Source organism: Corvus hawaiiensis, chromosome Z, assembly GCF_020740725.1.
Source record: "Corvus hawaiiensis isolate bCorHaw1 chromosome Z, bCorHaw1.pri.cur, whole genome shotgun sequence".
Taxonomy (NCBI): Eukaryota; Metazoa; Chordata; class Aves; order Passeriformes; family Corvidae; genus Corvus; species Corvus hawaiiensis.
In genome coordinates, this window is record NC_063255.1 from 69,174,070 (window position 1) to 69,318,248 (window position 144,179).

Here is a 144,179-nt window from a genome sequence, read left to right on the forward strand (position 1 = left end):
CCATGGTGTCTCAAGTCCTACCAGGAAACCTGCTCCAGCATGGGCTTCTCTCTCCATGGGTCTGCAGGTCCCTGCAAGGACCCTGCTCCAGTGTGGGCTTGCCAAGGGGTCACAGCCTCCTCTGAAACATCCCCCTGCTCCAGCGTGGGTCTCCTCCATGGGCTGCGGGGGCACAGCTGTGTCACCATGGTCTGCACCACAGGCTGCAGGGGAATCCCAGCTCCAGCGCCCGAAGCACCTGCTGCCCCTGCTTCTCCCCTGAACTTGGTGTGTACAGAGCTGTTCTTCTCACATATTCTCACTCCACTTTTCTCTGGCTGCAATTACATCTGTATAACCTTTATTTTCTTGTTAAATCTGTTATCAGAGAGACCTTACCACCATTTCTGATTGTCTCTGTCTTGGCCAGCAGTGGGTCCATCTAGAGCTGGCTAGAATTGGCTTTGGTGGACATGGAAGAACCTTCTGGCAGCTTCTCACAGAAGTCACCCCTGTAGCTTCCCTGCTACCAAAGTTTGGCCATGCAAACCCAATACAAAATTGTATATGTTCACTGGTTTGCAAGGCTTTTCTTTTCCACTAGTCCTTATAGTTTCTTATACCATATTTATTACTGTTTTTATCTGAAAAAGGCCTTCAGTTCATGATTAAGCATTGTTTCATCACAATTTGTTTATCACAATTTCTGTGATACAATTTTTCTTGTATCACAATAAATTGTGTACAATTTATCTTGTTTCTTGTGGAAAAGACTGTATAAGCAGTGTTTTTGTTCTTCATTCTTCTCAGTGACTCTCTGTGTGTTGAATTGATCTTAAATTAAAATCTGTTTTTATTGGTATCTGAAAGTTTCTTTGTAGCTGACTTTAGCTACAATTAAGTCTTTAACTTAATTGTAAATTATTTCCCGTGTGTGAGCCATTCCACACTTACTATATCCATAGTTCTGAAGCATGTGAATGATCTAGGCTGGCAGCAGATGCGACTTCTTGTGTAGCATGTATCTCCTTATTTAAGATATACATATAAGTACTTTATCTTGAATTCCTCTTTTAGTTATGAGTAACAGAGGAAAAGGATAAGAATTCTGTGATGTTTATGTTCTTCCCTCTGCCAGTTCTGAAGAAAGGAATTTAGACTCTCTACACATTCAACATGCTTGCATCTTACCTTACATTTTATTTTTATATTTGCCCTACTCATTTCTATATGTATTACTACTCTTAAGTATTAAAGAAAGTGCTCAGATTTCCTGTCAGAGCAAGAGCTCTGTGAAGGCAAGTAAGGAATATGTTACAGTACTTCCTTGCTCTGCCCTTTGTTTTGGGTTCTTCACCTCAATAAATTTCTGCATCAGTCTTTCTGCAGTCTATGGGGGCTGTTTGAAAGGGTCAAGATTGTAGGAAGTGGTTAGAATATGTGCTAAACTTACTACATACAAGGTTTGACCACAGGATACACTGTGAAATAGTATTGTGTGTTAGTAATTAGAACTGGAAATTAGCAGTTGGTGTTTCATGACTCTGTATGTAAAATTACGATTTTACTGTAACTCACGCTCTGTATGAGGCTGCAAATCTATCCCTCCTTTGGTGCCAGCTTTGTAGGCAAACCTAATCATTCCATAATTGTCTGTTGTCACGCATTTTGAAAAGGAGCATTAACATTGGAAACAGTCTGTATTGCTATACAGAAATACAGCAATACAGACCTTTCTTCCTTTTAAGAAATTGCTGGAACATTTGACTCACAGGAAGCAAATAAAAGTGAAACCTCCATGATTCAGTTATGGCTGAATCAGTTGCTTGTTCTTCTCCCTGGATTTACTTGTTTTTTCTTTCAGCTGAGTAATGTTCACCTACTGGAAGTACAGTCGATGAAATTGTCTTATCAGACTAAAGTGTATAAATTCTAAAGATTTTTATACATCACAGCCTGTCTATACCAAAAATGTTTAAAGGAGAAAAGAACTGTGAAATCTCTTCATCTATGGTAAGCAGAATCTGAGCAAATAATTTTTTATCTAAATTTGTTCAATTTACAAACTCTTGAGTCTTTCAGGTTAATTTAATTTTGGACAGGTATGGTGTTAGTCATCTTGGAAATTAAGATGGTTGTGTAATTTAATTTAAGAAAAAATTACAGTGAAGAAACTTAAATGTGTCCACAATTGTGCAAAGCTGAATACTGGTAATTCTGCTTTCTTGGAACTACTTTTCCTATATTTATTTTGAAATAGCAATATCAAAGGCTGTTTTAAAAAATTTAAAATTTAGGGTAGCAACTTTAAAAAAAAAAAGTATGCCCTGTTGTGGAAGAAATTGTTGTCTGTGTGAAAGGAAATACCAATTCTGACCTAAGTAGATCAAAGTTATAGTGGACTTCAAGACAAATTGAGAAATAGGTAGGTTAGATGGATCTCGGTATGTCAGTTCACAAAACCTGAACCTTTGGGGATGTGTGCTTTGATTTTGATGGGACTTTGACAAAAGCAAATGAAAACATTTTCTACCTGAAATTAAAGGGTCTTGTGATTAGATCAATACTGCTACCACATATGCATGGTTATGCACAAATTTATGGCACAAGGACCTCAATCTCTCACTTCCTAAGGCTGTGTGAGGCATGCAGGTGTGCAGGGATGGTCACCCTCTCCTGGCAAGTGAACACTGGTTGACAATGATGAGAATAACTCCCCAAAATGGTCTTCAACCTGCAGAAAGAGCTCCATGACTACCCAGTAATTAATAATACATCCACCTGGCTCCAGGCATCCCAGTGATACCTCTGTGTGTACTTGCAGCGTGGCTTTTCAAAAGTGCCCCTTGTTTGTCTGGTGCAACGGGACTGCCTTTTGCCTCGTGTGTGCACTTGAGGGTGCCAATTGCTTCTGGCACACAGAGCGCTATAGCCACTGGGGAAGACCTGGGGGAGATTGGATGGGGCAAGGATGATCCCGTTCAGTGCCTAGCCACTGTCAAGAAATGGAGTGCAGTTAGTGCTTGGTTGCTCTTAGAACAAACTCCTGAAGCTGCTTCACAGCTCTGCCCCTTCGCACGGTGGTGTCCGGGCACCGGTAGGGTGGTGTGCAGGTGTGCCGCCTCCAGGGGTGTGTTAGGCCCGGCTGCGTATGCTGGAGTCCTGGGAACCGGTTTGTTGGGACCAGAGCAGGACACCTCCCTCGGCACAGCGGCCTGGGGCCCCTTCCCTTGGCTGAGGAGGAGGAGGAGCCCAGGGCAGCAGTAATGAAGGGTCTGAGCCGCCTGGTCCGCGCCGGGGAGGATGCCGCGCAGGGAGTCGTGGCAGCGAGCCACGAGGACCGTGAGTCCGCGGGGTTGGCGGCGAGGCCGCCCGGGGGGCAGCGCAGTCCCGGCTTCCCGGACTGCTGGAGGCAGCGTGCCAAGCCCCGTCAGGGCTGCTGGGACCCACCCAAACCTGCTTTCTGCCATGACCGGAGAACAAAATGAGCGCTGGGGGTCAACGTTAAACATGAGCTGTTGTACATGTAGTAAAAGACATCAGCAAACGTATGGATGTGGGATTGGGAGCTGAGTTTTGGGGTGTTGTGTTCCCAAGGGCAAGTCCCTCAAATTGGCCTCTACCCTGCTTTAACTTCCCTTCTGAACTGCTCTGAGAGGGTTCGCTGGTATTAGTCACGTCCCTGGAGCTGAGCATCTGCCACCAGTTTCACAGCCAATCTGGGCCCCCATTTTGGGAGGCACACAGAAATCAAAGGACCTTGCACTCAGAAACAAAACCCAGCGATGGGGTCTCCAGCCTTCAACCTGCAAACCAGTCTGTGAAAGAGCAGACTGCTCTGGCATGAGCTGCAGTTAGTGAAAACAGGTGATTTGTGGAAACTAAGCGGTAGTTGCCAAACCCTGCTTCGCCCCAGTCCTGTGATCACAGCATGACAACCAGGAGCCATTATATTGGGCTGTGGTTCTTGCTCCCAGGCTGGCAAAGAGGGCAGAAAAGAAAAATAACTAATGAAATATCACCATTATATTCAATACGTAGTTTTTCCCATGACTTCTTTGAAACAGAAAATTACTATTTTAGAAAAAATCCTAGTAACTTAACAAGACACCTACATTGCTCTAGTAATTTTATTTCCCATAAGAAGAAAACCTAGAGAAAACACTGAAAGTGTTGCCAGATCATTAAATATATTATTTCATTTTTAGAAACAACAGGGTAAAAATATTTTTATTGCTATTTGAATCCAAATATTGTTGATGTTTTCTATTTTACCTCCTTGGATGTCTTCAGCCAATTCAAATTCTGGGTTTTTTTCCCATGTACTTTTTAAGATAATTGTGGATTTTATCTTATGGACACCACAACAGGAATTTAAAAACAGAGCAGGGAGGTAGGGACACACACATGCAGGGATTTTCACTGTCCTATAAGTAATGAAACCTCAGCTGCATTTTTTTAGTTCATTGAAAATCATCCTTATTTGTGGTGGTCCTGAAAGACAGAATGAGCCTCTAAAGTAAGACATAAATAAGAGAAAAGGAAAAGATTGAAGGTACCTCACTTTTTGTTTTGAGGTCAACAAAACAATTTACTTTTCTGCACTTTTAATTACTTCCTTGCTCTTCCAAAAGATGAAAAATCTTGGGATGTCTGATATACTGCCAGCAGGGTTCTCTACAAAGGAAACCAACTGTATCAGGAAAGGAAACAAAGTACTAATTTCAATTAGTTCGAAAGAAAAACTGGATATAACCATTTAATTGTTATAATAGCAACATGTAGTTATGATATAAGCCAGACATCTTGTATGGCACCAAAGAAAATACCCCCTAAAAATCCTGACAGTCACACATAGAAAGGTGATTGCTGCTGTTACTTGAAAATAGAGTAATTGCTAGTGATAGGAGGAGTGCCAAATTCTGGAGATCCCTGCTTGGTAGGCTTCCATAAATCTGTAGTCTGACTGCTCTGTACTCCTGTAATTTCATCCATGAAAAAAAATTTCGCAAAACCATCAAAAGTTTGGGCAACAAATCAGGGTCATGGTCTTTATTGTCGTGGTCCTTAACTCCTGAATTACTAAGAAGTATGAAGAGAGAGAGATTATTAAGAAACATAATGCACAGAACAAAAGGTCTATTTAACAGCCCGTGGACAATTTATGGCTTCTGGACAGGAGAGAAAAGATCACTTATTAATTCTTTGTCAGAACTATGAAACTATCCTTGCTGATGTATATACAGTAAAGAAAAATCATTTTATCTTGTTTATTGAAGGCAGTATTGAGTAAAGTCTTGGGATTGTTCCTGATTGTCTTGAGATGCGTTTATCTTTGCATTCTCATGTAAGATACAGCAGGCAGCAGGAACGAATGTGGTCTAGTTGTAATTAATTGCAGCTAATTAGTACTGTACGTTTTTTTCCATGTTTGCCATAAATTTGCCTTGAGGTATCCTTTGGCCACTGGTTTACCTGACTTTGAAATCAAGTTAGTAGAAAGCTCGGTTGGATACTTCCTATGGGTAATGACTATGAAAACTAGAAGTGAGACATTTATTCTTCAAAGAACACTGTTCATCATGACGATTTTACTGTCAGCAATGCTCCTTGTCACAGATGCCAGAGATGCATTTTTATTTGCAAATGCTTTTTTTCATTTTTTAAAAAAATTTCCTTGTGCCCCCATGTTGTAATACAAACAACACATATTCTGTATTTTCCAGAGAAGTTTGGAAGGATACTTGTTTTGTTTGAGGCACTTTGATAATTTCATAGGAAAACTGGAAACACCTTTGCAAGTATCCGGTTTAATTTCTGATTCATTTTGTACAGTAAAGATGTGATTATTCTCCCTGAGATTATAGCCACAGGTAACATACAAAATGCAGGTAACATACAATTAAGTGAATGCTATCCTGATCTTCCTTAGTATGCTCTGCAGTCATATGGCCTCAAGCTGTGTTCTTATTAGGCGTAATATGGTAGGATGAACTTTCCTGAGAGGGCTCTAAGGAATAGATAATTGCTGTAGTTCCTGGTCCAACAGAATACTGTTTCCCTGGTGATATCATTGGACAAGTGGCCTTCAGCCCAAAATGTTCTAGACAGAAGATATCTAACTAATTATATTTTAAGTGTGAGATGCAGTGGGATTAAAAGTGTCTACTAACATGTTTGCAACTGATTTAACTGCTCTGCTATTTTCTTCCAAGTGAATAATTATATGTTGTGGTAGAAACATGAAAAATATTCTGACCTCCAGCTAAACCACTTATCAGACTTTGGAATTTTACTTTTCAAAGTTACTGAATATGCTTTGCAGCTGCTTTAACTGACCAAACAGATGTTAATTTTTGGATTGAGACATTAAAGGAAGGTCTCAGTTTAAAAGCAAATGTCACATTGTGGCCAAATTTTGTGTTCAAGTAGACACTTCCTTCTTTCCTTCTTTCCTTCTTTCCTTCTTTCCTTCTTTCCTTCTTTCCTTCTTTCCTTCTTTCCTTCTTTCCTTCTTTCCTTCCTTCCTTCTTTCTTTCTTTCTGTCTGTCTTTCTGTCTTTCTGTCTTTCCTATGTAAAACTCCCTATTTGGTTGGGCTTTGTTGGTTTGATTTGTTTTTTGTGCTTTACATATTTTGTGTTTCAGTGGTGTGTTCTGTTTTAAAACAGAACAATTTCTCAAAGAATAGGAAATAAATGCTGCAGTTTGTACCATTCACTGCTATGCCTATGCAATAATTTGGGACTCAGATAGTAAGAGCTTCATAAACTGTTCCTGTGAGTGCGAACTCTGGTAATCCATGTTGTGAAAAGTCTCCCTTTAGTTGCACTTAAAAGCTGAAACTAGAAATATCAGCCAGATATCCCTCTAAAGGAGAAAAATGTAGTCATGAAACAATTTGATGATGAGAAACAAGCAATTCTCATAACATTAAATCACTACAAATAACAGAAAGTAAAACCACTATCATTATCCTTTATGTTGGTTATGGCTACTTTTTTAATAATACATTTTTTTATCATGTTTTTCCACAGTGTTGCCAGATGAGAGAGAATTTCAGTATGCTGCGAAAATGAACAATTTGGATACCATGGAAAAGCTGTTTAAAAAGAATGTTAATATAAATGCTGTAGATACTGTGAGTATGAAGTGCCTGACACATCACTGATATGAAGGGTGACTCCTTGGGGTTGTGTGGTGGAATGCCAGCATGCCAGCAGGCCCCCTCAGCTGCAAGGTGGCGATGCTGCAGAAGTGCCCTCTAGGACCTCACAAAGAATCATTTCATGCGGACATTATGGACATTAGGACTTGTGCAACATAACTCTCAGGTTTCTGCATTTAGCCAGTAGTCAGGGTATCACACTGGGAACTAAGGACTTCTCAATTGTGCCCCTGCTCTAGTATTTCCTCAGAACTCTTTGGTGACTAATTTCTCAAGTTCTCAATCTTTCTGAGTGGGATGACCTCACCCCACAGTCACTTCAAGAATGGATTAATGCTGCTAGCATTACAAATTTCTAGAGAGAAGTATTACTCTTTGGTTTGCATGGAACCATGGGAGCATTCTACAATGTCCTCTGGCTCCAGCCTGAGCTCAGAGTTCATATTACCCTGGATAAACGAAAATGTATTTCTTATGCTGACTTCAACACTATGCCTAAAATCTGAGGATGTATACTTCACAGTAGCTAAATACAGCACTGTGTTCCACATGAGAGGTAGTTCAACAGCAACGGAGCAGTCATGATATTAATCTGGGAGTTTTGCATAACAGTGTGCTCTCAGTGGCTACATATAAATCATCCACCCGTGAGTATCCAATGTTACTTAATTCTGGGTTCTGAAAAAATTTGCTTCCCATGCCCACATGCATTTTCATCCACTGGGGAATTTAGAAGATAGTATGATGCATTCCTTGATTTGTTTGTGAAACAGACAAGGAGACAAACATTTCTTCTGAGTACACTCCTCTTGAATACTGAGAGTATCAATTACATTATGCTCTGAAAAGTCACTTAAAAATAGTTCTTTCTTCCTTCTTGCTTTCCAGAATTCAGGAAGTTAAACTAAACACATTTTCAGTCCAGTAGTTTGAAACTTTACTCTGTCATCCTTAAACTAGACCTATAGTATGAAAGAGTTACTAGCATAACTTCAGAGGTGTTGTGCTTTGATTGATTGTCCTAATAGGGATGTAGCTTATGCTGGCAAAGCCATTCTTTTTGCTAATGTTGATCATTCCTGCCCCTGTACTCTCAAGCCAAATAAGAAAGCTGTCAGAAGGTGAGCTTTTTGACAGTACTCTTTCTGTATAAGAGGCTTTTTTCTGACATCAATACACATCATAAATCCCACCTTTTTATCCTTTTGATACCTATAGCTGTAAATTTAAATTTATACATTTAAAAGTCAGGTGATCTGCAGAGAAGCTAAGAAAACAGATCCAAACTGACTTTTAAAATTAGTTGGTTAAATCTCTTAGACATCTTTGTATGGAAACCGTCAGTGACTTATGTTAAACCTAGTTATGTCCACTTTAATTGAAAGCAAAACTCTCTCCAATACAGTTTGATTCAATTTAACAAATCCCTTTAAAATATATACCACTAATTACTTTATGGAATTCTTCCTGAGAAGCACTGAGCCCATTCGCCTCTGTAAAATTACTCACTGTTTGCAAGGTGGTAGCTTTCATTTACGTAGATGATGACTCAGTCTGGGAACGTGACTAACACTGAGTGAGGGAGAAATCTCGTCTTGCATTGCAGAGGTTTAATCAAAAGGAAGGAGAATACCAAAAGCCAATCTAATTATGTACATATAGCCCTCAGCTATTCAAATCATACCATGCAATAAAATAATAAACAAGGGTGCTCCTTTTAGTGCATGCATCTCCTCTATGCAGTGTTTTACTACTTAATTCCACTTTGACATTTTGATGAAGCGACAATACTATGTATACTAACAAAATCATCCTGTTTTTACAAGAATTCTCTAAGATCAATACCTAAATTCTATCCAAGGAAACAAAACAAAATATGTAGATAAAGACCAAGTGTGAGTGTTGAAGGAGAAATATGAAATAGTATGTATTAAAAGGTACATTTGGTAATAATCAGAGAATTCCAAAATTCTGATCACCTGCACAGGGAAAAGAAGTGTATTACAGACCTGACAAACAAAGCTTTGCTTATTCCAGCTGAAGCGCACAGCATTCCATTTTGCTGTTGCGGGAAGCCATGTGTCCGTGGTGGATTTTCTTCTTCATCACAAAGCTAGACTTGACATGGCAGATCAGGTAAGCTGGCTTGTTGTGATTCACATGTATAGGAACACCTTTGGGGAACAGTAAATGTAGGTATTTTTCTTGTGCTCCCAATTGTTCAAAATCAAGAGCTTGCACTAAAAACCTCCTGTTTTTCTTAGAACTGGACATATTTATATGAAAAAAGCATTTTTAGATGAAAAACACATTGCCCAAAGTTTTGTCTAACTTGAATACCTGAGTGAGCATAAAGCACCTCCCTTGGCCAGGTGGCAGTGCTTTGTCTAATACAGCCAAGGATATTATTTGCCATATGTGCTCCAGGAGCACACTGCTGACTCAGTTCAACCTAGTATGCACCAGGAGCCCCAGGTCTTCCTCTGTCAAACTGCTTTCCAGGCAGCTGGCCCCAGTTAGTACTGCTGCCTGGGTTTGCTCCTCCTCAGGTACAGGACTTTGCATTTCCCCCTGTTGAATTTTGTTATGTCCTTGCCAGGCCATTTCTCCAGCCTGTCAAGGTTTCCCTGGATGGTAGCACACCAATACAGTCTATCAGCTATTCCTCACAATTTCATATCATCTATAAATTAGCTGCAGGTACATTTTGCCCATAATTCAGGTCATTAATGGAGATGTTAAATAGCATTCCCAGGATGGATGCCTAATGGGCATTGCTTGTGACTGGTGTCCAGCTGTTCATAGCTTGGAAGGTTTTACAGGTCAGACTTCTGGGCCACAGCCACAAATTTTGCCCAAGCCCAGATTTATCTTATTGCCTGCATACTGAGTACATGTTCCCTCCATTGTTTTCCACTGCAATTTCTGCAAAATCAGGAAAGACATCGATAAGCTGGAGTGGGTCCCATGCAGAGCCTCTAGAATGATTAGAAGTACAGCACATGGTAGATGAGGAGGTATTCTAATATCCAACCTAAACCTCCCCTTACACAGGTCCATGCCATTCCCTCTGGTCCTGCCAGAGCAGTGGCTGCCCCTCCTCTTCCCCTCAAGAGGAAGTTGTAACTACAATGAGGTCTCCCCTCAGTCTCCTTTTCTCCAGGCTGAACAGACCAAGTGACCTCAGCTGCTCCTCATCCTTCCCCTCAAGGCCCTTCACCATCCTTGTGACTCTCCTTTGGGCACTCTCCAATAGCTTTATATCCTTTTATTGTGGCACTCAAAACTGCCCCCAGCACTCAAGGTGAGGCTGCACCAGCATAGAGTAGAGCTAGTCATATATTTTTTAAGATATTAAAAAAAGGGGTTTTTTTCTCCTATAAGAGAAAAAGGTTTTACAGAATTTGAGAGAAGAGAACCTTAAAAGGGGCCTAAATGGAAAGTTATGGTGACTCATGGAAATGTAGTCATTACATATTATCACCTGAAACGTCATCCGCCGCACCCAAGACTATCTATCTTGATGGTTTCTGGAGAGAGAAAATAATTTCCTGGTAGGATTTAATCCCCCCATCTTAAAATGGGATCAGTCCTTCTCTAGGGATGCCAGACCTTCTGTCAAGAAGAGGTCAAACATTTAGCTAGGTCTTGCTCTATTCCATTTAGCTTAATTTAAGTGAGATTAATCCCACCCACACTGTCAAGTGTTAATACTGCTCTTCTAAAAGCCTCCACATTGGAACCTACTAATACACTGAATCAATCAAAAAGATTTAAAGAAATTTCGCTTGAGGTATTTTGGTGGTAATTTCTGCCTTTGTCATTTTATTTGAAGCATGGCCTGACAGTGGTTCATCTCGCAGCTTGGACTGGAAATCTGGATATAATGCGAAAATTAGTTAAAGCAGGTGCTGATCAAAAAGCTAAGAATGAGGTTTGTTGATGACAAATTTTTACCAATCCTAAACATGTTTATGTTGGAAAAAAATCACTTACTGACTGATTTACCATTTTTCAGGAAGGAATGAATGTTCTGCACTTTGCAGCTCAGAGCAACAGCATTAAAATAGTTGATTATTTCCTCCAAGATCTTCATCTGAATGACTTGAACAAACCTGATGGGGTACAGTGTGTTTCTGTTTATTTCTTTGATGTCATGAGGCTTTTGTTTTGGGGGAAACAATCTTGACTTGGGGAATTTCAATGAATTTTAATTTATTGACAATTAAATATACTTTTAATTACTGACTTGGATACTGAGAAACAGGTAAAAGAAACAGCCAGAAAAGCATTTAGGAGCAACACCTCTTTTCCCTCTTTGCCCGTTTCAGTTGGACTGCAGACACCCTCTCCTCTGCTGTCCTTGCTTTTGCTGCAAGTGGTGCTCAGTCATGGTGAGGCAATGGGAGGCAGAAGAGGTTGGATTCAGCCCACAGTGGATTCCTTTTTTCCTGCTCTTTGTTTCTTACCATTTTCCTCTGCTCCAGAAAGCTTCTTCCATGGGCTGGAGTCACCTTGTGGGTGTATCTCCCGCTCTGTCTCCTCCCTTGCATCTTCTTGTGTCTCCTGCTGTATCTCCCCTTGTGCATCCTCCGTGCCACATTAGTGTCCAGCCATTCTTAAACACATTTTCACAGAGGCATGGTTCTATGATGGGTTGAGTGTTGGCACGTTGTGGGACAGTGTGACTCAGTTTGGTCCACTGTGGAGCCAGCTGGAAATGGCTGTGTGCAGCACAGGGCAGCCTCTGACATTTCCCACACAGCTCATCTGCACAGACCCCTGCCCTTACCAAAACCTGCCAGTTATGGCCAACATGCCCATGTTTCATCAAGGTAGAACATAGAACTATTTGCAGCCATCCTACAGAGGAGCACTGACTCTCCAACCGTGCCTTGTCCTCATCAGGTTTTCTGTGTTTTTATTTTTAATTCCAACAATGTTGGGATCTTGCTTTGAAACGTTACATAGCTAAGTCAGATATTTTATCTTTACATGAGGAAAACTTGTTCTTGTGAGACCTGGCACCAAAAGAACAAATCTCCCGTATTTTTTTTCTGAGTTTCTTGAATTTCATTGACCCAAGAGTGCAAAATTCTGAATTCTTTTTACACATGACCAGTCTGACAAAACAGAGTTAATGTAACAAAGCATACCTTTGAAGTTTCAGGCCTTGGGAAAGAAAAGGTGAGGAAGCACCTTCTCTTTGCTGAGGTTGTGTCAAAACTCTCTATTAGGTGCATACATTTTTTTTCCTAGGCATTTCTGTAGGTTACTATAAGGCATGATATTAAGCCATTTTAACTAGCTGGTTATATGCCTTCGTGTCTGAACAGTGGTATGGTTTTGTGTCAATATAACTTTCTGCAGTTGAGTTTGTAAATGGTTTGAAGAGTTTTTGTTAGTTTCAATACCACCAAAACCCCTATACAATGTACAGTGCTAAATTCAGGCCTCCTGGATGGAACTTCTGAGATATGTCAGTTTTGGTCTGTGTTTGCAGAATTTGGATCAAACAAGTTAACCCATGGAAATAAATCTTGCAATTTCTTTGCTGCCTGTTTCTGAGCATTAATGACACAGTTATTTTGATAAATATTTTCAGACTGAGAAAAAATAGGATTAAAAGATTTTGAGTGTATTTTCCACTTTTTTACCATTTCTAAACAGTTCTTATTTATTTTATTCAAGATATGCAAGATGTATAATCTGTTTATTTTCACTAAGTATATTTATTAATTACTTCTCTTCTTCTATTTATTGACTGTTGTGTTAATCTCCTTAGCCATATAATATGTAAATTTTAATGTAGGATACACATACACATATACATGCCATATATCCAATAACTAGAAGTAAAGTATTTCTACTTTCTGTAACACCATGTTCCTTTCCATAATTGTTTTCTAGAAGGGTAGAAAGCCATTTCTTCTGGCCTGTGAAAAAGGCCATGTTGACATGATAAACAATTTGATTGCTTTGAAGCTATTTACATCTGAAAAAGATAAGGTAAATGTTTATTTTTCACGGAAGTACAACTACAAATGTGCTTACAAAAGATTATTTTATTTCACTGTAGTTATTATACAATCAAAATATCTGAATATATTGCATGGATGCTACAGTGCTGGTAGTGATATATGTGACCAACAAACATAAAAGGATGATGATTTTTCAGTGATAAAGGGAAGACAGTGGGATGATTGCCAGGAGACTTTTCCATACACATTCATAATTCATGCAAAGCAAGACTAGCATATGCCTGTATGTTGAGAGACGTGGGAAAGCCTGGTGGTAAGGGTGTCAGCCTCTGTTCTGGGAGATTGTATTTCCCAGTGTTGCACTCTGTTTGCCTGTGTCTGTGTGTCACTGCCTGACCAATTTTTCAAAGATGTTTAAATACTTCAGGTTGCAAACAAACACCTCTAAATTATTTTTCAGAGGCACCTTAACACTTCAATTTGATTGAGTTTTCTTTGACACTATATTTTAAGGTATCTTAGTAATTTTCAAAGTCTGCTCATAAACTTATTTTTTCTTACTTGACTATTTCTGGAATGAGCAACTTACTATTTCTCTGCATCAGAGGCATTTGAAGGACAAATACATTAAAAATTGTGAAATTGTCAGATACTGCTTTTACAGAACGACATAAGTGCATGCTTGGGAAGTGATGTTGGTTTTTCTAGTATTCTGGTAACAGTTTAAAAACTTCAGTGCACCCAGAGCTCTGCTGTGCTAAGCAGTTTATCAGCAGAGGTTGAAAGATAGTATTGTCCCAGCCATGTAGCAGGTTATAAGTGTAAACAGCACCAGGAAGTAAATGCTGTGGTCCTGCAAATTAGCCAGGACAGAAACTCATCTCTTAGGTCACTAAACCAAATTGCACTGTAACCATTGTTCTTAAAAAGGATTCCTGCTTCTTCCCACTCAATGCTGTGAATGAAAAACTGTTCTGGACTCTCATTTTTCTGAGGGTTAGAATTCTTCTCCTAATTTTTTTAGCCATTTTTATATTATTTCATATGCTAGCATTTTCTTTGAGTTCAAAACCGCTGCTCTTCCTGAAGTTGTTCTTTGTTTTTATTTGCTTGGTGGTGTGGTGTTTTGGTTTTGCTTTTGTTTCTGTTTGGTGTTTCTTAATTTGCTGGAGAGAAATTGCACTGATGGTGACAGAGATCAAAGATTGCAAAGTTGATATCAAAGATTGCAATGTTGATATCAAAGCCACGACAAATTTCTATACGCTGACCTAGGCTTTTTTAATCTTTAAATCAGTGGTCTCTGGGGCTCAGTGTAGTTCCCATCCTTGTGGGAACCAATACCTGAAGTTTCAGTTTGATTCGTTTGTCAGGAGTTAGAATTTTTGCGGGTATACAATGAAGTTTTCAGACAACCAACTAGATCAGCAATGTCACGTCTGCATACATGGGAAAAGGCCCTTTTCAGATTAGATCGAATCTTGGAACATGCTGTGTGGAGCTTTTTGTTGGTTTTAGTTAATGTCTTTACTTTATTCTGGGTTTTAAAATATATTATTTGACATCTTAATTTCAAGGAGGGAAATACAGCACTGCATTTAGCAGCCAAAAATGGTCACAGTGAAGTTGTAGAAATTCTGCTTGAACAGTGGGAGGAAATAAATGACCTCAATCAGGTAAGTAGGCTGAAACTGTTGAAAGAAATAGAGATTTGAAAAGTTTTCTAAAAAATCAAATTTGAAAGGAAGAGAAGTGGCACTGAGGACACTTCATTAGTCTTGCTGGTTTCCTAGTAAATTTGCATCCTGTTTCCTTGTTCCTTGTCCAATTATTAACCTCCATTATAATAAATAATTAACCTCCATTAACTCCTTCAATGTCTCTTCCTCTGTCATCTATTCCTTACACATATCCTCCGCTGCATTTGGCAAGCCCTTGCATAACTACTGGTGGAAGAAAACAGAGGAAAGGCCTTAACCTCCCTTGTTTTCTGTCATCCAGCATTTTTAGCCACGTGATCCCATTCCTTTTAACATCCCACTTTTAACATTTCTGGTACTTTTCAGCCTATTCATTGAGCCAGTTTGACTTGCATGCCAGGCACATACCATCACATGCACCTCAGCAAAGGGGTCTCAGATTTGTATCTTGTCCATCTGAACTCAGTTGCATGCACAAAGCTGGCTGCAGACACTACCTACCCAATTTGCTTTCCCGGGTTGGTGTTGGTGAGCTCAGCCAGCATATTTGTTGGTTGCATATTAGCTGAGAATGTTGTATCCCTGAGTTAATGCACTCATGAGCTTCATTTTAAGGCTTAAACAAGGAGTGGAGGAAGGAAATGTACACTAACTGCTCATCTCGGTGTTCTTGCTTTGCAAGGGTTCGTGTCTCTTCTGTTTCTTTTGTGGGGCAGCTGGAACAAACTGGCAAGGTAGTTTCCTTTGTTGAATGCCCACTGTGGGAACCTGCCATGTGGCTGATGATTTGCTCTGCTGGGCCAGTAGGCAAAATGTCCAAGGCCCTCTTCTTCCTTTATCAGCAACAGATTGATGAGTTGAGAAGCTCTCTCTTATCCAACTTCTCTGCTGTTTTCAGTTGTGAGGCACAGGAGCCTCTTTGAAATATGGAGCCCTCATCTTTCCAAGGCTTGTCTAAGAATGTCTTGTCTAAGAATCTGCACACAAATCTTGTACTGCTTGTGCTCCTGTCTTGGCATGGCTAGTGAGGTGACCTTCCTGTCCAGCTGGAGATGTTCTGATCTGGATATGAACAGATCTCTCTTTCCATAGCATGAGCAAAGTACTAAAATATATTCAGTATACCAGAATAATGTCAGGATTTTAAGCAAAGAAAAATTAGGATTTACTGATTCTTTTGTGATTGTTGAAACACCAGAGTAACTTTCATTAAACCTTTGTGTATGTTAGGTGTTGAGAAACAGGGATTAGATCATTGTGTAGCTGATGTAACCTATTTTAGAGACTTGCTGTGGAGACGTGGAGACTCTTTCAGTGTGAAAAGATTTGAAATAAATATGAAACAGGATTATTTCTGCTAAAAGTTCTTCTTATAACTGGCACTTGGGGTTGCGAATTTGTCAGAAATCCATGGCAGTGTACTGACAGAAACTGAAATGCACTGTATGTACTAACGTGCTAGTGGTGTTGCCTGGTGTTGAATGGCAAAAATTCAGTTGTTGAATGGCAACAATTGCTGCCCACCACCTTTCTGTCTGTGCCTCTTGCTAGCAGTCTTCTTTGAAAAGAGCATGATTAATGCTTATGAAATAGTTTTCTGTATTGTAAACCTTACTGTACATCTGTCCAGATAAACATCATCTGTCACTTAACTGTTGGTGAGTTGCCATGTCATTCAAGAGGTAACTTGGGACCATTCAGGTTGTGTTCTCTTGAGTCCATCTCTCCTCTCCTATTGAGCTGGATGAGCCCAATGGAGCCTACCAGATGTGTTTTGTGTCTCAGTCTCATTGTCTCATGTCTTAAATTGGAACAGACATTTTGTCTCTTTTGGTCTAGAATGAAGAAACTCCATTTTACTTGGCTGTTGAAGGAGGTCATGAAAAATGTGCTGAACTCTTACTGGAGGCAGGGAGTGACATCAATGTTTTAACTCAGGTATGTACACAGTATCTCTCCTAGTGGGATATACTAGACTGTGGAAAGGACCTTATTAACTAAGGATATTTGCTCTGCTTTTTTTTTATGAAACTGGGAAAAAAAATAGAATGGGGAATGTGGAGAGTACTAACAGAATAAAACCGATACGGAAGAAAAATAGCATTATATTTATTTGATGGGGTACTGTAGTGGAGCTTTTTATTTCCTCTATGCCCACTAGTACCACATATGACTAGAAAATGTAATCAACGAGGATAACTGAAAATCCTCCTTTTTGGCAGTGTATGTGACTGATCTGATGACAAACTTTTTATCTACATCTGGTTCCTGAACTTCGGTCCAAGTCATATCTGCTGAATGGCCTTGGCTAGCCTGCTGCATGAAGTTTATGATTACAGCAGAATGAGAACTTGTTTGTTTAAGCAGAATTATTTTCTAAGATGTTTTCTATTAATTTTTAAAAATTTATTTCCTATTAATTTATATTTATTTTTCTATTTATTTATTAACTATTCTATGGATTGATTGCTTAATATGACTGCACTTGCTTGGTAAAGGTCTAACAGACTAGGAGACATGCTGGCATCGTTGTCCACGGCACAGTATAGATGATGATGATGCTGATCTGTCTCTTTCTTAAGAGAAGTTGAATGGTGCTATGGGATACTGGTGTTCTTTAGTATGTGTGTTGTGATATAGTAAAAATGGGGATTTCCTTCACTGTTTACAAAAACATCATACTAATTGCTGATCCACTTCATTTTGTATGATTTTATCAAAGGGTTTTATTGGTGGAGGGGATACGAACACAAATTTTAATGCAAGATTACCCTATATTTATACCTCTCTTTAGTACTGTTCTTTTTTGCAGCAATAAAAATGTAAGTTTTTCTATGTATCAAATTTCTTTCAGAACAATACCAGTGCTTTGCAGGTTGCAATTCAGAATGGACATCTATCCTTGGTTACTTTCCTTATTGATAAGAATATTGACCTGATTCCTAAACCCGAGGTCAGTGTTTATCAGAATAACTCTTCTGCTGCTGCTCAGCCTGTCCTGTGTTTCCTTGGGAATTCAGACAGCTGAATGAGATTGAGTAGTTCCTTGAATTTTTTCCTATACACATTATTATTTGGTTTCTAGATGTAGTTTGGCAACACACACAGACCAATAGAGACAAGGTCCTGTTGCTGAGTGCCTGAGCAGGCTGGTGCAGTGCAGAGTAGACGTGGCCAGGTTAAGCCAAGGGCCAGGCACTTGGAGAAGGGGAGCAAAGCACCCTGCTTGAATTTAGCAGTAGTAATGTAATGCTAGTAGTAATGCTATGGGCAAAGGATAACTAGAATGTAAATAAACACTTCAGTGCTTTCACCCTCTGCAGGTAAATGCACCCTCATTGCCTTCAAAATCTGCATGCCAACATTCCTTGTGATTTAAAAGGAAAGAGGTATTTACATTATCCAAATCCTCTCAGTTTAGATAGTACAGATATTTGAGATTTTCTATGAATAGGAAATTATTTTCCTCTTCTACAGTACAGGATGAAAATAGAATCTGGACTTCATGACTTATGCCATGATCACTGGCCTCTTGCAGAAAGCTATCAAGGAATAACAATTTGTGATGTGCTTGAAATATTTTAAAGGTTGGGCAGTTGTTGCACTGCTTGTCCTCAATAGCAGAAGCAACTCATAAAATTGTAACTTACATTTTGAAAATATTTCCAGCACAATGTTACATAAGAGCTTGCTTTATTTTTCTGTAGCCCTGAAGAAATGGCTGTGTTTTATAAAGACACTGAACTGGTGCCTGGCACCCATGAATGGTATTGGTAGGGAATTATTCTTTAGCTGTATTTTACAAGAAACTGATCAGTCACAGGTTCAACATACAAAGTGATCTTACCAATCTAGTGTGGATTTTGACTGGTGTTGCATCTGTGCCCTGGTTATTTTAATAAATAACCACTCAGATAAAACCTCTGAATTTCTTACTAGCTGTAATTTGTCATATTTTATAAATATGACAGCAAGTCAGTTTAGTATGAGGAGCATTTCCAGCAGCAACATGTGACAAGGGTTTGTTCCTGGAAGGTAAGTTTTGACATCTGTTTACCAAATACAGAATGAGTCTGTCTCCAGGCTATTCAACAAAGGGCAAAGCCACTTTTCCGGGGGGGGGGGGTAGGAACATTACCCTAATCTCTCTGTTGTCAGGATAGCAGCATATCTCAGGTAGGAACACTAAAGAGGACTGCCTTGTGGCATTCCTAAGTGGTGGCACACTGATGCACACCCAATGCAGTCAGCATTTCCAGTCTTCTCAGCTGTATTTGTTTATCCTCTTCTTGTGGGTGTTGCAGGAGCAGGCTACCACCTCTGGTACAACTCCACATATCCAGGTGTGTTTTCTGCAGTCTTGAACCTCTGCTGGAGCATGTCACCTTTGCAAGGGGTGGGCTTCAATAAGAACCTCTTTCTGGTTTGCATGAACTTTTAATAACATACCCAAGTATAACAATTTATTATTTTCCCTCCACAGCAGAAGAATTCCCCTCTCCATTTAGCAGTTATCAGTAATAATCTACCGGTAGTAAAAAGCCTTTTGGATGCCAATCATGACATAAACTCCTTAAATCACGTAAGAAAAACTGGGAATTTACACAGCTTGATTGATAAAGCAGAGATTATGTGGGTTTTGTTTGAAATTTTTTTTTTCCTTATGATACCAGGGTACAAAAAAAGAGGAAGGAAGAGGCAATTCCTCTCTAGTATTTTTGTGTGTGTACATATGTATTAGTCACTGGTACATGCTGTGCTAATACTGTTTGAGCAAGATAAGGATAGTACAATGCTGTATACTCAGAAAATGTTTGGGTTCAATATTGTTCAAATGTTATGATTCAAGTGTAATGAATGACAGAAACGTCTCATTGGTATTGGCTTCAGAGGCAAGCCCAATGCAGAACTGGGCTGGGAAAAAAATTTGGCTGGAAAAAAGTTAGATTTTCCTTAAAGCAACCCACCGTGTGGGTTTAAATCTGTGTTTAAATCTGTGACCAAAACAGTGCTGGTAAGACACCAGTGTTAAAGCTGTTGCTGAGCAATGCTTGCGCAGCATCAAGGCCTTCTCTGTTTCACACTCTGTGCCCCCAGGTGAATTGACTGGGTTGCTCAGGGAGCTGGGAGGGGACACAGCTGAGCAGAGGTGAGCAACACAGCAAGACTGAATGACAAGGTCACGGGTCTCTGTGATGCCATCAGTGAGAGTGTTCAGCTGTTAGCTGAAAGGATGGTGGTTTGAGCCCATCCACGGACAGCTACACCTATCTTCCTCACCTTAACCAGGATTCTTTGGCCCTGGTTGGTGTCAGTGGTCTTTGGAGGCCTGGTTAGTTGTTGGCCAGTTTGCTGTGCATCAGATCAGTTCACTGTAGACCATATCCAAAACTGACGTGTGCCATATTTACTTTGGTGCTGCCATGCTTAATCCTGTTTTGCTGTAAAAAACCTCCTATAATTGTTAATGACCATCTCTGCTTTTGCTGTGTTGTCTATCACTTTGTACTGCTTTGCCTGGTGGAGTGATGATAAAAGCACTGGCTTGTGCCTGGTCTTGTGTTTTAGGCCCTACAGTGCCACTGTCTGCGTACTCAGGTAACCATCTCATGGAGAAAATCAAAAATTGCACCTTTTCCTTTCCCTCCTTGGAGAGGCGCTTTGTTGAGAAAGGAATGAATAGCGTCTACCCCTTCTTCTCCCCCAGGACAGGTCTCTCCCACCTTCTTGTAACACTACTTGGTTCCTTGAATATCCTCATATAATCACACTGTTCATACTAGTGTGTGTTGTGAGCATGGTTTTGATTATTGTGAATAACAATTAACAATTAATTGGGAATGCCACACTGGGATTCACCCGGAGGCAGTCAATTCTCAGGTAGTATTGTGTGTGGACAGAATTGGACATGTGCCTGGGGCCATTACTGCCTCCAGTAGTTTGGGATTTCATGCCCTAGCCGGAATGTAGTCCCAAGTAATTCATACACCATCTGAAGGAGGGGAGCTTTGCCTGCCCTGATGAAACACAGGGGTTTTTAATGTTGTATTGGGCCTGGCCCTTGCTAATGAGCTGCCATCCAGTGCCTCAAAAGAGGATGAGGGTTTCCTGATCAAGGAGCACACAAAGGGACACTGAGAAGGTCTCCTGCTCTGAAGCCACCCATATGGACACTGAAAAGGTTACTTAGTTGGAGGTGCCACACTGTTGCTTAACCAGAGACCCAGCCCTCAAATACAAATAACTGTGCCCGAGCTCCAGGAGAAATGATGGAAGTAAATGTTGATTTGGTTAGAAAGAGAAACAGCAGCTCTTGCTGAGGGGCAAAAGGGGGAAGATTCAAAAGAGGACAGGAAAGGGAAAAGACAAGAATGACAACAGAGGCAAAACTACCTGGCGTCCATCTCTGAATGACCTCTTAGGTAGGCAGCAAGTGTTCATCCATCAGCAAGGTGAGCACACTGCTACCTGACTGCTCCAGTGCTGGGAAGGTAGGGAAGCTCAGCTGCTGGGGTCCATCTCTAGGGACTAAGGGATTGCCAAAGGGATCAGAACAGAGGCAGCCACTCATAAGTCTCTGGAGATGGCTCTTACTGAGCATGAATGCAAAGTGTCTCCTCAAAGAAGATACTGCAAACCAGCAAGGCAAGTAAACTACCACAGAAGGTATCCAGTATCTGAGGGAGTGGTGGTAGACGTGGACTACAGTGACCTGGCCAACAACTAGGCCTCCAAAAATCTCAGTGATATCCAGTGCCCATGGTCCATATGGCAGCAGATTGTACAGAGCTCGTAGACATTGGCCCCTGACCATGACAGACTCCAATGGTCCAACTGTGTACTGGCCTGCCACCTGTGGCACTTCAAGGAAAATCTATCTTTCCCCTCCTCATCAGTGTTACATCTCAGCTGTGGAAAGACTGTCCCAGCAGGTCTGCCGAGTCCCACTGTGGGCACTGTGGCTACTTGTTAGGGAAATGCATCCCGGTTTCTCTCATGACATGTAGGGATGCTCACCACGATAGTGATAAGGATGAGTCTTTGAGAAATCTGTGGTTCACCCCTTCCCACTGTTCATTTTATTGCTAGAGATTAATTTATACACATTTTTGTGGAAGTCGGAGGCTGTCATTTGTGGTTGGAGTAAAGTATGACGGTAAGACTTTCTGGTCACATAAAAGAGAATTCTGTAAATTTCTACAACATGTCTTTTGGAAATGTTTTGTGCTTTTGTCTCTAGCTTGCCCTAAGTTGCATACAGTAGGTACTGATGTATCCCTAAATTTCTGCAGGAAAGAAAGTAGGGTGTATGGCTAATATTTTATTTATAGGAATAAAAAAGTAAGGTGTGAGATCATGTGATCATAGTGTAAACTATAAAATTAACTGATGACACTTCTAATGTGGAACCTGAGCTTGGTGCTTCTTGGAGTGCAAACTTTTAAGCTAAGATCTAAAGGCCAAAAGGTCTCTAAACAGACCTACAGAATGTAAACTTGCAATGTCAGAGAAGCACAGGCACAAAACACTCAACTTAGAAGGATGATGTGTCATAAAAAACATACTATGGAACATTCCCTTATGTGCAGGACTTCCATAATTACTCCATTATTTGCTGCTGGATTTTCTTACTCTACTTTCTGAAGAAGGATAGATAAATAAATACATAGTTAGGAATATGTAGCTATGTAGAGACTATACAACCCTCCTTTCAGACCCAAAGTTTTACTTGAAGCTGAATGCCCCTTTAGCTGTATTTCTTGTTAATGGTTTGGCCTTGTTTAATGGTTTTGGTTTGGGTTTTTTTGTATGTGTGTTGTTTAAGGTTCACTGAACCCATTACGGAGCAGGTAGACTTCAGCTATATATATATCATAATTTTGTGGTAGGGCTGACTAAAAAGCTCTGTTGTGGATGTGGCATATTGTAATATTCAAAATTATGGATGTTGAGTTGTCTTGGCATGAATTTCAGCAGAGAGAAGGTTACTTGAGAGGATAAGATGGGTGTGGGATGGTGCCAGTCACATGAAGACCTCTGTCCAAAGCACCTTGCCTTGAGAGGGAAAAGAGAGAGAGAGAGAGAGAGAGAGAGAGAGAGAGAGAGATTGTTAGTTTACAGCACATTAGAGGGCCATAACAGCAACTCTTTCCTGAGCCAGCTGGAACTTCTGCCTGGCTTTCCTGCAGAGATCCCATATGCTGTCTTGTCTGCCTGAAACAAAACCGGCAGATCTCTCATGATTTCCCTCTGTTCAGTATTTTCTCACCAAGGTCACCTCTTGTGAATCTATTTTAGATTCAGCCTTTGAGCATGCTGCTTCTAGCAGTGAGTTTGAGTTAATGCATATATTTGGTGTCTTTAATTCCAGAGGCAGGAAACCCCTCTACATCTGGCAGCTGATCTTGGCAATGTGGAGTTGGTGGAAGTGCTGCTGAAGTCAGGCTGCAATCTCAAAACTGTGGATAAGGTAAATTGCATTCCTCACACATCTCAAGATTACACGATGTTACTTTTTGGTTTATAATCTTCCTTACAGAGGTGCATAAAGCACATGTTGCCACTTGTGTTTGCTAAGTAAAGCTAACTACAAAGGAAGTCTCCTTTTAATATTGCTATACTTGCAGCTTGCAGAGATCTGATATGGTTTTGTGAAGAGCTGTAAAACTTCCAAGCTCCATGGTTCGAAGGATAAACACTGCTTCCAGAGACTTTTCATGGAAAAAAAGGACTAGGCTTGCAGAGACGAAAATGGCCTGTGGGTGCTGTAACTGTGTACCTGCAGCCAGACTCATTGCCAGGGGAGATGAAGCTTCACCAACTGCAGTGGTGGAGAGTTTGTCCTTTAGCACTCCGGGTCATCTGACATTCCAGATCCATTCAGGTGGATACTTAAACCCTGAGATGATGTTCTGCCTGGAAAGATAGAGGCAGAAATGGCAGTGGCTGGAAGAAGTACCAAAGCAAAGTTGCTGGGGAAGTGCTTTTGAAAGGACAGAGTATCAAACCCAGTATTTACAAATTCTGCTAAATTACTGCAAGATTGAGTTTCCCCTTTTACACTTTTACCACTTTTCTTGATTTTCTGTATGACTGAGTTGATGGATTTGATGTTTATTATGAGCAAAATCTCACCCTTTCACATCTTTAATAAGTAACTTCCCTGCACAAAACTGTCCTGATGAGAAGTGAAGCTTTATGGACTAGGATTGTCTTGTTTTGCCCTAGCCTTATATGAGGCCTGGGGCTCTGAGGGTAGGGTGCATGGTTGGTATGTTTTGGGAGGCTGAGGTAAGATGCTGCATTGTAGTTAAGCCTTTCCATTTAGAATCACGCCTACACTTGCCAAAGAGCTGCAGTTCTCATAGGGGTCAAGCCAGAATGAATCTCATCCACTTTAAAGAGCACCTCAGCCACTGGAATATTTTTTCAACTTATTTGTATTCCAAGGGCAGACCCAAAAAATCACTTATTGCCTATGACTTTAGGCACCTACAAGTCTTTGAGCGAGAGAGTGCCCTCATATTACAGTAACACTGATAGAGTTCAAGACTTGTTATGAGAATTTGGCTCTGAACCAGTACAAGTTCTGGTACAAGCCACCTTTCTGCATTGGCTTTATTTCTTGGAGTAGCTTTTTCCTTGCTTATTTGCTGGATGACCCCTGACACCATGCCACTGATGGGGACATATGCGAGTACAGTGCCCTTTGAACCGAACTGGTGCTGATATGCCAAAAACATTACTGTCCTTGCTCAACAGTAGACAGGAAGAAGAGGAGCCTGCTTTGATTGCACAGTGTTTTCCTGGCCTCCATGCCCTGGCAGCAGGAGTCCTCAGTCTCCAGAGAATGTCATGCATCTGCTTCTGTCAGAGCTCAGGGAATGCACTCTTGGGAGCTCTTCTTTCATCCCACTTGCAGATAAAACTGTCTTTGGTTGTGAGTGATAGGGCACAGAGAGCTCCCCATATGCAAGACTGCTGTGCTACATGTGCATGCAGGATGCCAGCAGTGTCTGCTCTACCACAGGGGTACAGAAACACTCCCTTTATCCACTCCCTCTCTCTCCCTCTGGGAAATACAGAGCACCTCTCCAGAGGTGTGCCCAAGGAGCTCTTGTGATCTCTGGACTCTTCACATATAAAATATGCCTATGCCTAAAAGATTTAATGCAATGTAAATTCCTTGGCTTCCAATGTGATGCTTTTCTAAAAACAGGCTAATTAGAATGATTTTGAGCAAAGCCAGGAGCTAGAACTCAAAAGATGTATATTAGGGAACTTTATACTATCTGGAGAGTTGAAATACGTTATAATTTAATTAATGAAACTTCTAATTAAGGGATTGGCTTATTTTAGATCTAATTTTCTAGAATGCCTGGCACTTGTTATGTGGAGAACACGCAGAATACTTAAATCCAAGGCAGTTGCACTCAGTGCAGATCTGCTGAAAAAAGACAGTTTCAGAGAAAACTCTCTAGAGCCACCGTGACACCTGTACATTGATGTGGTGATAGGAGAGATGGGTTCAGGTAGACTGAGCAAACCCCTGCAGCTGCAATTAAAGCAATGGCTTTTAGTAACTGTGACTTCCTCTATACCCATGAAGCATCATCCTGTAGTTGTGCTCCTGTCAGCTGTAATGAGAAAGTAATTCTCCTTTCATTCTGTGAGCCACCTTCTCTTACCATCTAAAACAAGGCATAGGTTTGCCTTTTAAGTTGGAGATTTCCAACTTTGCCAGCCTATCCATCTGAGATGCCAGTTTAACCCTAGCATGGGAATGGACTGTATTTGTGGTAGCTTTCAGCCTGTGATATCTGGGCTTGCATGAACTTGGATGCAGTAACTGGAGAGTGCAAGCTGGTATGAAGTATGCAGCAATCTGAGTGCAGGTTTCTGAAAGCAGCTGTACCTCACCAAAAATTCTTTAGTGGGGAGTTCAGAGTGGGGGAAAATTGACCATCTCTGCGCTGAGGGGATGCAGCATATGCAGAGCATAGAACTTTGATTGTAGCTACCCAAAAGCCATAAAAATGGTAGTAAATAGATTTTTCTGTAGAAATAAAAGGGGATGGGGCTCTGTAAACAGTTCCTGTGTTTCTTCTATGACATACTTACCCAAGATAATGTTCTGATTCACTGTCTCTGCTTTCAGCATGGAAAAACTGCACTAGCCACGGCATCAAGGAGCCATCATGCCCTCATTGTAGATATGATCATTAAAGCGGAAAGGTATTATGCCATGAAACAGGTAAGAGGCATCTTTCATTACACTCAAGATACCTAAGGGAAAAGCCAGTTCTGATTTTGAAGTGCCTTTTGGCTGAGGTGGTTCCTTTTGGCAGGCTGCAAGACTGGCCCTGATGAACTAAAGTTAGGATTGGGAATGGAAAAGTCTCTAGCCCATCCAGGTTTTACTCCTGACTAGCTGTAAAACTGTAAGCAGATCTTATCCTTTTCCTGCCTGGTGCTCTACACATAAAGGAATGGAGAGAGATCTAAGCCAAATCCATGATGCCATCATGTGCTGTGCCATCAGCACCATGGCTGGGATAACATTGGTTAAACATTGGATAACTTTGGTACAGTAAAATCTGCCGTTGAAAAATAGGCGAGTGAAGATGTCTGTGACTCCTTTGCTAGCAAGGGCTCAGCTACTTCAACAAGAGCTCCCTCTTCTGTTCCTTGCGTATTAATTATAAAACCATATCAATGAAACACAAAAGAACTTCACAACAAGGGTGAAGGACATGGCTTAGGTTGTCTGAATTTCTCACCTTCTTTCCCTAGTTATTACTTAAATGTAAGCTGCATAGTGATGGGCTTCTCTGGAGCGTTGCAAGTAACTGCCATACGAATTTGTGACTTCGTTCTCCCTCCTGCTTCCTGCTGAGTTAGCCAAGTGTGTAAGCATACTGATCCTGTCCCAGAGCAGGCACAGGAATTAGCCAGTTTTACCACCCTACTCCTGCCCTGAGTGGCCAAATCCATGACACCTAGTGTTACAGGGCTGGTAAATAACAGATCTAGATTTATTATTGCAAAAATGCCGCCACGAACACCCTGTATTGTGCATTTGATTTGCATCAGTTCAGCTGGAGCTGTTAGGTACATCATGGTTTCTTTTTGGCTTAAAGAGAACCACAGAAGATGTGACAAGTCAGACAGCAGTAAACCCATAATGTTCTCAACCTCTTGGCATTGTTCACTGAATTTCCTGAAGAGAAGAAAAGGTGTTAAGTAGATGCTTTTCTGCAAAAGCACCAGAGATGTTGGGAAATACAAACATAAGTGTTTGTATCCTGTTGCCTGAAGCTGAGAGTGCAGCTTTTTGAACAGCTTAAATCTTATGGGTATGGAATATGATGCTGTTCAGGTGGTGTTACCATACATGGAACTACAGCATTTTGAACCATTATTTTAAGGACTGTCTTTTTCTTACATTCATCTGACTTATCATTTGTGACAAAGCATTAGTTAAAGGAATTGCCATGTAGCTGAGAGGAAGGGCATATGATATAAAGTGTGAGTGTCTTCCCTCTGTTTGCCCTTTTTTTCTATTTATCATTTCTACCCAACCCTTCTCTATCATTGTCCAGGCTGGGTTAAACTGGATTTGAGGGCAGCTGTTACCATCCCACCTTGCCATTGCCTCAAAACACAATTAGCAGCAAAGAGCAGCTGTGCTGCTGCAAAGGGTTTCTTTTTTTTTTGTTTGCATGAATTTTGTTTTGTTTTGTTTTAAATTAAGCATCACAAGAAAAGCATCTAATCAGAGAGACCCTGAAGCTGTCCTGTGGAATGTCCTAATTACCTTGCATGTGTCAGGAAGCATGAAATAAAGTCTGCATCAGATGAAGGGAATCAAACATACATGATAATGCTTAGTTACTGAACTGAGACTTTTTTTTCTCTCTGGGTCTCTCATAAGACTAGGAAATAACACTGCTGTATTTTTCTGTATTTAATTTGGAATGAAGCACTTTATTTATTTATTATTAATTTAAAGCATTTTAAAAACATGGCATACTGCCATTTCCTTTTTTGCTTAGTATCTGCTTTGTAATCCTCTGTCAAATTCCTAAAGAAATTTTTTTCCCTTTGAAGATTGATTTGAAACAGAACTAGTACATAAACATAATGAAATACAGAAAGAGTTGGAGTTTACCTAACTAGGAATGTTCCCTGGGCACTGCTTAGCTAGGGCTGAAATCACTGATTGACATGGTTTTTGCCAAGGTGCCCAAACAAGAGCTAACCCCAACACTCCCGTTTCGGGTGAACCATGCATACAGTAGCAACATCACTTTTAATCTGGAGGCTAAAATCCATGTGGTTTTGTTTTCTACCTGATTTTACTTATGCAGGAACGACACTAGATCCATGTTCAACACATATGTGCGTATTGGTGTTTAGACACTTTGCTGATTGGGGGTCCCCATGATAAGCCTAATGGCTGATCCTGCCAGCAAAGGATCTGGAAGTCCCCACTTCAGCCAAGTGAAGCTGACAGGGTGGAGGAAGGAACAGCTTGAGCAGGTGCTGTGCCCATGCTGTCTACCCTCTCCTTGGGGAGAGATTAGTGCTTTGAGAAGCAAGAGATAAGGGTAAGAACTGTACCTGAAATCCAGCTGTGTTCTAAACACAATATATAGACAGAGCCAAGCAGCACAGCAGTGCTGGCACAACAGTTGCTGTCACTTTGCTTTTGTGTATCAAGTACCAGAGAAAGTGCGTTGTTTCGCAATTAACTAATATGTAGCAACACACAGAGGAACTCTTTGTTTCAGTTCTGTTTCTAGGAACCATACACAGTTCCTGTACAGGCACTGACCAAATCATCTGTCAGTAGCTACATCTGGCTGTTCAAGACATGGCTCACTGAGCAAAGGCTCCCAGCTCTGTTATAAAATTTATCATCTGCTTTCTTTTTCAGACACAGCTAGCTCATAGTGGTAATAGGTCAGACTTCAGTGTGTCCTTCAAACAAGATCACAGTACACAGACCAAGCAAATCCGTTCTTCCCTTTGGAATCTAGCATATACCCAGTTAAAACCCTGTGAATGGAAAAAACTTGCTGTGTTCTGGAAGTTCACAGATGAACAAATTAAAGCTATTGAAGAGCAGTGGACAGGTAACAATATCTGAATGGCCAAACATAATACATAGGATAAAAAACCTCACAAGGCAGTGTTGCTTTATAAACTATGTGAGTATCACATAGTGAAGGGGTACAAGCCTTGTCCCTGGTTCCTGGGAAGCAGTGCTGTAGCAGTACAGGACACTTCTGCTCTTCCTCCTGGCTTGAAGGAACCTTCCTCTTTGGAGATCAAGACTAGAAGCCATAAGCATCATAGAAGGGTCTTGCAGGTCATGCTGCAAGTGAGGACCTGGGGAACCTTATGACATAGAAAGATTTTGCTCATGGTCTGTCTGCACAACTGCCATGAAACAGGAATTTCTGGTTTCAGGCCTCTCAGGTGCTGGGAAAACAATTGTACTTGTTACTACTATTACAGGGTGTATTTCCACAGCTTGGAGAAAAATGAAAGGAAAAATTATTTTTAAGATGTATTAGGTGTTTTTTATCTCTTAACAGTAGTGTTAGGATAAAACGTGAATTTTTTTAAAAGCTTTTGTAAGCTTCAGTCTTCATTTTTCTCCTAGATAAGAAAGGTAATAAGAGCGAATGAGTAAATTCAAAATCTGTTGGAACTCTTGAAGTGCAAAAACACAGAATACACTGTTTCTAGCATATTGAGCAAATACTTTGTGTATTGCATAGGGAAAAAAAGTTACAAGGAACATGGAAACAGAATGTTGCTCATCTGGTTACATGGTACATTGCTGGCTCATCAGAATCCTGTTAAACACCTATATGAAGATCTGGTGGATGCAGGATTTCAGCCTTTAGCTGGTAAGTTGACACAGAGCACATTGCAGTGTCCTCTGCGAGACTGCAGTGCCATGCCGAGGTCCCTGCTGGCGCTGGGGAGCTGTGGCCAGGGCGGGGCTGGAGAACACTTTCTTATTTTCTGGGACTGCCCTTCCTGAGGGGTGAGGCTCCTTGAGAAAAAGGATTTATGTCAGACTTGAGGTTTCTAAAGGAAGACAAATGTGCAAATTTTGCTTCCCTCCTCTGTCCTGCACACATGGTTCAATTGTGACTGGTCAGCCTTCAGTTAGATTAGTCTGACCTTGTGCGAAGCAAAGCACACCAAGCATTTTCTCTTTGTACTTTACAGAGAAGATCAGAGCTTCAATTAGCATTGGCATGGAGTCCAGGAAATGTGTCATTTCATGAGCTCATCAATAAAACATGGCATATATGATGGAATTACAAGCCAGATGGAAAGTGGTGTTCAAATATCCTTTTGGGAAACAAAAACCTTATTTTGAAGTTGTACAACTTTCTCCATCCTGGAAGAACTTGCACTCCTGAAATGGTTACTTATTTCTCAAATGCTTGCTATATAGCAATATAAAACATTTAAGAGTGAATGGCTGACTGGTAGTTTATAACTGTGAAGGCAAGATTCCCACTTATAATTTCCACATCTGACCTAACATTGATAAAGTAATTCTGTATTGAAACTGCAAACTAAACTACTTTGTGTTTGATGTGAAATGTAAATAAAATGTCCTGTACATGAAAAAAATCAAATGTCATGAGTGAAAATTATGTATATAAATCAATTAACACTTTCAGAAATAAGCTGGCATCTGGCCTCATTTGGGATTCAGGTTTTTCTAAATTCTTGCTAGGATTATGACAGATCTTTCTACTGCAGCACTTGATTTATGTAGTGAAGATACACAAAAATGTCATGTATAAAATCCATGTGTAGCTGGCTGCAGAATTTTCTATCGTGGCATAACACTGTATACATACTCCCAAAATAACATTTGATATTTAATACTTAACACATCTAGAAATCATTTACCTATTTCTTATTCATATCTTGAATTAATACTTGGTAGCATCCTGCTGAATATGTTTAAAGGTTTTCTTATTACTGAATATATTTAATATCTAAAAAATTATGTAAATGTCTATCTTTGTGATCTTCTTTATAATATAGCAATAGTTTTATCATGTAATGGAAGAACTGAATTGCCTTTTCTGTTTGCATTTAGCTAGCATTATTTTGCACTGAATCCTACTGTTTGTACGAAAAAGGTGATCTGTATCTTAGTTTGAAGTCTTACTCCAAAATGCCCACTTGTGTGCAACCTTCTTTGAGTTGGCTGCAGAGTGTCCCAGAAATACAAAGAACAGCCCGCTAAATCCTAAGGTTTTGGAATTGGGGATCTAACGTACAAATGCTTGGAATCCCTACAGCATTCATCAAGTTCTGCAACATTAGCTTGGAAAATGAAACTGTTTAAGAATCTGATGGACTCGATACCTCACCTGGCCCAAGCTGGACCCTGGGTGTGGAGGATATGACCCTGCTTCTTTCCATTTAAACACACTGTTGTAGGATATAATTAAGGTGCATGTCAACTACGCTTAACTTGCATAAGCAGTTAAAAGTATTTCTAACAAAAATAAATTTCATTTTCTCTTGAACATAGATGTTAGTATCATTGGGATTAAACAAAAAGATTCAGACAAAAATTACATTGTATCCTTTATTTGAAAGTGTGCAAAGGATTCCTTAAATAAAAAGTGTTTGTCTTAATAATAAAAGTTTGGAGGTAGAACAACAGTTCAAGTTCTTTTGCCCCTCCAGACATTTATTATAAATGCACTTTTGCTTAAAAAAACCCTTTTTTTTTTAGAAAAGGGTAAAAACATGACATGTACTTTAGGCCTTACTGCATCAAATCTGAAAAGACTGGGAAGAGGTACCTTGATTAAAAACCCCTACCGGTGAGAAAGACAGTCAATCAGTCAACAACTTTTATTGACTGAACACTGGCATGGGTTTGGCCCTGAAGCACTCGCCCAGCTTGTCCTGCAGGTCTCGCAGTGGTAGAGCCGGAAGAATGAAGCACAGTTCGAGGATATTTAGCAGCAGTGGCTTGTGATATGGTTTGCTGAAAAGTAATCAGATACATCAAAACACTTAATGGCACAAAAAATTCCCATTAAAATAGCTCTAGGTGAGATGTAGTTTAGAAAGAAAGATATGCAATCCAGCAAACTGAAATACGCTTATCAAAAAGGGAAAAATAAATGGTCATTTAACAGAAAGGGTAATTTCTTTTCCTTTCTTATCTGTAATACACTTTTCTGAATATAACGTGCTAAACTTCCAGTTAACTAATTATCTTGAGCTTTTATCACTTCAATCTTACTTCGAGGTTGGTTTGTTTCAGTTTTTTACCATACTGCTCACAATTTCCCCCTGTAGTGCTAATTTAATCATGCCAGCTTTACTTTTGAAGCTTAGTATTTGCTATGAGGCAGTCTGTGAAAGGTCTTTGAAAAGAAAAGGTTTTCCATTTTATCAAGAATTAATTTTCTGCCCATAAAACTAGCCACCTTAGTGTAACAAACAGCTGCTTTTAATCAAGGTAAACTCTCTCCCCTCTCAAATTAACTCAAGAGAAATACTTGACTTCCACTTAGGTTTTTATTTGCAGAAAGGGTATACAGCGTATATCTCTAGGGCTGTCACACTTACTACATTTTTAGAAATCAGTGTTTGTTACAGTAGTTCAGGTGCGTTCCTTGTCACACTAGTCACAAAATCTGAATCCAGAAATTGTTCTTAATGAAGTAATTACCACACTGAATCTCTAATCTCCTACGAACATACAGTTTAAGTATTACTTTCTGCTTAATAGCCCAAATTCTTGAAAGCTATGTGCAGTGTGCCACAGGGCTGTGAGTCATGGCAGGAAATGGGGGCCTTTTCTGCTTTTGGTACTGCCATGCTGGTGAGAAGACTGAGGGTGGTTGGGAGGCTGGGAGGAGACAGAGCCAGGACAGGTGACCCCAACTGACCAAAGGGATATTCCAGACCCTGTGGCACCATGCTCAGTGTATAAAGGGGGGGATGAAGGAGGAAGGGGGGACATTTGGAGGGATGGAGTTTTGTCTCCCCAAGTAACCATTATGTGTGATGGGGCCCTGCTCTCCTGGAATGGCTGAACACCTGCCTGCCCATGGAAGCAGTGAATGAATTCCTTGTTTTGCTTTGCTTGTGTGCACAGCCTTTGCTTTCCCTATTAAACCGTCTTCTTCTCAACACATGAGTTTTCCAGCTCTCACCCTTCCAATTCCCTCCCTGATCTTTCTGGTGGGGGAGTGAGTGAGTGGCTGCATGGGGCTTGGCTGCTGGCTGGGGTTAAACATCTCCTCACCAGTGCCTTCTACACAAAGACAGTAAGTACTGTTTGCTATTTTCAACAGGCCTCAAGTCTGAGCTTTGTCTAATACCTCTTCACAAGGTAATTTTTCTTCAAACTATTACCAGATGTGTTGTAATAAAAATACTGTAAGAAGCATAATCTGATTTACCTGAGTGACCGGATGATGTTTCTCAACAATGACTGAACTCATGGGTGGAGCAACTCCCATCACTGCTAAACTCCCAGAAGCTCTGGATCTTTGTCCCATATCAGCTCGGCCTGTGATTCGAGCAGTGATTGTTCTTCCTGCTTTCTGTTGTGCAGATGTTATTACTTTTGCCATGGGCTATAAATAAATCAAGTATTAATTGGTAAAAAATTTTAAACATAATATTTACAATGCTCTAGTATTTCTGCTCAGTTTTATCTGCCACATGCCTAAATGGAACTTGTGATGTTGCAGGTAATCCAGTTACATTACACAGGACTGAATTTGCTCCACCTGGCTGCAGCCAGGATGACTCCATTTTTTTCGACTCCTAAGAATGAGACAGCATTTCAAGCAAATGACTTCTGTCCTGAGGGAAGTAAGACTAATTTGACAAAAATCAAGCAGCATGGATAGTTTAGCTTTGCTCACTGACTGCATGCTTGAGCGACAGCTGAAGGTACTTCCGCCACTGTGGAAATCCTTTCTAGCAATGACAGAACAGAAAATAAAAAAGCTCCCACGTGTACAATAATGCATCTTTCTCTGACAGCTGATAGCAACCTGTATCAAGTGCTAGAAAAGGAGGGCAGTTTAGCACTAAGCATAGAAAACGGAATGACAGAAATTTCAAACAGCAGTAGAACAAGACAAAGCACTTTCCATAACAAAAGGTTATCAAGTCAAACACTGATTGTTCCTGTTGCACTATAGCTAAGTGTACATGCACTCTCCTATTCCTCATTTTGCCACACTGCCCTACCTACAAAAAGAATTTAAAACTGCTCCTAGCATAAATGGGTTTATGTGACACAAATGAGCACTTGCAAGCTAGTGTCTTCGTACTGCCACGTAAACTCTATGGCAGTGCCCTCAACTACATACCTGTGTTGCTCTGAGAAATGCACAAATAACAATATCCAAACTAATATTTGTTATGAATATGCCTTAAAAGAAGAAAAGAAGTTAATTTTAGCACATTACCAGTTTTTGAATTGATGTCACACCAGATCCTGCTGTGCTACTGATGATTCCTGGAGAATCAGCATCTAGCCTGGTCTCAGGAGTGCTTCCATGAGCCAGGTGGCTAGAAAACTGTGAAATGAAACCAGAGTTTACAAAGAATGAGTGCTACTTTCTAAAAAATACAATTTTACTCCTTAGATAGTCAGTTTTTTTACTATCCCAATTACCCTTTTAATTGTAATATCTTTGCAGATATCTTACCTCTAGTGTTACTGTTAATTGTCTAATTTAAAATTACTTGTCTAAAAATAGTAGAAATTGTGTGAATAACATTTGTCACTATTAGAATTAAAAATCAGGAGAGAGGCATGCACATCATCTCTGTTCTAACCTACTCTCCAACATGATACTGTTTTACAGTGGCAAAGTTTTCAGGATGGCTCCAGGGCAGCTCCAAAACAACCATGCCACTAGATGATGATCTGGCTAAGTTGGTATGATAGGACAATAAGGTGAGTTCCCTCAATGTCTGTATGTGTTACCCCCCTAAAAAAGAAGTTTTAAGTCAATCCAACTTTTCATCTTTTCAGAGTACATTAAATTCAGAGTTTTTTTTAAAAAAAACCTCTTAACAGCTTTTTTCCAGAGAGAACCTTAGAGAACAAATTATGCTTATTGTAGTGACCTTGTCTTCATTAGTTTAATGCATTTTCACTAAAATAAAAAAAAAGCTTAATGAAAGTACAGCAAGCCACAGCAGCTGTGTCCCAGTCACTTCATTTTCACAGTGCAGTCTGAACACACCTGCAGGTTTCCTTTTAGACTTGGACTTTCTTCAAAAAAGCCCAAACCAAGGAGTTTCTTTTTTGTCACTAGCAAATACAATTCTGTTCCAGCTACATGCTTACCATGCCTTCCATCTGAAGAGAAGCTGCTGGTGGAGGTGGTGGTGAGGGCGGATTATACTGTGAAGGAGGTGGCCTTCCTGCACCAGTGGGAGCATTATCATTTCTCCTGCTTCCTGTATCTATTATTAAAAACAAAAAGTAATGGGATCAGCATATAATCTAGCTAACCCTAAGGGGTGGGGATATGGGGGAAGATAAATTACAATAAAAATTTTAGTATTTCTTTGGGATTTTGTGTAATAGAATAAAAAAGATCAGGCTGTTCTTTATAGAGGTAGGTAGGTAGGTAGGCAGAATAACATTCCTGTATTTTACCCATCTTTTGAGGTGCTTGTATATGTTTTTCAAGGGGCTTGTTTCTCAGTTATGTCTCAACATCCCCGTGGCACATGTCACCTACTTGTAGTGCAAAGAACTGAGGTTCTTCCTACTCCTTGCCAGAACTAAAACCAGTGTGCAGGAGGTGCTCTTATCCTAAGATCCAGTTTAGATAGTGTCTTGGGGTGACCTTATGATGTGTATCCCATATCGCTGCCCTATACCCAGAAATTAATTCTTGTGCCTTTCTATGCCTTTAAACTGAGCCTGAGAGGGGGAAGGAAAAGCTGAGCAAAACTTTTTCAAAGCAGTTTGCGGCTTGTTCAAGGTCAAGTAGAGATAGTGACCTTTTCCCCCCCCAGCTGCGGCAGGGGAGCGAGGAAGCACCCGGCTTGCTGCTTTCCAGTCAGCTTTTGGCCAGTTGTTTTTCAGTTTCTTTTTTCTCCGGAGAGAGACTGAGAGTTGGACTTTGCTTTTCCTTCTCTGGAATTCCGGATTTTCTCCCTTTTCTACTGGACTGCTTTCAACCTCAGAGCACATCGGGAGGACTTTCCACCAGGCACAGAGGGCCTGGCCCTGGCCCAAGCCCCAGCTCCGAGGAGACCAAAGGGAGGACTCTAACACTTTCCCAGGTTTTGTTCTCCACAGTGACAGATTTTATTATTTAGCATTATTATCCTTTTTCCATGTGTTTGGTAAATAAATAGTTTTTTCTCCTTCACTTTCCTTCGAGGAAAATTTATTTTTCCCAAAGCTGGTGTGGGGAGGGGTGGCTGTGCCTTCTCTCAGAGGATATATTTCTAAATTTGGCCAAACCGGTACAAAGAGGAAAACACAAAGGTCATACTGGACTTCTCTGAGAGCACAAGATCCTTAAGGGGGCTTACTGGTAGTAAAATAAAATGTTACACATTAGCAGCAGCATCTCATTCCCATATATAACTGCTGGACAGTGGCCTCATCCTGGCTGGGACAATCTACAGGCACCCTATAGCTCTCATGTCCCTGCGAGGGTAGGCTGGGTAAGCTTAAGCTTGAACAAAATCCATCTGGGATACTTTTATCTTAAAATGCAGACACTGGGGACGCCAGATCTGCAGACATAAGCCCAGTCTCTTTTCCAAGCAGTTCCAGCCTTTTCCTTTTAGAATACAGACTTTATTAAAGGAAGGAGAGAGAGGTATTCTTATTTACTCTCCTATTTCTGAAGCAGCTGATGCCAGCAGGAGTTCCAGGATGAGAGAAATTTACTCATTCCAGGGACTAGAGTGACACCGTGTGGTAATTGTGTTTGGTTTTTTTCATTCTTAGCTGAAATATGGAGGAAAAATAAAAGGAATGTGCTTCAAATCTGTGCAATACTTGTAGATATCAAGAGTAAAAGAATGCCAAAATATACATTTCTTATATATCTATGTATGTACACACACATTAAGCTTAAGCACAGACAGGACCAATACACAGTTATAGACCAGTCAGATCTGATCTATGCTACTGAAGAAAAACTATGTTAGGATTTTTATAAGCAAAAAGTTATGAATTCTTTTGGCTACAGTGTTCCTCTAAATACATAAAAAGGTTAAAATAATCTTGATATATTATTAATTAAAAAGAAAGTCAGCAAATTAGGCAGATAACATTTACACCATCAACACTGACACTAAATATTATGAAGCCATTAAGGCTGTGATACATGCACACTATTAATAAATAAAGTATAATGATATGTACATATACGATATGTATGTTATCTGTATATTGTGTGTATATTAAATGTACGTTAAAATAACTTAATAATAAATTTGTAAAGGGGTGAAATTCTGCTTTTATATACAATGACAGTAGGTGGCACTGCAGTGTTCATATAAATTTATAATTGCTGACTGATTCTGGCACATGAAGTTTTGATACCCACAGATTAAATGACCAGCAACAAATCACAATCATCTTCTCTGATGTTTGCAGTCTTCTGATGTCCTGATCACTGTTCTACCTGATCAAGAATGCAGATCAATGGTTGTTCAACCATATTAAATAATTATGTAACTAACTTCATTAAAACCACCATCTGGCTGTAGCAAAAAAAACATAGTAAGCCTAGGGCAGGGGAGAATGTGGTACAAGAGGTGGTGGAAGATGATGACCTGCTTAGGACCGAAACACAGTCTGTGAGATGTTATGAAGCCTGATTAAAAAGCATAATAGCAGATACACAAAAAAATAAGTTATGGGTAGCCTAACATCCAGCACAGCAAAATCTTTAGGTCTTGTTCTGGTGTAGAGTATCAGTTCCAGCTTCTTAGTAAAAATCAAGCAAAATCTTTGGTCCATGAAACTCAGGGGTTGGTCACAACTATTCTAGAGCTCAGTTTTCTTCATTTCCTTACTACTTACCCTCATTTTTATAGGTCTACAGAAACAATGCTTTCACATGAGTCAGTTACCCTTCATTATCAGGGAGACCTGTTGTCTGTTGCATGTTTTTTGAAAACAATAAACAAATAAAGGATAAAGCTTCAAGATAGAATAGTTCTTAATTAGTACACAATGAAAAAGAAGTACCTGGGAAATGCCCTGTAATTTTATTCCCAAACTCAGTATCTTCAAGAAATCATTCATTCTTAACAGTCTACAAATACTGATCCTATGTTTTTACTAGCACACAGCTACTAGCTACACTTAGCTAATGTCATATTAAGTTCCTAAGCCACTACACAAATACCACTTATGTTCAACAGGCTTAGACAGCTGCTCAGGTAAGTATCCTCTTACATTTTCTTCAGGTTACTATTTCCTCTTCCTAGCTACATTTTTTGGTGAAGAATTTTTCTAAAGTAGTTCAGAAACTTCTGTGTAAGACTGTTAAATTTAACAACTGAAGTTACTTGTCTAAGGCTATTAACCACGGCTGCCAGTACAGCTGGTTGTTGAGCCACATGCATAGCTGTGACACTCCTGCTAGCACAGCTATTTTCTCTTTAACGTAGGTTGCTGCACCAGCACGATTATGTTCCCACTGCTACAGATTGTCTCACTCTGAGGGGGTGATTTCATTACATCATTAAGCATGTGAAGCTCTTCCCTGTGTAGCTACACAGGTTTTACGAGTATGCTGCTGCTAAAAATAGACTGGTGTTTCCTGTTCTGGCACAGAGTTACAACTAAATACAGAACATGAGAGATTTGCTTGCCCTTTTTACATTCAAAAGCAAGATTAAAAAAGAAGGGAGAGCTGGGTAAAGCTGATTCATTGCACACTGAGATTCCAGAGCATAAAGGAATTTTCAGAATTTTGTCTTCACTGCTCCATAACCTGGTGTTTTGTTTGCCACCTTTGACTTCTTGTTCTGCCTTCAGCTGCAGGCTACTACTCTCTCAGCAATGTGGGATGAAGAGAACACATTCCTACTTTTAGCTACAGCAGTACGAAGTTCAGCATCAGAGTATTTCTCAACATATTCAACAGGACATTTTAAAGCAATAAAAGTTTAATAAACTCTGTATTGCCACAGATTCTCAAATGAAAAAAAAAAAAAAAAAAGAGAAAAGAAACTCCATTAAAACAAACAAAAAATCCCAAACAAATCCAACAAAAATGCACACACACAACCAGATTAAAGCTGCTATTCATACTAACCAGGATCTGGCCTACTGTCCTTGCTTTGAAACATGGACATTGCTTCCAGATTCAAAGCACATACACCACGCATAAAGGCTTTCTTCATGGTGTCTTCATAGTGATCTCTTTCACTGTGCAGTCGCAGAATCTCAGCTTTCCTCTGTTCCACAGTAGCAGTTAGCTACGAAACAGAATGAGGAAACAGCTCTCTCTTACTTCTGAATGTAAACTACATATCCATCAATTAACTTTAAAAATTATTTACTATATTTACAAAGGTATTTTCACTTAAAAATCTCTGCTTCACTGGAGATGAAAAGCTCACTGCAGTTTCTTTGTAATACAGCACAATATTAGTACTAGAACATATCAAGGACAAGACTGTATTCAAAACCCTACCTAAGCAGAAATGTATCTTGCAAGCTTTTGTCTTTTAGAAGTTGGCATCTCGGCACAACCCAGATTTCTGCAGAAACATGGGTTCATTCAACAGAAGAGCAAGTGTTCTCAGACAATTATTTAAATATAGGGTAAATTTTCATCACCAATCTCTCTTCTCTAGATACTGTAAAAAACTAAAAATGCCGAGAAAAGAACAGAGCAAGTTGCTACTTATGGTTTTTGTGCTGTTAAGACACATTTGGTAAGCCTGTTCTTAAAGTTCAAGGTTTAATTTCTTGCTGAAATACAAAACTCTTAAAAGTTGTATTTTAAAACTGATTACTTAGCATGTACCAGTGCATATGTTGACAATCTCATCTTAAGATCTGAAAATTCTTTAAGAAGCTTAATTGGCAAGGTGAAGAAAAATCAAACTTAATTTCAGCCTTTAACAGAGTAGCTATTACAGAAAAAAAAAAAAATTGTACTCATCATGACCACTCGTAATAAGAATGGTCTTCTATTCCCACTGTCTTCTTTATTAAGACCTCAAAATGCATAGCCCATATTAACAGGAAGCTGTTAGAAAACTAATGGTGTTCCCACCGGTAGGCAAACAGAGATTTGCCTCGTTTGAAGAAAGTCCAGTTTATTTCATCTGTGCATGCAGATAGGCAACATTTTATATCAGATGCAGGGAAACAAAGTCACGTCTGAAAACATAACAGAGATCTTAGATCCATTCAGATCTTCTTGCATACTTGGGAGCTCTGTTCTGCTGGAAAATACTCATGTTTGTTAGGTTTTCTGAGAAAGAGATACTTTGGAGGGACAGGGATTGGGAGTGAAGGAGCAAAAGAAGGGAAAAAAATTGATTTTACCTCTGCAATTTTGGCTTCATAATCATTGGTCAGCTGAACACACACATCTTCTGCCCTTAACTGACAGGCTCTTGCTACTTTGTCTTTCCATCTTACTTCACTAGCAGAGCGCCATGCTGCCCACACTTTCTTCATCAAAGCTGTCTGGAAATGTCTGTCCGCTATGCTATTTGCATACTCCTTAGGAAGTAAATACAACCATATCACACAAAAGTTCAGGGATGATAAAATCTCAGTACTCCAGTGTGGATGATTGTCTTACAGCTTATTACACAGACCACAGTAGGAACTCCTTAACTGAGTTACAGGTCCTGCAGTGAAGTGTTACACAAGCAGTGTCAGCAGCTCAGTGTTGCCTCTGCACACGTGCCATGGCACATTCCTGACCCCAACACGAGAAACTGTGTTTGTGAACTCCTAGGCTACACACAACAGTGGTCTTACGGTTAGTTTAATGACACTCAAACAACCTCATGCATGCGGTGTAAGCAGGCATGTGTGAAGCCATTTGATGGGTATGTGCACATTTGGATTCACTGCAGGAATCACAAAAAATATGCAGTCACAAAGATTGCAGATAGTTAGCATAAAACACCTTTTGAATAAATTTACACTTCAGGATTGTTTAAAAACTACTTTGAAACAACTCTACTATTCTACTCTACTTCAATACAGTCAGCAGACAATGGTTTTTTTTCCCATTCCAGAGAGTATTCTGACAGCAAGGTTCGTTTTAGAGCTGATCTTTCCAAACTGTTATTTGACACTGTCAAACACATCAAAATAGAAACACCGTAATTTCTTCAAACTGTAACAGGAACTGCAGCAGCTCTGACTCTTTTAAGTTCAGAGGTTTCATTTTCATTGCATTCTTATTTTGTGCACATACCTCTTGTTTGGTTTTAACATGCTGAATCCGCCACATCGTAAACTTTCTCATCAACTCTACTCGCTCCTTTTGCTTCTCTAATGCTTGGGTCAAGTTAGTAATTACCTGCAAAAATATTAACACTATTTCAATAGCTATGATCATTGTAAGGTCAAATAGAATGTACTTTATGTCTCAATTATTTTTCACTTAAAGCGCTTGCTTTTAATGGATGCTTTCTACTGAAACTTCCCGTTACTCTAATCAAGTAAGAAACAATCAGAGTTCAAACCAGAATTAAAACTCTTGTGGCTTCAACACTCAGATTGTGGCACTTCCATTGTGTAGTTTTAGGAGAAGTTCAACTGAATTGCTATTTCCTCCTACATTTGCTGGTTTCTGAGCTACTTTCTCATAATTAAATGTTACTGTAGCATAACACCAGAAAATTATTTCAAAGAAAATTTTTAAAAATCAGAAACATTTATATTAGAAGATTTTTCACTTGTCGGAACAGAATAAACAAGCCAAGTAGTTGCTACAAACTAGAAAAATCTTATTAAGAATTGTTACTGTCTTTAGAAGTTCTCATGAAAGATATTATTATAGGCTTATAGCAACTAAAACATTTGAGAGACAAGATGTCCTACTGGACAGAAACTGCAACTGGGGACTTTTACCAGCAATCTCTAAATTTAATGAGTACACATAAAGCTGAGGTTCCCCAATTAAAAATTAAGCCAGATATGATGCAAATTTGGTACACCAAATCTCAATATTTCTCTATATTTCTGCCTAACTTCTTAAGCTAGACTCTGCCATCAGTAACACATGAGCAACTCCAATGGTCAACAGCGACCTATCATGGGACTTTGGGGAATAATGTAAAGTTACTTTAACTACTGCATAAAGATTGTTGAGAACAACATTTTATGATAATACATGCTAACATATGTTAACATTATATTGCATTTGTTACAAGTAGTAATCACTGAACATACATTAATGAAATGAATGATACCTAAAATTAAAACAGAAAGCAAATTAAATAGATATATTAATTACTTTCATTGAAAAAGTGTCATATACTAACATAAAAGTCAATTTTCAATGCTGCATACATGCTGATACACACCAGAAGCCTTAACCTAGGTCTATTTTTGTTAATTAGGATATTTTTGCAAATAAAAAGCATTTGAGATTTACAATGTGAAATAAGAATTTATAATACTTGTAATGTTTGTGACGCTGATGGACTTTGGTTTATATCCATATCAGGATACAGCAGTTTTGACCATTATGGAGTGATATATGGAAGCATGGAAGCACTGCCACCTTCCATTCAGGTGGTAGCAATAGGAATTTTCTATTCAAATGATTTTTTTCTTAGAAACAGAACTACAAAATTGGCTGAAGAAATAATTTCTTTGGCAGCAGAAAAAAATTAGAGCTTTCAAGATATCATTGAGAATTATGGCACATTAAATACAACTGACATACAATGATAGCCAACAGAATTAGATGTTAGAAATGTATATGCTGAAATAGCCATGTATATAGGTACTAGTTACATTGTACAAGACTAATCCTGTTCATGTAATGTTACAACATTTATATTTGCTTGGTCTGTAAGATTAGTCTGTTTTCCAAATGGACACAGAACATCATCTCCATTCATATTTTAACTCCCGCAATGTATGTTTTTTGAAAATGTCAGTAGGAATTACAAATTCAAACTCCATTAAATGTTCTCAAGTACTAGGTTAAATGTTCAGGGTAGCAGTAAGAAGACTCAATTATGTTATGTGATTGCAAAACTGCCAAGATTTTATATCCACTTCCATAGTACTAGTTAATTTTGAAGTTGTTTACATCGTTGATAGCAGGAAAGTGTAAATCAGAGACTCCAAATGTCCAATCTTAAGAATATGTATAAATGTAGAATTCCTAAGAATCCTAAAATAGAGGCTCTTCAACACTTAGGAGACTGCTGCCCATTTAAAATTGAGGAAAACCGATCTAATAATTGAAAATTTAGAGGCTTTTAAAGTGTAGGAGCTAATAGACTCACCTAAGCCCGTGTGATCTTCATGAAATAAATAAGAAACTAGTAGATTCTAGATTTAAGAAGCAAACAACACAAAGTATGCACAAACAATAATATTTTCATTGTTAGTATAGACAACTCTATTAGCAACAATGATTATTTTTCTGCTATACAGTCTGAATGTATTATTTACTTCTCTATGTTACTTGCTTCAAAAATATTTTGTTCAAAGAGATGGTCCAGAAAATTTAGTGAGGATATTTTTAAACAGAGTATGAAAACAGAGTACCTCATCTTTCCTGCTAATAGAGATTTCATAAGTATGAAGTAACTCCTTCAGGTTTTCCATCTCATTCTGCAATTGTTTCACATGTGCGGCATGTTTCTCTTTCTCTTGTCTCATTTGAAGCTTGTGATGTTGAATCAAATTAAGTTTCCAATTTTTCAGTTCAGTCAGAATATTTGTCTGAAAAGTTCAAAGGTGACAGTAACGCAATTAGTTTAAATGATTCCCTCCTCCCTATTATTTTAATCTTAAAATACTTAGCAATTAAGGAGACACAAATATTTACAGTGATACCTTCATTACATAGGCCGTTTACAGCTATAAATATTACCAGACACACTGAAGTATTGAATCATGATATCAAAACATCCCTAATGGAGACAGTTATTCCAAAGTTTTTGAAACAATATATTCTATGCTATATATGTTTACGCGCAATATGCAACAACAACAGGAAATACCATTCTCCCAGCAATCACACTGCAATTTCTCCTGCACTCACTCTACAATACAATGATATCCATGAATGATTTTTAAGGATTCCATACAATATAAATACCTTAAGACTTCCACTCCAGAGATCAAGTATATTTTCTATTTGAGTGAGTTTTTCCTCTGGTGAAGTTAATTCAGTCACTGAGGTTTTGCTGACTTCTCTCGGACCATGTATGGACCCTTGTGAAGAACTTGCTTCTGAAAGAGCAGGCTGTTCCATATGGGCCTGCTTCATTGATGTTGAGACTAAAAATGAAACAAGACAATAAGGACTGACACTCTGGAAAGGCTAACTGGTCCGCATTCTGGATGGAAGTCAGAAGCCAGGCAGTGGTGAAAAGGAAATATAATATTTATGACATCAGAAACCTCCTTTCACCACATAAGAAAAGCAACCCAATTCAAATACACGCTTCCTGGACACAAATATATTTAAACTGACGATCCTATTGTAACATTAGTAAATTCAAAAGTGCCGCTCCTGTAAAATACAGTATCTTAATATAAGTTAATTTGAAAGAAAATGATCACAGCAAGCACCAAAAATACAGACAGAAACAACACCTCTAAGTACAGGGCTCTTGACAATTAATATCTCAGGTCAAAAATATACTAACTTTTGCCTTTTTCCTTAATGAGTCTGTAAATGCCTGAGATCTGTGGTGTTGCCTAGCAAATTCACAAAGGAGCCTGTGGATATATTTCCATGTTAATATGTACCTGCACCCATTTTTCTTAAAGCCTTCAATTTGTTCATCTAATTAGACCTTAAGCAATCTGAGAAAGGAATTATCTACCATGAACTTATATAATGCCTGACACAGTAAGTCCTCACTTTGAGGAGTTGTGGCTAGCTACCACTACAAATTAAAGTTAATCCCTGCCCAAAAGCTAATAGGCATACATTTGAGCTGAAAATAAAGTTAATATTTAAGTAAACTTGGGAAATAAAATATTGGTTTATATTTAGTTATTCCTTACAGAAAATTTATTTGAGTCGACAACTGAATAAAAAAAAAAGTAAAGAAGAGGTATTAGTAGATTCCTGTTAATAACAACAAATAGGACAACTTCAAAAGAATACTCCCTTCTTTTCACAAACAGAGGAAACCACCAACATTTTAGTCTTCACTTCTGAAAACAAATATTGTCTGATGGGTCTGATTTTTTGGTTCAACCTAGAAGAGATAAGTTTAACTGTCACAAAGCAGTATCTTCAGTGGACACTAGAAAAGTATGTTTCTAATTTATTCAAGGCAGAGCCTGATGGTTGATACTCTTTCACAGCTATTTTCACTGTTAAGTCTCCTGTCCCAAGGAAATGAGAAGAGCTGTCTGGCCAATACTCCCTGCCACGAAACTACTACACTCGTACTCCAGAACAAGAAGGAAACAAGGAAGAACTGTGATGCAGAAGCAGTTACAATTGCTTTTTGGTATTTCTCCCAAGGTAATACACAACCACACATCATAAAATTAACTTCAGCTTGAGCTAAATAAGTCCCATCTAACACACTATTTCTATAGACTAAATGTCCTGTCCTATTACAGAAGCAAAAGACCATACACAGATTATTCCCCATCACAGAGTATATTAAAATCAGGCTTTAGCTTTTTTTCAGTTTCTCTTGAAAATGACAGAAGTATTGCTTAGGTAGTGGCAGAATTTGAATACTTGTTGCTTGTAAAAATCTCCCAAATATGTGACATGCCAGACAGATGATTCAGATTACTTGAAATGTATCTAATTTATGTGATGAAGAACCTGCCTGGCATCTGACAATAAAATTATCTGGCACTGTTACCATTGTTAAATATTCACAGTTCTGTCCTTCACCACTTTTCCCCTTTCCTGCATGCCACTCCTTCCTTCAGTTGTGACATGAAATGCATGAAGCTTTATTTTTATTTTTAAACTTTTACTACTTGGTTAGATTACGCGGATATCCAACCTACACAGCACAGTTTGTAAGATATTTTCCTAAAAAATAAACCAAACAAACCCAACAGAACAAAATGTAACCAATAAAAACAGGATATTAAAATAGACTGACAACTGCCATAGTCTGAGAATCACAGTATTACTAGTTCATCACTCTCTTCTCCTTAATTCTCCCTAGGAACAGATTATCCTAACATAGCTTTAATTTCTCTCATTTACCATAGGATGTATCATATCTTCATTGAATCCACCAAGTGTATCTGTTACATGTTTATATGATCATGTTATGGAATTCATCTTGGCCTTCCAGCATTGCTATAATTTTCTAGTTGTACACATATTAATTTAATTCTTATTTCTAATGCTCTCCTTCTGTCTGTTCCTTCCATAGAATTATATGTTGTTGTTCGGTTACAGTTTGCTAAGGCATGAAGGATGTTGGCAAAACCATTTGGATATGGTAAGTATAGAAATGTACTTTAATAATAATCTCCACATGCATTTACTGCAACATATCTCTAGACAGAAATAATGAAATCAGCTTTTTATCCAGATGTCTGTTACTACTGTTGGGTTCTTCTGTGTTGGTCTAGTATCTGACTTTTCCTGCTTTTATTAAGTAAATAAGCTCTGACAGACTGTTCTCACACGTGACATGCTATCAGTGGCCCAAGCTGAGCACAGCAATTTGCTGAAATGTTGTAAGAAGTCTAATGGATATATGTTGAGGACTGGCAGGCCTGAAGAGAAGGAATTTTTCCACTGTTTGGGTATGAGTCATCATTGCACATCTCTGCAAAAAATAATGTACTGCTCCAATCTTAGTAATTTTCAAATTTAATCAACTAAACTGGTAACAAGAACAGGAAATTAAGTTTTATGTTTCAAAGTTTAAAAGCATTTGGACATTGAACTGAATTGAATAGTACAGCATGTTTATTTCAATTACTTTTCTTATTTGGCTGAAAGCTGTTAGGGAAGATACTATACTACTACTTAAATTTTCTGCAACAAACAGAGATTACTAGTAATCAGACTTCTACCATCATAATGGTAGCATCCAGACCAAAGAATACTTCATAAACAGAACTTCACTTCAGAAGGCATCACATGGCATTGGAAACTCTGTTGGTCCCAACAGCATCAAACGGAGAAGGAGAAAGCACATTGCAAAGTTGAGAAGCTCTGCAGAAGAGCAAACATTCAAGTTTTAACTCCATGCTCAGCACAGATATTCGTTTTGGTTTACAGAGTTATAGAACACTAACCTAATAATTTATGATTTTGTTATTTTAACACAGTAGCAGCATTAGAGCCAAATGTCAAAAAGCCTGATTTTTAGTATGAACAAGCAAGTAATGCCAAAAGAACAATTAACCATCCTTCAGAAACAACCTGGTAAACAATCCCACCTGATCAGCATTAGAGGTATAGTATTAAACTTGAATTTAACTAGTTTTCTCACAGTTCATTCAAAGTCTTGTTATTACTATCATAAAAAAAAGAAGGTATTCTGAGGCCATTAACATTGTGGCCTTCAATACACAATCACCATCAATCAGTACTGGTGATTATACAGATGAGTTCAAGATTTTGATCAGATATTTTCCTAAGGGCTGAAACAATCTTTTCCCAACCAGATTGTTTCAAGCTCTATCTCAAGGAGGTATGAGCCATCTCTCTCCCAGGCTGAGAAGACATAGTGATATTTTGAACAGCAAACACATATATTGATAAAGTAGTAAAGGAAGCTTGTTTATAGCATGCAATTGATAGAAGCAGGATGAGCCTGTGTAAATATTCTTTTCTATTCTCTGGGAAGTTCAGAAGCAACTTCTTTACTGTTTTTAATAATTTTTTTCCCATTTTGAACATAACAAACAAATAGTATTTTGCAGGGCGCTGCCCTTTGCAAAGATAATAAATATGAGTGGTTCCTTGTAATGAGCAATACAACTCTTTTAATGACAACTACAATGCAAAATTTTTATCACCATCAAGTATAAGACTATTTCTTTACCCTGTCCCATGACAATTAACTAGAGCTTGCAAATGGCTATTCTGATTTGATAACAACAGGCATATTAAAAAGATAATGCTGTTTAAACATTTCAAGAGAAGCAACCAAGGGAATGGAATTTTGTCCTCTCACTTCTATGGCCATAAAAAGGAACATAGACCTGACAGGCTACATGTTTAGCCCCATTTAGTGGGTTGATGCTGGCTGGATGCCAGGCACCCACCAAAGCCGCTCTCTCACTCATCTCTGCAGCTGGACAGGGCAGACAAAATGTAATGAAGGGTTCATGGGTTGAGATAAGGACCAGAAAAGATCACTCATCAAATACCATCATGGGCAAAACAGGCTCTGGTTAGAGATATTGATTGAATTTATCACTAACAAAATCAGAGCAGGATGAGAGGTAAAATAAGACCTCAAGAACATCTTTCTCCCATCCCTCTCTCCTTCCCACCTCTACCGCCTCCGCCTGTGGCACAGGGAGACAGGGAATGAGGGTTATATTGTTTCTCCCACTGCTCAGGGAGAGTCTTTCCCGTGCTCCAACATGTGGGGTCCCTCCCGTGGGAGACAGTTCCCCATGCACTTCTCCAATGTGAGTCCATCCCATGGGCAACAGCTCTCTGAGAACTGCTGCAGTGTGGGTCACTCTTCCATGGGGTGCAGTCAAGGACAGGCTGCTCCAGTGTGGGTCTCCCATGGTGTCTCAAGTCCTACCAGGAAACCTGCTCCAGCATGGGCTTCTCTCTCCATGGGTCTGCAGGTCCCTGCAAGGACCCTGCTCCAGTGTGGGCTTGCCAAGGGGTCACAGCCTCCTCTGAAACATCCCCCTGCTCCAGCGTGGGTCTCCTCCATGGGCTGCGGGGGCACAGCTGTGTCACCATGGTCTGCACCACAGGCTGCAGGGGAATCCCAGCTCCAGCGCCTGAAGCACCTCCTGTTCCTCCTTCAATGACCTTTATAGTGGTTTCTCTCACACATTCTCACTCCGTTCTTCTGTGGTCACGATTAAAACTGTGCAAAACTTTTTTTTCTTCTCAAATCTCTTATCACAGAGGCATTACCAACATTTCAAATTGGCTCAGCCTCGGCCAGCTGCACTCCTGTCTTTTGGAGCTGCCAGAGACTGGCTCTGTCAGAAATGGAGGACGCTTCCGGCAGCTTCTCACAGAAGCCATTTCTTTAGCACCCCCACTACTAAAGCCTGGCCAGGCAAACCCAATACACCCAAGGAAAAAAATTAAAAAGTAAGAGCATAACACCTCTGAAAGAGTTAAAGACAGACAGGAGACTGGGTGGCTAGCTACAATTTTCTCTTCAGACAAATATGATTGAAAATAGAATATACAGGTATGTACCAAAAGAGTGCACAAGTTTAGTGCTTTGATTATGATATTCTTTGTTATCAACAGCAGTATTATAAACCACAAAAATTCCCTTACAAAACAATATTCCACTCAAACTGGGAGACAAAACTCTAAGCAGAGAGAGCACTGAGGACAATACCCAAATTAAAATTTGCTCCATAATATAATTCCACATAGCTGGGTTTGAAATTTTCTACTGCTCTTTTAAGAACAACAACTCAGGCTGAGAAACAGTTCCAGCAGCTGACATTAACTGCTCTACAAACCAAGAGTTTTGCAAGTGTACCTGAATCCTGGCAATCTGTGACTTATAATGTGACTGATCAATAATGGAAGAACATTCAGAGGAGGTAAGCAATCTGTTCATGGAGCTCTGGGAAGAATACAGAGAGTGACCACAGCTGTTTTAAAGAAAGCTGAAGTTATCTCAACACAGGAAGGGGCTCTATTTGTTTTTCATAAAAGGCTGCACCAGTTGAGTGGATCAAATGGTTGTATAACTGGCCTTAGATAATTAAGAACTCTGAATGCATTTCTGTGCTAGCCAGACAAGCATGGCTTGACCCAACACAGTATAAAAACTAAGGAACCAGCAAAATGAACTTTTAACATAGCAATGGACTTGAGCTGCCTTCAACCCACACAGACTTTTGCAGAAACTGGGGACAGCTTGTGTCATGACAGTTCATATACAGAGACTGGCAACAGGAGTCACAGCTGCCCTGTGATCTGTGTACTGCAGACATTCCGCTCATGCCGTAATTGTTCATGTAAATCCAGCTCAGAATTTGGCTAGCACACAGCTCATGCTAAGGCCAGGTGTATCCTGGGAATGGTGCCATGAGGTCAAGACAAGAGCAGCAGATAGGTAGGACAAGATGGACAGAAAGGCTAAAGGTCATTATGCAGCTGCCATCACCTACAACTTGCCATCTCCTGCAGCCTTAATCCTTCCATACAGATTGTCTAGCAGTTGCTTCAGAATCTACAAATGTAAAGAAATAGTATTGACCAAACTTCCAAGTTGGAAGGTATAAATATGTCACTTGCTCCTCTAAACAGTAGAAATAAAGTCATTCACAAAGATTCTAAAAGAGAAGACAAAACCGAGGCTAACTATTTTTATAATTAAATAGAATGATAAAGAATAGAAGTTAAAGTCAATTTTTCCTGATTATACTTAACTTCCTAGAAAAGAAATAATGCAGGTGTGATTGTTCACTATTGCTTCTGAAGAAAAATTAACAGCAAAGCAAAATTCTCAATCAAAGCAAATTCTCGATCTAAATGCTAGTGACAGACGCAAACAACACATAATCACAAATATCAATGTTACTAATGCATCACAGTGAAGACACTAAGTTCAGAGTCCTAAATACCAAGCAGTAAAATAAAACTATAATAACATGATCGAACTAAAAAAGCAAGAATGACATTCATGTTGCGACATGCTTAGTCATTACACAAAACCTTTTTAAGGTAATTCTCCCTTCCAAACAATCATTGTTTCAATACACATTTCTCCATCATGGCAGTACAAGTATCACAGGAAAACTAGCTGTGACCCATCAAATTTCAACGAAGTATATACTGTAATAAGGGTATCCCTTTTACCATTATTACACCAACCAATTATTAAACATCTGCACCACAAAATACAAAGAACTGTCAGCATATCAATGCTGTCATCTAACAGTGATGTCAGAGAGAGAAAGAGAGAACACTTCAGGGAATATGCCTTCCTAAATTTCCTGTTGTGCAAAATGCAGAGGTACTACAGATGAGGCACATATATTTTTCAAACTGAAGCTATTAATAAATGTAAGCCATAAAATTTGTATCATTGTTCTTGTAAGCTCAACACACAGCCTTGGGAATACTACCTGGAGTTTTACGGTGACTGGCATCATCAGTTAGCCTGGAAGTTCTGTCAGCTGGTCTCTGTTCTGAGGCAGGTTCTGGCAACTTTGAGACACACTGTTCAAACCTTGGAGTTACTACAGTATAACGAAACAGCTCTTCATATTCATCCTGTTGCAAAGGGGTGACAAAGAATTATAAAACTACAATTACATTTTTAAAAATTAGGCATATGTAAGAAGAAGTCCAAATTATTTTCTATAATTTTGAGAGGCTTTTTTATTATCGTGGTGAGAACTAAGAGGATTTCCCTTCAAGTTGCAAAAGTGAGCTGTTTTCCTACAGTAATTATAATAATTTAACTTTCTCTTGTATAATGTTCACACTCCTTCTGATTACAACTAGATGCCCTGTAATAGTTGCACAGAAAGACTCTGCCAGATACCAGAATTGGATACTATAACAGGCATCTAAAACAAAAACAGGAACTGGAAGAAAACTCCAGTTCCAGATCATGTAAGTTATTAATTGCCCAGTGTTATTTCTAATCACTACTACTAGTGCTTCAAAGAAAAGCATGTATTTTTATAGCCATGACAAAGATGCTACTGAACACAGTCACACTTCACATTCTGTAACATTACAATTTCTTTGGTGGAAGTTGCAAAGCCAATCATCAAAAGAGATTTGATTATACACAATTTTGTTTAGAGTAGCTATAATTATTCTCATCTTATATTAATTATTTAAAAAATTATACAGGTATATGGAATGTGTATATATAACTAAGAAAGTTATATTAAGAAGTTATAAACGTATCTAAGTAGTACGTGGCATTATACTATGCACCAAAGTAAGCCAATTAATATTTTTTTGATACCTCCTAATGAAACAGATTTTCAAGATGAAGGTATTTAGTGTTCATTGTGAAACTGTAAACAATCTGTATTATAGCTTAAACACACAATCCAGTAATTAATTAAACAAGTTCTAGTAGCAGTTACATACTAAAACCAATCAAATTTACTAATTAAAGATTTGGAAAACAATGCCCATTGGAAAATACTAAGCCAGGTCACAAGCAGTTATTTTTTCTTCACTTAGTATTATCGTATAAGTTCTGCTCAGTATCCTAACTAGGTCAAACCTCAGAAATCAAGTGTGAGTTCAAAAATTAATTTCCCCTTCAACCCAGGGAAAGTTAGAGTGAAAACAATTAATGAAAGGTACCAATTACACGTAATATGTTTTTGAATCCAATAACTGAAAAGGACAATACTTTAAAACTTTCAGTGTAACTTCTATATTTTTGTGTGTTTCAATTAATTAGAGAATTTAGGAAGCTAGGATTGGCACATTTTAGACGAATTCTAGTTTCCAATGAAATGTCCATTTCCCATCTTCTAATCTATCATGTTCAAAGTAAAAGCCTAAATAAATGTATATGAAGCTATAGAATTACAAATACATGATGTATCTTTTGGATAAGCAAGTGTGTCACATTCCATGTAAAAGGTATATAGTTAGCTGCAAATCAACAAGTTACCAATTTTTCCATAGCTGTATCTTTCTAAATGTATGCAGTTTAGATTTTAGAAGATATCAAAAGAAGAAAACAGATATCTTCTGATCTGTTATTCAATCAGGAACTACATGGAACCATACCAAACTCCCTGCAGCAAAATTTCAGCTGAGTAAAAAAGCCAATATTAGCCTTAACTAATATAAATTAAATGATTCTGCAGAAGATATCAGATCACACCTCTGTCTTCTTCAAAGAGATCATTTAACCAAATAGCACTGTAAAACCGATTCTTCCCCACAAACAAGTTAGTTCTCAGACAGAGCTGATCCAGCTGCTTCCATGATTATTTTAGTCAATTCAAAGGACATAGTAGGTTAGATATCAGATGCAAGTTCGTGGCAGTTGTAACCAGAAGCTTAGGCACATGAAAAAAATAATCCTGGAGATGGCAGTGGGAATATGTAGGGAAACACTGAGTGATTAAGTGTATTACCTCAATCTTAAACACACCATAACAAGCACGCTACAACTGGAATGCAATATCGACCAGTAGACTTCAAATAAAACCATAATAAAATAAAGTCAACAATGTATCTTTGGTTTACTACCTTGGTTCTGCTTTAAACAAAATGTTCAAGCTGTTTTGTCAACTGCAAACAATTCTGTTCATGTATAAAATTAGAGGAATATAGTTCTATGACCTGAAGGTCAGTGGAGTTTTGACCGTTTAATGCCTTTGTTTTGTAGAAGTAAATGCAGTGATGCAATGAACAAATGGCACCAAAAAAAAATCAGACTTGTTTGATAAATTTTTTTCTTTTTTTAAATAAAAATATACAGGTACTACAAAGAATTGAAGTCAAGGTTACTAAACAATATGACAAGAACAGATTGAATGGATAAAGTCTTGCAAAACCCAACTATAAGTAATGGGAATTCTCTAAGAGCCAGTGGATCTCTTTGTAAGGAAAAGTAATAATTTGGTTTCTATTTAAAAGCAACACATTATCAAAAAGGCCCAATCAAACAAAACTGAACAGACCTTCCAAAATTATCTAAAAGGAGTAGAGTACCCTGTCAACATTCCAATTGATCAGCTGTTACCCCAGGGTTCTTCTTTTTCAACAGTAACAAACTCCTACTAGGGGTAGTTTTGGGCTTGTCTAGTTTGCAGAAAAGAAGGCTGAGGGGCCTCTTTGCTTTCTACAGCTTCCTGAGTGGGGTAAGTGAGAGGAGATGCCCATCTCTTCTCCCTGGGATCCAGTGACAGGATGTATGGGAATGGTTCAAAATTGTGTCAGGGGAGGATCAGATTTGATGTTAGGAAGCATTTCTTCACTGAGGGCCATCAAACACTGGAATGGGCTTCCTAGGGAGAGTGGTTGATGTTGCGAACCTGTCAGTGTTTAAGAGGCATTTGGACAACACCCTCTAATAACATGCTTTAACTTTTGGTCAGTCACAAAACAGTCAGAGGCAGTTTCTCCAATTATTGGTGTAGGTCACTTCCAACCGGAACTATTCTACTACGCTAGGCATGTTCTCATTCGCAAAACAGTCATTCATTAGTTAAGTTTATCATTTTCTACAAGGTGGCCTTGGAACCTCCGTGATAATCAACCAGATCATAACAGAAAATTCTGGTCCTTCAAAATTTGTAGCATGATGTTTCATCTTGTTCTCTGACTACAAAAAGCATTGGAAACACAGATGCATTACTATTCTTAAACAAAGATTATGAAAACTTATCCATGAGATGAGCACAAATAGAAAAGTATATGAGCTGCAGAAATGAATTGCCTCTAAAGATGTAGTTTTAAAGGTACAAGTCAATCCACATAGTAAAAAAAGAAAGAAGAAAACCCCTCAACTAAACAGTGCTGCTGCTGTATATGCCCATTTCACCAGGTGACAAATGTGGAGATACATTTCTACAGGGCAACTAGCAAAACATGTTATTGTCAAAACTGTCCTGGTTTGGACTGTATTCGACCAAAGAAAAAAACCACACAACCCACTGTTCAAATAGGAATAACCAATTATTAAATGATGCGAATCTGCTGCTTTTAAAATAATAACACAAAGACTTTATCCAATACCATTGCATTCTCTTGAAAGAACAATGAGCACAGAAACAGAAACCCCCCAGTATTATAGTTACAGCATATCCTGACCTATTTGACACAAAAAGTAAAAAAAAAAAACAAAAACAAAAAACCAAAAAGCAGTCATTTCCTTTCTGTGATTAACTTGGCCATAGTACTACTCCAAGGGAAATAAATCCATTTAAAAAATTCAGTTCTTACAACATCATGGGGGAAGCCTAAAATATAGTTACCCTTCATCTCTCAAAAATAATGGGTTTCTATCCTACTGTGTCAAATTCTGGCATCTTCATAAGACTTAACACAAATGAAGAATAACACTTGGAAGAAAAGGTAAGAAAACTACCTATTTTACTTGCAGCTGATCAAACTCTTAAGTTTAGATAAGAATTTTTACATAAATTTCTTGTGAAATGCACAAAAGTCGAATCTAAATGAACATATTGTAATCTCTTTTTTTTGGTGGTCTACTTTGTTTCTTTACATTAACATTTTTATTATTTTCCTGTGTATGTAAAATACAAAAAAGATGCACAATCAGAGTTAGAGTTAGAGTTCCTTGTAGTTATCCTTTGCCAAATGAAATGCCATGACTGTAAATCAAATGATATTGCCTCTTTCCTACCTGAGGATCTGAAGAAACAGAACTGTCCTGAACAGAGTCTTTTGGCAAAACTGGACTTGTGCTTTTCTCCTCATCAGATGACATTCTGCACAAAGTAAGTCTATAAAACAGTAGAAGCTGAACTTCATTTTTTGGTTTCAGTACATAAACACATACTCATCAACATTTTCCCCAGAAACAGAGATTCTGTTGTAACAACTGGATCAATGCCCATTTTGTGCACTAAACTGATTGAATAGTCTCATTATATAACGCTAGGCAGGAAACTGCCTGATCCAAAGCACACTCAAAATCATGCAAATACTTTCATTAACTTATAAGAAAACCCCAAGGAAAGACCCCAAACCAACGATGTCAGTTATTGCAGTTAGAGATACCCTCCTGTGTCAATCCCTCATTTTATTCACACAGTATTGTTTTTGAGCTTTTCAGGCTGTTTCAGTACAAAATTCCTACAGAGCAACATAAGAATGCATAATGTGCCCACTCACTAGACAACCTCAACCATAGCCCAAGATGAGATGATGCCCTGAACACTACTGTTCAATACCCTGAAGCCTAGTGGTCAACATCAGTCTCCCACCACCTTATTTGACTTAAAGGCCCAGGAAGATAAACAGATATGGAAGGATAAGTAATACCTTAGGTTCAATAAATGTCAGTAATTCCAGCAATTTTGAAGCAAGACAGTGAGGCATTCTTTGAGTACTTGGGAAGTAGGCGATGGTGAAGAATTGATAAGAAGCTTGAAGACTTTGTGAAAGATATATGTATCTTTTAATATACTACAGCCTTGAATAGGTCCTTCAGAGAAGAACTGAAGCTCTTGTGATAAGACTTGACGGAACAAGGGGAAAAGGACTCTAAAGGATATAGGGGGGAGGAAAAGATGAAAGAAATTACAAAATGAGGGGAAACTGAATATAAAGCAAGGTGAATTTGTTAATGAATGAATGACAGAGTGATACAGGTGCCTGACACACATGAAAGACAATCAGACAGATTGAGCAGGGAGTTGTCAGGAGAGAAGGCATACCACCGTAAATAACCAGAGGAACTGACTTACTGTACATTGTAGCAAACAATTTGAAAGGAGAATTTATTTTTAGAGAGATCTTTACAACTGTCAATTATAATATTCTCAGTTGTTTTTTAAACAGATGCATTTTCTGACAGAAATGTAAATTTTAAATTGCTAGTTGTGCTGTCATTAAACTGGCAGGAATATCCTTCTTAAACACAATCAATGTTTCTCAAAGTATCAAAAACCCCATGTAGCTCTCTATATAGGAATACAGATAGACATTAATTATCCTTTTGCTCTTTGAACTATTCTAGACACTGATTCTTCCTGCACCACAAAAGTTCTCTCTGCCACAGCTATTTTTACACCTTTCAGAATGGCAAGCTCATTTCTGTGTTGATGATGGATGTCTTAAAAACGGTATAAAGACAATTTCAAATGATGAGATTTCCTGTAGCTCAAGGTTCAAAAGACATGACTACAATCTTCCTACTTCCTGCTGAGCCCTCATATACCAACCACATTTTTTGAATACAAAAAATGAAGTCTAAGGAAGGTTTACTTTGTACTTTTTACTCCTGTGTATCTGTGTGTGTAGATGACAGAAGAAATACTACCTTTGTCAGCTCCACCTTTTTCACTGCCTCCTGCTTTGATAATTTTCTTCTTTCCTCTTTCATATGAACTATTCCTTATATATACCCTTGGTTTTATCCTCTCTACATAGTGAAATAGCTCTATACTAGTACTCCACCTTCTTTTAGCTGATAAATTCTTTCAATACCAAAAAATACTTCAGTAATGCTAAAAAGCCGTCTTCAACTTCATATGCTTTCCTACATAGTTTCTCAAATTGTGGATCCTGACTACTCTAAAAGCCCTGGATCTATTCAAAGGTGTGTGTGCATCAGGGAAGATCACAAAGAACAAACTGTCTAGAACTTACAGGAATTATATGGGTATTTGCAGCCAGAAGTTAGAAATATTGTTATACCTTCTCTTCTCAGTACACTTCCAAAGAACTAAACTATTAATTTTTCTGAGAAACAGGATGGCAAATGGAGTTCCTTGTGAACACAGACAAGTCCAAGGAAGTGGAAAAGAAAGGTTTTTACTGAAGTTTGTTCAATAACTTAAGACCACTGTCCTGACTTCTGTTTTCAGTTCTCTAAGATCATGCCCCTGACATGCTCCCTAGTGGATCTCGTTCTCTACTTATCACTGAAACTACTCTCGGATCTTACAAAACTCAAAAGGTTCCTTCATCATGAGTGACAAACCAAAGTGATGTCAGTGACTCCTCACACAGCTTCCCCTCAAGGCCCTTCACCATCTTCATTGCCCTCCTTCGGATGATCTCAAATAGTTGAATGTCTTTCTTACATTGTGGCAGCCAGAACTGCCCCCAGCACTCGAGGTGAGGCCACCCCAATGCAGAGCAGAGCAGGACAATCCCCTCCCTTGCCTGGTTGGTGATGCTGTGCCTGATGCCCTCCAGGACAGGGCTGTCCATCCTGGCTGCCAGGGCACTGCTGACGCATACTCAGCTTGCCATTGACCAGGACCAACCAGACCCCTTCAGCGGGCCTGCTCTCCAGCCTCTCATTTCCCAGTTTGTTCATACATCCAGGGTTGCCCTGTCCCAGGTGGCTTTTCTGCATCTGAGGAAATCAACAGCCCTACCCAATTTAGTATTGTCAACAACCTTACTTAGTATACCTTTAAGCCCTGCATCCAAGTCAATCAAGAAGATGTTGAAAAGCACCAGGCCTAAGATGGAGCCCTGTGGAACCCCCCTAGGGAGAGGTCCCCAGTCTGAAGTCACCCCATTCACTGTAACCCTTTGTGCTCAACCCGTGAGCCAGCTGCTCACCCATGATGTGTTTACCCAGCTGCGTGCTAAAAATTTTGTCCAGAAGGATCCTGTGAGAGACAGTATCAAACGCTTTACTGAAATTCAAAAAGATCACATCACCTGGCTTCCCTTGATCAAGTAGGTGGATCACCTTGTCATAAAAGGGAATTAAGTTTCTCAGGCGGGACCTTCCTCTCATGAACCCATGCTGGCTGTGACCAATGACCGTATCAATGTTGCAGACTGAAGCAAAGAACTAATTTCTGCCTTGTCTGTGTCCCTGTTTGTGAGGTGACCATCCTCATCATGTAACAGGCTCATGTTATTTCTGGACTGCCTTTTACTATTGACATATTTTAAAAAACTACTTTTTCTGTCCCCTACAGTACTGCCTAGCTTCAAGTCTAATTGAGCTCTGAGCACATGAATTTCCTCTCTACTGTGGAGAGCTGTATCTCTGTACTTCTCCCATGTAACCTGACTTTGCTTCCACTGGGCATATGCTTTCCTTTTTTGCCTTAGCTTCACAAGATCCCTGCTCAGCCAAGCTGGCCTAAGAATAACTTGTCTGCTTTGATCTCAGTGAACAAGCACTAAGTCCCACAAATTACCGGATAAGTTTATAAAAGAGAAATCAAGGGATATTAAGACACCGCCTCTGGGTCAGTAAGCTAATTTGCTAAGCTGTAAATCATTACATGGTGAAAGACAAGTGAGAAGAACATCCTCAAGCTTACCAGGTTCTTCTAAACTTACCCGAGCATCTGTCAAAACATATGTCTGACTTCATTAAAGACAGATTCCTGCTAAGAGCAGCAGTTTCTTCCAAACTGTAAGCATACGACTGCAATAGTAACACTGCTACTTTTAAGAAACAGGATGCAACTATAAACATCTTGGTCTGACTCACCATTGTTGCTCTCCTCCTTAATTTTGAATTAATTAAGCTGTGCTCAAGTTTTTGTGGGTTTGGCTTTGTTTTTAATTAAAGATGATGCTTTCCAAATAATTTAAGGTTTCATTTGGATCAGAGGATTCAACACCTATGAAAGAGAATCATGTAGTGGGTAAGGTCAGAACAGAGCACAGTGGGTCACGTAGTCCAACCCTCCTGCTTAAGCAGGGTCATCCTAGAGCATGTGGCACAGGATTGCAGCCAGGTGGTTCTTGCACATTTCCAGTGAGGGAGAGTTCACAATCTCTCTGAGCAATCTGTTCCAGCGCATGGTCACCTGCACAACGTAGAAGTGCCCTCTCATGTTCAGGTGGAACTTCCTGTGTATCAGTTTCTGCCCATTAACTCTTGTCCTATTGCTTGGCACCACTAGGAAGAGCCTGGCTCCATTGCCTTGGCACCCTCCCTTCAGATAATTATAGATATTGATGAGGTTTCCTCTCACTTGTCTCTTCTTGAGGCTGAACAGGCCCAGCTCCCTCTGCCTTTCCTCCTAAAATAGATGTTCCAGTCCCTTCATCATCTTTGTAGCCTCTGCTGACCCACTCCAGGAGCTCCATGTCTCTCTTGTCCTGAGGAGTCCAGAACTGTACACAGCACTCCTGAGGTGACCTCTCTAGGGTTGAGTAGAGGGACAGGATCACCTTCCATGACCTGCTGGCAATGCCCTTCCTAATGCCCCCCAGGATACCATTGGCCTCCTTGGCCACCAGGACACTCTGCTGGCTCATGGACAGCTTGTGTCCACCAGGACCCGCAGGTCCTTCTCTGCAGAGCTGCCCCCCAGCAGGTCAGCCCCAGCCTGTGCTGGTGCCTGGGCTTGTTCCTCCCCAGGTGCAGGACCTGTGGTGCATGCAGCCTTTGCTGAATTTCAGATGGTTCTTCTCTGCCCATCTCTCCATCCTGTCAAGTCCTTCTGAAGGGCTGCAGAGCACACCGGAGTGTTGGCCATTCCTACCAACTCTGTGTCCTTGGTGAACTTGCTGAGGAGGCACCTGTCCCTTCACTCGTCATGGATGAACAAGTTAAACAGGTCTGGGCCCAGAACTGAACCTTGGGGGACACTGCCAGTCATAGAACTACACCACCTGCCAATAGAGGCAGGACATATTCGTTCCCTTTAGCTGTACCCCCTTGCAAAGCAGCGCTGCTCACGCTTTTAACTCCTCACTACAGCACCTCCGCAGCTGCCCCCGATGCCGGCAGCGCCAACACCGCTGCGACCGCGGCTGCCATGGCAGCCGGGGACAACAGGGACAATCCGCTAAGCGTCCCACAGACACCAGGGAGGCACAGAGGTGATCAGGCAGCGGGGAACACGACAGATTATGAACAGGAGATTTTCCTTTTCTTTTCTTATACAGGGCTTTTAAGTCAACCAGCCCAAACACCGGGGCCAGAGGGTGCCCACCAGCACCCTCAGGAACCTTGGGGCGGGGTTGCGGGCGGCAGCGCGGCCCCCGGGCAGGAGCAGCGGTGCTGTGGGAAGGACGGCGCGGCCCCGGCCCCCCCCGCTCACCTGCGGGCTCCGGCCGGCGGCACCGACGGTTTCAAACTGCCCGAGCGGAAGAGGAACCCCCTCTGCGATAGGCTCAGGGCGCCTTTGCAAAGCGCCCTCCGATTGGGCGGTTTGGCGGCGAAGCAGCCAATCGAATTGCCAGCCCGGGGCGCGGGGGCGCCGCCAGCCCCACCCGGCAGCGGCTCCTGCCGCGCGCTGATTGGCGGCGGCGCTGCCGGGGCGGGGCGCGGGGGCCCGGCCGGGCGCCGGCGGGGGCGCGCGGGGCGCGGGGCGCGGGGCGGTGCCGGAGGTGGCAGGTTCGAGTCCCCAGCCCGGCCTTCCCCGTCCGCGCCCCGTGCTCGCTGCCAGAGCGGCCCTGGCGGTGCCGGGGAGGGACCGTGCCAGCTTAAAAGGTTTGGCTTGGCAAGGTGGGGGAGGCTGCGTCTGTCCATGTTGGAGAGCAGCTGCTGACGGGCATTCCTGTGGAGAATGAAGATTTAAAAAAAAAAAGAAAGGAAACGAAGAGAGAATTCCTTGGTGGAACTCCTTCATTCTTAAACGCTTCCATGTATGCTAATAATGAAGCTATAAACGGTCCCCGAGCAGGAGTTTTGAATAATTTATGCAGTAATGTTGCAGAAGGAGCTCTTGGCTTGTTGTTTCCAACATTTCTCACCAGGGCAGGCTTTCCATAAAACCTTGCATAAGCAGACAGGCGGGATGGATTCGGGGGCTAAATCCGGCCAGCCCCGTGGCAGGACTGTGTGTCTCACACCCCGCCCGAGGCAAATGCCTCTCCATGCTGCCATCTCAGGGCTGTAATTAGAAAGAGATACAACGCCAGGTTTTAAAGATTCTAACATCAAGCATCAAGGAGTAGAGAGTCCTTCCGTTTTCCAGCCTTCTTTTAGCCTGGTGCCATCGTAACTGACCTTTCTGTAATGCAAGCTGTGACACAGGAAATGATGCGATATTATTTTAAAATTATTTACAGCACCGAACTCTGGCTACAGCATGCCATTGGGCATGCTAGTGCCACAAGCCTTCTGGTCAGGCTCCATAGTATGAGATTGTACCTTATGTTGCATCAACATTTTGTCTGATAACACGAGAAAGATAGTTTGGGCATAAAATATGGAGACAGGTACAAAAGTGTAACTCATAATTGCCCTTTTTAAATGTTCACAGCAGTACATGTATCTTGCTCTAGAATCTTTTGCCTCTAAAATGGTTGAGCAAGTAAGGAAACCACCACAAAATTTCACCTTTCTTAGAGGCATTTAAGTCCCCCTAAAGTGAGGCTTTTCCCATAGTAGAAGCCTACTTCTACATTTGTTGAAGTTCTCATTTAGACAAAGTGGCAATGGAGAGCTGTTTTTAACTGCAGCATCTGATAAAGTCTGCATGATTTGATGAGCAAAAATTCCAGCCTGAGGAGTCACTCACTGTGCAGTCATTGTTTCATTAAGGCCTACAATGACATTGGTTGATGTTAGTTTCCAGAAAAGCATAATGGAAGGGCTACATTTGCTGATGGATTTTAGTAAGCATGAAGGAGTGTTTCGTTTCAGAAATACGTGATTTTTTAATCAATTTGGTTGCAAATATCTGTGATAGGATCTTCAGTTCCAGTTAAGGCTAAATTTGGGGTTAAAAGGAGCTGCATTGTGTAGGTCTGCAGGAGCACTGGCCTCAGAGCTTGTCCCATTTCATTTCTTGAGTGCTGGACTGAACCTGACATTTAGCTGTAGTCACGTATTGGTGACCAATGTCCACACCAAAGCAAGGCATAGTTTATTTTCCCTTGCCATAACTGGCTTTTCCAAAAGGTCACACCTGAGGGAGGATTTTGCAATAAACCAGAAAACCAAAGTATTTCTGGACAAAGGGGAGTAGCGTTGTTACTGTACCCTAATAGTAATGAAATTGTAGGATTTAGAGTTGAGAATTCATCCCTCAACTCTAAAATAAGCTTCATGAGAAATAATACTGTTTGTGACTGGACTGAGTTGGCCTCCATAGCAAAGGGCAAGAGGCACAGTGGCATTTGTAGCCATGAAGCACGACAAGATGTCTGGTCACAGGATCTCCTCTACACGTATCTGGTGTTTTAAGAGGCTGCACTTGGCTAAGAGTGAGAGGGAATATCTTGCAAAGACCAACTCTAGGTCACTGAATCTAGTGAATCCTTCTGAGCCTTCTGACTGCTAAAGCAGCCTCCAAATCGACCCTTTTTTTGGTGTCTGTTTCAAATAAGGTCACAAGAAAGCAGAACTACTGCAAAGTTTGTCTGGCACATGCTAGTGAAAAAGAGCACATGTTTCTTGTCTCAGACTCAATAATTTAAGTTTATTTATCAAAATGGAGAGATGACACATGCTTCTATGATGTTTTTCATGTTAATTTGTATTGCACACTGCTGCTGTAAAAAATATGATGAAACTTTCTTCATAAAATAGTTTTTAAATACATGTCACATAAAAACATTGTCACATAAAACATACCCTTTAAATATGTGTTTAACTTTCAGTCTTACGTCTTTGGGAAAATGCAGACATTTGAAAATTGAAGGAGTTTGCAATGGGTACTCAAACCAGTCTTTGTGATGCAAACATCTACTGCTACTTTGTAATTAGATGGATAAAAAGCAAAGGAGATCAAATGGTATCAAGCTGATTACTAGTATAAAGGGATAATTGTAGGTAGTTAAAGAGCAATGAAATGACAGTAATTTGTCAAACCCTATTCCCACACTGGGGATTTTATGGTGTATCTGATGAAAACTTCTGTTGAAAATTTCTGATTTTGAATTGTATTTAAAAAATACCTTCCATCTTTCATGTTGGATTCTATTGTACACTAGAATATAGAATTATTTTCACAGAAGGAAGGACAGTTTTCTATGCTTTTATGACCACATATGTCCATCTACTGCCCTAGCCAAGCAAATGCTGCAGCAGTGATTGAAGTCAGGGGAAGTATGGTCATCTGTGCAAACTAAGAATTCATTTTGAAGCAGGTACTGTTCTGAGCTTTTGAAGGAAACAGGTAGAAGGGAGGCAGGAGGTGGAACTGATTTAATGGCATCAACACATCTAATGTCAAAAATTCACCTTTCTTTTCTTAAAACAGTTTTTGTGGAATTCAAAGTTAAAAATAAACATCATCAAGTTGATATGAAACGATGAGTTTTTAATGTTTTCTGTAGTTCTATAGGTTGCTGAAACACATTTCCAATGTTTTCTATTTTCCCCCTGTATTTATCATGATTATGTGATTGGAAAACCGGGTATTTTGTTATAATTTAAGTGTGGATACTGTAGTGATTATTGTTTGACTATACCAGATTAACTATTCAAGTGCTTGCTGTGTGAACACAAGACCTATCTCGTCTCATGTGTAGTGTTAGATGCAGTTCTGGCTTCTAGGTAGATCTGTGCCTTGTACTGTGTGATCTCACCATCTCTCTTCTGCTCCATGTCTCCAGGTGTCTCAAAGGGAACTGCTGAGTGTCTGGAGGCAGAGAGCCAGGCAGAAGGCACTAAACCACATCTTTTGAGGCTCTACATTCAAAGGACTGTCACATGATGGCTACTGCCTTGTGCAGTAGGGCTGTTGTAATTGTGTGGTCCAGGACCATTCCTTTCCCACCACATGAAATGAAATATTAAATATATGATTGACAGATCACTGATTTCAAGCCTCACAATGAATTTTTTGTTCCAACTGCATTAAGAAACGCTTTTCAAAATACCAGTATTTCATACACAATTGAAATCCTTATTTTATGCAAAAAATAACTTGTAACTGTACTCAATATGGGTAATGTGGCAGTGCAGTTCCCAGTATTTTGGAAATTACTAGCATTTTTTTCCTATGATGATGTTGATCGTAGAAAGACATTTTCCTTGTGAATATTGAACAGCTCAGTGTTAAAGGTCTTTATCTTCTATCTAATATCCCCCTCTTCTTTTGTGAAAATATCTTCTGACTATGCTGCCTCTTATATAATGGTTAGTGTATATATCAAGTATATATTTTTTTTCAGAAAAAGATCCAAGGGAATTGTAATTAGTATTGAGAGATTGAAAATAGTCTGGAGTCTAATATTTTCTGTTATCTGAAAATATATTCTCCTTTTTTTTTTTACAGGTGTATCAGCTTATATCTTGACAGACACAGACAATATTGAAGAGCCTATAAATATGAAAGGCCCAGTGAGCATGTTCATCTATGTTTAAAAGTTTCCCTCAGGGCATTTGAGTGTTTTTCACTCAAGTAAGCATTTTGACATCAGTCAGTCATCAGTCTTTTCCCCATCAGTGACAACCTATCAAGACAGAATTTATGAAGAGATTTTTCATGAATTGCAAAGATGATTTTTCTACTATAATTTCTTATTGACGTGTTAGGTAAAGATTTTCAGTTACATGGAAAAAAATGCTTCTCTTACAGTACATTAGGTAACTATACATTCACCTGTTTTTCAAGCTTCTATCTTTTTTCCAGTGTGATACCAAAACAGATCTCTCGACAGTTTTGCCAAAAACCACTGGAAATATTTTTGTGGTTTTTCTCCTTTTAAACTGTAAAGAACAGGTGAAATCTCTTCTCATAAGATATTAAAAGATCAACATCCCTAGAGATCTTTCAGTGACAGGGTGCACATGTACAGCATATTTGTGGTGACGTATTCACCTGCAGGGGCAATAGAACACCGCTGTGCTCCAGAGTATTGAATGACTGTAAAAGGCAAAGCATCAGCTTCTTCCAAGACTAACATTAGGACTTCCCACTGAAATATGCTATTGAAGATTGTATCTGAAGAATAAATGCTGGGCTTGTAATTGTTCCTTGCAGCAGCATACAGGGTTTTACAGAAAGGTAAAACTGTATTTCTTGTAGGAGTTGGCAGCAAATAAACTGTTCTTGTTGAAAATAAGTAAAAGGTTTTCCAAGCTTGATTGTATTAATGATCTCTTCCTAAGGAGAATGCAATATTTATAAATAACAGTTGTGATGTTTATTGCTATCTTTAAGAAATCTGCACACTGTTCTTTCTTTTACAACTTTTAAGAGGTTCTTTGCACAAAGGAATACCAGGCAGGTTATTTGGATGATGTTTCCATTATAAAACACAGACCCTTTTGGCAAATAAAGTGCAGGAAATGTTTGAAATGGTTAATTTCAGCAGACATTCAACCTTTCTCCAAGAGCATCCCATTGACTTGAGAGATTGTATAGCAGTCAAAATGCTTTAGCATCTCTTCAGCATCTGATGGCAGGATCAACATGTTGGGTGCTGACAGCTGTAAACATGTATATTTGCATTCTGATTCGAATGCTTTCAGCTCCTTTGCCTGCAGCGATCACTTCCTCTCTCCTCGTTCTCCAACAAGGTCCGCAGTCCCTGTGCTTGCCTGCTCCGCTTCATCGCGGGCTGAAGGACACTCTCCTCTGAGCAGATTTCTTCCCGAGATGTGAGTCAGCAGGCAAGGTGGCTGACGACATTGCCGGGATGGGCCACGCAGAGATGTGCCTCTGCAGTGACGCAGCCTTTGCTCACCCAGAAGTCAGCAAGGATTTTTACATCACTTCTGCACCAGGTGGCAACATATCATGATGCTCTGCTCGTGATCCGGATTTAAAGACACAAACGCTTATAATACGCAGCATTCTGCAGAATTCAGTCAGTACCGATCTGATCTGCTTGCCCTTACTTTTTTTTTTTTTTACTCAAATTAAGTATTGTTATTATACTTAAGTATTATTATATTAATGTTGACAAAGACGGGTTAAATTCCATTAACTATAAGGAAGAAAATAATTCAGTTAGATGGTCTAAATGGTAAAAAAGGTACCTTCTAAGTTTTAGAGAGTACTGTTTGCATTGATTTTAAGATGCAAAATGCTGTGTATTACAACAGTTTTTTCTTTCAAATTTTCTGGAACCTAATTACTAAAAAATTCTCTTTGCTAATAAAGAAAGATTAATAGTATTTGAAGGACTAGCACCTTCAATTTAGATTGTAATAAAAAGTTTGGTTGCTATTAAAAGGCTTTTCAAACAAGTGTTCAGATGTCTGTGACATTGAGGCTGAAATGTTTCATGTGGTATTCGTACTGCCAACTTAAGATGTTTTTATTGCAGACATCTTCCGAGCTTTTCATTGTGGATTCACCTTACAGTTGCTTAAGGGACATCAGAGATAGCCTCGTCTGGAAAGTCTTCTAGTCTTTTGTCCTCCTAGCAGAGAAACAAGTGCCTGCAGGGTTCAGTTGATCTCATACATATTTCTAAAAGGTCAGATGGAGCACACCATGAAAGTGTTTATTGCTCTGTTGTGACCATAGAGTCTACAAAACTCGTTCAGATATCTACATTTTAGACATTTGCATTTGCTCAGATGATTCCTATCTTTTGAATGTAATTGTACTTCAAATGGAACTACAGACTCTCAAACTATTTGATTATTAAACCCCAACTTTTTTCAGTTTGGCATCCAAATTCTACAAGCCTGGCTTGGACATTGATCTGAGTCATTCTATAAAGTTTTTGGAGTAAGGAGACACAACTCCCATTACATCAGGTGAGAGATAAATCTCGTAGCACGTTTTATTCCTCTTCACAGTATTAACATTACAGTAAAAACAGTTTCACAGTATTAACATTACAGTAAAAACAGTATAAGGGAAGAGATTTTGTTAAAGGCTTAATGTCTTATTCTTCAAGATTTGTAAAACAAGCACAAAAAGCAAAACATATCTGTTCTTAAATAAAAGTTTGTGAAGTATTTAACATGCAGATGACAAGTAAACTGTCAAATGAAACTTTTATAGAAGACAGTATTATGAAAGAGAATGGGAAGATAGAGTGTATATGAAATAAACGATATAGACAAAACCAAATCCTTGAGTGTGAACTGAAATTAAAGGAATAAAAGTGCTTATGGAAATTTTTGCAGCCTTAAATGAAAGAAGAAGGAGAGGAAGGGACATGAAGGTGTGTGTGTGTAGATAAGTGACAGTGTTTTGGGCAGAATGTCAAAAGTTTTGACACTGGAGTGAAGCCAAAGAGAATTAGGGGCAGGGTGAAATGTGAGTGAGTATGGGAGTACTTTAGAATGAGTTGATTAATCAGCAAAGTCAGAGGCTACTGTTCTGGAAATCCCACAAGAAAAACTGTGTTTTACTTACTAATTTTTGGAATTCATAAGCTATCACACAACAAAGTTGTCTTATTTCAAGGAGACTAGCAATGCCTAGCACTCACAAACCATCTCTGATTATCTTTACAAGCAGTCCTTGAGACAGTGATTGAAGGTTGAGGTGGCATGTGTAACTAAACACAGTGTTATCTAAAATGTATTGTTACATACATAAAAACATCCCCACCTCTGCCCATACCATGTTGGATTTTGAGCTGGCCATCTTTACTTGGGAACAAAGTCTTTGGTTACAGTAAGAACCTGAGTTTGGTTCTTAATGATTGTTATCGCTTCCTCTTAAAAATACTATAAATAAACTGGAAAAAAATTCAAAGAAAGGTAAAAAGGATGATATAAATTGTGATGTTACAATGGAAATAGTAGTTAGGCAAACCAGAGTTCTTTACCCTGGAGAAAAGGTTGTTCTACTGAAATGTTAAAGAGGGCTAAAAAGCCCCAAATGGTATGAAGGTTGTGCATTAAGGATTTCTTGTTTAGTCTAATTTCCAATAAAAAAGATGTTGAACACCAGTTGAAGCTAACAGAAACCTCATTTAAAGCAAGCAAGAAGGCTTTGTTCTTCATCTTGTTTTAGCATCTGCAATAACCTTTTCATCTATAATATCTTTTTCAAAGCAAGTAAGAAGGCTTGGTTCTTCATCTTGTTTTAGGATCTGTAATATCTTTTTCAAGAAACTCCACGAATTCACTCTACACAGTTTATATGCCTTCCGAATAGTGGATAATTTAGAGAAGGAACATCCACCAATACCTATTGAATAAAAAAAAAAAAAAAGACATTATCCCTGGCTAAGGAATTCCAAATGTTACAAATTTTTTGAGGTTAGATCATTTGGTAAAGTCTCATTTAGTGCTGTATTGTTCCCTTTTCATTTTGGGTGATCTTTTGGAGAATGGTTACTATGCTTGATGAATCACTAGCCTTTGCTCTGAGCTAGAATCACCCTTATGTTAGAAACAAGGCTGATTTTAAATAATAACAGATTTATCTGGTAGTGTTAAACTAGAATTACAACAAAAGCATGTAATCTATATTGAGATATTTTTCAGGTAAATACATGAAATCTATTAGATTGCATTTAAGGTAGAGTGATTCCTTCTTATCCTATGTGTGAATTACAGTTTTTCTTATTGTAGTTTCAGGAGTATTCTTAAAAAAGTTGAAAATTTTTGAGTATGTCAGTCCTGTAGCAAAAGCAGTGAAGATTATAAACAGGAGAATAAGTGGTGAAGGGACATATTATCTTTACCTCTGCTGTTTTCTAGTTTTCAACTCTGATGTTTTCTTCCTCAAAAGCATCTATTTTGCTTCTCTTTTTGGTTTAGTTTGCTAGATTTTGTTTAATTTCCTATCTCCCACTTGCTTTAGTGAGCAATGTGTATTTGTGCCAAAACCAAGAACACTGACTTCCTATTTTATACTGTCATCAGTGTGTTTCTTTTCCATTGATAGGAGAGCATATCTACCCAGTAGTGCCAAATATGGTAAGTGCTGCAGTAATTCACATTTTCCTGCTTCCCTCCTTCAGGACTGCACATTATACTTTCCAGCATGTGATGTGAATACAAACGGATCTTGTGGGAAAGAACAGCACAGTAATAAAAAATTTTACCTGGAGGAAGAAAACAAAGAAAAATAACTGTTTGCTCATGTTGTGGCTGTGTATGTGAGACTTGAGGGGAAAAGACACCCTTTCAATGCAGTTTTCATTTTAACAGAATTATTGAATGTGGGAGCATAAAGGTAGTTGGCATTACCTGTCCTACAGTCTTGTGTCTGTTTGGATGCAGGAAGTCAGAACTAATTTAAGGAAAATGGTATTCAAATGAAGGTGAAATGCTTATATTTGATTACATATATCTATTAATATGAAGACAATAATTTTGAATGGCTTTAAAGGTGTTAAATTTCTTTACCATCAAACTCATACTCACTAAAGTCTATGTGGGAATTTCTTTTTTCAAGTACTTGGAAACATACTACCCATCCGTAGGCAGGCATTACAGTTCTCCCAGCTTTCCTTTCCATTACATAATCAAACAATTCTCAAGGTTTGGCTGAAAAAGACTTCTCAGTAGACAACCTGCAAAAATAACACACCAAGAGATTTTTTTAAAGTGTGCATAGTCGTCAGTGACTGAAAGATTGTAGTAAGAAGCAGACCTTTAAAGAATGCCTCAAATGGATGAGCTACTGTGTTGAAATACAGAAACTGGTAAACTGGAATTGCTCCCAGTAATTTGTCTGACCTGTAGAGTATTGGTATATGTTAGTGGTGGTCTCCTTTTGGGTTATGAGTTGATTTTGATGGATTGTAGTTAGGAGCAGGAAGAAAAAATGGAGAAGAAGATGCAGCAAAGGACAAGGAAACCTTGAAAATTATAACTCCCTCATTCTGGACAAAGAGTTGCAAATGCAACCTAACGAATTCTCATTCAGAAAAAAATTAGTATGTGCTTCATGCTAATTTAGAAGACATTAATTTAAAAGACATTATAAACATTTGGGATGAGATTTTGCTTGCATAAATTTAGTTATATGGCTCAGACTTACATCTGAGCTAGAAGCCAAAATGTGTGATTTATTTTGTCCTAAAGCAGAAATCTTAAACCTGTTAGAGGACGCAGGTGGCATCTAAAGCTAACTGAGAAGTATTCCATTCTTTGTTAAGGTAAGGGTGTCCTTACTGTGCTGTGGTGCAGGAAGAGGAAGATAAGGATGGAGAAAAGATGTTTCTTTTTCACATTCAAGTTCAAAGACACAATATTCATGTTTTCATGTAATGTTTCACTGGGACACTGATCACTATAGTTTCTTTAGCTTAACAGAATGATAGTTATGTGTATTGGCTCTTCTAAGAAGGAGACAGCCCAAAAAGAAATACAAAAGCAGCAGCATGGACATTTGTGAGGAGGATAGATATTAAACTGGAAACAGCAGTACTCAGAATGATATTTGACACTGTGAGAAACTGCTCTTCAGGAATTAAAGCTTCCATCTAAGGAAGGAGCATCCTCCCTGTTGGATGCCGTGAGGTGCCTGCATCCAGCCAGTGAACTGTCAGTTTGGGCTGCAACAACACATACCCACACTTGCGATGTGCATATGTGAAGTCATGGGGTTCTTTCACACCACTGTGTGATTCAGCAGGTTGTAAGGAGCTGAACAGATCCATGGAAAGCTAGACCACCCACACCCCTAGGAGGAGATGTGTAAGGAGGGGAACAAGCATGCCCAGATGAGATGTGTGCACTTGTAACTATTCAGAGGTTCTGTGAGAAAGATATGCACATGTAACTGTGTTTATGTGTCTGTCATTCGAGCATTTTGGGTGGGTTGTTGTAGGAGGTAGTTTTTGTTTGTGTATATTATAAGCATTTCATATGCCTCTAATATTGTTGTTTATTAGCTTGCATCTAATATTGTGGTTTATTTGTATTGCTGAATGTTAAATATAGATATCGCTGATTGCTGGTTAATTACATGCTGTTAATAAATTGCTTCAATTCTGATTTTCCCTCTGATAATGTATCACATTTAGCAGAAGATCTCTGAGCTGAGTGTACTGTCACTGCAATAAGCACAGCTGTGAAATACAGCTGTACTGAAAGGGGTTTTGTTTAGCTGTTGAGTAATAGCAAAATTAATATTTAAGTGATAAGTAAGTTTTGATATATGCTGACAGCTTGCCAGTCTCTGAAATGCCTACCATTGAAACTTTCAAGATTTTGTCTATAGATACAATGAAAAGATCAAGTAAGAGTCAGTTTTGTATCAGTTAACTTACAGTAGTTCTTGAGGAATAGAGGAGAATCCTTCTAAAACTCGGAGCTGGATTAAGAAACATAATTCAGGAAGGACAAGTCATAGTCCCTTTATTATGACTTGAGTGAAAAGGGAAGTAGAGTAAGTGTTGCTGATGGAAATTATTAATGCACCAAGAACATTTCCTGTGAGACATTATGCAAAATGCTGCATTCTAGTTTTATGGTGAACAGATTCTTCAAAGAACATAGTCTCAATTAGAACCCTGGAAATAAAAGAGGTATTTGAGAAATAACTAGAATCAATTTTTCTCTAGTTAGATGACATAGTTAAGATACATTTTCACTATTTTAACCACTTCTAGAATTTGTAGCAAGTTCATAGGCTTTAGTTTTTAAAGTCTTATTATAATTTTAATTGACTCAAAGATTTAAACTTCCCCATTTAAGATACTATGTGCAAATACATTTTGTTCCTGAAGACCTTTATTAAAAAACTGTAATGTTATGTGTACAGTATGCAGAGACTGTGATCCGTGTTGACTTTTAACATACTTTGAGGAAATAAGACATTGTTTTACCTATAATTGTGAAGTCCGATTGTGCAACCCTTACATTAATTTTTAGTCATTAAGACACTGTTTGTAAGACCACATCTTATTTTTCTTCTTCATGTTGCTTCATGCTACAGTTTTATCATTTCAGTTTTAGTTCTTTAAAGATACTGGTATGTCTTGAAAAGAACTCTTTTCTTTTTACTTTTAAAAGGAACAATTGAAATGCAATATTAAGTAAATTGCATAAAGATTCTAACTAGCTGGTGGCCTTGGCAACCCTTAAGAAAACTCAGTATTATAAAAAAAGTAGTATTTCCTTATTTTTTTTTCTGATTTCTCAGATGTAGCATTGCATCAGTGCAGAACAGTTAAGTATTATAGTCACTGACATTATATGGCAAGAATATATGACATCTAGATACTGTTAGACTCCTTCTTGAATTTCTGTGTACTGAATGCAGGTGAGACATCACATTGTCAACTCTGTAGCTTTTTTTATTCCTGGTACCTAAGGGACAATTTTAAATATTAAAGTGTTTGTATGTTATTATGTATTTAATCAGAGATGGAGGTTTTGGTCAGGCACTCAGTGACAGAGACTCTACAATTTACATCATAACTATGTCTGTTTAGACAGGCATCGTTTTTTTATGTACAGAAAATCATGATCTCCTGAGATACTCTTGCCTATCCTTGCTAATAATTGATAAAGGGAAGGATCTAATGTTTCTGACTGAGAAAATAATTACGAGTTCTGGTTGTTCCTTGATCTTGTAATATGTTTGCAAAGCGCTTTGAAACCTTGCTAGAAAACATACTAATATGTGCAGCAAAGTATCCCTATTTGTTAGATAATCGTCACTCCTAACAGGTAATCAGATCCAACATGCTTTTTCATCTGTTGTCATTTTATTTACTCCTTCTACATTCAGATCATCAACACCATTCAATGAGACCAGCAGCTAAACAGAAGAAGAAATGGTAAATTTGAAAGGACAGCTTAGGGAAGCCAAGCGAATGACTGACAGTGCTCATGGCTGGGAAACCTACAAGGTGTATGGATTCTTAATTAGTGTCTTTGAGAGGCATTAACCGTTCTGTTCTTTTTTAACCTATCCTATATTTCTAAAGTCTTATTATATATCCAGGGCTATAATTTGTTTGATTGAGTAGTTGATTTATTGCTATAATACATCTTTCAAAAGCTACATTTTCTGTTCTCACTAATATCTGGTGGTATCTTACGTTAATGGAGCTGTGCTTACAAAGTTAATTTCATATTTAGGAACGCTTTCTGTGGTGCCAGACCATGTCCAGAATATTCTGATACGGTTTTTTTCCCAGTAGACAATACTAATGTGAAGGCTATACTTGTTAGGGTAATTGTAATTTTTTTTTCTTGAAGTTACATGAATTTTAGCATTCATATGCGGTGACAGCTGTATTTATCCTTTTATCTGATCTCACTTATCTTTCCATTATACAATGTTTATTATTAGGAACTCTTCAAATTTGGTCATGGGTATTTCAGTTATGTTGTGTTGCAGACTTAGCACTTTTACAACGTGTCATGGTCCTCCCCTGTCTGCATAAATTGATAGGACTGCAAGTCTCCTTTGGATTTCGGAATGTACACACAAATAAAGATCTTCTGAGTGTTTGTGTAGTTTGCTTTGTTGTCTCCCTTCCCAAAATAACATATGTGTAAGCTCCTGAAAGTGTGGTACTGAGAGGAATAATGTTTGGAGGATTTATATATTTTTTTTTTTGACAGTTTGTGTAATTATTTGTTTGTCTACCAATTCATTTCACATAATCTTGCATACCAACACACTTAGGTTTTTGTTAAGATTTATTAAGATTTCTCTAGGTACTTTTGGGATCTATTTAGAGAAAGGTGTCTTTTCTTGTGAAGGTATGTAAAATTTCAAAACAAATTCTTCCAGCAAATGTATTCCACATTTTGAAAAAGGAGAGAAGTGAATGAAAAAAAAAAAAAAAGATTGTGCCCACAAGGAAAGATTCAGTGGAACAAATACAGGCCTGGTCAAGAGGAAGTTTTGAGTAAGCTTTGTATTCCACAACTGTACCAATCTTAATCATTGTTTAATATTCAAATATTATTTAATAATGAAGTAACTAAATATCATTCATCAGTATTGTTGCTGAGCTTTCAGACTATGAGAAATGGAAATGTAGAGAGTTGCAATCTCAGTTTTCAAATTGGCTACTAGTTTTGCATGTTTCCATTTGTATGTGCTGACTGTAAGATAAACAAGCAAGAATTTGATCGAAAGGCTCTCCACTGAGGGTAGGACTTCATGTTGGTTTTCCTGCTGAGTACTCAGGTTCTTTCAAGAGCAGTAGGAGCTGTAAGTGTTCACTATATGTGGAGCTGAACAGAACATGTGAACTCTCATGTCAGATAGTATCATTGAATATTTGGAAATGTTTACTAGCTGCAAGGCATCCCTTTCCTTCACTCACATAGTATAGGCACTCTAGATAGTCTTAGAGTCTTGAGTGAAGGAACTATAACTTTCAGAGCTTGTCCAGTAAGATTCTTAACAATCCCAATGCTTTTCTTCAGAAGTAAGGTTAGCTAGCTGAAGTTCAGCCTGGTCATTTCCTTGGTTCCTGTTAGCTTCTCTGATGGTGAGCCAGAGCTCTGCTGGTACAAACACCTGCAGTGAGGCATCTGGCCATGACAACATACAGCAACTGACTATGACAAGACTCACACTTGGGATCCTTTTTTCTTCTGAATTGATGTAATTGCTAGGTACTTTATAATTGTTTCAGTCTAACATTTGAACAAAAAAATGATGAAAAATATGCTCTAGTCTTTTTTTTTCCCCCTCAATGGAACATTTTTAGTCAAAAGAGAATTTTACAGTTTTTCTTATAACAGTAAAGGAAAAAATAATTTCAGGTATTTGGGCTTCCAAAGAAATGCAGTTTTCTTATGCAAAGACATTTTGCTGAAGTGATGTTTTTGGTAGAAAACATGCGTGTTTTCTAGCAGGATCATCTGCAAATTGCAAAGTAAGAAGGAGGGAAAAATGTGCTGTAAAATCTATCCACTTTAAAACACTATAAGTGGTAATTAATTTGCCATCAAATGAACAATGTCAGATGCTACCTCTACCTTCATTATAAGAATCCCTTAGGTACCTAAGTTAAGACAATTTCTGGACTAATAGATTAAAAGCTCTCCCAGGCACTGGGACTAACTGGCATGTAATACTATGCACATACTTTAGCAAACTCTCTTATCCTCCAAAAGATGGTTGGGTACTTTTAAGAGCAGTTTCTGAAACACTGCCTACCAAATTATGTTCATGAACCTATTTGGAAGTGGTACAGGACAAAGATCTTTTAGGAAGTATTTTAGGAGTTTGCCCAGACAAGTATATTCTAGTGTTCAGGGATGTTTCTGGTTGTTGTTAAGACATAATCTTCAAACAATTTCCCTTGGTCATACATGGCATGACCATGTACTGGAAATCAGAAGGAAAAATATTTCAGTATGCAAATTTTGAATCCTTTTTGTCTTCTTTAACATTAAATAGATATTGAGATGAGGGCTGATTCTTGGCAGGAAAACCTGAATTAATATCACAAATGCTGAGGCTTGATGCTGACTTTACAAAGTACAGTTTTATAGCCACTATATGTATATGTGAGAATGAACAATAATGGTAGTACTTTCTGTCTATAAATCTTAAATACAGATTACGAATTAAATGTTCTTTGCAAAGGGAAACTCATAGAAGGCAAAGGATGCATGGAACGCTGGAGTTCATCCCATTTAACTCCTAAATGTTCTTTCAAGGTATATCTTGCAGGCATTTGCACAGCAGTAGCTTCTGTGGCCCCTGGGACCATGACAGGACCAGATTCTTCTTCAGCGCTCAGTTTTGCACATACTCACCTCTGGAGACCAAAAAGCTTCAGTAAAGGTGAACTGTGATCTGTGTCCACAATGAAGCAGTGAGAAGTATATTCCTATTTTCTGTGTTGCTGTTTAGGACTACAAAAACAGATGAACATCCCTACAAGCTGCATACTTGCCTCTCAAACTGATGAACAAAACCACTTGCAAACATGAAAAGCTGAAAGGACTTTCCACTATTCAGAAAAGCACAGCTAAACGGATACCTTCTGACCTAGCAGTTGGTGTAATATATTAGATGAGAAACTAGAATATCTAAAATTTCGGAGGTCTGTATGTGGAAGATGGAAATTGAGTTAGAGGTTTTTCAAATCTGTGATATTGTTAAACTCAGTAGCCTATTCCTAACTTGATGAAAGTATTTCCAGATCTGATTATCTAAAGTTTGAAGATTTTTTTACTCAGTGGATTTGAGAGAAAGCTTAAGAGCAGATATAAATACACACCTAGTACTTTGGTACTTTTAGTCTCCATCAACATTTCTGCTGTGAGCAAGGGACAATGTAACATTGTCTTGGACGCAGACCTGGAAGCATAATCCTGGGTGTTTTAAGCATATTTTAGCATATAGTGAAATCAGGAAATTGAAGTTACATGGTTTCCTGTTACAGTACCTTTATTTAATAATTACCATTACAATGATAAGTCAATCTATCATTTTCTGGGATTGGCAATTTTTCATCACGTTGAAGGAACATTTTATCCTTGGTTGATAGCATATTTAGGATAGTTCATAACTGCATCTTAATGAAAACCAGGAATATTTTGTTTTTAGGAAAAGGATTTTGTTCTTATAATCACTTGATATTTGTATATGGAAATTTTTAGATATGTTGAAATATATCTGGTTTCTCACAGATTTTCTGTATCTGGAAAATGTCCTCCAGACCCATATTTTTCCTTAAGGAAACAACATTTCATCTTCCAAGGAAACTTCCAGTTCAAGACTCAAATAGATGCTGAAAGGTTCCTGTCTTCAGGATCTCAATGAGCACCATGAAACATTATATTTGATGTTACTCCCAGCAAGAAAAATTGATCAAATCATCCCCTTACTGGTTGAAATTCATAATTTACAATAATTCTTGTATATATACTACTGTAAGTATCCCTTAATTTAATCTTAAGTGAAACACTGGGCTCATGGCCCTAGACTGAACCTTTTGCATGAATGGCAGTTTTAGAGACTGTGAAGTTTTGCTTCAAACAGTGAAATAAGATTTTCTCCTAAAGGCTTTTTTAAGATCCAGTTGTTAAAATTATTAGGGAAATGTCTGCCTGAATTAAGGTGCAAATGAGACCATATGCCAAAGTCAGTATGGATTTTTATTTAACAGTAAATGTGGGGGAGAGAGGGAGAGATAGGAAGAAACAGGAAAAGGTGGGGTGGGAGGGTGGGAAGAGAAAGAGTGATAGGAAGACTCAGTAGAAAAAATATCACCACTTCATGGGTTCTGTTGGCCCTCTTCTTTTGGTCTTCTCCATGGTGAGGGTCCCAGTGTTGTCCAAGTGATGGCCATTGTCTTGATTTGTCACAGGTGGGGGAACCCCATGAAACAAAGAATCCACTGAGTTTGTATTCGCTCATTTTCAGGTGGGAACACCAAGGTAATTTCCCTAACTCAGGGAATTTTACACTGGATGATGTAATAATTTGGATCACAGGACACTTTGGAAGTCTTTGATGGTTTAGAGCACCTCCTAAGACATTACAGCTGCCTCTGACATCAGGGAATTGAATCAATTTTGGCCCATCAGCAGGGGTGAATACCTTCAGGCTGCATGTGAGGTGCTTCTCCAGAGGGGAGTTTTCTCTGTGAGTCTCTGATGATGGGTGTGCAGCCCTCTGCACCTGAGAGGTTAAGCATCAATTGTTTGAGCCATTAACCATTAACAGACCAGTCTCTCACAGGCTTATAAAGAAGATGGTAAAAAATTTTTGTGAACTGTGGCTTTCTGAATTATATTTTTTCATCATTTTAAGTATGTGCATTTTCAAACCCATTCTTTAGTAATTAACTTCACAGCAGTTTTGCTTTTGAATTGACTCTACTGAGCGACAGTATGTTTAGTCCACGGTTAATGTTTTTTTCCAAGTGTAGTTCTTCATATTTCAACATTCTTAATGTTGGTCTACTTACTAAAGTACAAATAAATCTTTTCCCCATTATTGTGTGTAGATAATGGCACAGTGTTTCCCTCAATATAAACTACAGTTAAGCTGTTAAATAAACAAAATCTTTAAAATTAACAAGCAGTTATATGGACACATGGAATTAAGATGTGGATGACAATATTTTTGCAGAAATCTGAAATATCTGTACCCCAGAGCCTGGGAATGCTCCTCATTATCTGTGGTGTGTTGACCATGGCCGGATTCCAGGCACTCACCAGAGCTTCTCAGTCACTCCCAACTCAGCTGGACAGGCAAGAGAAAATATCACAAAGGTTCATGGGTTAAGATAAGGACCAGAACAGATCACTCACTGAATACTGTTAAGGGCAAAACAGACTTGAATTGGGGATATTAACTGAATTTATTGCTAATCAAAATCAGATCAGAATAATAAGAAGTAAAACAAATCTTAAAAACATCTTCCCCCCATGCCTCCCTCCTTCCCAGCTCTACCTCCTTCTCTCCAGTGGCACAGAGACACAGGGAATAGGGGTTAGGGTCAGTTCATCACAAGTTGCTCCTGCCTCTGCTCAGGGAGGGGAGGCCTTCCCCTGCTCCAATGTGATGTCCCTCCCACAGGAGACAGTCCTCCACAAACTTCTCCAGTGTGAGTCCATCCCACCGGCAGCAGTTCTCCATTAACTGCTCCAGCATGGGTCCCTTTGCACTGGGTGCAGTCCTTCAGGCACAGCCTGCTCCAGTGTGGGTCCCCCTCAGGGTCACAAGTCCTACCGGGAAACCTGCTCCAGTGTGGGCTCCTCTCTTCATGAGCTCACAGGTCCCTGCCAGGACGCTGCTCCAGCACAGGCCTCCCACAGGTTCACAGCCTCCTTTCAGGCATCCACTTGCTCTGATGTGGGACTCCTCCAGGAGCTGCAGCTGGATCTCTGCTCCACCGTGGATCTCCATGGGCTGCAGGGGCACAGCTGTCTCACCATGGTCTGCAGGGGAATCTCTGCTCTGGTGCCTGGAGTACCTCCTGCCCCTGCTTCTCCACTGACCTTGGTGTGTATAGAGCTGTCCCTCTCACATATTCTCAGTCCACTCTTCTTTGGCTGCAATTACATCTGCATAATAACTTTTTTTCCTTTTTAATAATGTTATCACAGGTTATTATCTCTGATTGGCCTACCCTTGGCTCTGTTCTGGAGCCAGCTGGTACTGGCTCAGTTGGACATGGCGGAGGCTTCTGGCAGCTTCTCACAGGAGCCACCCCTGTATTCCCTGCTACTGCCAAAATCTGTCCATAAAAACTCACTGCTGTATTCCATAAGAAATTTCAACCCAGAAAGTAGTTTTTAAGTTTTGTATCTCTCCAGCTCTTTTTTTATGGCTATCTGCATGGTAGACAATATTTCCATTTTCCCTAGTTACTTGGATATCTTTCTAAGATTCAAACAGAAGTTCTGTGCTCAACTCAACTGGGGAAGTTCACTAGGGGCGTTCAGTGAACTGCCTTAAGCAATAGATCTGATGATAATAGTCCCCTTCAGTCATGAAACCTATCTTTTATTTAGCACAGAATAAATACAAACCTTTTCCTTCTGGTATTAGTTATTGGGCCTGGACACACAGAAGTGTTGATTTGACAGGGTATATGGGTCAAAAAAGTCTAGGGTTTATTTGTGCTTTTGGTCACTTCAATATCTTATAATTGGGATTACTGAGATTTAAATTTATTGGCTCATTTTAAATGAAAAGCATACCAATAAAGATCTTTTTTCTCTGTGTGTGTCTAGCCTCTTTTCTCGGAACAATTTCAGCATTGACCTCAAGGCCATTCTCAAAGGGGATGCAGGAACCAGACTACAAATACTAGTTCAGTTTTGAATGCCCAGGGGGATCTGTGTGTTCAGACAGTCCAGTGGATTAATGCACTGCCAGTCCAGGTCTGCATTTCCTCCCTGCTGTTAATTCTCTCCCTAAGTGAGCTTCTGAGAGCCTCCCTGAAAGCAGGCTAATGCAACGCAGGCTGCAGGGTGCTCTCAGTCAAGATCTGCAGAAGAAAAGGCCGAAACAGATCTTCACTCCCCGAACCACTCTCTAAAGCGGATACTTGGATATTCCGGAGATTGCCTGACAGAAAGGTGAAGGACGAAAAAAAGAACAAATGAAGTTAAGATACCTGGATACCTGGATACCTGGAAGGATACAGTTCCTTCCAATATCCTCTTGTTTTCCATAGGGAGAGAGTGTTGTAGAGATTAGTAATATAGCCTCTGAGTGGGGCCTCTGAGTCATTATTGATCTATCTGGGAGGGTCCTAGAGGTATTTTCTCTTATCTTGTAAGGAAGTACAGAATAGTAGCTAGATAGGAAACCAAAACCAGTAGGCAGTCCTCTGTGATGGAAGAGAAAGTTGCTGAAGAGAGTATAAATGAGAAGCAGTCATAGTTACTGACTGCTGAGATAATTTATCCTGTATAGTCAGTATTTGAAAGTAAAAAAAGTGCTGACATATACATTGTTAACATTAAATAAATGTTGGAGTAAAACTGGCAAAGAAACATGCCCTGGCTTCCTTTTGTCCTGTGGAGAAAGCTGAAATCCCTTGGGGAAGCGGTTCCTGAGATTACAGCCCTAGGGATTTAAGAAATAGTCATGTTTTTCATGGCCAAAGGTAATGAACTGAAAACACAAATAAATGTTTTCAGGAAAGCTATGCAGCTGAGACACCCCTCAGTGAGACACTGCCTCAGGAAATGCAATCCTGTTCTGAAAAGTTAGGGAGTACTGCTGTACTTTAAGGTCTTTTAAACAAATGCAGTTGACCATGAGATGGTGCAGTACAGGACAGCTCAAGGACTTTTGATTGTGTGCAGTGATTTTAAATATTGGACCTCTTCCTAAAAGTGAAGGAACTGGACTTGGTGACTTTACTGAGGATAATTGCTCTTCATGGTGGATTGTTAAAATTTGATCTACAAAAACTTTTTGTCTAAAAATACAGGAAAATAAGAGACATTATGCAAATAATGGAATAAAAGAAGTCTTCTACATAAATGTAGGAGGAAGCAGACTATATAGCCATTGATCTTAGAAGCATCAATATATGAAGAAAAAAGCTAGGCAAACCAAACAAGAAAGTAAATAATGAAGGATTAGGGAGAGAAAAAAGAAACATGATATGGAAACGCAGTAATTTTATTGTCGTTTGTATTCTTTAAGAGAGCTTTTAATTTTCTTTTCTACTGAAAGTACTCTATGCCGATAGTTTTTTAATAAAGAGTTTGTTCCTTTTTGTTTTTATGAAGAAAGAGAATATGATTTTCTTTATTAAAAGCAGCTGTCAAGGATCTGTGCTCAAGAGGTGGTAGTGGGGTTCCGACCAAGAGTGAGAGAGCAGCACTCATCAGCTGGAGGACTCAAGTAGAAGCTTTGGCTAGGCTAAGACATACCTTCGGAGTGTGTATCTTACACAGAATTTGACATAACCATTCTAGAAAATGAATCTGACCCAGTTTGGGGAGCATGTGAAAAGTTACACAGCTCTGATTACTGGGTAGAGCCAAGTTCTGGTGTAGCACTGTCTGTAAGTTGTGTAATTCTGCAGAGAAGATTCACGTGAGGTCTGCAGAGGTAGGGGTCTGCCAGTACCCATCTCTCCCCAAGGGCAGTGCCCCAACTACACACACATGGCTAAGGATGGGAGTTGTTAGGTGTCTCATAACATGTGTGTGGCTTTGCTGTGAAGACCTGGCAGCTGGGCTGTGTTAAGTAAGAAGCAATCTCGCTGTTTGTTTGGAGGACTTTGGTAGACAGTTGTTGATCCTCTAAAAACATTCAGCATTCTGTTAGCTTTGAGTCTGACTGTGTGAAAGGGCTGTATGAATAAACATTCTCCACTCTAGAGAATCTTGAGTCCACAACTCATCATGTTGATGTGTTGGATAGTTGGAAGAAGGGGTTTTCAGCCTCCTAAGTGATTTGCACCCCTTTCACAGGTGCTTTCACAGCATGGGTCTGGCTTGTGGGGACAGAAGCATGGGTATGGCAATGGCAAATCTTAATGTCTTGATGTCTTTTGCTAAGGCATCTAGAATTATATCAGTACCTGTTTATGATTGATTAGGGCTTGATATTTTCAACAAAGGGCCTTGATTAATATTTGTGCAACTCATTATAAACATGGTCATACATCCTCAAGTGTGTCCTATTTAGGTATGCAATATATAATGTACAAGGCAATTAATTGTGGGGCAGTGATGATTAAGCAGCATAAGATCTTCCAAATTGTATGCTGCTGTTTATTATTTTGGGGACTGCAGTTCTCTTTCCTCAGTCTGATTCATTCTGAGTCATACAAAACACATTCTCATTGAAATGGGGTGCACAGCAGCAAGCGCTGTCATGATAGCTCTGCACCATTAGGTAATTGTTTGAGTCTTTTCTAGTGGAGATGTCTGTAGCACAGGCAGTACAAAAAGACGAGGACAATGTGGGTGTCTGGTGGGAGGATTCAAAGTTAGAAGAAAATTACCTATTACAAAAACTTCAGCTTGAGCTTGCTTATTACAAACTTGACAGTATTTCATTTTTAAAATACTTGTACAATGTAATTAGAGGTACAGAAATGATTGTTCATATGCAGAACTAATCCTCTTTAATACAGTGAAAAAAGACCATGAAGATTCATCTATTTGGGCTAGATTTGGGGCCCAGTTTTAATACTGGATCAGTTCTTAAGACAGACATTATTGAAATGGCATTTGAAAATGTGTCTCAGAAATCAGAAAGTGAGATGTTTGGTGATTTTTACTAGTTAACTAATCAGTTTTACTAATAACAACACAGCAAGTTCTATGCATTGTTTTAGTATTTCAATCTCATTTGGTAAGGATTTTAATAAGGCCTATTCTGATTTACAAACAGGGTTTTCCTTCTTGTATAAAAGGTAGAATTTGAAGCAGATAACACTATAGTTAATGTATTTTAAATCGATTTTCTCATCTACTCTCTAAAATTCATAAGCTGTTTACTCAGAAACAGGCAGCCTCCACTGCTTGGAGAGATATCAGATTAAAGAAAACAGACACCTAGGATAGCACATCAGAAATGATACAAAGGGAGGTATTTATGCAGGGATGAGGTGCTTCCCTCCCCCATGCTGTGAACAAGTCCAGAAGAATCATTACAAATAGATGAAAAATCACCTCTTCCCTCATCTTGGGAGAAGAAGAAAATGTCTGGGTAGCTGATTTGGAGTAAGAAGTATAGGGAAATGGAATGGCTGACATGAAATATGCTTTATTTTTAAAGCATTCATTGAAGTACAGTTGATTTGATTTGGTAATAACAGAGGCTTATGTTAGAAACATGAACAGAACTGCCTGAACAACAAGAAGGGCCAGTTACTGTATTAGTGCAAGATAGACAAAACGTAATACTATTTAGTAATGAAAATATTTAAAATAAAAGTAAATAGAATTATTCATTTTCCTTTCTTGAGAGTAAAGTACTATATAGAGATAAAATGTTTAAATCTATTGTTCTACATGTAATCCATCTCTTAGTTTTTAAAATCCCTTTTTTATTTGAGGTACCTTCTATGGCTATGAATTATGAGAGTGTCCTTTTCAACTGTGTAGCTTTCAGTAAAATCCATTATCAGTTCTTTGTTTGAATTCAGTTCACATCATCTTCTCATAGGCTATAAAGAGACTCAATCTGTTCCAGAACAGTAATCACAGTCCATTAAACTCTGTTCCCTGTAGTCTTTGTTCCCAGTTACATGTGATACTGTAATTGTGTGTGTGAGAGAGAGAGAGAGAAAGAGAAAGATATTCAAGTGCCTTGCAAAACTGACACAAAGATTTACCAGTCCAGGCAAAACATATGCTTGTATTTCCTTTAGAATGAAAAAAACTAGCAAGCATAAGCAAGTGTTTCTCTTGCCCAATCAAAAAACCAGAAAAGCACCCCCCAGCTCCCCTATCCAAACAAACCCCACCCTGGAGGAGATTTTCATAAAACTGTATCTGAAAAAAACATTCCTTTATTAACTCTTTAATGTTCTTGATCACCAACTTAATCTGCATGCCATGAAGAGAAGACAGAAAAGTAAGTCTTCCATGTTCACTTCAGAGATAACAGAGTTCATGGTCTAAAAGGTTGTCTCTGTATATTGAAAGCCTGATATTTTTCTGCCAGATCAAACCTGTTTTGAGCTACTCTAACTCTACTGAGTTTTGTGAGGCAGGTAATAAATCTGGCGTAAGATCATAAGCTTATTGACAGATTCAAGTTAAATAACAAATATAGTAATAAAGGATGCTAGATTAAAGCTGCAGCCCTATGTGGTTTTCAATGTGTTTTCAGTATAAAGGAACGAAGTGCCTCAAAAATTAATGTCATCTGAGCAAACTGATTGCAGTAGTTTAGAGAGCTGCAGAAGATTTCCAGTATTTTTCCATGTATATTGTGGAGAGCTTCAAAGAAGCTCTTTATTTAGCTATGTAAGATAAATCTGTTCAAATGATGCATACTGAAAGAATGAGTTTCATCAGAGAGGTTGATCTGATTAGCATTTTAACACCAGCTCATTCCTATATTTGACTTGAAATGAGCAAATTCGGTTTGATTTCAATGGACTGGTCACACACAGTTCGAGTCTTTAGTTGTTTTGCTGTAATGACACCAATGTGTTCTGGAGTTAATAGCCTCAAGCCTCGCAGCCTCAGCGATATGAGTAGGTCTGAAACTTGCATAGTGTGGCTTGAGGTCTTCGGTCTTTCCTGTAGGCTGATTTTTCCTCAATCTGCCAGACACTAAATCCATGCAATGTTGTTACAACCAGATTTAATTTCTTCTCAAAATTCATGATAAAATACTTATGTTTTGATGGAAAAATTATTACAGCAATTTTCAAGGGAGAGCTCTGATGATGAATGACAAAATACTGGTCAAGAGAACTCCCTGGGATGTCCTTTTCTTGCCTTATTCTGCTGGGATTCATGGAAATGTAGTGGGTACATTACAAGACACCTAGGAGTGCCTGGAATTAGTGCTGTAGCCCTTTTGGAGGAGTATTGGTTATTACAGAATGGAAAGGAGCTTCTGAAGATAATGTATTTTGAGTTGCCATAGGTGTTTATCTTTTTACACAAACAAGCATAGTCAAAACTACAGTACTTATATATTCTTTTCTTCCCCAAATAAATGGTGTTTTCTAAAAAAATTGAGTATCTGCCAGCAATATTATTCCTGGGGAACCATACAGAAACATGCAGTGTATGTGCATGGAGGGAAGACAGAAATTTGGTGAAGAAATAAATTTCCATTGTTGGTATTCAATTCTTTATTCTATTATAAAAGAGGAAACCCTGTTTTATAAAAATATTTAGACAGTCTCGTTTAAAACGTAAGCTTTGATTTCAAGGCATTTGTTTTGCAGCATTATTTGACCGTGAAATAGAGAGAGTAAGTATTTGGCCTGTTCTTCCTATTTTGTATAACAAATTTGTTTAATTGAAAATTGGATAGCAACTTGAAACCAGCTATACTTGGTGTGTGTTTGGGTGAAACAGAAGAGATCTAGAAAGAAAACAAATGTATGCTACACAGTGGACAGTTGTACTCTTTTCTGTTCATTTATTGATGCTGGGGTAGTACGTTATGAAAGCCAAGGGACATAGGGGTTTATATCTTCTAGAGAATATGATTCAGATAGCTGTGAATAGGGAATTGATTGAATGAATGAATGGAGAATTGAACATGGTCATTGACCAAAATATCAGCTGGAAGTGCTTCCATAAACCCTATGAGCGTGGTTTCAGTCTACTATAGAAGTGAAATATTTCATACTATTTTTTTGTAGAGTGTCCTGGTTTTTGGCCAGGATTGGGTTAATTTTTTCTTGTATTTTCACATTAGCCATGAGGGGGCAGAGCCTGGAGCCCCCTAGGTGTGTCTACGTTGTTGTTCTATACTATGCATGTCACTGCTGCAGGGTGTCAAAATGAGGGACACTTGCTTCTAAGGAGGAGTATGGTGTGGATTTTGGTTGGGAAGGAATAGGTGGTGTGCAGAGAGTCCGTCCACCATTTTGTTCATTGTCTTGAGGTCTTGCCATGTTGGTCTGGTTGGTGAGCAATTTTTGCATTTAAATAATCCTCTTTTTGTATAGTTTTCTTATTAATATTGTTCTGTTACTCTTTGTTTTCCTATCTCATTGCTGTTTCCAGTAAATTGTTTTTATTTCAACCTGTGATCTCTGCCTTTTGTATCTCCCACTAGAAAGGGAAAAAGAGCAACTGTGGGCAGAGGGGGAGCTGTCAGTTAGGGAGTGCCACTCCTAAATGATGACAGCCTTTAACTGGTGCCCACTGTGAGGCACAAATGGTCTGGATTACGACACCTGATCAGAGCGAGTAGGAAACTTTGCTCTGTTAGGTAGGGAGCCACTGTTGCTTGATCTGTTCCTGCGGGTGTGGTACATAATTCTTTATATATTCCTGTATGTACACACCATGGGGATCTCTTTCAGAGCAGTGAGAGTGATCAGAATTGATCTGTTGCTGTACTGTGTGACATCAGTTTATGGCATGATAACATCAAGGGCAATGAGGATATTTTCGGATGTGTATTCAGTGCTGCTCTCCTGCCCTGGCCTGGGGCGCTACATTGGGAAATTCATCAATAATTGTACCCAGCCTGTGGGGTGAATGATTTCCCCCATCTTTTCACCACCTTTTCTTCCTTCAGGCCTGTTACAACAGCTTTTGAGGATTTTGAATTCCCTTTGGATATTAAGGAAAGCATGTTCACATTGTTAGGTCTGCCAAGCCTCCTCAGTCTGACCTCCTCATGGTCCACAGCATGTTTAGAGTTACAAAAGAGATTTCTAGGGAGGTTATTCAGAGATCTGCCCCAAGGGTGGGTAGTCATGAGTGGCATGGAATGTGGGAGAAAATGGTCAGTTTTTGGGGAAATTCTCTGCTCCAATGGTTTGGAAATTCACCCCTGACCAATTACAGAAACTCTGTTAAAATGACAGAATATTCGCAAGGAGAATGCTGTGGCAACTCCAGCCAGGAGAACTTATGTGTGCTGGACCCTGCTACTGTTTCCTGGACACTGCTTATCCCTAAGCAGCACCCTCAGGGGAGGAGGAGGAAAGCAGTCCAACAGGCATTGTGGCCTCTCAAACTGCACCTGAACCAGAGGAACAACCTCTGCTGGTAGCAGTCGCCCCTATACAGAAGAAGAAATCCAATATCAAATCAGTTCACACAGTGAGGAATGAGGAGGAAGCAGAGTCCTCCTAACAGGAGGAAGAGGCAGGGCCAGAGATAATCACCCCATTTCTATCCCTGGGTGAGCTGTGAGATGCGCAAGAAGATTTCAGCCACCACTCATGAGAGCCCCTGGGGACCTGCCTGGTCCAATGCTGAGATATTGCAGCCCATGATACAAAACCAGCTGGTAGTGAAGCCAGGCAGCTGGGATCCCTGTCCTGGGATGTGGGCACTGATTAGGAGACTGGGAAGAGGACAGAAACTCAGACCCTGGAGGCGACTCCTGTAAAGAATGAAGGAAAGGTACTCTCAAGGATGATCTAGTAGTGCACCCAAGCAGGTGGAACACCATGGAAAAAGGTATCCAGTAACTGAGAGAATTAACTGTGCTGGACATAGTCTATAGGGATTTGAATAATGAGCAGTCCCCCTGTGGATCCAGATGAGGTCCAGTGTACACAATTCATGTGGCCTAAATTTGTATAGAGTGCGCCATTATTGTAGACTAACTCATTGGCATTGAAAGAAAGAAAACAAACAGTGCTTCAGATTGCTACCTGACTCTGGTAACATGAAGATTATGTTTTTTCCTCCCTGTCAACCTGTGCCTCAGCTGTTGAGACTGTCCAAGACTGCTGAGAGAGTTGAAAGACTTGAGCAAACTAGAGAGGAAATGTCCTGTGCCCTGCTAGTACAGACCAGACTGCTATTGGGCACAAATATTCCCCTGTTCAAGAGATAAGGTGCACACCTGTGTTTTTACCTGGGTGGCCATGCAGAGGATGTGACAAAGTGGGATGGAAAACCCACCCACCTGAGCCCCAGCAGCACAGGTACATTAGCTGAGGGGAAAAACAACCATCACAGGAAATTCTTCAAGGATAAAAGCTGATCCAGTGTCCAGTGGGCAAGTTCTCAGACAGAATAGAAGGGCTAATGTTGCTTCTGATCTTCTTGAAGGGATCTCCAATTCATATTTACCAGACAAGAGCAACAAGTACTAGGACCAGAACTAGACAGGCCTTGCCTCCAGCCAGGAGAGGCAATTGGATCTATCGGACTATGTGGATCTGATGGCACAATATACCCTGATACCATGAAGATACATGGTAGCAGAATCAATCTGTATTTCTGGGGTGACAGGGGGATCCCAACAGCTAACTGTACTGGAAGCTGAAGTGACCCCAACTAGGAATGAATGTCAAAAACACCTCATTGTGACGGACCCAAAGTTCCTGTGCATCCTTGGCATAGATTACCTCAGCAGAGGGTGTTTCAAAGACCCAAAAGGGCATTCTTGGGGTTTTGGGATAGCTGGTGTGGATACAGAAGAAATTAGACAGCTGAATACTTTGCCTGGTGTGCCAGAGGACCTTTCTGCTGTGGGACTGCTGAGGGTAGAAGAACAACAGGTACTGGTTGCTATCACAGTGCACCATTGGCAGTGCTGCGCTGACCAAGATTCTGTGATACCCATCCATGAGATGATTTGTGAGCTTGAGAGTCAGGGAGTGGTCACCAAGATTCACTCAACCTTTTACAGTCCTATATGGCCAATGTGTAAATCTGATGGAGAGTGGAAACTGACAGTGGACTATTGTGGTCTGAATGAAGTCACACCACCACTGAGTGCTGCTGTGCCCAGCATGCTGCAACTTCAGTATGAACTGGACTCCAAGGCAGCAGAGTGGTGCCGCCATCAGCATGACTAATGCGTTTTTCTCTTTTCCTTTAGCAGCAGAGTGCAGGCTACAATTTCTGTTCACCTGGGGGGACATCCAGTACACCTGGAACTGCCCCAGGGGTAGAAACACAGCCCTGCCTGCTGTGGATTTGCTACAGATTGATCCAGACTGCACTGGAAAAGGGTGAGGCTCCAGAACACTTGTAGTACATTGATGACATCATGTGGGGCAACAAAGCATGGGAGGTTTTTGAGAAAGGGGAGCACATAATTGTCTTCGTTTGAAAGACAGGTGTCTGCTAAGGAAGGCAGAAGCCTCCCTTGAAGTGGCAGATGTAAACCCCTTTCCCTCTGAGTTATTATAATTTTGAAATCAAGGGCCTTTAGGCAAAGATGTGGGAAATAGGAATAACAGTTCTTTACTATTATATATCTATGTGTGTATAACAAGGCAAACAAACAGCAATAACTGCGGCAGTAACAGCAATCACAAACCCAGCCCCAGCCCTCTCGGCTGTCGGGCCCTTTCCCCTCGGGTGCAGTTCCGCTCGCAGCCGGCAGGGGCGCTGGCGGCTCCCGGTGAGCAGGGCAGGTGCGATGGTTCCCCCGCGGCTGCAGGGGGCGCTCCGGAGCGAGCTCGGGGAGCACGCGGCAATGGCGGCCTGGGGTCCCGGGAAGGGATGGGACAAAGGCCTCACAAACCCCTGGGCAGCTGATCCCGGTGTCCGGCCGGACCCTCGGGAACAGCAGGCTGGAACAGCAGGGACGAGCACAAATCCCGGGTGGCAGACGAGGTGGAGCTGCGGTGAGGACCCCCGGAGGTCCGGGCAGGCAGGGCGTGCGGGGCTACACAGCAGCGAAGGCTCCAAGCAACGGCGGGAGCAGGGCGGCCGCAGCCCGGCTCCCAGCGGGGCAGGGAAGGCGGGCTTGGGAATATCCCAGGGTTTTCTTCTGAGGCACCTGAGCAGATGGTGAACAAGTCCCTCTTTTAGTAAGGTGGGGTGTTAAATCGGGTCCCAGTGCAACAGCCGCTCCAGTGAGCAGGCTTCACTCCCAGTAGAAGGAAGGCAGCCAAAAAGCAGAAGCGTGCAGCAGACAAGATCCCTCCACAAGGATGGCAGCCCCTCTCCCCCATCCAAACCCTGAGAACACACACCAGCCCACACACCCAGGTGAAAGCGTGTAGACCCCCTGGGCTCCTCCCTCCTGCCCAGATCCTTTGTTCCTCTCAGGCACCCAGCAGTTTGTCGCCCCGGCAACATATATGGGGAAAATTCCTCAAGTGAAAAAAAGAGAACAGAGGGGGAACTCCCAAACCCCAGCACACACTGATGATTCAGTTGTTGTTAAATAGTGCTTATCCAAAGTTAAGGACTTTTTGGTGTCTCTTGCTCTCCCACTGAGCAGGTGCATGAGAAGCTGGGAAGGACCATAATCAGAACAACTGACATGAACTGGCCAAAAGATTATTCCATACCACAGAACATCCTGTTCAGTATACAAATTGGGGACAGTTGGCTGGAAGGGACCAATTGTTCCTTGGGGGCAGCATTGGTGAGCAGATGGTGAGCAACTGCATTGTGCATCACTTATTTGTCATATTCCACTATCTCTCTACTACTACTACTACTACTACTACTACTACTACTACTACTACTACTACTATTACTATTATTATTATTATTTCAATTCTTAAACTATTCTTATCTCAACCTTCAGGTTACTTTTCCCAATTTTCCTCTCCATCCTTCCAGGGGGCGGAGAAGGGGAGAAGGGAGGAGGAGCGAGGTGGTGGCATGTGGAACATAGTTGTCAGCTGGGGTTAAACCACTGAAGGTGCTAATTAGAGATCTCTGACATTACTAGTTGGTCTGCTCATTTATTCTCTGTGACTTAGTAACAGGCATAATTCTTCAGAATTTCTTTGTTTTTCCTTATGCTATGTTTTAGATAAACTAATAAAACTTTGTTCCTTTTCCCTCTTGCATAACCAGGGGAGTCCTGTGTAATTTTTTGGTTAGGATTTGTTTAACTTTTGGCTAAGGCCTTCCTTTACTGTGCAAGTCATGAGTCATATTTGTATATTTGTCCATCTCCATTACACAGAAGTGACAGAAATACAAAAGACCCCCAACACCAAATGTAATTCTGTTTGTGAAATGATATGGTATGGGGAATTACAAGAGAGAATTGGGCTGTGAACTGTAAAACCTGCCTGCAGAGGCCCATGGCAACACAAAGGAGCACATGGCGGCACACAGAGGTTTGTCTCCACCAGACCCTGGGCGGAGGAGGTGTCACAGGGCAGAGCCCTATGCAGAGGAACCTGCGGGGAGCTGACAGACGGGTGAACAGCGAGTGACCACCCCATAGAAGGACATTGAGAAAGAGTGTTGCTGATGTGCCAACACAGGATAGGTCACGCCATATAAGGAAATGCTGTGCCTTAGAAAAGTGTATAAAACTGGCTCATTCCTTTGAATAAATGATTCAAATTCCCTGCCAGTCTGTGTCCATTATTCAATCACTGACAATATGGTTATACCCTCTCAGTTCAGAAAAAATCAAGAATCTTTGTGATTGTATGGAGGCATATTTATGAAGATATGCAGTACACTGTCATTTTAAGATTAAAATCCTTCATTTTACTAACTGGAAAATACAGAAAGTGTAGCAGTGATTGCCTGCAGCAGCTTTTCTAGACTGTTCATTCAGAATTTCTTCCAGGGCTCTCATGTGAAATTCTACATAGTAATTATGAAACTCAGACAGTAAGAAAGTGGATAGCTGGAAGAATCTTTTCAGATCTATTATTTATGACTTAGTCATGACATTTTACAATGACGCTTAGAGAAAAAAAATTGAGATCAGGTCCTTGTTACTTAAAATTGGAGAATGTTCATACAGTTATTACTGCTAGTATCAGATTATGGATAAGTGAACAGAAAATAGCTTTTCTATATCTTCATATTGAAAGAATCAAATGCCCTTAATTTTCATTTTCTTGTTACATATTTTGTAAGACTATGATTCTTTTTAGGTACAGAACCTCTTATGTGTAAAGCATTCATTTCTGATGTATTTACTAGTAATATAAAGTCAAGTTTCAGTACAAAATAAAATAAATTCTGAAAAAGCAAGCAAAGTGGTTGAGTGTATCTGCACTGAAGAAGAAGGAGGTGTTAGCTCTCATGGACAGATGTCTCCTAGCAAAATTATATTCTGAAGGTCTGGTGCAAAAATAATTGTGTAGTTTGGCAACAATTTCCAGCACACAAAATTCAAAATACACCAGTATTATTATCAATTCTACCACTTTCTGTCATTTGCTAGAGCTTCCTGTTTCTGCTAGAATTTTCAACAAAATATGGCATGGGATAAATAGTCACCAGTTTTTTAATTAGTTGTTGGAACACACACCACTTGGGTGGTCCCTGATTCACTAATCCATACCTGATGATGATCTCACCAGACCTCAGTCAGTCTAATCTAGCTTTCTGAGTTCCCTCAATACCTAATGGAGGGAGAGACAGGTATGTCTAGGATGGGAATCACTATACCCTGAGACAAGTGTCTATGAGAAATAGGAGGAATCACATTACAGTTGTCCCTGCCTTGCCTTAGTAACAGTAAAGAAAACTTAACAACCAGTATAAATGCAAATATATGTGCCAGTATTAGGTGAGATGAATTTGCTTGTGGTAGAAGGTTAATATAAAGATTATTGTTCAGAACAGGATCTGCTGAATCCAGATCTTTATGTCTTAAGTAAAAACATGAATTGGTTTTTGGATGAACAGAGGTCATGAATTTGCCTGTTTGGTATGAACCTGTTTGTCCAGAGCAACTGTTTATTTCACTCCAAAGCAGTGAGAAGCAATCTTATATTTTGTTGAGCTCTTCTTTTCTTAGAAGTTACCATGTCACCATAAAATGTGGAGCAAGCAGGTCACCCTTCATCTGGCAAATTGAGCAAACAAACACTGTACCCCTACACTTTGATAAAGAATTCAGAGTCCTCCCCATGCAGCAGTAAATGCAGCTTTGTTGTTTTTCTTTTAAATAGCATGTTGTCCTTCCAAGTTCAGGATGATTAGTCTCCTTGTAAATGGAAAGATCCACCAATCACAGAGTCACAGAACCAATTGGGGTGGAAAAGACCTCCGAGATCATTGAGTCCACCCTATGACCAAACACCACCATGTCAACCAGACCATGGCACTGAGTGCCACATCCAGTCTTTCCTTAAATGCTCCTAAGATGGTGACTCCACCACCTCCTCCCAAGGCAGCCCATTCCAATACCTAAACCCTTCCTGCAAAGAAATTCTTCCCATTGTCTAACCTAAATCTCCTAGTTGTAATTAAAATAATATCTCAACAAGCAATGAAAAATAAAGATTTTAATTCTTGGTGTCAAAAGTATATGAAGCCATTAAAAAAAAATGAACGCCTTAGGGTAAAGCAGCAACACACTGATTTAGAAGGTCAAAGCAGTTCTGTTCTTCTTTCCAGGCATACTTATAACTTAAAACCTACTTAGGATATGAAAATATTTGAGAAGATTTTTTTATTCTTAGAAGTATTTTCCTCAGTATTTTTGTGGTCAGATAGAACTTTTCTTACATTCCTTCAGATTTTCCAAAGATTTAGGGTTTTTTTCATTCCATAATCATTTCTGACATGTAGTGATTTTGTTCTGATTCAGACTTCCCTTAATTTGGGCCTTTCTGTATGTTTACTGTAAGTTACATACACTCCACTGTTAGCAATATATTGTTTTCAATGCTGTGATTTTTTTCCTTTTTTACATGTTTTCAAAGAACTAATACTTAGGCTTAATATCTTTCACTCAAAATATACGTTTGTCTGATGATTGTGCTTTACTGCTTTTTGGTCTGTGAGTCTCATCAGTCCTGACCTCAATCAGTCTGTTCTTACTGAGAGATTAAATCATAGAATGGTTTGGGTTGGAAGAGATCTTAAAGACCATCTAGTTCCAACCCTCCTGCCATAGACAGGGATACCTTCCACTAGACCAGGTTGCTCAGGGCCCTATCCAACCTGGCCTTGAACTAATACATGGATGAGGCATACACTACTTCTCTGGGCAATCTGTGCCAGTGTCCTGCCACCCTCACAGTGAACAGTTTCTTCTCACATCTCTAAACTAAACCTACTCTCATTCGATTTAAAGCCATTACCCTTTGTTCTATCACTTTGTTCTATCACTACATGATCTTGTAAAAAAAAAAAAAAAAAGGTCTTTCTCCAGCTCTCTTGTAGGTTCTGGAAGGCAGCAAGGTCTCCTGGAACCTTCTCTTCTCTATAAATCCCATTTTATTTGTCAGTCTTTGCTTTAGGGGACTTCTTAGTCATTAGGCATTACTGTGTTTCTAGTTTTTCAATGATTCTGATGACCTTAGATCTTTTAGGGAGATGCATCCTCATAGGCAGCATCACAAACCACAGAAGCAAAATAAGGTATTTTTTAAATGAATAGCTGGAGGGGTGTTATGATCCAGTTTTAAGGTTCTTAGAAATGCCTCTGCCTGAATTAAGGTGCAAACAAGACCATATGCCAGTGACAGTAGTAAGGGTTTTATTTGATGGTAAATATGAGAGAGAGAGAGAGAGAGAGAGAGAGAAAAAAAAGAGAGCAAGAGAGAAAGAAGGAAAGAAGTAGAAAATAGGTGGTGGGGACAGAAAGAGTGACAGGGACAGAATAAGGGAAGTATCACCACTCCGTGGATCCCAATGTTGTTCGTTGATCCTCTCCAGCTGGTCTCTTGGTGGCGAAGGTGCCCCCAGAAGGCACAGAGTCCCAAGGGTGTACATGCTCAGGCTGGGTGGGCATGTCCGGCCATGTCCCCCTGGGGTGGGGTCAGTCTCTCACGGCAGACTCTGGGTCTGTTGCATCCCGTGCAGCCCTGTGGGGCCAAGCCTCTCACGTGAACGTCCTGTGCATGTGGCCGTGGGGTTGGGGGTTCCACAGCTGGGCCAGTTTGTGGAACTGGAGGATGGGTGCTCACTGCCTCTCACCAGAGGTTGCACCATGCACTCAAAACCTCCTCCTCCCCCCTCGGTTGGGGGAAGTCTGTGTAAACCTGGCTTCTGTGAGCTGTGCTCTCCTCCCGCCCCAAACTCAGCCGGGGATAGCTGCAGCTGCTGGCTTTGGCCTTTTGTGGATGCATACCTTTCCCTCAACCTGAGGTGACTGAACAATGTGTTTCCCTTTATCTAATCAACAGTTTGACTTTCAGTTCAAAGTCCCACTCTTCATGGAGGCTTCTTTGGTTGTAGCTTCTTTATAATGAGCAAAGCTTTATATCAATGTTTGAGGCATGAACTATTTTCAGTCTCTGACAAATTTCAGGTTCTTAATTTGATTTCCTACGCCCTGCTCACAGCTCATCGACAGCAGTAAGAGTTCCCTGTGATACTTGAGAACAAACTATTTCTAAATGTCATTCTGGGCCCAACAATACTTCATATCATAAGACAAAATTATCATGAAAGCGTAAATCTCAACTTCAGGAACATTTTAAGAAAATAAAAACAAAGAAGTCAGTTTTTATTTTAAACTTATAACTGCAGAAGATTGATTTTGGATCATCTGACTGAAACTTGTAGTGTATTTTACCTTTTTGATATCTGTGTGTATGGAGTCAAAGAAGTAATGGCATACCAATTTGGGAGACTTTTTTCAGTAGAATTAAATTATCGTTTTTATTTTTCAGTGAGAAAGTTGACTGAAACAATCATAGATTTCACAGGAAATAGTCATGGGTATTGTGTGGGAGACAGAGGAGTAGAAACTCCTGCAATTAAAGGAGGCTTTGATTTACAACCCTAGAAGAGACTAGGTCTGGCTTAATTGACAGAGATTTATAGATTTTAAGTAAAAAGATTACAAGCCTGTGTTCCTATCATTATAAGTAAAATTGTACACTGGGTGTTCTGGTGGAGGGTTTTAAAATATAATAGTGTGATTTTATATAGTTTAAGTTAAGAATGTAGATAGTATAATAGAGACGTCTGTGTGTACATGACATGAGCAGTTATTGGTGAAGACATAGCTGCATTGCAGTGAGAAGTGCCATAGGTGATAGGTCATAAATCCAAAACAAAGTGTCGTTTTAAGTGTCTATTGGATTAGAAAGTTATAAATTACGATGTAACCCTAAATCTTGTGACTAGTCGCCATTACTCGGAGGTATTGTAAAATCTCACGCCTCAACTGATGCGTTTGTTATTTTAAACAATAAATTCGTGTAATTGCATAGTCCCATCCCTGAAAGTTATTTTCCTCTGACACGTGAATGTGTGGGAAATTTGATGGTATTGACCTTCCCAGAATAAGTAAAATGACTTTCTCAGACTTCATTTAGGATTTTGTATGCTGTGCAAACATCTGCATGGTATAAACACTCTGGGCTTCCAAAGAGGAGATGATTCCTCATTCAAGAAAATCTTCTCTTTATTTAATGTAGTGCCACGCTCGTGCTCGTGAATCAGATGCTGAGGCGGTGCAGCCAATCCCTGAGCATCCCACAAGGAGTCCACTTAGGGCAGAGCAAAGGTAGTTCTTGTGCCCTCGCTCAGCACCCGGGTGGGTGAAGGCATACAAACACAAGCAGTGAAGCAGGTAATGCTAGAGACAAAGAAGTCGGAGGGGCTCTTCATATAGAGTTCCATGAACAGGGTTTATTCTGATCACAAAGGGATCCAGGGACAAAGAGCACAGATAACAGAGGGTCCAGGGATTAAGTATGGGGAGGAGAAGGGTTGGAGGAAAGGCCAGGAACCAATGGAGTTAGGACTTTGGGGAGGAGCTTAGGCGGGGCCAGGGTACATAAACCAGTGGAAGAACACAAAGGGAGGAAATAGGGTACAAGTCCAATGGGGTGTTGAGGAGAGGCGAACATTCTGGAACTGGGACTAAATAGGGAAAAAGGGGTGGAGGACCAACGGGCCAGCTATCGAAGAATAATCTACATAACAAAACAGAGGCCTATGGGAAGTCACCCTAACCATGGCTTTTCTATACTGTCACCTGCCAACCAGCATACCTCGGCTGTTCTAGGGCTTTGTGGTTCCTTGGTCATCTCTGTGGTGGCCTTGACCACTGCAACAATGTAGACTGTGGAAAATGCGTGGAAGCTTGAGAATGCATTTCTTACTTCCCATACAAGCTGATATGAACTGATGGCCGCTTTTACTTGTTGCCATGAACAGCACTCAGTTAATGTTTCCCATCTCTTTAGATGTCAACTTACTTTACCACCATTTGTTCACAGTTTTCTTTCCTCTATAACACATGAATTTTTTGGAGAATACTAAAGTCACTGCAACAGCATAAACACAGGCCTTATTATGAATAAGAAGTGGAGGAAATTGGGATGAAGTTTTATTACTTTATATTTGGCTAACAAAACACAAAGTAGACTTTTTTTTCTTCCAGACCTGTCATAGGTCTCTGAGATTACTTGCATGACTAATATAATAGTATACAGTTACACAACGAAAGCAAATATGTAGAGGCTAGACAGGATTTTATCTCCAAACTCGGGGCTGCCTAGTTTACTTATGAACATAGATCAATACGTTTGTGTTGGCTAATGGAACTAAGTCCAGCTGGTGGCTGGTCACTTGTGGCATTCCCAAGGTCTCAGTGCTGGTACCAGTCCTTTTTAACAACTATATCAATGATATGGATGTGGGGATCAAGTGCACGCTCAATCAATTCATAGATGACACCAAGCTGGGTGGGAGTGCTGATCTGCTGGAGGGCAGGAGGGCTCTGCAGAGGGATCTGGACAGGCTGGATCATGGGCTGAGGCCGATGGTGTGAGATTCAACAAGGCCCAGTGCCAGGTCCTGCTCTTGGATCACAACAACCCCAGGCAGCTCCACAGGCTGGGGCAGAGTGGCTGCAAAGCTGCCCACAGGAAAAGGACCTGGGGGTGCTGGTGACAGCAGCTGAACATGAGCCAGGGTGTGCCCAGGTGGCCAAGAAGTCCAATGGCATCCTGGCCTGGATCAGCAACAGTGTGGCCAGCAGGACCAGGGCAGGGATTGTCCCCCTGTACTCAGCACTGGTGAGGCTACACCTCAAATCCTGTGTCCAGTTTTGGGACTCCCAATGGTAAGTTTTGGGATCCTGACTTGGGGATCTTGGTTTGTGTAGTCTTGAGAAGAGGAAGGTCGGGAGGAACCTCATCACTCTCTACAGCTACCTAAAAGAGGTTGTAGCAAGGTGAGGGTCAGTCTCTGCCACCAAGTCTGAAGTGAAAGGCTGAGAAGAAATGGCCCTAAGTTGCATTAGGGGAGGTTCAGATTAGATATTAGAAAAAAAATTCACTGAAAGAGTGCTTAGGCACTGGAATAAGTTGCATAGGAAGGTGGTAGAGTCACCATCTCTGGAAGTGTTCAAAAGGTGTCTGGTTGTGGCACCTGGGGATACGGTTTAGGGGTGATTGTAATGGTGCTGGGTTGGTGGTTGGACTAGATGATATTGAAGGTCTCTTCCAACCTTAAGGATTCTGTGATTTTGTTTAATGGAAAACTCCAGAGCAGCCTGGGTCTAGTAGGGGCCATTTTAATTTGGCTGAGTTTTAGTGATGATGTGGAATTTTAGTGAAGACAGTGCAAAAAGAGGTGACGCAAACCAAATAATATGGCACTGTTGATTTATAAGGTAGACCAAGTGGGTAAAAGGTGATGTCAGGGAGACTGTCTCATTCACATTCACACACTGGCTCATATCATCAACTTAGACCTTCCCCAATTCCCACTCTGACTAGGTGGTACAACTGAGCTTCAGGGAATGTGGCCCTCCCTCAGACCAGTCTTAGCTTGGGCAACAGCTTAGCTTCTGTGTGTTACCATTCCTCTCTCTGGGTATACTTCTCCTGTGTGGTGTTGGACACCTGCACACTTTCTACCACTGTTAGTTTTATAGCCAGGTGTTGCCAGAGATCACCATAAAGATGGTCCCTGATGATTTTTCTACATACCTTTGCAGATACTTCACCTGTTGGTTGTTGCTGATTACACTCTATCCCTGCTTGCTGGGGCTTGTTATACTCATTTCTTCTCACGTCATATTTGGCTGGAAACGAGGCCATGGAACTCCCTTGTCGTAAGAGAAAGACAAAAGGAGCTCATAAGAAACGAGCATTCAACACCATGAAGTCATACTCATACCACACATTTGATGGATGTGTAAAGGTCAGTTCCAGAACCCCAGTCCTCACATCCCTGCTTCAGATATCTCTACAGCAAATTTCATGCTACATGGATGAAAGATGAACGTGCTGTCTTTCATTCTGTTTCATAAATAGCATCATTTTTCTTAGAATTGTGCAAAAAATGCAGTGATTTCAGGAAGTCTGTCCATAGCACATCATACACATCAGTAGTCTTGCCTGTGATATATTGTCACTGTAGCAGAAAATGCATAATGAACATTACTCTTAAGATTTTCTTTCTGCTGTCTTCATTAAGCAAACATTGTATCTCACTTTGCTGTTGGTTCTGTAAGTGGGCTGATTTGTTCCCTTAATATTAATTGATTCTTTGAAATAATTCGCAATAAATTTGATTCCTTGAGAAAATATCAGGACAATTTTCTCCTTTAGAATACTCTCCAGTGAACTCTACAGAAGAATGAACTCATCTCCAATAGAAATACCATTCTCTATGACCCATAAATACATCATGGATCTAACTACTGTTTATATTATTACTCTTTATCCCTTCCACAATGATCATACAAACATACTATCTATTCTTTTTACCATTACAACTGTGAGACCTTTTTTCCTATCTGTAGGAAGCCTAAAATGCATCTTTAAGAGCTGAATGCTAATTCTCCAAATAGTGAATTGCAGTAAGACATCTAACTCTTCAGGTGTAAGCTCATCCTCTCTAATGTCCCAATAGCAGCTTGTTATCATATGAGAAGTAATAAGAAAAAGATGCTATGCAAAGTTTTAGATATTTCTATGGCTTGTGCAAGTTGGCGTAATGAATACTTATGAGGCATTTTTCCTCAGATCCCCCATTACAACACATATATGTACTTAGCACACACAAGAAAAGTTATTTACAGCTTATATCAGCAGGAGGGTCTGCATCACTTGTTAGTTCATCCTTTGATATTTGACTTGAATGAACATTGTAGTTGTATACCGCAACAGGTCTGCTCAAACACAGTGTTCTCTGAATTTGTTGTGCAGGGGGACACAATAATTTATTTGATCATCAGATTTTTTTTTTAGTTCTTACCTAAATATTTTTGGAATACTGAGAAGTCTTTTGAGGAAGACAAATAGGAACTGACAGTTGCAATATACAAAAGATATGTAAGAATTATCACTATTTTAAATTTTTGATCAGTTTTTAATGGTCTAGTATTATGCACTACCTTGTGGTTAGTTTTTTATTGTAGACAGCTTTTTGTTGTAGTCTGCCATTGTCCCTTGTAGCACAGAATCCTATGGTGACAAGATTTGTTGTAATATGTCATGGGATGAAAGAAGGCTCTGGAGTCTGTTTTTCTCTTTCATCCCCAGTTTAGACTGCTACACCAGCAGCCGTAATGAATAGTGTGTCAGAGATGCTTCTTCCTTAAATTTAGTCTCTAGTGGATAATTGTCAATAGACCATCCTGAATGTAATTACACAGAAAAATCACTGTGAGTACATAGCTTGCCTGTTCCTTATGACAAAAAGCATTTCAGTAGTGGCAACCCGCCCCCCCCCACTCCCCCCAACTTTCTAAAAACATAAAGCATTTATATTCTGTGATATTGTATTCTGGCTTCTGTCTCAGAAGGTAAAGTGCATTTAATCCACTGCGAACAAAGAGCACTTGGAAAAGCTATCCGTGTCTTTTCATTGCTCTCTTTTAATGGATGTTCCTTTCTACCATTTTTCTTAGCTATACTTAATCAATCATGTATGTTTTTCAGCTTTATCTAGAACAGAGAGAAAAGCTGACTGATCAGTAGAACTTCTTAAATAGAGTTTTAAAGATTCCTTGTAAAGCTGTCTGACTCTTTCACTAAGGTGTTAATTTTCTGGTTTTGCTTTTCGTGGAAATGTTTCTGTATATTTTCCATTACTGCTTCATCAAATATGCATTTTTGTTAACTTCTTTAATGATGAAATGCAATTGGGATAATGAATGTGTTTATTCTTCCACTACCTCAAGTCTATGCAACGGCAGAATTGTTTTCCTGTTACAGGTACTTCATCTAGCAAGTATTTTATTGTATCCTCTTTCTTTGGATATTCTTCCATAAGGAAATGGATTGCAATTAGATAGTATCATTCAAAAAAGGAATGCATTTTTAACACCGTTTCACAGAAAGGTCGTATCATCTTCATTAGGTTTGCGGCCTGGCCTTTTTCCTTTATATTCTTAATTTTGTTTATGATATGAATTTTCATATACTTGTAACTGTATTTTAAAACTATGCTTCAAGCCTGCAACAAATGAAGGTTTAGATGACTTATGGAACTTGAATATGTTTTTAAGTACCAGATAATCAGAATCCCTCTTTCAAGGGCAATTGTGTTTTATGAGGCATCTCCTTTAATTCATATCGATAAGGAAATACCAGTGCTAACTTTGTAAGTATCACATATAATTGTGAGGATTTCAGATAACAGTGATGGTAACAATAAGAAGAAATGATCTCTCAGATTCTTCATAGATAGGACAGGTCACTGTTGTCAGGACTCATGCTGATATTGGATCCTATTACAGGGCTAAGGTAGAAGAAAGTTTTTGAAAGTACAGGTCAGACAACTGATGAGAGTATCAGTCTATCTGACAAAATGCCTTTGGCTCACAGACAGGAGACCTTCTATGTTAGGTCTGTCTGATTCTTCTTCATGTAACCACAGATGGATTTAGGTGGGGGGAAAGAGATTCTGGAAGCAGCCAGGGAAGCTGCCAAAAATGTAATTAAGATCCAAATTACTGTTCTATGGGGCTTTTTTCTCTTTATCTATGGGATTTTTTTGTGGTTTTGTTCTGGTTTTGTTTTTGTTTTGCATAGGCATTTTTTATTTTTTGGAGGAAATACAGTGGAAATAGGTTTCCAGAGATGAAAGGACCAGGATGTCTATTCAAATACAGCTTTTTGCATTAGCTTATTTGGGGAATCAAGGTGATTAATCACTAGAGTAGTTAAAGAATTTCTGAGCTATGTGGCTGGTCTGAGCTGATCAACTACAGAACATACTTAAAACAACTGTTTTCAAACTCATGTGTGGTTTGTCTTTTTGCCATGACAGCATCTTCAGAGATCCACAAGCAAATTAACCTTGATTGGGTAACTATATAAGGTCCGTTGAAAAAAAGAAGACTTATGACATGGTTCTATAATCTGAAATACAGGCGTTCTAGCTTGCATTTTTTATCAGAAAAGGAATAAATATGAACAATCTCTGCAATGGGGAGATGTTCCCCACAGATCTTCAGCTTCAGAGATTTACAATTGACTGTCATTGTAGGGTTTTATTCTGCTCGTGTGTAGGAAGGTAGGTCTGATTCATGGAAGCCTAATTGTGTGGGAAGAAAAATGCAAGAATCTTCAAGGCTTCCTCTCTCATCTTTCCAAAGAACGCATCTCTAAATGGCAGTCATATCTGATGCTCAGAAGTGATTTTGCTCTGAAAAGGCGAACCACAGATTGCCATGATGAAGAGCTGTGAGATAGGGCAAAAATTGAATAGCATAAACACACCAAGAAACATATCAATGAAGGAAGTAAAGTTTTGCTGTAGTGTTACTGTTACAACCTGAGAAACCCAGTGTAATTACTTTGCTTTTATTCTAAATATTATAGATATAAAAAATTACAAAATTTGCCTAGAACTGACAGTATCAAGAAAGTAAAACTTTGCCTTTTCAACTCTTGCCTCTTAATGTAATACGCAGGTTTTCATTTTGATTTCATGTGCTAGCAATATAACCTATAGCAATACCTTGCAAGTTTCCATATTTGGTTTTCTAACTCTTCAAAGAATATCAGTGAGATTATCCCTGAGCTAAAATTAAAAATAAATTGTTTTTCTTCACTTAAGACAATGATGGAATTATCTCACTGAAAATGACAGCTCTGTAGGTTATGAAGCAATGAAAAGAATCTAATATTTTTAGTATCTTTTAAATCAATTCTACTCCCCTTTTGCATGCTGCATATTCATATAAATTTAATATGAATGAGATACTAATTTCGCATATTTTCCTAGAAGCTAATGATAGTTTTGTCTTGCTCATGTTTTTGTGACTGATCCTGAGTTTTTTAAATTACTTTCCCCTATAATTTTCAAAATGTCAAAATAAACCCCAGCAAAACAGTAATTTTTAAATCTGTTTGATTCTTTAAATATGGTCCTAAACAGTAGTTTGTAATGAAGCTGTGGCCATCGGAGACAAGACCTGGAGATAAGTTTTATTATGGATTTCATGTTGAACCATCGCTCTAAACAGTATGTGCTGGACTTATGACACCCATTGGCCTCCTAAATGACATACTGTGTTGATGAACTCTTTAACAGCTCTTGCATTTGCATACTGGGTGAAAGGAAATGGTGATACATGCCCCTGTAGAAGGGATGTGGTACATTTATATTACACTGAACTGTCTGAAACAGGGAACAGGATGTGTTGCTACAGATACAAGAAAGAGCAGAACTGTGCAGTCACTGCTGTGCTGGAAAATTACCTTTATCATTGTAAAAGGAAAACAAGAATAATTAATTTTGTTACACAGTTTCAGGTGGCCATCCAGCTATTCACTGAGAAAGATACTGGTTTGAAATTTTTTATATTAAAGTCTTTGTGCTGACTAACCTTCTAGATGGGAAGCCAGAAAAGATGCAAAATTGCTGCAAGTCTGAAACAACATAATTTAAAAAATACAATTTTGATTACTTAGTATTAATAATTACAATAAATCTTACAAAGAATATTTTCTGCCCTCAAAAAGCAGCTTTTCCAGTTCAGTTGTTGCATTTTGAAAAGCTGGAGATTCAGCATCTGAAAAATTCTGGTAACTCCAGTTAATCTATTCTGGTTCTCCTCTCCAGTAAAAGAAATCATAAGTTAAATCATATCAATGAGTATGTTTACCACGACTAACATTTTACATTTTTACCTTTTTTTTTTTAACATATGGACAGTCTGAATCAAATTGGATTCAACAGTGATGGAAGAAGAAATGACTGTACAATAACATTTACAAAATCTATGAAGATGCAGGCAACTGTGTGTCTCCACTGTTTAAGCAGGCTTAAAAAATGAGTATAAATGACTTCCACTTCCTTCTGGTTGATCCTGTGACTTAAAAGAAGACCAGAAACCAACAAAAAAAATAACCGAAAAAAACAAAACAAAACAAAACAAAACAAAACAAAAACAAAACAAAAAAAAAACCAAAACAAAAAAACAAAAAACAAAAAACAAAAAAAACCACCTTCTCACAGTCAAAATAAGTTTATAGCCCTATCTGACCATGTTAGTAAAGGAATAAACAATCATTGGTGTGTACATTCTGTTCTATCAGATGTAGATCTCAGGCAGGAGATAATTGCCTTACATTAAGTTATTCATTTTGCCATTTGAACTTGAAATATTGTTTTATGGCCTCTGCTATGGCTCATACTATCTGGTGCTTGTCATATTTTAATTTATATTCTAGCACCAACAGAACACAGACACTAACCAAACATCAGGCAAGCTAAACCAAAAGAATAGAAATGAGGAATCCTGGAACATAAGCCTCAAAGGGAAAATGGAGAGAAATCTTCCTAGGTGATTTCAGTACCACAAATGCTTTTCATTAATTCTACCACAGGGAAAGAAAATGCTTCCTGACAATTGGCACAGCCATGTTTTCTTCCTACATATTCTGCTTTTAAATCTCTGCTGCTCCCAGATAGGTGATCACACTACTGTCCTTGTTTACCAAATCAGTTGTAAGACCTTGCACTTTACAAGCCGATCACTGTTTTGAATGAAATGTTTGCCTCTGCTATTCCTCATTTGTATCTATTGCCGTGATTACTTAGTAGTGTTTGTGAGAGAAGGTGAAGACTTTGCCTATTAAGAGCAAGAAAGGTAGTGTTTCTCTAGCAAACAGACCTTAAATAATTGGACTGTGAACAGCTTTTTTTCCAGTACTGTGCACATAGAAGGGGTCAGCTTAGTGGTCAACTCTGAATTTTGCTTTTAAATAAATGTTAGACCTTTCATGATTCAGTATTTTCCAGGAAATCTGCCAAGTCTGAGGTTAAAACTCCCATTACAAGCTACTTTTCTTGTTGCTATACAACTAGTTAAAGTGGAGCTGACTTTTACTAGGTTTGGAAAGGAAATAACCCAGTTTTTAAAAATGTCACTGACCTGAAATATTTCTTGGGCTTCTAATATTCTCTTTTATATAAATTCTAGAAGTGTTTCAGGATCTAAGGAAATCATTATAACCAATTAATGCTATTATTTTGTTTCAAAGACTGCAAGGCAATCACAATGTTAAAACTGAAAGCCATGAGTATATTAGTCTTGTAAAGGTAATAATTTAAATGCTTTTGACTAAGTGTGACTGCCCCTTGCACATGCCAGCATGTTTTATATTTTGAAGGTAGAGGGATGCAAGTGAGGGAAGAAAATATTCAGAAAGAGACAAAATTAAAGTTAAGAAAAGGTTGGAGTCTTCTGTTCTCAAAGCAATGATTAATGTTTCCAATGTGTTTTGGTGGGCTGTTTATTTTTTATACACTTGCTTATTTTGTAATTCTCACCTTTTTGTTTGTTCTTGTATTTTTATTCTTTTCTTATGTTTTGGGACACTTTCAAGGGATTCAGACATTTGACAACAAAATTATACTGATACCCTATGTTTCTACAGGTATAGTTTATCCATTTCAGACATCTAGGGAAAATCTAAATGGTTTTTCTGTCTGTATAATGGAGATTGATAATAACTATTTTGACTTACACAAGTTAATGTAGCAAAATTTTAGGTTACAATTGTTTGTGATTTGTTTATTTGTTTGATTTGCATATATACAAAATTCATTTATTATGGACTGGAGTTTTAATCAGTTTTATAGGCTAGTCCTAATTTTATCAAGCTGTGTGTCCCAATTTCAAAGCCATTTTAGAATACTCCAACCTAACAATTTTTAAAATTACAAATTCCTCTTTTCAACAGGGATATCTATTTTTGTAGCATAAGAGGAAGGGTAAAGGGATAAAGACATTATGTAAGATGGAGATTCAAGAGCTCTTCAGTAACCTGGGAGTGTCTTTTAGAATGAATACAGGAAAAAGCACTCCTCGAAAATTCTGTCCTAACAGAATTTGAAGCTGTACAAGTTTAAAACAGAACATTCAGAATGCAAGATGACTCTGTTTTCTCAGCCTCTCTAGAGTGTGTTCACTGGGCTTCTAAAACCAAAATTATTGGATTAAAAGAAATGGTTCTGTAAATACACAGGATATTGGTTAAGGGCACAGACTTCTGCTGTTTGCTTCAAATCTACTTTTCTTCACATGGGTTAATGCAATTTTGGAGAAGGTATATTGCCAACATAAAAACCTATTAAATAAAGACCTTAATGGATGAACGTCTGTCTTAGTCTGGCTGTGATTTTGCCCTAGCTCTTTTTCCCAAGTTGTGAAGAATAGTGCACCATTCATGTTGAGGTAAGCTAATCTTATTCCACATGCTGTAGCTCTTATTTGTTTTCAGCTGCATTGGCTATGAATTTTTTCAGGAATTAATATGGAAATATTGTCAATATATCAGATTCACCAGTGTCTTTTCCCCATGGTGAATGTCGAGTATCAGCATATTAGTTAGTACATCGCGCTAATTTGAGTCATGTCTTCTAAGTGTTCCCTGGTTTCATTTTCACAGTAAATCCTTTGAATATATATCATTGCATTTCTCTCCACTAGAAGGAAAGGACAGTAAAAGGATACTTTGTTTCTAAAAGCTTATCCAGTGTAATGTTTGTTTTAATTATATTTTTATGTGGAGTGCCTAGGGATGCATGTGTTACAGATGCTATAAAATAGTGATTGGATTAGAGTGCCAAGAAAGCAATGGAAGTTTCATACTGCTCTGTCTGGAGTCAAACCAGTGCAGTAAGTGGCTGGGAGAGTTCAGTTTTGTTATTACCTCTTTAATCTGTATTAGCACTTATGTGAAATACATGACAAAGTTCCTTTATTTCAGGGTGTGTTAATGACCCAGTTGTAATTTCTCACTTGGAGCCTAATACAAATCACTGATCTAATAGAAATCAGTACAATCAGTGACCCCCTCTTGAACTTGTTTTTAGAAACAGGATGAAAAGTAATGAACTTAAATCGTAAAGAAGGGTTCTTTTATTACATATTGGAAAGACTCTTCTAACTCTTTAGAGTGAATTATGTAAGGAAATTATGACTATTCTAAAAAAATTAGGCAAGATATCTATGCTGCCTGTTATTACGTAGAAATATTTTGGTTCAGGGTGATGGGTGTGGTGACCTCCTGAAATCCCTATTTTAGGGATTAATTCATTTAGGCAATGAAAGGAATATTTTCAGGACAATATACTAAGAATTGCCCTAATAGTAGTCTTCAAAGTTTTTGGTTTGAATAGTTGCATTGTGTTACAGAATCTAAGAGATGCAACTGGAAGCCAGAATGAATAAATCATTTCTGTAAGGCAATAAATCAATGACAGATTTTTCTGCGTATTCTTTGGATAGCTTTTCCTTTCTAACTTCACTGAAGGGTACAGAGATTTCTAGGGTCATCAAGATTTCCTTCCAAGAGCAGCATCATCCAGAGTCATGTGTGAGGAATTTCAGTTTGTTACCTCTGCAGCTGAGTCTTCAGGTATACAGAACCATTATTCTTTACTTTACAAAATACTTAATCATCAAATACAACTCAATTGCCACTAGGAACTAGTGTATTGAATTGTAACTAGGAAATTCTGATTTCAAAATTTGGAAACAAGAGATGCTCGTTCAGGCTGCTCATCAATTACACCATGACCACTGTAATTTAATAAGATGAGAACCATTTATGATTTACGATTATTTTTTTCTAGCAGCAAAACCCTTTCTGGAATGAGAATGTTTTCACACAGTAAATTTCTTACAATTTGTACACATTCTCTCAGTGGCTTACTTTAATATCCTTTTCCTCTTAATTTGTGGGAGCCGCTTCTTTAAAAGTTCTTCAAGAATTCCTATGTTAGGTTCAAATTTTGAAACCATATCTGTATAAAGAGTCATGGATGACTACTTATAAACCTCGTAACATACAAGCCTGACTTGGTTTTGCATTTTCCAGAATCATAGAATATTAAGGGCTGGAAGAGACATTAAAAACATCTAGTCTCAACCCCCTCTGCCATGGCAGGGACATCTCCCACCAACCCAGCTTGTTCAAGGCCTTACTCAACCTGGTCCTGAACACTGCCAGGGTTGGAGCAGCCACAGGCTTCCTGGACAGCCACTATCATATCAGCCTCACAGTAAAGAATTTCTTCCTAATATCCAGCCTAAAATTTCTGTCTTTCAATTTGTACCCATTACTCCTTGCCTTACCATGACTGTTTCTGATGAAGGATTCCTCTCTGGCTTCCCTGTAGACTGCCTTCAGATACTGGAAGGTTGCTCTGAGGTCTCCATGCAACCTTCTCCAGCCTGACCAGTTTGGAGATTGTTTCAGTCTTTCTCAGTCTGTGTTTTTCAGCCTGTGTTTGTATGGGAAGTGCTCAAGTTCTCTGATGGTCCTTTAGATGCAGCCCAGGACACCGTTGTCTTTCTGGGCTGTGATCACACACTGCCAGCTCTTGCTGAGTTGCTCTTCAACCATCACCCCCAAGTCCTTCTCCACATGACTGCTTTCAATCACTTCTCTGCCCATGCTGTTGGTGTCTGGGATTGCCATGACCCAGGTGTAGGACCTTGCACTTGGCTTTGTTGACCTCCATGAGGTTTGCACTGGCCCAGCTCTCAAGCCTGTCCAGGTCCCTCTGGATGCCATCCCTTCCTTGAAGCGTGTCACTGCCCCACTCAGCCTGGTGCTGTCAGTGAACTTGCTGAGGGTGCCCTTGATCCCTCTGTTCACATCCCTGACAAAGATATTGAGCAGTATTGGCCCCAGCACTGACCCCTGAGGGACACCACTTGTCACTGGTCTCCACATGGACCATGAGCCCTTGACCACAACTCTTTGTGGGTGGCCAGCCAGTTCTTTATCCACCCAGTGGTCCATCCCTCAAGTCCATGTCTCTCCAGTTTAGAGACAAGGATGTCGTGTGCGGCAGTGTCAAACACTTTGCATATGTCCAGGTAGGGGATGTCAGTAGCTCTGCCCTATCCACCAGTGCTGTAGCAACTTTGACATACATGACTTGCCCTTATAAAACCATGTTGGCTTTTATCAATCACCTCTTTATTTTCCATGTGCATGAGAATCTGCTCCAGGATCTTGCCGGGCACAGAGGTGAAACTGACTGGTCTGCAGTTCCCTGGGTTTTCCACTTTCCTCTTTAAAAGTGGGGGTTATAATTCCCTTTCTTCAGTCATCATGAACTTCTCCTGACTGCCCCAATTTTTCAAAACTTATGGATAGTGGCTTACCAGCTTTGTCTGCCAGCTCCCTCAGAACCTGTGGATGAACCTCATCAGATCCCATGGACATAATGCATTCAGGTTCCTTAGACGGCCTTGAACCTGATTTGCAGTAAGAAACATTTTCAAATGGAGAAGGAGTCACATCTTCAGTGTTTGTTATGAGTTCACTTCGACATGTGTTTTGGCCCTTTTCACAAGGCAGAATTAATGAGAAAGATATACTTTCTCAATAAAAGACTAAATGAAGAGTAAAACCAGAGACTCCTCCCTTCATCTTTAAGGACCATAAAATCAAAACCCCCTAGTTGTTGCTCTAGCTTCTGGCAGTCAGACCATGTACAATGGACACTGATGTAGGAGAAAAAATTTCAGATAGTGTGCTGCATTTTAGCAAGACAACAAATTTTTTATCTAATACCACTTGCCATGAAATATTGTTTCAAAATCAAGCTTACTTACGAAGAAGAAAACAAGTATCAGCGCAACAGTGCAATGCTGTCATTCCAGCCATTCTACTAGAAGTTCAAACCAATACTATTCTGTCTCTTAAGAGATAAACTTGCTATATTTTTTTTAATCAAAGGCAAAATATATCTATAGAATGTAGAATTTATTTACAGTTCCATAGAATCTGGCAGTAGTACATATGCCACCAGTTTTGCAGGGGGATGGAAATGAGTTTCTGTTTTAGTTTGTCTTCTTTAAGTCACTGTCTCTCTGCAGAACCAAAGGAATTTTTGCAGCTTGAGTACTGTAGATTTTGTAAGCTAAGTAGGATTATTTCTGTCAAGTATTGCAAAAGACTCAAGCTTCTCTTAATGCATTTCACAGAATCTGTGTTTTGGAATAGTTTTATCTTGGTGTGGGCTTCCCTCACACATGCTGACTAGTTACTTTCATATATTCTGTCCCTATCTGGCTTTCACAGAGGCAGCAATATTTTAGCAATGACTCATAACCATTTTTGTCTTTTGTGTTTCTTACTGTCTCAGTGCAAAGAGAGATATTTTTGGCATTTTTTGTCTACTGATCTAAACATGTTGGGCTTTTATTTCCCTATTTTTGTGCATAGCATATGGTATCTGAATTATACCTGCCACAAAATGCTGTAAAATTCATAATGTCTATGAGACACCCTCTGATGTTCTTATCTGTTGAAGATTCTCCTCCATTAGCTCAAAAAATTATTTTTATTGGAATCATTAAGATAGTTATATCATAGTAATGGCTTCTTCTTAGGCTAAAAATCAACTGTTCTTTTTAAACCTGAACATGGGACAGAGGAATAACATTTTTGCTCAGTTTTTCTCTGTTTCCCCATAATATCTTCTCTATAAATGTGTGCAATTACAGACCCAAACAGCACTACATGTTAGCACCTCCTCCCCAAACTGCTGTTCGTAAGTGTCTGTATTATGTGCTGGGTATAAACTCTGGTTTGGAGCACAGGAACATCATAACATGACCACCTGCCCTAAAGGAAAGATGCAAGATCATTTTCCCAGCAGGGAAAGTAAGAGCACTGCTGCGTTAAAGTGGAGACATTTACCTGTGTCTGTTTTGTGAAGTTCATTGCTTATTATTAGAAATCCAGTCTTTTGTTTCAGGAAGAGGTATATTAATTTGCCCTCTTCCCTTTCTTTGCACTTGTATTTGATATTGGAAGGGATGGATGCTTCTGGAGGAATAACCTTTAAACCATGATCCTCTAATAGAGGGATAAGGAGGGTGAGGCAGAGTTGTACATTAGGTAGGAAAGCTGAGTGACCAATGATGCTTATTTTTATATGTTATATTACCTTTTATAAAAGACAGCCCTAGATATAGCAAATAATGCTGCTTTAAATTAAAATCACTGGTCTCTGTATACTCAGTGAGTAATATCTCAGTGACTAGAGGATTTCTTCTTAAACTGACTTGTAACTACATACTACCAGGTCTGGAAACTACTGTTCCAAAAACCTGTCTGATTTTTGCATATAGAATTCACTATTGAAGATTATAAGGCCTTCTATGAGTGTTCAAGGAAAATACATTGACAATGTAGATATTTTTATAAGCCAATTGAATTCACCCAGTCTGAGGCAAAATAACAGAAAAGCTGCTACAGTATTCATATGACAAAGAATACAATTTTTTCCATAATTTTAATTTAATGAAAATATATTTTGTCAAGCATGACTTTTTCTGAGGAGACTATAGGTTAAATTAATAAAAATAAGGACATAGTTGTAATAAATATCTATATGGGTTAATTCATTATTAAATAGAATCTCAATTAAAAATATTATTGTTCTTTACTATTGACAGACCAAATACAGGTGAATATTACAAACCAACTGGTGGATCTCAAAAAATATTGGGGGATTCATCACTGAAAGTGTTGCTTTTCTTTATCACATTTCTATCTGTGACCTGGAATAATCTCATTCCAAAGGGTTGGAAGAGTAAACAGTGGTAATAATCACCTATATACTTGGTAAAGTAGGTATTTTGAAGCAAAATATGGTTTTGTACAGCCAGTCACCATGTCATGAATCCAGAGACAGGGGAAAAGGATCACTTTGTGCTCAATCTCTAACTGTGAAAATTGGGGAAATTCACAGACAAGATTCTTTTTATGAACTCCTAGGCTAATACCATGTCATCAAACGCAAATTAAATTTTTCATCATTTAAATACAAGGACTCTTTAAATACATAGAAGACTATTTGCCTCTGTACACATTACTGGTGACAATGATGCTGAAATAGCGTGGTTCTGACCTTCACAGATTAAAAAAGAAGCATCACAGAAATTATTTCTGAGTTGGATGACTTAAATTGAAAGACCTCAAATGTAATATCCTCTGATACACTGAATCAGATGAGGTGACCCAGTCCTATCTGAACTTAGCTTTCTGAATAGCGAGCTGTGACTTCTTCCCTGGATTGAAATACAGTGAAGATATGAAATGTTCTCTCTTGCTACTTTCACATTAACTACATTTGATTATAGAGAACAGTGAAGAAAGGCATATAAGAATTCCAAAGCAAAGCTCTGCTCTTTCTGTGGAAACTGGTGGAGATTTTAGTACCTATGGAAGTGTTGCCTTCAGATGTGGAGGGTTTTTTTACTTTTGTATAAGTCAGAGGACAGAGAGAAAGTCGTACTAAAACAGTGCTGGTTTTCAAAATATTATCTTCACTTGTGTCTAATGAAATTATGGGTATTTTTTCCATTAGCACTGTAGGCTATGAAAAAATGAAGTATTATTTATGACTTTTGTGCTCTGCCCCCTTAAGATCAGACCTGTCTCTACGCAAAAAAAAAGTCCTTTTTTTCATATTTTGATTTTCAAATGTACTTTCGATTTTGTTCAATTTTACTTCTTCAGTACAAATGGTGATATTTAAATAGTGTTCTCTGGGTGTTGGCCTGTTGAGTCACCTTTACATCATGACAAGATATCATACTGGCCTATGAAGTACAGTCTGCAGTCTGTTGTCAGTCACTTACATCAATCAATGCTGTAGTTCTAATAGAGGTTCTTTAGTTTGAAGTCAGCCAAGCTACTTAATCTTTTAGAACAGCCTCACAATGAAACCTTCTTAGCCTGATGGATTCAGGCATATCTTTCCTTGGCTGATACCCAGAAATTGACTGTTAGTTTCTTTCTTCTTTGCTTCTCCCTTTAAATGAGAGAAGTGCCTTAGGGCAAAAAAGTCTCTTTTCCACCCTCAGGGAAGGCTGCCTTCATCCAAACCAAGCCAACACCCAAGCCCTAGGAACTGTACTAGGAACTGTAAGAGGGAGTCATCTTTTCCTCACCACTGAAAAACATCCTTTCCTTGTTTAGCCTACAATGCCCAGGAAAATCATAACTACTTTTTGCAGTCCCCAGTGTGGTTCTTCAATTAGGAACCATTTGCAGGATGAAAGGAATGAAATGTTTTTCAGAAGAAAGCCATGCTCTTCCTAACAATTAATTTGAGCTAAAGTAACTCTGCTCAAAACTAGATCAGAGTATAATATTTAGGTTTCTCAGTACATCAGAGATACTGGTGAAGAGCAACAATGATCTTAAAAGACAGAAGTATGTGGAGATTATTGCAGAAATTTTGAGTGAATATTAATTAGTGAAGCCAAATGTGTAATTCTGTCATTTTGTGCACTGAAAAGCTATGCCTTTGACCTTTGGTCTCCCTTCTACTGGTACCTATTTCTCCTGCATTATAGAGAGACCACTTTCCTCTGTTAGAATCACCCTCTCACTACTACCAAAATGACAGATGGGTTTTTCCATCTTGTGCCTTCATAACTCCTCATGTTAATAATTTCCATATATTTATCCCTATTTTATGCACCAAGGCTCAGATGTATAAATAAAAATTGAATGCTGACAGAGAAAACATGATTCTCCAAGCTTCAATTAATCTCCTTCTGAATCCATGAGTACCTGTTTGGATCACTAACTTTTTCCTTAGAAAACTGCCAAAGTATTTGAGCAATTGTCAATGGTCATACATATAAGAACCCAAAGTTTGCCTGTGGAAGGAGTTGGGTGTCTGGCTTTTATACAAGCTCACTAAAGTTTGGAAGTAAATATCTGTGTCTTAGACTACACTACTCTGGCTCAACATTGTACGAGGAGGAATGAGACTATACTTTTCCTCAAGACCCATGATCAGACTACTTACTGTGGGTGAGGCTGAATTTCAGTTCAGTCTGTCTCTAAAGACACTGAAGTTTGTTTCCTACTTCTCAGATTAGTTCCCTGTCTGTATGATTAGTGGGATGTTTGAGGGTAAGTAGCTCTGTGGCCCCCAGCACAAGAAAGACATTGTTTCTCTGTTGGAACAAACCCAGGGGAGGGCACTGAGTGGATCAGAGGGCTGGAGGACATCTCCTATGAGGAGATGGTTGAGGTTGTTTGGCCTGGAGAAGAGAAGGCTCTGGGAAGCCGTTATAGCAGCCTTTCAGTATTTGCAGGGATCCTACAAGAGAGCTGGAGATGGACGTTTCACAAGGGTGTGTAGTGACAGGACAAGGGGCAATGGCCTTAAAATTAAGGTGGTTAGGTTTAGATTAGATATTAGGAAGAAATTCTTTGCTGTGAGTGTGGTGAGGCACTGGAACAGGTTCCCAAGAGAAGTTGTGAATGCCTTATTCCTGGAAGTGTTCACAGCCAGGTTGGATGGCGCTTTGACTGACCTAGTCTAGGGGAAGATGTCCCTGCCCTTGATGGGGGGACTTGATGATCTTTAAGGACCCTCCCAACCCAAACGGTTCTATGATTTTATCTCTAAATCCTCCTCACTGCTTTTCATGAAATAAAGGAACATTTAATTATATATGAAAGAAGGGCTCTTTCACCCTTCTCACCTTTCAGTGCTGCAAGTGCTTGACTACAAAAACATTGTCTCACTGGCTGAAGCCACTTCTGAAGCCTACAAGATGTCAAATGTGTGTTCAGATTCATACTTTTATCTTTTAAGCTAAAACCAGTCTCCGCAATTGCTCCTAAAATTTACATACATTTTTTATTTAATTATCCTAGAAAAAGGTAGAACTGAGGAAGGAAATTTCACCAGCTTTCATTTTTGCCTGGTGCCTCATGGTACTGATACTTCTCCATGCTTCAATGGTCCATAACTTTTTCTTTCTTTATTTTAAATTCAGAATGACTGAAGTGTTCATAGGCAAACAAATTAATGGAGGACTTTTTAAAACTTAAATATATATCCTTCCATGACAGCCTTGTAAAGGGTAAAATTCTATTTACCACTACTGTTCGTATTTTACTTGTATGTGGAAAATGCACACAATTACTTGAATTGATTTGAAGCTGGGTGTACCTAGAAATTTTCATAAGAAAACAAGAGATACATTATTCATTGTAATGTTTTCAATATTTTATTTTGCACATATTTTTTACCCTCTGTCCACAATAGTCATGCCAGGTATAATTTGAAAAGTAATAAACTCCAAGATAGCTCTAAGGCAACCAAGTTTCTCTTGTATTGATGTAATTTGGAGCCTATCTGGTTTGAAATACTAATATTTTTTTTGGAAGACTAACATTGATCAGTGACATCTTAATGAACATTTATAGATGTTTATGCTTGGATCATTATCTAACAAGAACATACTCAAATTAATCTGAATTGAATATATTTCCTGTTGCGTGATGTATTCTTTCTAGAAATGTCATATACCCATCTGGAAATGGAAAAAGAGGACATAACTAAGGTTCTTTCCTTCTGTCTTTCTTTCTTTAGAAATAGGAAACGCAAATCTGTTAAATGACTTACAGATGAGATGAAACAAACCATATGGTCATAAAAAAATCTATGACTTTCTTGTTTCCAAGGTCTTGTTCTGCAGCTTTTCTGGCCTTTTCTACTCATCAGTTTGCTAAAGCAGAATTTCTATTTTGTAGCATAGATGCCTCAGTGTCTGTTAATTTGTAAGTAAAAATAAGCCATCTCTAAGTGCCATATGAGAACTTAGAGAATTTTTTATTCCTTACCTCAAATCTGACAAAATCTCTTTTGATAATCTTTACTAATTATTTATGTAACAATTATTTCAGAGGTGGGCATGTGGTGTGTTAGATTCTTTTTTCTTTTTTTTTTTTTTGAGATAAAATGCACTAATTCTTTGAAATGGTGTCTCAAATCTAATTTTTGCTCTTTTGGAAGTTTATATGGAGGCACTCAGAACCATAAATACCATAAATATATGTGCTTTTGTGCACAAAAACACCCATGTACACATACAAGGTACCAACTAAACTAGTCTAATTTTTAGGAATTTGGAAGTGAAATTTGGCATTATCACCACTGAAACCTAGGGGATTATCCAACTTCCAATTAAAAGTTGCTCAGTTCTGTAATATGAGTCCTGAACTGGAATGACAGCTTGTACAGTGTCCAGCTGCTTACAGTAAGTGGTGGCCCTGTTATAGAGGGCACCATCATTATTGTGCTTGGGCTGCTTGGGAAAAGAAACTGCATAGAATGGTTTGTACATTTTTTTCCAGTTCTTCAAATTGTATGAACTAATAACTCAATGGCAAATTGAGACACTCTCACCACCATCTTTCTTTAATAGCTGATAATGGGTAGCAATGGGTAGACAGGTTTCATAACTGTGAATATTAACTCTAATTTATTTGGATCTTTGAATCTGAAATATTTAATTTTGCCTGGGAGAATAAAGAGCCTTGATGTTTGGACTTTCAGATATGGTTAGATTTATTTTGCCTCCAGGAAGTTGTGTGTACCGTAGTATTCTGAGAGAATTAGGTAACAAAATTCAATAGGTTATCTGTACAAACTATAACCTCACATTTGCCAGTGATTTTTATGAGAACTTTTGTATCTACTAACACTTATTATTATTGTTGTCCAGGTGTATTATACTCTTAACTTCCGTAAGTTTTGGGTTGTATAAACAAACAGCTATTGCTGTATTAAGTACTCTGTTGAGTAAGTCTTGAAGCTTTAATTGTTTGAATTTCTTGTTAGGTTCTCTCTTCCTCAGAAGTGCAGACATTACCAGTGATCTCTAACTTCAAACTTCACTGGTTTCCAGAAAGTCAGTGATGAGATGAACTGAGGGGAACGTGACATTTTAAGAGCTGACATTCTGTTGCCATTGTGTCCAGAATTCTCAACAGTATGTCCATGATGTTTAAGACTTTTGACCTAATTCAATACCATAGAATTTTTCCACTTGAACTGCAGTGTCACCATTTCATACTGCCTTTTATGGTTTTGCTTTGCTACATCTTAGCTTGCACCAAATTTTAAGGAAGCTCTTAGAAATCGGAAGCAAAGAAAAATAAAGAAAGCAATTTCAGCCCTTTGGGCAAAGGCTCCTGCTATCTGGTGGTATATCTCATAACTCCATCCTGAAAAAAAAGTGTCTTTAACCATTTATTGGTTAAATAACTATTGGTTAAATTTTTATTCTTTAACATGGTTAAATAAATAATCAATAATTAACCATTATTGATGTGAGTGGAGGTGATAAGAGTAGGTGACCTTTATGTTGACTTTAGCAATGCTTCTGGAACTCTCTCCCACCATACTGTTGCATCCAAATGTTGCAGTCTACGTGGATGTGGAACTCAGTGACTTGATGGGGTGACCAGGCCTTAAGGTGGGTGGGTAATGGTTTGTACTGTACTTCAACACTGATAACAAATGCAGTACTTTGAGATCTATCTGAAGCATGTTCTATTCTACACCCTCATCGATGTTCTGAAGGAGGTGAGAGTGCACACTTGCCAAGTTTGCAGGTGGCACCAAAATATGAGACCTGTTGATATACTTGAGGGCAGGGCTGTCGTTCAGAAACACGCGGACAGGTTGGAGGGATGGACTGACAGAGGATTTAATGAATACCAGCAAATGCAAATGCAAATTATTTTGCTTGAGAAGACAGGCTGGGGGCTGACCAACCTGGGAGCAGCTGTGGAAAAGGCCCTGTGTGCTGCTTTTGGCTAGGGTAGGGATAGTTTTCTTCATTGTTGCTGGTATAGGACTGTGTTTTGGATTTGTGCTGAACTCAGGGTTGATAATACGGAGATGTTTTTGCTGTTGCTCAGCAGGGCTTGCACAGAGCCGAGGCTGTTTCTGCTTTTGGTACTGCCACACTGGGGAGGGGACTGGGGGTGCTTAGGAGACTGGGAGGAGACACGGCCAGGACAGGTGACCTCAACTGACCAAAGGGATATTCCAGACCCTGTGGCACCATGCTCAGTGTATAAAGGGGGGGATGAAGGAGGAAGGGGGGGACATTTGGAGGGATGGAGTTTTGTCTTCCCAAGTCACCATCATGTGTGATGGGGCCCTGCTCTCCTGGAGATGGCTGTACACCATCCTGCTCATGGGAAGCAGTGAATGAATTCCTTGTTTTGCTTTGCTTGTGTGCACAGCCTTTGCTTTCCCTACTAAACTGTCTTCTTCTCAACCCATGAGTTCTCCAGCTCTCACCCTTCCAATTCTCTCCCCAATCTCTCTGGTGAGAGAGTGAATGAGCAGCTCTATGGGGCTTGGCTGCTGCCTGGGTTAAACCATGACACCCTGGAAGTCTTGGAATGCAGCAAGGTGAATGTGAGCCAGCAGTGTGCCCTGGGAGCGAAGAATGCCAATGATATCCTGGGCTGTGTTCATAAGAGAAGGGATTATGCCTCTGCTAGGTCCTTACTAGACTACATCAGAATACTGCATCTACTTTGAGAACTCCCTAGAAGAACATCAGTAAACCGACTGAGTGCAGCATCAAGACACCAAGATAGTTGGAGGGTTTTATACAGACAATCTCTTTTTGTACACAAAATGCTATCCAGGCAGATTTTGACACTCCTCTTCCTTGCTGAGGGCTATTGCCCTTTCTGGCACCTTTTGACTCTTGGTTGTATACTTTACATCTATTTTATTTTATTTACTTTTTTTATTCTTGCTGTTGCAGCTATGGTATCCCAACACATGCAGCATTTACCTCATATCTCAGACTTCAGCCAACTACAGCAAAGTAATTCAGTGAGGTGCACAGCCTGACTTGTGTCATACACAAGCTACCAATTTTTTGTGTCTCACAGCATTTTAGCATTTAAGCACCCCACATGCATTAAAGTATCTATCCGCTGTAGGAATACAGAGAAACATAATCATCTCCAGATCTGAAATCCATGAGATGCAGAAGTCTGGGACAGTTGTAATCTAATGAGGATTGGGTGAGGATATCCAAAGGAGTTCATTTTAGTTACCTATTGTATCCAGAGCTGAAGATCTATACATTTTGAAGAACTGGGAAGAAAATTATCAGGTGTTAGAACATGTCCTTTCATTTCAGGAAGAGGGATCCAACATTCAGAGAGAGCAGAGGAGTCATTCAAACCTTTTTCCTTGTTTAGTTTGCGTTATGGAGACATTCTGACTGTATGAAGTACAGGTATAAATTTTCCTGAGACTTACTGGAGTTAAAATGAGGTATTTATATGACACTTGAGGTACCTAACATTGCAATGTGGTCTTGGACTGACCTATGGGAGCAAGTGAAATAATGGTCAGTAATAAACACAGGAATTAACATGATAGCCACTAGAAGGATGTAGGAGGATATTATTTATATAAAAAGACCCACTAAATCAGTAAAATTCTCTCTAAACCTTAACTTAAGTTACATTATTTTTGGAAATGCTATTCCCTTCTTAATAAACATTTAAGCTAAATATCTCTCACACTGACTTTATTTTAAAATGGAGTAGTTAAAATATGTCTAATTGAAGTTAAATGATTCAATGCTTCTCAAAATAATTGAATACATATTCATGAATAACAATACCTCTTTGAGCTGACTGAGCCCATACTTTGAGTGGGTACATGCTGTTCTTCATTAGTTAGATACAGTATGACCTGCACTTGGGCAGTATGAATGTGAGCATTGCAGAAAAGTTACTGGAAGTTGATGCTGGGAGTGATGCTGCAGTGTGTCAGCTGTGGTGTGACAAATGTGTTTGTGCTTAGCCCTGTTCTGAAGTAAATGGAGGTGGCTTATCTCTCAATGTACATGGCTGTCTGAAAGGTGATCTTAAATTCTCTGAGCTAAAGGCAAGTTAATACAAATCATTTGCAAGATATTTTTGCTTCAAACATGACTGGAAATTAAAAAAATAGAAGGGGGGGAAATAGTGGAATGTACAAATGGAGACACTTTCAAGTTGTTTGTCTGGTCCAAATGAGCTAAGCAGTAAAAGCTTAAGAGCATTGCATCATTTGAACTACTTTGTCTTTTCACATTTTAAGTTTTGATCTAAATTTTACCCCTCAACACCCCTCAAACTGCACCTTCCCTGTTTATACTATGTTGTGTCAAAAGCAATGCGACAGCAAATAGAATTTGAGAAGAAGTACATAAATGGAAATTGTTTCTTGGATCTGCAAAACAATTTTACCGGACAGCAATTACTGTGAAACAGCTTGTTTCTAAAACAGTTTTCTACTGGATTCCAAGGCTCTTCTAAGTCTTCCCTAAGAACCAAATGCTTGCCCTGGTGACAACTGTTATATACTTTAAATCTGCCGTGCGCAAACGCTACATTAGTAGCAGCCTATTTTGTCAACTAGAAAAGTATTTCTGCAGAACAGAAGAAGACAAGGATACGCTTCACTGGGAATTTTACCAGCAACAGAAACAACAGAAATTAATCAAATATGTAATTCCTGTAAGCATTCTGTAACACTTCTGAGTTTTTTGCAAATCCTTCCCAAAATATTTAATTACAATAACATTTGATCGCAGTCAAGAATTGGTAATCAGATACTTATGGACGTCTCATTTAAATAAGTCATGGAGAGAAATCTAGGTTGGGAGGGACTTCAGGACTTGAATGTGTTGCTCAAAGCAGAGCTAACTTCAAAGTTAGATCAGGTTGCTCAGGGCTTTGAAATATATCCAAAGACAGATATTACACAACCTTTCTGTGAAATCTCTTCCAGTGTTGCACTACTCCTCCAGTGAATAATATTTTCCAAATGTCTTCATGCTAAGAAAATTTAATTTACAGACTACTACAAAATTAGGGTTTTATTGTAAAAATACTTTCCACTGATATATAACAATAACTTACCTTACCCAGCTGTCTTACTGACTTCTCCTATTTAAATGCTATTGTTTGATACAAAGTAAACTATCCAATCAAGTACTGATGATTACACCAAGGGAGTAATGATAGAGTTATAGAATGGTTTGGGCTTTGTTCAACCCCCATGCAGTGAGCAGGGACATCTTCAACTGTATCAGGTTTCTCAGAAATGTCAAATGGGGCATCAAACCTGACCTTGAATGTTTCCAGGGATGGGGCATCCACCACCTCTCTGGGCGACCTGTCCCAGTATTTCACCACCCTCAGTGCACAATAATCTCCCTTATATTTAGTTCTGAATCTATCCTCTTTTGGTTTAAAACCACCACCCTTTGTCCTGTTGCAACAGGACAGCTAAAATATCTGTTTCCATCTTGCTTATAGGCCCCCTAAAAGTATTGGAAAGCTGCTACAAGGTCTGCCTGAAGCCTTCTCTTCTCCAGGCTGAAAAACCCCAATTCTCTCAGCCTGTCCTCATAGGAGAGGTACTTCAGCCAATCGATTATCCTTGTTACCCTCCTCTGCTCCAACAAGTTCATGTGCTTCCTGTGCTGAGGACTCCAGAATTGGATGCAGATGGAGTCACACTAGTGCAGAGTAGCTGGGAAGGGTCACTTCCTTCAACCTGCTGCTTTTGATGCAGCCTGGGAAACAATTGGTTTCCTGGACTGTGAGTACACATTGCTGGGTCATGTCCAACATTTCACTGTCACTATTGCTGTCCCCCAAGGTTCAATACTGGGCCCAAGGTTGTTTAACTTATTCATTCAAGACTTGGATCAAGGAACAGAGTCCACCTCAGTGAGTTCGCAGACAACAGAAAGCTGGGAGGAGTGGCCAATACCCCAGAGTGCTGTGCAGCCCTTCAGAAGTACCTCGGCAGGCTGGACCTTATCAGTGTCTGTAAATATCTGAAGGGAGGCTGTCAAGAGGATGGAGCCAGGCTCTTCCTAATGGTGCCAAGCAATAGGATAAGATGCAATGAGCAGAAACTGATGCACAGGAAGCTCAATCTAAATATGGGGAAGAACTTCTTTACTGCGCAGGTGACCATGAACTGGAACAGATTGACCAGAGAGGTTGTGGAGTCTTCTTCACTGGAGACAAATATCTGTCTGGACACAATCTTGAGCAACGTGCTCTAGGATGACCCTGCTTGAGCAGGGATGTTGGACCAAATGATCTAATGTTGTCCCTTCCAGTAAGTTATCCATTAAGTGATTCTGTGATCTCATCCATCACTGCCTTCAAGTCCTTCTTGGCAGAGCTGTTGGCGACCCTTTTGTCTCCCAGCCTTTACTGATACTGGTGGCGTTCCTGACCTGGGGCAGGACCTTTTACTTGGCCTCATTGAACCCCATGATGTTCACATGACTTTCCCATGGGCTCACTCCTTGAACTTGTCCAGATTCCTCTGGATGGCATGCTATTCCTCAAGCGTGTAGACCTTTCCATTCATCTTGGTGTCATCTGCAAATTCCCTTGATGAAGACATTAAACAGTGTTGGTTTCCATACAGACTCCAGAGGGAAGTCACTCATCGCTGACCTCCACACAGATGTTGAGTCATTGACCACTACCGTCTGGATATGACAATCCAATTTCTTATCCACCAAATCTGTGTCTCTCCAATTTAGGGAGCATGATGTTGTGGAGGACATCCAAGGCCTTGCAGAAGTCCAGATAAATGACATTTGTAGCTGTTCCCTTGCTCATTGATGAGAACTTTGTATAATAAAAATAATAGTAATAAAAGAAACAAAAAAACAAACAAAAAAATAGCTCTTGAGGTGTTCAGATCAACTCCCATGGAAAGGACTCATTTTCAGGGTGAAAGGTTGTATCTGTCAGGATATCTGAGGGTTGCAAAGGGTAGAATCACATGTTCAGCTAAAAAAGAAGAATATGATTATGCTTCTGAAAGAACTGCGTTAAAGAAACTCTCTTTGGAAGGTCTCCTCACCTAGGTGGCTTCTCTCATGGAAGTATTTTCTCGTAAAAGTGCATGCTGACCCGCAAACTATACACGGAAATGGAAACTGTGACTGCAGCCTGGGCAGAATCAAGGAGCAAACCAGTGGGGTGAGAAACGTTCTAATATAGGTTTAGCATAAGTAGATTGAATGTATTCTGCACATTTACCTATGTCTGTTACAAATATTAAGCACACCATTTTGAATGTCATACGTAAATGTTTTGGGTTTTTTTAATTTGAACAAAAAGTGGCTTCAGCATGATGTAATTTTGCTTGGCAAAAATAATGCAATCTTCTCTCAAAAGTGTGACAAATACATAAAAAAGCTTCTCCCTAACTTATTGGCACACATCTTATCACGTCTGAAGGGTGGTGTAATAGACCTGTCTTTTGTCTGCAAAGGCCAGAGAGTGACATTTGCTTGGATGATGCTGGTAAAGCAAGAGGAGGAAAAACATCCTTTGATGAATATGAAGGCTTTAAGTTGTTGGCGTGTGTGTTTGAACCGCAAAGGTCACAGGGAGTATATTTCTGTTGTGTATGTCTCATGGCCTCAGATCCTGCCAGAATATTTTCAGACAACATGTAAACTGAGAAAATCTTCAAAATTGGTTAGGAATCATGACAACTGTGGTTTTGGCTTGAATCTTTGTAGGTTATTGGGTTCACTCAGAGTCTTCTAAAAAACACCAGAACTTCTAATCCCAGAACTTTGGAAGTTCATATCCAAAACATCCAGAAATCAGAGGCTTCAGTAAGCTAATACTTTAACTCCTATCATATCAACGTTTCACAAGGTTTTCAGTCATAATGATGAGATTCATAATTTTAAGACTTCATCATCTTTATTGTAACATATCAAAGAAAATGTCCAAATATTCCTTTTCTCACTTCTTATAGGTTTCTTGTCATCCATATGTTTGTATATTGTGCCAATTGTAACATGTCTTTTTATACAATCTATACATATAAGAGCCTTTTACCTTGAAGAGTCACATTAAATTAGTAGTGTTTCTCCATCTGAAAAATACTTAAATACCTGATCTTGGCTTAAGATTTGTATCAGATTTTAAAAAGGCACTGCAGTGTAGATAGATGAAATCTATAAATCTACGTGTTGAAAATGTAGAGTGTTATTATATGGATTTCTCTGTGGTACTGTGCTAGAGATAAGCAGGAGCAGGGAAGTGTGAAACTAAAAAGCCGACACTGTAGTATAGAAATTGCCTAAGCCTGTGAAAAGATTCCATTAACTGAGAATTTTTCTCTCTGCTTTTGAAGTAGCTGTTTAATAATGTCTTGCAGAGTAGGCTAAGTAAATTACTTAAACTGAAGTAGGGCAATCCACAGGAAAGGTAGAAGTCCACCTGCCAAGGAGATCATCCACATTCAAGAAGATGCTTGGAGCATAAGAAGTCAAATTTCCTAAGCCACTAAGCATTTATGGATAATTTTTGAGGAAGATGTCTCTCTCTTGCCTTACTATTGAGATTAAAATAGTGATGATGTTCTTTCCCAGCAAAATAACTAACTCTATGAAATTCAGACAAACAACAGTGATCAATCCAGAAGAAACCTGACTTAGTTAATTACTGGCCACTGCCAAATCCTCCTTTTTCCAAGGAAACTTATAGAAAGGATTCTGAGAGTCTATGTACAGGAGATATCCTAGACCTGGAAAAATCTGGATTTAGATCAAAACACAGGACAGGAGCAACATTCTCTCACTGGTAGGTGTTCTCCTGCCAATGATGAAGAGTGCACAAACCTTTTTGAATCAGTCATTCCTGAGCTAGTAGTAACATGTCTGAGAGAGATGGAGAAATTCCTAATGTTGTTTATGAAGAAGAGATGTACTAGTACATTCTGAGATACTGTACCTCCCTTACCTCTGGAGCTTCATGAACATTAGCTTTCAGTATTATTCTTTTAAACATTAATAAACATAGAATGTACTGATTTGGCAGTGAATAGACTGAGTGTGAGTTTGCATGCTTCTTTCTGTATTCTATAACACAGAATAATTCTAGAACACCACCAATATAGCCCAATACTTTGCCAAGAAATATAGGAGAATGCAGATCAACTGGGTACAACAGAAGCTACAAAGATAGACTGCTGAATGTCAGAAGGAGGAGCTTGGAGTTTGTTTTGGTCACAATGTTTTCCATTTTGATGGAGGAAACTTAATTAACTCCTTGGTTTCTTGCTTACTGGTAGATATTCTTGTCTTGGTCTTGTAGCATGACCTGTCAATGGTGAGTAGACTACATCCTATCTTGAAAAACAATGGCTGTTCAATGGTACATTGAATCCATTGCCATTTCCCAGTTAAATTTTAGAAAGAGTGTGAAGCTATCAGAGTGCATGGCTCACAGGACAATGTTTCATTTTAACAGCTACAGCACATCATGCCCGACCTATGTTCTCCACACTGATTCTCCTCAGCATATTGAGAAATCACTTGAATGTTAAGTGAAACCTTCTCCTTATCTTTTAGACACTCTTTTATCTATCCTTTTGTGATACCCAGATTACTGGGGATGCACAGAGACAGAAATTGTTCTCCTTAGAAATAATGTAATGGGCTTTAGTAGAGATAATGTCCCTGCATGCAGAATTTGTAATTTCCTCAGTGAGAGTGTAAGAATGACCACAAAAGTTTTGCTGGCTCTTCCTCAGAATATATGCTGTTATGAAACTATGGGACAAGAAGGAGAAACTGTAAGTGTTCAGCATCACTGATAAATTTCCTATACCCCTGATGTTGTTACCTGATCTTCATGATACATCAGGACAACAACTGAAGAAATCTTCTCTATCCCATAAAGTAGCAATTCCTTTGAAGTTTTTCAGCCAGTAGAAATTTAAAAATCTTCCCAATACCTGCTCCAAATGGATAGTATTGAAATGGTGTATGAATAATGTGATGGTCTTTGCACCTGAAAGAAGTACTAGAGAAATGTTACTTGTTTTTTGGGAGATACACAGGTGAAGTGCAGTAAGCACCACTTCAAAAGACCGCTTGAAAACAAGTCAGTTTTTATTGAGATTGTTGATGTTTCACTCCTTCTCAGGGGAAGGATTTCTGTGGGGCCTGATTTCTGTGGTGCCCATGGCTAGTTGAACTTGTCCTAGTGTCTGAACAATTTTAATGTGTGTTATCTGAGACAGCTGTGGGATAATGACAGAATGTGCTGCAGGAAAATTGAAAGCAAGGTACAGATCTCTGATAAGCAATAGCAGTTCAGTGACAAATACAGCATTTTTAAGCCCTGATGTCTGTTTCTTTCACAGTGTTTATGAAACTATGTCAATAATTTCTGCTTCCATGATATATTTTCAGACCAAGGTCAGGCAATTACAAAGGTCGGTTTTCATAAACAAACATAAAAAGCAGAAAACCAGCCTGACAGTGGAAAAGAAGAGGGAAAAAGTCCTCATAAATTGTTTCTTCACTTGACTGTTGATTTTGTTAAATATGTATATGTATCTGTCTATATAAGCTCCATGAAATTTGAGTTAGTCCACTGGGACAAAGCAAGTAACACAGGCATGGACCACCTCCCCATGTTTCATTGGGCTAATATATTAAATTTTCAGAGATTTACTAAATTTAATGTCAAACTTTAGTAATCACAATAGGGATGGAATTAAGTTTCTGAAGTGGTACACTTCAGATTTCACTCAAGATTTGCTGCAGTCACTTATTTCTCAACATGTTGCTGATTACAGTCCTCTGATTCTGAGAGGGCTTTTGGTCTTGGATGGCCTATGAACTCTGTTTTCACAGGGATTTGGTACAGTCAAAGCCAAAAATACCCTTATCAAACTGGTGATAAACTGCATGATTTTTGAAGTTGTTACATTTTTTCTACTCTCCAATATATGGAATGAATGAGGATTTTTAAAGATTTGAATATTTATTATACATATACATGACAAAGTTGTATATATATTAAACCAAACCCATGTAAATCTAAGCTTTCTGCATGTGATTAAGAGAGATCTGTGAAAGAGTTAATGGTTATATAGCAGGTATTTCCAATTTCAAAAGGTAAAGAGAATTCAAAATATTGATGTTTAGTTACATCTATAAATGTATTCCCTAATTGAAAAAAAAAAGATTAAATATTGATGATAACTGCAAAGTTAGAGGAAAAAAAATGCCTTTTATTTCAAAGAATTATTGAACCGTTTTTAGTATTTGTGGTTAGACACAGGGAATATGCAGCATATACCATATATTGTTGGCAGAAACAGAATTTGGATACCTTTTAGATTTTTACAGCACTTGAATAGCTTATGAAATAGCTTTGAGAAGATTAAATATTTTTTTCAAGTAAACTCTATCCATTTACATATATAATAGCTTTTTTCATTATCAAGCATCTATACAAAGGAGCAATCCAGAAAGAACATATTTGAGTTAATTTCAGCTTTGCTTTTTGCATGGCTTTTCAGAAAAACACACTGAAAAAAATCAATTTAGAGCTATCATTACATTTTCCCTCATAATTCAGGAGTATGAGAAGTCTTAAAGAAGGGAACAATACTATGTTGCATTGAAGACGGCATTTGAGTGTCTCCTAGCAGACAGCTTTTGAGTTCCTCACAGAATGGAAACCCCACAACATCCTTGAGCAATTTGTGCCAGTGCTCAGTTACTCTCACCATTTACACTTTAAAAGAATTAAACTTCAAAGCTTTTTAAAATTCTTAAGCATCCTCTTCTGAGCACTGCCCAAACTTGTGGGCTAGAAGGATCTTTGGTCTAACAGTTATGTAATATGCTTTCTTATGGTTTACTGCAGAGGCTTTCTTTGCAGCATTAAGAGACAGCAAGTTGTTCAGCAGCACAAGAGATCTCTAAAGACTCTTCGATTAAAGCACTCCAGAACTGTAGAATTCATCCTCCATTTCTCATCCATCAAGCTGTCCCCTAACCTTGAACATCTCTGTGATTTACAGTGTTAGTCTTCTCTCTCTTGGATCTGATTTGCAGAACAAATGCTTTGCTGTTTAGCTTTTGTTCTTTCCAAGCTATTTGCTTATCAGGAATCATTTTTTAGAGCAGCTTTTTGGAACAATACCAGACTGTGTTTGAGACTGCAATACTCAGATACTGAAGAAAAAAATGGTCTAGATTAATAAACTGAAACTTCCATGCAGAAATTGTACATATGGTTATACATATATGGAATGTTGAGTTATGGTATATTTGATAACTATGCAGTGCAATTTCAGCAGTCAACACTAATAAAAGAGACTAAAATTTCTTTAGCCTCCTAGTATCTTTTTTTTCACTAAATGTCATGCTGCAACAAAACGCTCAGATGCAGGAATTTAGCTTTAGTATAATTCTTCAGGAAACTGGAGTACTAACAACACAAGTGATCGTTTTATTCTATGCATGTAAGAAGTTTGGCAGATGTCTTGGATGAACTGTATTTTAGTGTTCAGTAACCAACTTTTCCTCCTCTTATGTTCGGCACCAACCCTCCCCCTTTTGACAGTAAAAGACTGTTAGAGATCAACAGTTTTTCAGCTTTTGCCTTAGTAAAAAGCTACCAAAAGTCTGTTTTCCATTACTCTAATTACTACTTAAGGTTTAATGGTAACCAGATGCAGCACTATGATGGATAGTAGCCCCATTTAAACCGTGCTCTTGTAGTACATTGGGTGAATGTATTGATTGTACTACTGCTGCCTAGCACTTGAAAATAGGAAACCCAGTTGAAGTGCAACTATATCGAGTTGGCAGCTTCTTAACTCATTTAATCTACTTTTTCTTCATGTTCCAGGTCACATCTTAGGGCTTTATATGCTAGGGTGTGGTGATTTCTAATACTTGGGGTTTTTTTGATTTTTTTGACTCACTGAAAACAATAAAGTGCTTGCATTATGCATGGGGTTAGGTCTATCCAGAGTGTGGAAGAAGAGGGGCTGTATTGTATTGCTTTGAATACTTCTGCTGGTGTTAGTGCTGGTGGGAAGACTGCAATATCTTTCAGATTTTCAATTTATCTATAGCTGACTTTGCTTATGTATTACCATAGATCTTGCTTGATCCAAACACTCTTTCTTAAGAGCTATTAGTGAGGAACAAGAATGATCCATTTAATTCTTGAATTTTGCACTATTTTTGAAAGTCTGGCAGATTTTGAGTAGACTAGGATATTATTGTTATTTAAACATAGGGCCCATCAATGTTGTTTGTACACCAATTTTAAAAGTTATGTTAGTAACACACATGTTACTAACTAAATACATCTTGTGATTTCTCTGAAGTGTTTCACATACATTAGACTTCATTATGGGGAAGTTTAAAAAAATCAGGCTAACATTTCTAAATGCTATCTCATTGGCACAATAATCATGCAGGTGCTTATGTATTACAATACATGATTTTTATTTTACTTTAGGATTAGTTGTTCTTTCAGTATTTGAAGTATGATATGGTGTTAGAGGTAAGTAAATGTTGACAATTTCATCAAATATTTTTAAAGCTGAATTAAGTGCTACTAAGTTTAAACTTTTTTTGTATTTGCTTCTGCGAGTGTTAAAGCAAGTAAACTTGCTGACTGAAATGTTAATGAAAGCAGAAAATATTAAGTAAATATTAGAGACTACTGGCAAAAGAAAATCTTGCTTGTAAGAACTCAAATAACCTTCACAGAAACATGACCCTCAGAGCTTCCTGTCAAAAGAAACAGAAAGTGTTTGTGATGGTTTGTCCATGCACTTTGACTTGCATTTTAAATATCATCCATGGGAAAACATTTGTAAAAAATCTCAAACAATGCAGGGCACACACAACATCAACAAATTGTAAATAAATAAGCCAACATAGTCACAGTTACGTTAAAAGATGCAATTGCGTACCTCTTGCGTCCTTTGTTCTCAGTCTTCCTTTAAATTATATTTGCCTTATGTTCTTTTTTTCTCCTTTGTAGCATAATCCATGGTTTAATTGTATGATAGTGAAGCTCTCCAGTAGCTTGTGTGGAGGACACAGAGTCTTGCTCATTATTGGTATTATATTCATCTGCATATTTCTCTAATGAGATAGATCCCACTGATTTTGCCCATGGGAATCTCATGAGGTTCAACAAGGCCAAGTGCAAGGTGTTGCACCTGGGTCAGAGCAACCCTGGTATCAACACAGGCTGGGGGATGGACAGATCAGAGCAGCCCTGCCCAGAAGGACTTGGGGGTGCTGGTGGGTGAGAGGCTGGACATGACCCAGCTGTGGGCACTCCCAGCCCAGAAAGCCAAGTGTGTCCTGGGCTGCATCCAAAGCCCCGTGGGCAGCAGGGCCAGGGAGGGGATTCTGCCCCTCTGCCCTGCTCTGCTGAGACTCCACCTGCAGTGCTGCATCCAGCTCTGGGGTCCCAGCACGGGAAGGACATGGAGATGTTGGAGCAAGTCCAGAGGAGGCCAACAAAATGATCAGAGGGATTAGAGCCTTGCGTATGAGGAAAGGCTGAGATAATTGTGGTTGTCCAGCCTAGTGATGAGAAGGTTTTGGTGTGACCTAATTGCAGCCCTTCAGTACCTGAAGTGAGCCTACAAGAAAGATGGTGAGAAACTTTTTACAAGAGCATGTAGTGACAGGACAAGGGAGGATGGATTCCAACTGAGAGAAGTTTTAGACTAGATACTGTGAAAAAAATCTTTGCTGTGAGAGTGGTGAGGCACTAGTTACACAGAGAAGCTGTGGATGCCCCATCTCTGGCATGTTCAAGGCCAGGCTGGATGGAGCTCTGGGCAACCTGGTCTAGTTGAAGGTGTCCCTGCCCATGGCAGGGGGGATGCAACTAGATGATCTTTAATGTCCCTTCCAACCCAAGCCATTCTATGATTCTGTGATCCTGCACCATGGTAGGTAAGATTAGATATTGTCTTGAGGTTGCTTCCAGACCCATTTTGCTAGGATTATAAACTAGTTCTCCAGTATTCAGGTCTGCAGTGTTATCTTTGAGTAAGATCTTCATTTGCATGTAGTAACTTACTTATTCATTCAATAAACAAATAGCATTCATAAATTGCAAATATTGGCGCTTTTAGTTGCAGAAGATCTGATTTATCGTAGGAAAGAGGTAAGTTTTTATTATTCGTTCATCAAGGACAACCTTGACTTTCGTCTTCTGCAGAGCAGTATCCCATTTGTACAACTTTTATTGAGAAGAAAATTAAGTGTGATGAAAATTTATCTTTGTAGTGTTTCTTGGTGTACCACAACTGTATTAAAGAAAATACCAGTGACTCTGGGATGGGAAAGAACATGATCTGTACTTCATTCTCAGTCTGCTCTAGCAGTTCTATCTGTTAACCAAATGAAAAGACTGTGACCTTGCTTGCCTTGGTATTTAAACTCTCAAAATACTTTCCATGACTCTGCCCACTGTGAAATTAAAAAAAGGTCATTTTTTAGGTTTTTTTGTTCATATTAAGGAGTGATGTTATGTTGGTGTGTTTCCACTGTCCAGCGCTTGCCTTGAAATGAGTATACTTACCAAAATTCATACTAAAGCTAGTTGTGTTTTGAAGCATGTAAGTCAAGATCTTTGAAATGTTTAATGGTTTGGTGTTGTCAATATTTTAACATTCAGCACTTTCTGAATACTGGTCCTCTTTGTGATGTTTTGTAATTTGTATTCAATATATGGTGATTGTTTTTTGAATACTGTTGTGATTACAAAAAGATGTTTTATGACTGGACAAAATTCTCTTATTATACATAGTCATATCAACAAAAGCAGGTTACGTTAGTGAGAACTGAAGAAACACATGTTACATTATGGTCAGGACTTTCAAAGGCTACTTGTCATAGGCTGAGGAGGAATGCATTGATGAACAAGGAAAGTTGAGACAGAAATACGTCCGTGTGCTGCTAAGCCAGTTTGAAAATATGGTCTGTACTTTTAATTTTCATAGTAGTATTATTATCCAGTCTTCAGATTATATATTGGTATTATTTTAAGGTATATTATGCTGTTTATAAATTTATGTTAATCAAAACTCTTTAGAAGAAGTTTGAGTTGGGCAAGGGTAGTGAAGTAATTTCTGATTTTCAAGAGTATAAAATCTCATTGCTTACTCTACAGACATCCTTTGGATGGCATCGGGCAAACCACAGGCTATATCTAGGCCTACGCTTTTTTCCCAAAAGGGTGAATGCTTCTTGCATTTGGGGACTCAAATTCTTCACCTCAACATAGCACATTAGTCTAGCAGAGTTTAAAAGATAATGAAGTGTAAAATTGCCTTGATGTGAAACATACTATGCAAAAGAGGTATTGGTCATGAAAAGGTCATAATGTCAAAGCAGAGTATATTAATATGTATTAATTTATTCTCAGTGTCATCTCAGATATCTGTCAGTTGCTTTTACTGACCTGTCTAATAAGGTGTTCATGTCTTCTGTGAAAAAGCCCAAACATTTAGGATAAATTTAATAAAATATTAACAGCTATTATGCTTGTAATTACCCAAGACCTGACTGTCTGCTAATGAACACAGCTGTTTTGACCTAATTAGCTGGTGACACAACCATATTTTGAGTACAGTTAGACAAAATAAATACACCATGCACTTTGAGTACCAATGATATTTAGGCTGTGTGGGTAATCCTGTGCAGGTAATATCACAATAGATATTTTAATATAGCTTGTGCCTCATTATAGATAAACCTGATGGTTTATGGTAGAATTAGATTTAGTTTCTATCCTGGTTTTTTTTTTTTTAATAGAATAACAAGTAGTCTCTTACACAGACTTAAATATATTTAACTTAACAGTATTTTCTATTTTTGTATGTAATTGGCTGGTCATTCTTCCTTAGACCACTTATTCCACATCCACAAACTGCAGCTTTGCTATAAGGAATTTACTAAATTATTTTTATTTCAGTAGATTTTTTTTGTAACTGTGCAAACAACATTGTAATCCCATTCAGCAATTAATTTTGTAGTGTGGCATTAGTGTTTATTTAAAAAGTACCTATGAAATATGTGCTGTATATATTAAAATTGAATAAAATTAGACAAAAGTATGTTCACTATGCCAGCAAAAGTTTAAACTGGGAGTTGAGTTCATTAATCTTCTGGGAAGTGTACATGATCTTAAAAATAGAGAAAAAGTAAGAAAGCCATGATCTACATTTTGCTCTAATTTTTTCCCAAATTTTTTGTGATGCTTTTTGTTAGTTTTGCCTTTTTGCAAGGCAGAGTAGTCTTCAAAATTCCATAACCAGAAATATAAAATCTGAAAATATTGAAAAGAATAAAACTGAATTCTCAGTGGATAAGTGTTAAGTGTGACAACCCTAAACATTCTGAAGTGAGAGCAACCCATTTACAACAAATTACAGTGCTGTATCTCTAGTCATCTGTGATGAAGGAATGCAGTAGTTATGTCCAAGGCTAGCAGAGCTTTTTAGGGTGCTGCAAAATAAACAGAATGAAATCTTCTCTCTTATGCAGACCACTTGTTGTGGTATTAGGATGTCTCAGTCATTATGGTACCCCCACTTCCTTAACCCACTCAAGTAGGGGAGTGCTAATGTCTCCATTTTGGAAATACCAAGCAGATAGATGAAGCCGATGAAGACTTACTTGTCAGGTGTCACAGAGGAATTTGTGGACAGGGTAAATTGTATCACACTTCAGCAACTGGATGACAGCCTTCAATTCTGTTATCAAGTCTTGCAGCCTACCCACCCAACATCAGCTGCCCCTTCTCCTTGTGCAGAAATACTGCTCAGAGGGATGTCACACCACTCCCAGTGTTTCAGATTCTCAGGGGCTGGAGAGTACCCTATCCACTAACCTGCAAAGGTCAGGTTAAGGACTGCTAACATTACAGTCTGAGTTAGTGGAAGGAAGTGTCCCTTGGATATCATAAAAATGGCCATTTGGCAAGCAATAAGCAGCAGAGAGAGAGCTGCCATTGAGGCTGGGGAAACACAGTATCAAAAGGCTTCTAGAAACATCAGAGATTAATACAGTTTGCACACAGGAGACCTCACTGACAGGTCTCTATGAAATAGGGTGTGTTAGAAGCCCAGTTGTGGTTTTTTTCTAAATTTTCTCAAGATACAATTGCCAAAAAGATTGTAGTCCAGAAAACAAGCTTGAGGTTTTTTCTTATGAAAAAATATTTCATGGCTGTTTCCAAGTCTTACCCTTTGGCTCCTTTTCTTTGAATTCAACTTTACTCTGAAAAGTGCAGAAAAGTTGGAACAAAAATTAGATTTTTAGTAGGAGAAACTCTTTTAAATATGCTTGTTCATTTTAATTACATGTGTTTCTGTCTGTTAAGCTTTTGAATTCTGCAGCATTTTGAAAGCCATTAGCAATCATTTTTTCTGTTTTTGTTTCTCCTCTCCAGTTTCTAAATAGGGTATATTTAGTGGGGAAAAAAAGATCACTTTTGCAAAACAAACAGTTGGGTTATTTTCATCATTATTGAGCTAACATTGTACTTGCAATTGTATCATTTCCACTACTTTACAATGCCCTACTAATTACTCATAACATATAGCTTTTTTCTTTTGTGTTGATATATTGATTATTTCTTCACATCTCCATAGTTTTCTGCCAGTATTGCCAGCTGCTCCTTTAATCTTTTACCATGCAAAGAACTCATATTTTCTGTGAAATGTCAAGAAATGCAATTAACCTTGTTTTGACCTCTTCTATGCTTTAAGTGTACTGCTTTGGATTCTGTGTAAAAAGAAGCGTTGTCTTTTACATCGTACACACAAATTGAAATACTGAGAATAAAGCTTAACACAAATTGGATATATGTCAGGTTATGCATTAATATACGTGTGTGTGTGTGTACAATAAGCAATATAGATAAATATGTATATGTATGCATTTCTATGCATGTGTATTTAATATAATGAACGTAACTGTGATGTATATCAAGTATATAAAACCTGCAAATATATTAATAGTGTCTGTTGCTAGAGGAAAGTATGCTTTGGAAATTTCTCCAGAAATGCTCTGTGTTACTGTGCAAACCCTTTTTACCTCAAATACGTGTCCTAAAGCCAAAAAGCAGATCATGAGTAAGAGTTGCAAAAGATAAGAGTATTCACAGTGTACAGTAGGTCAGCTGAAACCCACTTTCCTGGTAGGGGTGGAAATTAGGTGGCAGGGACCCGAATGTGTTCTCCCTTCTGTGTGAGATTGTTGTTGGGACTCAGGGCCAGCCTTGGCAATGCAGCTGCCCAGCCTTGCACCAGGGAAACTGCTGTGTGAGAAAACGCTGAGAGAAGTGACAGCCTGTCCCCTTTGCTTGGGAACTCCTTTTAAGCTTTGAAGGCTTTCAGTCTTCATTGTATCTTTGCTGCCTGTATCTGGCCATATGCCTCCGTGACTCCAGCCCTGACCTGCCAATCTGCCTTTATCCCAGACTGGTCTAATCTCTGTTGTCTTGTCTGTCACTGAACTGTGGCTGATCTTGTTTACTGTCTCCAGACCTGATCCTGTCACACACTTGCTGACTCAACTTCCTGGCTCGACCTTGGACCTGCCTCATGGCTCTGAACTTGTCTGAGGATTGGGATTCTTAGCTGAACCTTGTCACTGGACCTGTCCTGCTTGCATTGTTGGGCTGCTGTGAGCCTTTGCTTCTTGTCTCTGCCCTTGCCTGCCTTACTAATGTGTTTAGCTTCCAGTTCCCCTTGCTGAGCAGCCTGCTTCTTCTGCCATTATTATGACATTAGTCATAATAATTTTTTTTCAATCCTAATCACAGACATAATTGACCTTCATTTGGATTTATAGGTGCTCAACTTGATGATCAGATTCCTAGAAGCACTTCAGATTGAACGTCCAAACATGGGTAATCATGTTTAGACTAAGTTCTATCCCTTAATATATCTGAAGGACCTGAAAGAATATTAAATAAGTTTTCTGACAACATTAAATTGGGAGGAGTTGTGGACTTCCTTGACAGGAGAGAGGCCCCAGGAAGACCTTGACAAATTAGAGAGATGGACAATCACCAACTGTGTGAGGGTTAAGAAGAGCAAGTGCTGGATTCTGCCCTGAGATGGGGCAACACTGGATGTACAGACAGACTGGGGAATGAGAGGCTGGAGGGCAGTGCCATGGAAAGGAACCTGGGGGTCCTGGTGGATGGCAAGTTGAACGTGAGTCAGCAGTGCCCTGGCAGCCAGGAGGGCCACCTGTGTCCTGGGGGCATCAGGCACAGCATCGCCAGCCAGGCAAGGGAGGGGATTGTCCCGCTCTGCTCTGCACTGGGGCAGCCTCACCTCCAGTGCTGGGGGCAGTTTTGGGTGCCACAAGATAAGAGAGATACAAAGCTATTGGAGAGTGTCCAAAGGAGGGCCACGAGGATGGTGAAGGGTCTGGAGGGGAAGCCTTATGAGGAGCAGATGAGGGCACTTGGTCTGTTTGGAGAAGAGGAGACTGAGGGGAGACCTCATTGCAGTCTGCAACTTCCTTGAGAGGGGAAGAGGAGGGACAGACACTGATCCCTTCACTCTCATGACCAATGACAGGACTTGAGGTAACAAAAGGAAGCTGAGTCAGGGGAGGTTTAAGTTGAATATAAGGAAAAGGTGTTTCACTCAGAGGGTGGTTGGGCATTGGAACCAGGTCCCCAGGGAACTTGTCACAGCCCCAAACCTGTCTGAATTCAAGAAGCATTTGGACAATGCTCTCAGGCACCTTGTGTGATTTTTGGGGGTGTCCTGTGCAGGGCCAGGAGTTGGTCTCAATGATCCTGATGCATGCCTTTGAACTCTGAATATCTTATTATTCTATGTACATGAACTTTTCTAGTATATTCATGGCAGAGCATAAATCAGGTAATTAGTGGCAGAAATTATTAGATTTACTGATTTTTCAAGTACAAAAGAGGGAGGTGAACATCATTTTACCTATCAGCAACTTCATCCCCAGAATCCTCCAGATTCTGTGATCTGAATTTTCTTAGAGTGGTTGACTCTGCTGATTCAGGCTATGAGCTCTTGAATGTCTATTCATACAGCATGTCTGCCAACATACTCAATTTCAGTGAGAAGCTCCTCCATCTTAGAGCCAGAGAATGTCAAATAGAAGCATAGAGGCACTATTTTCAGTGTCCTGGGGAAAAAAAAGAAAAAGAATCTTTATTAACTGTGTTATTTTCTGCTTGCTTCTCCTCTGACATCATCCTATTTCCGGATGTGTTACTGGAACAAAACAGCCATTTGGATGATTGTCTCTGTGGGCTTTCTGGAAGAAATGTTTGGCTTGGAAGGTTATGAAAATGAAATTAGTAGTGAGTACATTACATATAGAGAATACATGTGATGATAAGTAGACAGAGCTGTAATAACTAAGGCAGCTGGGAAAATACTTTGTATGGTGTTGCTCCTAGCAACAAAATTTGTAATTTGAAAGTGTGTTTTCAGAAAAATATCATTAGATGAAGAAAACTGAATCTTCTCTTCCTGTCATCTCCTTTATGTACTACTATATTTTATGTATGTGATCTCAGCCAAAAATGAAATTAGCTCAATAATTTGTAAGTTGATAAGTAGGAGATATGATCAACTGCAGCTGCACATCTCTGCAAAAACAATGATTAATCTAAATAAAATATTTGACTTGTTTATGAAACAACACAAGTCAGAAATCTTTCAGGAGAATATTTTCTATTTGATGCTTTTTGTCCTAATATTTATTATTTTACATTATCATTTTGACGTGTTTTTTAAAAGTAGAGACCTATGTAAAATTCAAATGTTCCATTACAAGCTCATCCGTTTGGGTTATAAAAGATATGACACCCTAGAGGTAAAATAAATTTGATTTCAGATGAGCTTTTTATACAAGTTTTCCCGTCTTGGAAACCAAGCACTCTTGAAATTGAAAATAATATTAGAGAAGGAAAACTAATTGAAAACCTGCAAAACACACTTGGAAAAATGATTCAAGGCAAATGTTAAATAAATTATATTGCCCAGAAATAGAATAATCTTAATACACATATTGTGAACATTATGATAAAATTAATTATCTAACATTGGAAAAGACTTACTGAGCATTTTTAGATTTATTCTGCAAACTATTTGACCAGGCATGATTTTATAATATAGATGTGACAAAACATCATTAAGAGAGGAAGACTGAAAGATAAACGTCCTTCAGAAATCCCAGTGTGAAGAACCCGGTCATGTGGGTGAGTTGTTAGTCATGTGAATATTTACTTAGACACTCCCAACCCTCCCCTTATATGAAAAACTGATAGCTGGGTGAAACAAGATGTTTCAAATCTGTCTTTCAAAGATGACATGGTAACTGTAGGCTTGTGGATGTGGGTGTGGTGCCATGATCACTTCCCTGGGGAAAGGGATATATATACATATACATATATATATGTACGTATGTGTGTGTGTGTGTGTGTGTGTGTGTGTGTATATCTGCACATGATTCATATAACTCTAGGATGCAGGGGAAAATGGTCAGATTTCTGGCTTACATCTCCAGCTGTGGCAACAACCAGAGGATTCAAAAAGGTTTTGGATTTATGTTGGTGATTGAGATAGAATTTTAGATAAAGATTTAGAAGTCTCCTTATTCTTTGAATCAGAAGTAGCTTTATGAAGGGACTCTACAGACATTACTAACTTCATTCTATTTTTGAAATGTTTTATAGAATTACATTTGAAATGATACAGTCTCTTGGAACAAGTTATTTGCACACAACCACAAGTACTCCTAAGCATATTTGCAGCTCAGCTCTACTCCTGCCAAAATGCAAAATCTCTGCTAGTTTAAAGGACATAAAAATTTGATTCCTGGTCCTAAGGCATAAAGTAGTTCAAGGGTTGCTGTCCATTACACCACTCATAGTCTGCTGGTTGTGACCCACCCAGACGGGCAAGAGCGACCCAGGTTCTTGTTAGTAGATCCCTTGGGATGCACTGGAGTCAAATGACACTGAATGGTGGGGAGGGGTGGGGAGGGGAGGGGAGGGGAGGGGAGGTCTCTGGAGCAACAAATAATCATCAAATAGTTTGCCTTCAGGTACTGATTATTCTTCCTAAATAAAAATACTTCCTGAAATGTGGTCCACAAAAGAGCCTATTATATATAGATTTTTAAATGTTCAAATTCTGTCAAGGTAGCTCAGAAGATATAATAGAAAATAATCTGGTACGGGTTTTGAAGTGCTTAATACTCAGAGTGCTAAAGAATTAAGGAGACCCCTGGAGTTCCTGAGCTGATTAAGACAGTTCCAGGAAAATCAGATTCTTTTCATTAACTTAATCCAGAATGAGCGATGCCTGTGCAAAGCACACTTGATGTGTTTAATTGTGTTTATTTTCTTCCACTTCTTACAAAAAACTCTGCTGTAGTCCACAGTGAATCATCCATTTGCACTGCTGTGCACTTGAATAGACCTACTTCTTAAATCCTGGTATTGTTTTATCTTCAGAACTGAAGTTTCTTTCTGGTCTCTAATTTGATTATAATTATACATACCTTCAAAGAAATGAACAATATATGTAATGGAAAGAACCCTCAAATCCCTAAAGTCTTCTGTGGAATTTCTATTAATTAGAGGACTAATTTTTTTTCTCTTAGAAATTCATTAGGACAAATACACTTGTTGCAATTTCTTATTTGAAAAAAAAATCAGAAGGGTAATGATGGGTAAGCAATGCTGTTCAAATGTAGCCCATTAAACTTGTCATATATCCACATTCTATCTGAAACGAACGTATCAACTAATGTTCCAGCTTCATACCACAAACAAGGCTTCCAAGTCTCTTCACATGCTCATAGATGCCACAGGGAAGTTTAAGTCAAGTTGTGATTTACATAGCTTTTCATTATTCCTTAAAAATATATGCAAGAATAAACACTCTGAGGCACCGTATGTATGACTGAGATATCTGCATGAAGAATGTGCGTTCATGATCGGACCATCAGATTATATACATGATTTGTTTACATATTTTAAATTATAATGGATGTTCTTCAGTATAGTTTTATTTAAAAGGTAGTCCTGGCATAATTTCATTGTAACATCGTGCCATTTATCTAGTCTCAGAGAATATATCTCAGAGGATGCAGGTGCAAATACCTAGCTATGAAAATATGGGGTCAATGCACAGTCTCTGGTACTGCAGCACTGGCTGTTGGAAATGTGGAAATACACTTCAAGCTTTTTATTTAGAAGGAACACGGTATAGTCTATATGCCACGTTGTAGGTGAAAAAGCTTTAAAACTGCTTGCACCAGTCAGTCATACCATGGAAACAGATTCTTGTTTGTTTGTTTTTAAAAACCATATATATTAAAAAAAAAAAAAACCCGAATAACTGAAGTTATCCAGTATGAGATAATCAATGTAACATACTAAAATGCAAGCCTACATTATAGTAGAGTTTGCTCTTATGGATCATACCCCTTTGCACATAGACGACATTGTTTTTGCTGTACACATTGAATTGTATTCATCAACTTTTAAATTCACCTGCCTTTTTATCTACTAATAACTGAAAATCATGAGATACTTTGTATGCATTTCATCCCCCTTTCACTTTTATGATTTTGAATAAATAACCCTTTGTCATGGGTTAGCAAGCATAGCCCCGGAAGTGAGGTTACCAACTGAACCCGCTACACCCTTTCTGGATTTAGTTCATGTCTGTGTTCTTTGATCAACACTTTTTTTACCCAGTACATTCATATCCCCAGTGCTGGGGAAACTACATACCAGTACAGACGGCTCTGGTATGATATAGGCTCTCTCTGTAAACCTTACAGAACAAGCCTCTCCAAAAAACACATGAAAATATCAGAAATCACTTTAAAAAGAATGATCAAACACAGAAGCTGTACGAAGTTTGAAGAAGAAGCAAGTTTCAAATTATGTACTACGTATGATTCAGAACTCATCTCAAGTTCAATATATGAAGAAAGCCAAGATTTATCTTGTTGCAAATTTAGGCCTTGACGCAGTAAATATCAACAGCACTGAATAGAATTCTTTTATATGAAGAGCATTCCCCAGGAGTTCAGCAAAATATAGTTATTAGTTAAGATCATTCAGTGGTCCTTGAGGAAATAAGGGCCTAAGACTTTTATACTTAAGAGAGAGCAGTGTGTGAATTACAAATATATTACAATACTAATTATGCCAACAGTTCTATATGCATTTGTGGTTGTACATCCGTCCCCTTGTGCAACTTGGTGGTTCTCAGGGGTTCTTGTTAGGCCTTGGCCTTGTTTAATGGCTCCCATTGAACTTATCAGGGATACTGTCTACAGCACCAGGATTTACTGCTACTTAAGCAAGAAGGGGAAAGGGAGATAATCTGCCGTCCCCAAGAATCTTGGAACATTACTTGCCTGAATCATAGCCCAAGTAGAACTGTAATAGTCTTACTGGACTTGTGAAAAACTCCAGTAATTGCCATCTTGGATTAATGCCAGGATGAAGATTGATTGATAATTGAAGTAAATAATTTTTGACCCTATAAATGGGCCTAAGTGAGGGTCTTTTAGCACTCCTAGCCACAGCAGGCTGACCAGCATCTTCCCCCAGGTGGAATGCCTTTCAGAGCTCGCAAACCCTCAAGTTTGCAATACTTGTAGGACCACTGCAGAAAGCCTGTCAACAGGGCTGATACCTGCCCCCATACCTTGAGGCTCAGCCCTATGCCTTGAGAAATGCAAGGACATTCAATGTGAACTGAACTTGAGGGGAATTTTTCACTTGTAAATATTCCTGAAATTGTATGTAAAGGTCTTTGTGTCCCTGTGTGTGTGTATATGTACAAATTGATTTATAGAACCTGTAGCAAGTATAGCATGAATGTTGCCATCTTGGATCTATGTTTAAGTCACTCTTGTAATTGTAGTAAATCCTATTGAATAGCTTTGTAAATGTTAAATTAATGAATAATTAGGTGCTGCCAAATCCTTTAGACATAAACCATTCACCAAGTCTGGGATAAGAATTGACTCAGCCACTCCTAAGTTCTGTCAGGAGTTTAGAAACCGAGGGGGTCCTCTCTAAACCCCATGACCCAACAGGAGGGTCTCCATTACCCTCTTGCATCCTTACCCTTTTCCATTTCTAGTCTCTGTGTAAATTATTCTAAGTTGATTCTAATCCACTTTTCATTTACACGATTCATCCATGTAGTAGGAGTGAACCTCACCATCAAACTTTGTCATGCTTTCTCAAATTTATATTAACTCTGCTTCTGTAATAGCTTTGATGGTGATCCTTTAAGTGACCTAAACTACTCAGTCATGACAGCAGGGGGATCATATTATTCCTTATGTGTAAAGACAAAAAAATTCTTACACTACCAAGACACCAAAGAACAAGAAAGGAAACAGTGGCTTGAGAAAATTATCTGTTCAAGGACAGTGCAGTGGATCAGCAGAAGACTGCAAACTAGGATTTAGGAGACATATGTTTAATATTCCTTCCTGTCCAGTAAGTCACTTACTCCTGCAAATCAGATTTTGAAATTTAGGTAGCAAACAAAAAAATTCAGACAAAACAAAACAAATGCAATGGGAATAAGGACCAAAAGGATTTGGATATTAATAGACCTCCTGTTGGTAGAGTACTTAGTTGATCAGGTTTTTCCTGCCTCCATTATGTGAGGATTTATTTAGTGATTCTTCACCTTTAGTTTTAGAAGAGGTATAGGATCTTTTGATCAATGGTAGCCTTAACCTGTCATAGTTTTTTGGTTTTTTTATGAGGACACAGGAAAACATGGTCTGATGGATGTTTATTTTGGGTATGAATCATTACCACATGGACTAATTTAAAAAGTGATTTTCATTTGACAAAGAAGAAAAGAAGTATCAGATTTTTCCCTTTCATTGCAATACTCCTTATACTTGTGTAATATTTTCAATTGGATGTGGCTAAACGTAACAATGCACGATCTTAAGGGTCAAATTCAGACAAGTATCTCATGCGTAACTAAAGAAAACTGAATTATTTTTCTTTTCTTTGAGAAAATCTGTAGACATTTTTTTCTTTCTCTATCACCTGAAAACATAATGAATTTGTTCGGTATATTTAGGTGGCTTTTTTCTGCTGTTACTTATCTGAAACAAAGGGGTGTCTAAATGCCTCCCTTAGGTCACTGCGCATGGAATGTAGTCTGAAAGGTTTATACACTGCATACAATAGAATACTGAAATGCTTCTGTGGCTGAGGTAAGCTGTTTACCGTGGCAGCTCAGAGGATTCCTGTGGGTCCCTGACCCTTGCTGAAGATTAACCTCAAATGTTTCTGTGCACTTTACATCTATATTCTATTCATTTCCCATTGCCCTGTTTAAGTCAAAGAAATTACTTGTAGGATTGAAACAGTGATAAAGGTGGAACTTGCACAAA

At 39.1% G+C, this 144,179-nt stretch overlaps 2 protein-coding genes and 1 long non-coding RNA gene across 6 annotated transcripts; 1 reads left to right on the forward strand and 2 right to left on the reverse strand.

Moving 5' to 3' along the window:
* The first annotated feature begins 3,146 nt into the window (after window positions 1–3,146).
* On the forward strand, window positions 3,147–31,404 carry ANKDD1B (ankyrin repeat and death domain containing 1B). Of its 3 annotated transcripts, XM_048291983.1 has the most exons (15): window positions 3,150–3,321; window positions 7,016–7,119; window positions 9,184–9,282; window positions 10,982–11,080; window positions 11,165–11,269; window positions 13,057–13,155; window positions 14,705–14,803; window positions 16,667–16,765; window positions 17,682–17,780; window positions 19,311–19,409; window positions 23,199–23,297; window positions 25,986–26,081; window positions 28,767–28,965; window positions 29,617–29,748; window positions 30,077–31,404. In XM_048291983.1, exons 1-15 carry the CDS (start codon window positions 3,246–3,248, stop codon window positions 30,133–30,135), a joined length of 1,563 nt encoding a protein of 520 aa, XP_048147940.1. In that variant the 5' UTR covers window positions 3,150–3,245; the 3' UTR covers window positions 30,136–31,404. The 3 variants fall into 3 exon arrangements, with proteins under 3 accessions (XP_048147942.1, XP_048147941.1, XP_048147940.1); XM_048291985.1 differs by lacking the exon at window positions 28,767–28,965 and having other exon boundaries at window positions 3,147–3,321; XM_048291984.1 differs by lacking the exon at window positions 19,311–19,409 and having other exon boundaries at window positions 3,149–3,321.
* On the reverse strand, window positions 18,947–25,993 carry LOC125320044. The gene is made up of 2 exons (XR_007200973.1): window positions 23,607–25,993; window positions 18,947–22,882 (listed from the first exon to the last, which is right to left on the reverse strand). It is a non-coding gene; the product is annotated as an uncharacterized LOC125320044 (long non-coding RNA).
* A 48-nt stretch (window positions 31,405–31,452) lies between the features above and the next one.
* Window positions 31,453–60,986, reverse strand: POC5 (POC5 centriolar protein). Of its 2 annotated transcripts, XM_048291980.1 has the most exons (12): window positions 60,909–60,960; window positions 55,556–55,655; window positions 51,324–51,471; window positions 44,176–44,357; window positions 43,620–43,796; window positions 41,305–41,409; window positions 40,416–40,595; window positions 39,172–39,334; window positions 35,217–35,335; window positions 34,327–34,437; window positions 33,304–33,480; window positions 31,453–31,874 (listed from the first exon to the last, which is right to left on the reverse strand). In XM_048291980.1, the coding sequence occupies exons 2-12, from the start codon at window positions 55,637–55,639 to the stop codon at window positions 31,725–31,727; spliced, it is 1,596 nt and encodes a 531-aa protein (XP_048147937.1). In that variant the 5' UTR covers window positions 55,640–55,655; window positions 60,909–60,960; the 3' UTR covers window positions 31,453–31,724. The 2 variants fall into 2 exon arrangements, with proteins under 2 accessions (XP_048147937.1, XP_048147939.1); XM_048291982.1 differs by lacking the exons at window positions 51,324–51,471; window positions 55,556–55,655 and having other exon boundaries at window positions 60,909–60,986.
* Between the last annotated feature and the right edge of the window lie 83,193 nt (window positions 60,987–144,179).

What these genes read in the sequence shown, in the direction of transcription:
- ANKDD1B (XM_048291983.1), top strand. Translation starts at nt 3,246, where the DNA reads ATGAAGGGTCTGAGCCGCCTGGTCCGCGCCGGGGAGGATGCCGCGCAG. An exon ending in ACTTGAACAAACCTGATGGG is followed by an intron (nt 11,270 to 13,056) that starts GTACAGTGTGTT and finishes ATTGTTTTCTAG; the next exon opens with AAGGGTAGAAAGCCATTTCT. An exon ending in AAATAAATGACCTCAATCAG is followed by an intron (nt 14,804 to 16,666) that starts GTAAGTAGGCTG and finishes CTTTTGGTCTAG; the next exon opens with AATGAAGAAACTCCATTTTA.
- POC5 (XM_048291980.1), bottom strand. Translation starts at nt 55,639, where the DNA reads ATGTCATCTGATGAGGAGAAAAGCACAAGTCCAGTTTTGCCAAAAGAC. An exon ending in CTGTTTCTTCAGATCCTCAG is followed by an intron (nt 51,472 to 55,555) that starts GTAGGAAAGAGG and finishes CCTTTGCAACAG; the next exon opens with GATGAATATGAAGAGCTGTT. An exon ending in AACATCATCCGGTCACTCAG is followed by an intron (nt 31,875 to 33,303) that starts GTAAATCAGATT and finishes ATTACTTTTCAG; the next exon opens with CAAACCATATCACAAGCCAC.